The 131,431-nt window shown below is 58.7% G+C and overlaps 3 protein-coding genes across 19 annotated transcripts in view; 2 read left to right on the plus strand and 1 right to left on the minus strand.

The window, feature by feature from the left end:
- The window catches only part of AGXT (alanine--glyoxylate and serine--pyruvate aminotransferase), a 10,061-nt gene extending 6,516 nt beyond the window's left edge, over positions 1-3,545 (minus strand). The window contains exons 1-4 of the mRNA XM_035006557.1: positions 3,197-3,545; positions 2,909-3,101; positions 1,614-1,678; positions 886-986 (exon numbers count right to left, since the gene is read on the minus strand). Of these exons, the coding sequence (XP_034862448.1) occupies positions 886-986; positions 1,614-1,678; positions 2,909-3,101; positions 3,197-3,427 (590 nt within the window). The 5' untranslated portion in view covers positions 3,428-3,545. The remainder of the gene's footprint in view (positions 1-885; positions 987-1,613; positions 1,679-2,908; positions 3,102-3,196) is intronic.
- A 47,486-nt stretch (positions 3,546-51,031) lies between these two features.
- Positions 51,032-121,287, plus strand: KIF1A (kinesin family member 1A). Of its 17 annotated transcripts, none has more exons than XM_035006713.1 (48): positions 51,032-51,145; positions 59,221-59,297; positions 59,975-60,154; positions 60,862-60,927; positions 61,622-61,800; positions 62,766-62,877; positions 64,308-64,385; positions 65,092-65,157; positions 65,704-65,721; positions 71,321-71,396; positions 72,818-72,896; positions 73,655-73,797; positions 74,156-74,182; positions 75,451-75,662; positions 76,633-76,712; positions 77,035-77,110; positions 79,281-79,360; positions 79,669-79,775; positions 80,635-80,718; positions 81,569-81,749; positions 81,832-81,904; positions 82,106-82,199; positions 83,095-83,243; positions 83,584-83,762; positions 85,305-85,442; positions 86,026-86,286; positions 93,044-93,162; positions 95,320-95,405; positions 96,289-96,427; positions 96,621-96,792; positions 96,922-97,012; positions 98,394-98,512; positions 99,491-99,546; positions 99,679-99,787; positions 100,043-100,109; positions 100,199-100,283; positions 102,743-102,848; positions 112,133-112,247; positions 113,204-113,337; positions 114,104-114,165; positions 114,495-114,640; positions 114,925-115,125; positions 115,609-115,686; positions 116,486-116,610; positions 117,536-117,688; positions 118,255-118,447; positions 119,295-119,413; positions 119,742-121,287. In XM_035006713.1, the coding sequence occupies exons 1-48, from the start codon at positions 51,040-51,042 to the stop codon at positions 119,782-119,784; spliced, it is 5,439 nt and encodes a 1,812-aa protein (XP_034862604.1). In that variant the 5' UTR covers positions 51,032-51,039; the 3' UTR covers positions 119,785-121,287. The 17 variants fall into 17 exon arrangements, with proteins under 17 accessions (XP_034862604.1, XP_034862610.1, XP_034862613.1 ...); XM_035006719.1 differs by lacking the exon at positions 86,026-86,286 and adding an exon at positions 105,338-105,364; XM_035006722.1 differs by lacking the exon at positions 86,026-86,286 and adding an exon at positions 110,931-110,954.
- A 5,944-nt stretch (positions 121,288-127,231) lies between these two features.
- Positions 127,232-131,431, plus strand: part of LOC118012618 (aquaporin-12A-like) — a 12,474-nt gene continuing 8,274 nt past the window's right edge. Inside the window, 6 exon segments of the mRNA XM_035008320.1 lie at positions 127,232-127,307; positions 128,232-128,423; positions 130,020-130,328; positions 130,331-130,564; positions 130,567-130,651; positions 130,653-130,684. Coding sequence (XP_034864211.1) covers positions 127,232-127,307; positions 128,232-128,423; positions 130,020-130,328; positions 130,331-130,564; positions 130,567-130,651; positions 130,653-130,684 — 928 coding nt within the window.

Consider the following 131,431-nt stretch of genomic DNA (forward strand, 5'->3'; position numbering starts at 1 on the left):
TACATCCAGAGCCCAGGGAGGACAGAGTCCAGGAACAGCCCGAGCTGAAAGCTTTGACTCTCCTCCATCTCCATGTTTTCTTAGGGGAAAAAAAAAAAGCCACGGGGCCACCTGGCCAGCTCAGCTGGTAGAGCGTGCGACTCTTGATCTCAGGGTTGTGAGTTTAGCCCCATGGTGGGCATAGAGATTACTTAAATAAAATTTTTTAAAGGCATAAAGCATATCCCACGCTCGGCACAGAGGGGCAGGTGGATGCCCTGGGGGTCACAGCCCAGGCCTGGTTTACTAGACAAAACCCCAGGGCACAGGCTGTCCTGGCTGGGACGGTGGCAGGCAGCCCCCCTGTCCCCCAGGGTAGATGGCAGCCCTGCCGGGGTGATCCTGCCTGGTTGGAGAGCTTCTCTCCTTCCATCCCGCTGTCAACTCTCCAGAGCAGGACTGCTGGTCACGGGAGGGAGTCCCACCTGACTACACCCAAGGTCCTGCCCATTCCATGCAGGGTTGGGGAGGCTGGAGGAGGCTAGTGGAGGTAGGAGGCTGTTCTGGGGCTCTTGGATCTCAGGACAAGGTGGGGGCAGGCCCCAGCCGCTCCTGGGACCCGGGTAGCTGGGTCAGCCTCAAGTCCTTCCCAGCCGTGGGGACTGGAGGACAGTGGGCACTTGACTGGGTGCCTGAGCACCTGATCCTGCTCTCAGGTGGGCAGAGGACCCCCCAGGAGCCGCACACCGTGTGACAGAGGCGGGGGAGGGTGGAAAGCCAGGATGGGGGCTGGGTCTCGCCTGCTGCCTCCCAGACTGGAGGGACTTGCCTGCACCGCCAGCCCCCCGCCGGACCCTGAGGTGTGCCTGGCCCCGCCCCCCGCGCCCTGCCCCTGGGCAGGCTCACCTGTGGCAGAGTGCCCCGTAACCGTCGAGGGGCTGCAACACGCCGCTGGATGACTCCCCCTGGGTCAGGAACAGCAACACTGGCTTGTGCCGGGCCAGGCCCTGCGTGGGACAGCATGTCAGCCGTGGGCAGAGCCAGCAGGCTCGGACTCCCCCTGGGTCCAGAAAGACTTTTCCTGGGGAGGGCAGGGCAGGATCTTCCTCCCAAACCCTCCTCTTCCCCGTGGATGGCAGAGATCTGGGCAGCGGAAAAGAGCCTAATGCCCTGTCTGTGCGTGTGCTGTGCCAGCCTCTGGGCTCTGGGAGGTGGGCTTGTCCAGGAAGAGAAGGACTTTCTTCCAGAGACCGAGGAAGAATGGCGCCAGCCTCCCACCTTGTCCTGCTGGGGCTACGGTGAGGTCCGCTGAGTCCCCAGGTCTTGCCTGGTTGGGATGGACGTTTCCTGATGGGGCATCCTGAGTGTCAGGGCACGTCCTGCTCCCCACATCCTGCCTCTAGCCCCTCTTGCCCAGCCCACAGGACTGGGCTCCTGACTCAGTTTCCCTGCCAGGCAGAACCCTCCCTATCAGGCTTTCCACCGGCTCTCAGGTATTGGAATGCTCCTCCTGTGCCCAGTCACCTGGTGCTGGGAAGAGCTGAGGGTCAGCCGCCAGCCCAGGTCTCCTAGCCCTGAGCCCCCTTGGCTGGCTGGCCCCCTCTCCTCCCTAGGGCCAACGCACCCCACCCTACCTCTTCCACATCCTGCAGTGTGTAGTGGCCTCCAGGGTCCTTGATCATTGGGTGCACTTGGGCTCCTGAGGGCAGGGGCAGAGTGAGGGGTGAGCTCCCTCCTCCCCAGTGTTGGAGACGGGGGTCTGTGCTGAGCAGGCAGGCCCTGTGAGGGCAGGTACCCACCCATCCCAGCCCAAAGAAGCCAGAGGGAAGAGGAAGGTGGGGTGTGCTCAGTGAGGCTGTTCTTTGTGAGTTGAGGTTTCTGGGGTGCTTGGGATGAGAACGTTCAGGCTCAGCTACACTGCCCCTTCCTTGCGTGAACCTCCGCCAGCCAGGATCCTCAGCCGGGAGGTGAACAAGCATTTGCACAAGGCTGGCTGGACCTGTGCCTTCCCAGCAACAGACTGAGTGGAGGAGGAATAGGGTGAGTGGAGGCTCCAGGAAGGCAGGCCCCTGCTCTCTCTTGGACCCCTTTGCCCACCCCCGGCGGCCCCCTGCACAGCTGACCCCCAAAGCTGTATGTAGGCAGGAGGAGGCCGGAGGACCACCCAAGCTCTAGGGGGGAGCCCAAGGTCAGGATGCGGACTGGGGGCGGAGCCTCTGGAGCGGGGGTGCCTGGGGCCCAGTGGGGCCTGACTTCTGCCCCCACGCCACCTCCCTTTGAAAACCAGTGTGTGGACTCAGGGGGACCAGGTGAGAGGTGGGGACCTCCTTGGGCCACTGGGGGTTGTCCATTAACCAGGACTGAGTGCGGCCATGTGTGGAGCTGACCATGCAGGAGCTTTGAGATGTTTCCAAACGCTGAGATGAATCATTAAACCCACGGCACACTCCTGCTTTTGATTCTTGTCTCTCTTCAGAAAAGTTTACTCTGCCAGTGAAAACCCTGTCTGTGTCTCTGTATTTTGCATCTCCAGAAAGAGGGCTGTTTCTGAGATACTGGGAGGGGGCTTCAGCCTCTGAAACCCTGTCCTGTCACAGGGCAGAGGTGATGCCTGGGGCCCCAGGAGAGACATGGGGGCTCTCGGGTTGGTGCTGAAATCTGCAGGTTCCCCGCAGCCCTGTCTCCCCATGTGCTCCGGAAACCGCTGTCCTCAGCTCTGGGGTCCTGGGAGGTGGGTGTCTCTCGAGCACCCTGATGCCCCCTTGGAGAAGGCAGCAGCTGACCCGGCAGGGAGGTGGGGGCGTGAAGGGGGATGGGCACTCCTGGGGTGTGTGGGGTGGGTCTGCTGGCCTCACCTGGGGGGCAGGCAGGAGGCCGTGGGGAAGGGTGACGAGAGGGTCCACACCCCATCCTCTGCCCCATGTCTTACCGATGCGCTCCCCGATGTCCGCGGCCCGCTGCCCCCAGATGCCGTTGGCCCCGACCAGGAAGGAGTCCCCTGGCTCCAGGAGGTTGAAGAGGGCGGCCTCCAGGGCGCAGTGCCCTGAGCCGCTGATGGCCAGCGTGAGGGGGTTCTTGGTCTGGAACACGTACTGGATGCCTTGCTTGATCTCATCCATTATCTGGGGGCAGAGGGCACACAGGTCAGGCCCTGCTCCCCCTGCCCTCTCCCAGCTGAGGAGGAGGCTCACCCACTGCCGCCACCTGGATGGCCTACCTGGAACATCTCCTTGTGCATGTGCCCGATCATCTGCAGCCCTCCGGCCACCAGGATGCGTGGAGCCAGGTTAGAAGGGCCAGGCCCCAGCAGAAGCCGGTTAGGGATGGACAGGGGTTTCAGCAGGGCCTTCGGGGGGGCCACCAGCAGCTGGTGGGAGGCCATGTTCCGCACCCAGCCTGCTGCCTGGGGCCCCAGGGCCGCACTGGCCCTGGCCAGCGCTCGGAACATTTCCCAGGGGGCCTTGTGCTGGTGTCCGGAGGCAAGGCCGGTCGATGGGCTCCCGCTACACCCTCGGCCTTCCCTTGTTTGCCGTTGTTGTGACCTGACCCCTTATTGATGCTTCTCCGCATATCAAGGCCTGACAGCCAGGGTGTTGAACCCTTGCTGGGGGGAGGAGCCTCCAGAGTCCAGTCAATGAGAAATAGAGCTTGGCATGTTGCCCTCTGCCCTCCCAGCCCTCCAGCTCCTCTCAGCTGTCAGGTGCCTAGCCCTAGCTAAATGCCTCCTGCCAGGGGGCCCCGAGTTTTTCTTAAAGGACCAGAGAGCAACTATTTCTGGCTTGGCAGGCTTTATAGGCTGTGTCACAGCTCCTCAATCCTGCTGTCGTAGTGCAAAAGGGGCTACAGTGGAGTTGTTGCATGCCAATAAAACTTTATTTATAAAAACAAATGGTGGGCCAAATTTGGCCCGGCGGCCATCGTTTGCTGAGCTAAGGGAAAGGCTCAGTTTAGAAAATATTGCCCCGTGCGTATAGACACACACGAGCGCTCACGCATGCACACGCACACACGCTGAGGACATGTTCCTTCCTGACCCCTTTAGAAGTAGTATTCCCCTTGCTTCTCCATTCCCAAGGCCCTGAGGTTTGACGTTCTCTCATGTAACCGAGGGCACGTTTGCTCGCAGGGCCTTCTCTGCTTGCGACGTCACAGGTGGGTAGAATAAATGCAGGTTGCGAAGCAGGCAAAGGGGCCAGACCAGCTGAGCCAGAGACAATGTACAGCGGAGCTACCGGTGTCCCAGGAAGGTGGAAAAGCCCGTGTTACCAGCAACCAGGAGAAGGAAGCGCCCGACCTGCTGTTTCCTGAGCAGCACGGGCCCTGCTTACAGTTCTCACGGGGCCTGGCTGGAGCACGGGTTGGGGCACTTCCTGCTCTGTGTTTAGGGCTCCGACCTGTGGGCCCTGGTAACCAGGGGAGCATCAGGGCTTCCTGCAGGAGACTTCACAGTGACCAGGGGCCTGGCACGTGACCTCCCCCCATGACAACTTGATCCCCAGTTCAGCAAAATCCCTTCATTCAGCTCTTGTTGCTCCGTCTGGGTTTGTCTGGCATCCCACGGGTGCAGGGACCCAAAGAGCCTTAGCCAGGCTGGACAGTCATGGTCTGGGCCGCTGGGGATCTCCACAGCCTTGCAGAAGTGGTCCTCTGTCCATCTGAAGGCTGAAGAAACAGGCAGAGGGAACAGGCCTCCATGCTGGTCCGAGAGCAGCCCAGCGCGGCCCCATGCCCCCGACCCAGCCCCAGGGCAGATGAGGTCCTAGCTGGCCTTGGGCATGCTCGCTGGGACTGTTAGCCTGGCCGGCCCCAGCATAAGAAGGCTCAGTGGGAGCTCCCTCCTTGCCCCTCCTCTCCCCTTCCCCTTTTCCCTCCTTCCCCCTCCCCTCCCCTCCTGTCCTTCCTCCCGGCCTCCCTCCCTCCCCTCCCCTCCCTCCCTCCCTCCCCTCCCCTCCCTCCCTTCTTCCAGAGCTCTCACTCTGGACCAGGACCCAGGCAGGCTGCTCAAACTGAGGCAGTGTCAGCAAAGAGAAAAACAGAAGCCTAACGGGTGGGGGAGGAGGGCGGGCCCGAGGAGTCCCGGGTCTGCATGGCCTCCAGGGAGCTGAGAGCCTAGAGAGGGGGAGAACCCCAGGGTGCTGCCAGGGGAAGGTCAGTGGGGACTGGGAGGCAGTGGGGCTGGGCCTGGAGAATGGAGAGGTATGCCCATCCCAGGGCCCGGAGTGCAGTGAGGACCCAGGGGACACTGCAGGGGCCAGGGAACAAAGCGGCGGTCTCCACAGCCGGAGGCCTGCGTGGGGCGTCCTGTGCAGAACCCCCTAAGGGAGCTTGCAGTCTCAGGTCCTGCCCCACCGTGGCCTGTGGGACCTGGTGCCAGCCTGGGGATCTCGGTGTGGCACTGGGCCTCTGGAGTCCGTGTGGAGTCAGCCCAGCCCAGCCCTGGCGAACCCTTTCTCTACCGCAAGCTGATCACCATGCCTGCTAGGAACCAGGGACCCACCCTCCCCGAGGGCCAGCCCCCCTCGGCTCAGCAGCCGCCCTGGCTCCCTGTCTAGAGCCCCATGGGCCCTGGGCTCCTTCCTTCAGTGATGACACCCCTTCCTCTGGGCCCACCCTCCCTCCCGGCTGGGGGGCTGCACCCCCCCCCCCAGGCACACACTCCCTTCATCCAGGCTAACACATGCATCTGTGCCTTGGCCTGTGCTGTTCCCTTGGCCTGGAATGCTTGTCCCTGTCTTTGCTCAGCCCGGCCAAGCCTCCTGTGCAGGGAGTGATCTCAGCTGCGTGGAGCCCCTCGGATGCCCTTCCGTCATGCCACGTGCCCAGGTCACGCTGTTACGGCCTGCCCCACCCCGGGCAGGACCCACTCTGTGCAGCCCCGCGTGTCAGTGGGGCTTGTGGGAGGACCGGAGAAGCCTGGGCCCAGGGTTGGACGACCAGTCCTGGCAGGTGGATGGGCGTGTGCAGCCCAGGGAAACCGGGGAGGGGGGTGTGCCTTGTCCCCAAATAGGAAGATGCCTTGTGTTCGCGTAACAGGGAGGGGGCTGTTGCAATCCCGAGAGGCGTTTCCTCAGGCCAAGAGCCGATTGGGAGCTGAGGAAGCCTGCGAGGACAGCCAACAGCGGGGCAGGTAACCGACCTCTGTCTCTGGAGCTCTAGAGACAAAGGCCACCTGGGCAGGTGGGCCAGGCGGCCTCGGCCTGGATGCCAAGGCCAGCGGCGGCACCCATGCTGGGAGAACGTCTCGTGCTGGTGCAGATCAGCCAGGGCTCTGGGTGGGGCGTGAAGTCCTTCCCCTCGCTCCTGGGCAGGCCTCCGGGGCCAGCTCTCCGTGGACGCAAAGGGGTCTTACTTCCCCGTTCAGCTGGGGGCACCTTGGCCGTGGCCCGCCACAGCACGATACAGTCTATTTTTGTCATTTAACTCCTGGTTTTCCGTAACTGATGTGAAAAGGGCAAATGACTGCTTTTGCCTATGGGCCTGCCGCCTGCTGTGCCCCAGAGCGGTGTCAGGAAGGCAGGGCGTGGGCCATCTGTCCCCTTGGTGCTCTAGCAGACGATGACCTCGTCTGTGGGTAACAGCGGCCCGCTCGCCCCTCTCCCGGTGGCCCACTCCTGCAGCCTATCTGGCGGCACTCGGTTTTAAATCTACAGCTAGAGCCAGGCTGTCGTGCTGTCCCAGGCCAAGAAAGGCCATTGGAGGTCCCCCACGCTCCCCTCTCCACAGACAGCCCACCGGGTCCCAGGTGGGGAGGGATTGGCCCGGAACGTGCAATCTCAGTCTGAGAGGCAGGACCCGCTGCACCAGGGCCTGCCTGGTGTGGCATGCAGCTTCGGCTCGGGGGTGTCCAGGTCACGGGTGTGTGGCCGGAGCGGGTCTCTGCCGCGTGTGTCATGCAGAAGCTGGCCCACTGAGAGGTCCCTGAAAAGCACGGTGTCCCCGGGTAATTGCGGAGTTGCCACGGACAAATGTTCCTGACCCCATCTATTGACGACGCCCCTGCTGCCCGGCTGAGCTGCGCCCTGGGGGCATGGGGCGCCCCACGGTGCAGGACTCAAGGGCCCGCGTGTGAAATGCCTGCAGGGAAGGGCCGGGACCCCCGGGGGGGCAGCCGTCGGATTGCTCGGGCACTGGCCGGGGCGTTCCGTGGCGGCTGCTTCTCTCCCGTGCAGCCCCGTGTGCCAGGCCCTGAGCCGGCAGCGGGGAGGCTGGCCCTGGCCACGCCGTGTGACCGAGGGCTGCTCGGTCCTGGTGGCATGTGTGCTGGAGGAGGCTGAGCAGCCCCGCTGACAGTGACCGTGCGTCCCCGGGGCGCCTGCAGTGCCTGCTCCGTGCATCCCGGCCTCGCGGGGCTCTGCCCCTTCCCATCTGGGGCTCCCTGGGGTGCTGCTTTGCTCATAACGTGACAGGTGCGGCAAAGCAAGGAGGATGCGGCTGGCGTGGGCCCCCCCCCCGGACGTCCTGCCTGCCTGAGAAGTGGGGGCTGCGACCCAGGCCCCCTCTCCGGGCTCCCGCGGCCCATGCCCCTCCCTACGGGGCAGCTGCGCGACCAGCTTGGCTGGATTTACCAACAAGAGATACATTTGAGTAGTTTCATCATTTCATGCTTGAGAGATGTTTTTCACTGACATTTGGACTTAAATACTGCTTTGAACGGAGGAGAAGCCCACACCAGGATCACCCAGGTGCCCCACCCCCTCACACCCCAAAACCTGGGAAAGCGGCTTTTTGCATTCCCCGTAGAGAAATCGCGAGAGCTGGTACAGGCTGGCTTTCACACACATGGGGCAAGCAGGCCCAGGCGTCACTGTGAGCCCGGATTGGACGGGTCTGTCACAAACTTTAACTCCAAAATTCAACACGAGGATTGTCAAAACCCGAGACACAAGATTTTCTGGGAAAGTCTGATGGACCTCCAGCTGCCTAGATGCGCATGCCTGCCCTCCCCACCCCAGGTCCCACAGTGCCAACATAAGCCCCCTCTGACTGGTCTCCTGCAAACTGCTGGTGGTACCCTAAATGTATGCTGACATGAGGGGCGCCACCCTTGGGGGTCCCTGGGGCTTGAGACTCCTCCTGAGAGATGGGGGTCTGGCTCCTCGTCCCCTCCCCCAGAGGGTTCATCCAGCTGGTCCTCACGGAGGTGGTGAACTCAGGTCTCCGGGGAGGGGACGCTTGCCCGGGGCCCACAGCGGGACCGGCACCCACACATCACATCGGGGAACTCCTATGGCCTGGGGGCTCCTTGGGGGCCTCACACATAGCCCTCGAGTCCTCCTCTTCCTTCAGGACCCTCTGCTCCATTCTGGCCCTGCTGCCTGGCTCCTGGCCCTGAGGAGGGGCGTCTCTTGCGCGGCCCCCCGGCTCTCGCCATTCTCACACCCCTGAGTGTTTGACATGTCAGCTCAGCAAACACACAGAAGTGGAAGCGGTCCTTGGCTATGTCTCTCGGTGTCTTGGCCCGGCTGGCAGAACCTGAGGCACCCCCGCCCCAGGCTGCCTTGTGGAAACACAGCCCAGCGCTTACGGGAAGAGGCTCAGACGTGCCCCTCATGGCTGTGAGGATTGGCCCTTGGCCCCCGACTCCAGTCCTGTTCCTACGGCCCTTTCCCGTCTGACCCTCAGTGAGAGCTTCGTAAATGTCCATTCCCCTACACTTGGTCATTTTCTAGAGGGAGGCTGGGTGTGGACGCTGTTGGGAGGAGCTGAATGGACAGATTCTTCTCGGGTCCTGGCGCTGATCCAGGCTCGGACGCCCTCGGACGGGGCTCTGTCTGTGGCTGGGGTGTGGGCACCCGCCCTCCTCTGCATCTCTGCAAACCATTACCCTGAACCCCTTATCCTGCTACTCTCAAAAACCCAGTGGGCTCGGCTGTTCTGGAAAATTCCCCCAGGAAAATGAATCCCATGCCTTCCTGAGATGTACTTTTACAGTGGAGTTTAAGATGAAGGTATTCATGCACTCACTGTACATAATTTTGAAACAGAACAAAATAAATTTAAAACAAATTAAATGCCTAGAAACGCTCTATTTACACCAGGCCACTTTTGTAATGGGAGGGGGCTCACTTTCTCGTGCTCAGTTTGCCAGATGTTTGCCTGGGTCATGGCAATCACTTGGCGTAGATTGGTATTTGAGTGGAGTCAGCGCCGGAACATTCTTGGGTCCCTGACAGAAGGACAGAACAGACCAGAGCCACACGCCATCACGCACTCCTTCTCTGAGTGCTCCTGGACACTCAGAGTTTGTCTCCCATTCCAATTTTTTTAAAAGATTTTATTTTTTTAAAGTCATCTCTATATCCAAGGGGCTCGAACTCACAACCCCAAGATCAAGAGTCGCACGCTCCACCGACTGAGCCGCCCGGGTGCCCTTCCATTTTTTTTTTTTTTTTTTTTTTTTAATGAACATTGGAAGAAAGGATTTCTTAAGCCCTTTGACCTTGCAGATAGATGCAGCAAGCTGCTGGCCTCCTTCATCAGCACGGCCTGTGAGCAGGTGTGTTTGGTTTAGCTGCAGCTTAAATCAAACATTTTCTGTGGTGATTCTAGAGCAGAGTTCTTTTCATCGGCTCGGCCTGACGTCCAGGGAGCTGCTTGTCCCCTGCTGTGCAGAAGAGGGTCAACAAGCAGGCCCCACTGCCCTCCTGGGTGGCCCTCAGCGGGAGTTCCCGGGACAGTTCCCAGCACCCTCATGGATGAGAGGACCTCGCTGCCCCCACACCTCTGTGCAGCGTGTTTCATGCTGAGCACCCGCTTCCTCCTGGGGGCCCCGAATCGACAGCAGGCAGGGGTGCCCCGGGCCCAGCCCCCGATAAAAACCCTGGACGCTGCGTCTCTCCCGGGCTCCCCTGAAGACAGCACCTCACATGTCGTCACGCCTGGTGGTGGCCTGTGTAACTCCAGGGGGAGGGGCCCCGGAAGCTCAGCCCTGGTCCCCCGACTTCTCCCTTCCTGTGTGTTGCACCATTTCTCTGTTGTGAATCCCAGCTGGGGGCACAGCCTCTGCTGAGTCTGGGGGGGCCCTAGTGAGTCACCGAGCCGGGTGGTCCTGGGGACCCTGACAAGTATGCACAATTGCTTTCTTAAAACTGAGGAAATTTAATGTTTTCCCCGAGCACCGCAAATCTGTGATCAGACCCACATTCCTGTCCTCCATGAGACCAACTTCGGCCTCATTTGTTTCCCATTCTGGGAGAGTTTCTGATGTTTTGCTTCATTAATTCATGCTTTTGTTTGTCTTCTCCGTGTCAACTGTATGAGAGTAAACGGTTATGAACAAGACGGTGGGAGGATGCTCCAGCACGCGGCCGGAAAGGGACCCACGTAGCTGGAAGCTGTGGCCTCGGGAAGTACATTCAAGCGGGGGCACAGGCAGGCTGGGAAGCTTCCTGGCAGAAGCACGTGTGAGCCAAGATCTGACGGGGAGAAAGGTTAACCAGGGCCGAGAAGGTGGGCTGCAGTGTGGGCCAGGCCCACCGAGCAGGGCATAATCAGGAGCAGAGGAAGACCCATTTGGGGTTTATCCCAAGAGCCCCGCAGAATCACAGACTTTACCTCCAGCAACCACGGATCCCAGCAAGGACAATTCTTCGAGAACTGGCTGGGAAAGGGAGGGGGCTCTTCCTGGGTGACCTCTTGTGCTGGAGGGCAGAGGGTCCCAAACATGAGCATAAGAATGCGCAGATGTTCCGGCTCAGGAAGACTGGGGTGGGCCTGAGAATCTACATTTCTGGCAGGCGCGTATCGGCAGGGAGCCCGAGCAGGCCAGGCTTCTCAGTGGACCCACGGGAGGGGAAGGTTCCGAGTGGGTATGTCTGGGGTCGGAGGTCAGTGCTTGGACCCCACCTTGCCCAGGGAGTGGCCGGCCCGGGGACTGGACTGGACAGAGAAGGTGCCACCACCAGGCGCCAGCCCTGCGGGGAAACAGTGACACCCAGTGGCCAGACGGAGGGCCCGCGGGAGCTGCATGTTCTCCCTCAGAACAAAGCTTTCTTGTTCTTCCTGCTGGAGAAAGCCACATGGGCCGCTTCCTGCGGGTGGGGCAGAGGCGAGGGTGGCGGGTCTGCGGGCAAGGCCGCCGGCTCGGCAGGAGGTCCCAGGAGGCAGCTGGAGACTCCCTGTGCCGCACGACGAATTTTGAGCCTGGCAGTGCTCTGGCCATGAGCCGGGAGACATCGACCCGCTGTGGCCCAAGTCTGTGGGGCCCACTGGAGGGAGGGTGATGCAGGGAAGGACGGGTGATTATCTGCGCATCACCTTCAGCGGGAGTCTCGATGGAAATCTCCAGGCGCAGGGGCAGAGCACCGCCGGCCTCAACAGCCATCCCCACGCCCTCGTCGCTTTGACCCGGGCCCCGGCCTCCAACCCCCAACTCCCACTTGTCTAATTTTGCTGGAGAGTTGTTTTTTTTTTTTAAGAGTTTATTTATTATTTTTGAGAGAGAGAGAGAGCGCGCAAGCATGGGGGCAGAGCGGCTTAACGACTGAGCCACCCAGGCGCCCCTTGTGGAGAGTTTTAAAGCAAATCCTACACATTGTGTCACTTCACCCTGACCTTCCTGCGTGCATCTAAACAAGCAGACATTTTCCCCCGGAGCTCGATGCCATTTTTATCCTTAACAAAACTGAAACACATGCCTCAGTCACATCTGGTAGCCTGTCCAGAGACAGATTTGCCCAAGTTGTCTAAAAAATGTCTCTTTGAAGGGGGTTTGTTCGAGCTGGGATTTAGACAATGTCCCGATGCTGTCGTGAGAGCAATCCCCACCCTCTCCTATGTATGTACTTACTTATGTACACGTGTACGTGCATGTGTGTACATATGTGTCCATGTCTGTCTGTCTGTCTGCACGTACGGAGGTACCCCACCCCCTTGTTTATCCCACACCACTGATGTCTTAAAGAACCCAGGTCTCGGCCTGTAATGCTCTGCCTTCAGGGCTCAGTGTTGCCCTCTGTGGGTTTCCCCACTTGTGTCCCTCTGTCCCCGTGGGCCCTGAAGCTCCCGTGTACATCTACCAGCTTCATTCCATCCTGGTTCTGTTTTTGTCTTTTATAGATTTCGCCCCAGAATCTGGACCAGGCAGGGCTGGGTGCTTCCTCACACATGGCACCGGATGCGTGGGTCAGGAGGTGCCTCCTTCAGTGACACTGAGGTGAGGAGGTTGTGGGGACAACCTGTCAGTCCTTATTTCCCAACCGCAACAAACTCTTCCACGTCGTACAACAGATGGTTTTGAGGGCAGGAGGGCACACCTGGGACAGGTGAATGGAGGGGCTGCTGATTCCATTTGAGTCGGGGCATGAGATCCATAAAGGGTCCCGGGGTCTTCTGGCCCGAAGGAGGGAACTGAGCCCACTGGGGAGAGGCGACTACCCAGAGGCCTGGAGTGAGGGGTAGCTCTAGGACGGAGGCCAGTTTTCTGCTGCCCCTGGCCATCTGGCCAGTGTTTGCTCCCTGAGTCTCTCTCTCCTGCACAGACTTCCTGTCCCAGGAGCCTCTGGGCAGAGGGGAGGGGGGCCAAGGGTGCAGGGCAGGAAGGTCACTTCTCCCAGGGTATGAGGCTTGGGGCCCAAGGTCAGGTGTGGTTTCCTGGTGGGAAAGGTAAAAGTACTACAAGAAGGGTCAGCCCAGGGCAGGAGACATCCCCTTCCTCAGAACAGAGTCCTCCCCCTGGGCTCAGCCTTTCACTCTGTCACCCTGGAAAACCCGAGTGTCAGCTCCCGGCCCTCATTGTCCCCCTGCCTCTGCTCTGCTTTGGTGGGGGTCCTGGGAGCTTCTGCACACCCTTTCTGTCCTGCCCCTGCCCTTCAGACCTGGTATGTGTGGGTGGAGGGGTACTCTGCAATTAAGGGTATCTTGCTGACCTCTCCCTGTGCACCTGCTCCCAAGGAGCTGTCGCCAGTGGGGCTACTGAGCTCCTGAGACTCCAGACATGGCCCAGGAGGCTGCAGCCAAGGCCTGGGGAGACACCGGGGAGATGTCGGGACCCCTGGCAGGAAGCTTGCTCTCACCACCTGGCCGGGAGCACAGGTAACAGGGAGTGCTGGGGGTCCTGGGACACCCTCTTCTGCCAGATCCGACTGGGAGGGGCTGGATCCCAAAGCCCAGGTGGGAAGTGGGTTCCTGTGTATTCGAGAAGCCCAGTGGTAGTGAGTGGGCTTTCGGTGCGCCCTGTCCTTGTACTTTACAGCACTTAACTCAGCCAATCTTTGAATCCCCTGGAGGAAAGTCTGCTATTATTCTCCAATTACAGATGAGGGAATTGAGGCATGGGGCAGGTCATCTGCCTGGACCTATCTCTACTGGGCCACTGGGCCACAATGTGCTTGCATCAGGAGCTATCAGTGGTGACCAGTGGGGCTCCCTGCCCTCGGCCCCAGGTGGGCATGCAGAGGAAGAAAGCTTCAGGCCATTCTGAGGTGGGTGCTGGCCGTCAGGGCCCCGGCTGGGATCCCCCCAGGAGGTGGGCAGGTCTGCTCTGCTGGGCCAGGGCCCTGGGCCCTCCGGGAAGGAGCCTGGGCTAGGCAGAGGCCGCTCCTTGAGGCAGATGGGGGCCTTGTTCTGCTTGTGGTTGATGCACAGCACTTACCCGTCACTTCTAGGTATGTTCTGGGCTCTCCCTCTTTTTCTCCTTGTTCCCAGAAAGTGGCTTAGACCCCAAGGTCACTGGGATCTCATCCCTGGCTGACCTGGCCGAGGGAGCATGCTCTGTCAGGGCCTGCACAGGTCACACCCCAGTCCCTGAATCCCCCTTGTTCACCCCTTCCTCCCCTCCACCATTGCCTAGGGTGCCCCTTCACGCAGCCCCTCCATTTCACCCACTTTCCCCCAGCGCTTGCACCTGGGGGCGGGGGGTGGGGGGCGCGGCCTCATCCTGAGGAGGCCTGAAGCCCCGGGGAAAGCAATGCTCAGTGTGGTCAGCCCGCTCTAGCTCCAGATGAAGTTTAGCAAACAGCACTGTCACCATCCCTGGGACTTGCCCTGGCCTCCCGGGTCCTTCACACATCCTCTCGAATAACCAATGAGAGAGGAATTGATCCCCAAACTCCTTCCTCCAAGGTCAGTCTCTCTTCTGCCAAGATCTAAGAAAAGATTTAATTTCAGCCACTTTTGCTGCCAGTTTCAGTTTTGCGATGTCATCCTCTGCCCTCCGAGTCCGCATGCCATGTTTTCCTGGCTGAAGCAGAACTGAAGACTCTGATGGGGCCCCCCCTGCCATGGAGAGCTCAGCCTCCCCAGGGAGTCTGAAGAGTTTGCACCTGATGTGCACAAGGGGGTCCCAAATGATTGACTGAGTCCTTAGGAAAATGGCAAGCACATTATCCTGCGGAAAGAAACACAAGTTTGGGGGGGGGGGACACAGACGGGAAGATCCTGACACCAACATGTGGAGGAGAATGAATGACCCCTGAGAGCAATAATCATGCATCGGGGACGTAGCCTCAGGGTGTCACAGGAATGCCTACAGGGGAGGGGGCTCCTGGCGGCCTGAGTGGAGCCAGCCGTGGACACGTTCATGGCCAATAATAGAATGTCGGTTGGCTGCATTTGGGATGTGCATGCAGGGGCGGCCACTGGGCCTGATACGCTCACGTGATATCAGAGGAGAAGGAAGTTTGTTCACACTTTAGTGGAACAGAAGCCAAACACCCTTGCAAACGCAGCCGCCCGTGGCAGAAATCAATCGGGGAGGCCAGAGGCCTCCACCGCGATCAGGATTCAGGGCACTCCAGTGAGGCTCAGGCCCAGGGGTTTCTCGGAGCTCCCCACGGGGTTCTCGATGTAGCCACGAAGGAGACCCAGGATTTTACAGGGTTCTGATGTCTCGGATGTCACCAGGACCACCTCCAGTGGATGACCCTAATCGGGGCTCAGTGCAGAACTCAGTTCAGCTGGCTTGAGCAGAAAGGCGTCTATGGCAGGGCGCTGGTCGCTATTCTGGATCATTGGCAGGACGGAAGATGCAGACCTTCTTAGGCTTCTGGGAACGACGCAAAGCCCACGGACCTGGGCCACCTCAGCAGCTGCTGCCCTGCCACCCCAGGAAGGGCCACCAACCGGGGCAGCCCATTGCCTTCAAAACCCCTGTGAGTTCATGGGGTTGACAGCAACGGCGTCTGGGACACGGAGGCTCTCGCTCTGCAGCCTCCGCAGGTCGGGGAAGCACATGGGGTGGAACGAGTCGATGCGCAGATCCCCGCGCTCATCAACCTTAACGGCCAGGTACAAAACAGCATAGTGGGCTGAACGCAGACCCCAAGGGTATCAGGGTCTCAGGCCCGGGAACTGTGACCGTTACCTTAAAAAGTGAAGTGTTTGTAGGTGTGACTAGTCAAGGCCCCTGAGGGGGCACCTTACCCTGGATGGTCCAGGTGGTCCCTAATGCCATCACAGCGTCCTTCTAGGAGGGAGACGGAAGGCGAGCAGACACAAAGAGAAGGCCAGGGACTTCATGCGACAGATGCCCCGCACTGGGCTTTCATGATGGAGGCAGGGGCTGCGAGCAGATCATGTGGCTCCCGAGCTGAGAGGGAAGGTTCTCCTGGAGACTCTGGAGGGACCCTGCCGACACCCAGATCTCTGTGTTTGAAAACACCACATCTGTGGGGAGTTGTTACACCAGCCCCGGAGGCCAGAACCTGTGGTTCAGGAGCGGACGACAGAAATGACGGATGCAAACGCACTCAGACATGGGTCACAGCGTGGGGGGGGGGGCGCCCTGGAGCCCCCGCCTGACTCGGGATGCAGCCCCCCAGCAAAGGCCACCCTCGCCATTCTGAGTCCTCAGGGCACGTTTCACAGTCTCATCCTCCTGCATAGTTTTTCAACATTTAGTTCTTTATTTTCTAAAACATCTCAAGGTTAATATCTTCTTTTATAAACAGCCAAGCACACTGAAGCTTGGACTGAACACTGAGAGAGATTTCAATATTGCAGATGGGGGTCTGTGATCTTTCACGAACGTCATAGACATTTTCTCCTGGCTGGATTTTCTTTTGCCCTTTAACTCTGTCACCGGTCGATTCTGTCCTAGTCAAGTTCCAGATTTTGGCCTGGCCACATCTGCTGGGCTTGTTCTCGCGGCTTCAGGATCCTTCCTGCTCCAGAAAGATTTTCTACCTCATGATCTGCTCACTTGCCAAAAGCCCTGCTTCCTAACACCGTCCCACTGGGGACTGGGATTTCGGGAGGACATAAACATGCAGTCTATCAGCAGCCTGTGAGAAAATCTCGGATGACTAACATTTTCTTCGAAAGTTGTCCATTTTGTTAGATTTTCACATTTTATATAAATATTTAAAGTATTTGTTTCTGTAGCTCCAGCTCCTCATTTTCAAATAATGAATCCTTTTTTTCTCAGTCTGAATTGTGTTTATTTTCTGTTCCATAACTTCAGGGCTTACCTCTTCCCTTTGACTCTCCGTTGCACTCTGTTGTTGTTGTTGTTGTTACTTACTATCTGAACTCCGATGTTGAATATAGAGGTCAATCATTTTCAGTCTTTCTTGAATTCTTATCAAAGCAGGTAAGGCCTGCATCTGCCTCTTGGAACACAGCACCCGGACTCCCTGGTGGTGATGAGGACTGGCTCCCATCTCCTCCTTTGCTTCCTCCTCTAAACAAATACATTCTTAATTTCCAAGGTGCTTGGTGTTTTCTCCTTGGGCTATGCTTCTCTGTTTCATTTTCCTTTTTATTACCTTGGTCTCAGAAAAAGATGATCTGTATGATTTCTTCTTTGAATAATTTACTGATGTTTGGGGGAGGGGCTTGAGGCCTAATTAAAATTATGTCAATGTTCATGGGCTTTTGTGAGGGGTCGGCATGTATCACTGGGGGTCCCCTCAGGAAACTCATTGGCACACTGAAGTGGGGTATTGCAGAGTCCATGAAGGGCATTTACTCAAGGTGGCAGGGGCTGAGAGCCCACGGAGGGAGGGTGAACCCCAGTAGTCAGTTGCACTGAGGATCCTTGCCGGTCCTGGAGGGCACAGGGAGGGGACCATACTGGAACCGGGAGTAGGCGTGGAGGGACCAAAGCCCTCCACAAGCATGGCAATGGACTAGGGGTACTCTGAAAAGGGGGAGACTAGGGAAACCTGCCCCCACCTGCACCCCGCCCTCTCCTCCTGCCTTCTCATCTCCTGCTGGAGCCTCCCACTGGCTGAAACCAGCCCAGGACGGAGGGAGGCCAGCCTCCAGAGACAGGATAGACAGAGGCTGACTGGAGAGGAGGGGCCAGGTCACCAGGGGGTCCCTCCTGCAGACCCCCAGGCACTGCCACGGCAGGATGTCCCCCCTGCCTTCACTGCAAATCCTTGTGGAAGTGCCTGTCTTCACTAAGACAACGCAGGCCATCGCCCAGGCAGCAGCTGGCCGTGTGCTGGACTCCTCTGCACACGGAACCCCCAAGCAGCCTCTAGTCCCCAGCCCTTTCCCCCAGCTTTATGTGCAGGCTGACCACAGAGTCCATCCCAGAATCACTGGGGAGCGTTCCATCTGCTTTCTTCCCACCCTCACCCCAGCTCAGGGGGGCAGTGGGAGTGCCCTGACTTATTAGTACCACCTAACCGCATATTAAGGATACAGAGAGGGACAACCCTTCGCATTCCCTCACCCTACACGCCCCAGACCCAGCTCAGAACTTGTAGGGTCTTTGTGGATGTGCAGAGGAGGGAAAGCCACAGCGGGGTCAGGAGGGGTGAAAGGGAAGCTCCATGTGGGGGCTCTGATTGACCTTGAAGGAGCCAGCGACTTCCTTCTGGTCGGGTCATGGAAGGAGTCCCCGGAAGCAGCTGCTCTGTGGCCATGGTCCCCCACAATGGGCTCTGGCCTCAGCCCAGCTGCTGAGCTGCCAGCCAGACACTGAGTCAGCAACTGGCTGGTGAGCAGAGCCCCGCAGAGCTGTCCACATGCAGTGCAGGTCCCCTCTGGGCCTCCCAGGCCAGGAGCTCAGGGGCCCATTCACTTGGGGCCTTGCCAATCTCCACCCCACTCTGCTCTGTCCCACCCATGGCTCCAGGTTTCTAAGTCTCAGGCCCAGCAATACCTCTCTCCTGCAGGTCATTTCACTCCTTCATAAAATAATATAGAACTTCGGTCGTACCTCCTGGGTGATTCAGCAGTGACATGAGATTAGGTATTGCTAATCCATTCTTACAAATAGATTTCTGGGCCTCATTTCAGCCCTGTCGGCTCTCCAGGAGAGGGGCTGGGAGGGTGCTGCCAACCAGGCTTCCATTAATTAAAGTCTGGCCTGGGCACCCGGAACCTGCTTCCCCCACCCACCCAAAGGGGCTGCCTCACCCCCTGTGGCTCTGGCCCCTGAGAAGCCCCTGGAGTCCAGAAACGAGTTTTCAGCCAAGGGTCTCACTGGGACCGACTTCATGCACCCTGATCTTCCGGGGTCTTTTCGAGTCTCTTAGCCTCGGTTTCCTCATGTGCAAAATGGGGTTGAAAATTGTGCTTCCCTGTGCAAGAGACTATGAGTAAACCAAGCTCAGTTATTCAAAGGTAAGCACTTTGCAAGTTCTGAATTCTGATGCAGGGGCTGGGAGGGCCCAGGTTCCTGGTGAGAATTAGGAGCAGGTGTCTGGAGGCTGGGCCTGAGGCTCTCTGCCTGGCTGCCCCTCTGTGTTCCCACATGCCCAGTGTCAGGCTGCCCTCAGGTCACTCTGGTCGACAGTCCCAGGCCCTAGGACCTGAGTTTGTGGCCAGCTCCTGGACCCCAGCCCTACTGCATATGCTGGGCCAGTGCCTGGAGCTCTGCCGGGCCTCCTTCCACTGCACCCAGACCCGTGATGGCGGTTCGCACACCACGCCATCTCTGCAGCCCCATGCAGGGCAGGAAACCTGTCTACAGCCTTGCCGAGGCTCCTGAATGCTCTGTACACGGGCTGGCCTACCAGCCTGGGAGTCTGTGCCCAGGCAGCCTGGTTCTCAGCTTACACGCTGCCTCTTGGCTCCTTTGTTTTACTTTTCCCCAAACCCAAACAAAGACATTGTCCCCACTTTAAACGCAAGGACCTGAGACTCTTAGGGGATGGAACAGATAAGAACTCAGGGTGGGAATGTTCCATCCAGTGGTGAAGGCAGAAAAGCTGCATGCAGGAGGCATCCTAAAAAGGCTCTGGAGGGTAGGAATTCTCCGTTTTAAGGAAAGGCTGCAGAAGCTAAAGAAAGTGTAACCAACAGAGTGGGCGAGGCCTGCAATGGTGCAGCTGGGCAGGCCTCTAGGGGGAGTAAGGGAGGACCCGGTGGGCAAGGGAGCTTCTGCCAGACAGAGGAGCTCCGGGGCCACAGGATCCAAGGTCCAGATCAGCGAAACTGTCCCCCAGGGGTCACCCTTGGGGCCTGGACCTGCAAGAGCCAGCTGAGCAAGGCTGGGAAGAAAAGGGTCCGCGCTGGGCCAGGGGATCCTGCCCAGACACCAACGCATTGCCTTGCAGCAGGCCCTTCCCTGGGTTTCCCGTCGTGGCCTCAGCTTCCCTGTCTGTAAGATGCGGCTGAGGGCCTTCCAGCGTCGGGTCTGGAACCGGGCCGCGATGCAGCTCGCGCCCAGGGTCCCCGCGGCTCCGCACCCCCGCCGCAGGAGCGCCCGGCGAAGGCCGGCGCCCGGCAGGCGCGCAGCGGTCGCGGGGATGCGCGGCGCGGCTCCCGGCTCCGTTGCTGCGGCTGCGGCGTCCCCCCGCGGCGCGCGGAGCGGGGCGCCTGGCCGCGGGGGTTGCCAAGGCAACCAGGGGCGCCCCTCCGAGCGAGACCCGCACTGGGCGGCGCCTCCATGGGCGGGGCTCGTGTCCCCCAGGCGCTGGCGGCAGAATGCCGGTGGTCCCCGCACGGCCCAGGGCGCGGGCCGGCTGCGAGGCCTTGCAGCATCTTACAAGCGGCGCCTGTCTCCTTAGACATCCCCGCATCCCCGCTCCCGGGGCTCCCACCCAAGGGGAAGGGCAGCCAAGGTCTCCCTAATTGGGGCAGGCGACAGCTGTCCCAGCACCCCCCCAACTGTCCAATGTCACTTCTTTTCAGGTAACCTGTCTTGTCACTCTGCCTTCTATTGATGATGATGATGATGATGATGATGATATATTTCTGGTGTTCTGCAGGTTTGGTTTTATTTTTCCTATTTGGGATTATGTTGATTTCTCACTGAGCGTTTCTATCTGCAGTTCTGGAAAACTCTAAGCCCATATTTATTCAAATATTGTTTCAATGTCTCTCTATTCCTCCTTCTGGAATTTCAAGAATTTTTCCCAAGCTCAGGTCATAGGCTTCCACCCGGTTTCCGGCTTTCTCCCCCACCCCACGCCCCTCCTCTGCTTTTCTGCTGTGCGCTGGCCTCCCCTAGACTTCCGTACCCGCCAAGCAGGAGCCTTGTGGCTCGCTTTTCTTTCCAACTTTGCTCAAAGGTGACCCCAGTTGGACAGTCACTTTCCTGAGCTGGTCCTGCCATCCTGGTGCCCACAGAGCTCCCCAGCTGACCAGAACCTCCTTCCCCACTTTATTCTCCAGGTCCCCTCTGCACCTGCCAAGTTGCTGTCCAGACATTACAATCCCTGCTCATCCTGAGTGGCTCAACTTGGCTGCGGCGTCACCATAGTTTTGAATTTCCTCTTGGCTTGTGGCACTTAGGTGGTTTATCTTTTCTGTTTGCAAGCTTGGTTTGTTTATTTTGAATTTTGTGATAGATTTTTCCACAATTTATTTTTATTAAGTTAAATCATTTGAAATTACCATTTTTTGTAGGTCAAAATAGCTAAACATTAGCAATTTCATGATTTAACCTAATATTTGGAGTGGTTGGGGCTCTTTCTAGATTGTTTAGCTATGCAGAAGTCTACAGCTCTGATAGGATTTTAAAACCTTTTTATTTCTAATATAGTATTTATTAACATTGTAAATTCAAAATGGTACAAAGAGAAAGTAAAAATGAAAATGGGTCTTAATCTCTACTTTTAGAGCCATTGATATAAAAAAAAATACACCTAAATAAGATTAGAAAATTCAAACTGTGCATACCGAAAGACTCTATATATTTTTTAATAATGAAGGCATCCCCAACCCCCACCCCCAAAAGTAGCCCCAACCTTGGCAAACACTGTCTCCAGTTTTTTGTGCTTCCTTTCAGGAAAAAAAGAGAGGGGGTAGATATTATGCACACGCTTCTGTGCCCCTTTTAAGTAATTTAACATCATGGTGATCTTTGCACATCAACACATAACTTTGAGACTCACTGATTTTAGTAAGAGTCAGAAAAGTCTCTCCTGTATATACCCCAATTCATTCATCCAGTACCCATGGGGGAACACCTGGATTATCTCCAGGTTTTGGGGCAAATTTCTGTGTGTAGAAACCACAAGCAAATATCTAGCCATGGGCTTACTGAATCAAGGATAGGAGCACTTTTGGGGCACCTGGCTGGCTCAGTTGGTAGAGCATGCAACTCTTGATCTGGGGGTGGTGAATTTGAGCCCCACATTAAAAAGGACAGGAGCACTTTAAATGTGGAAACATTTTTGACAGACTGCCTTGCAGAAAAATAGTGCTTCTTTCCCTGGACACTGCCACATTGTGGACGGGTGCATTTCCCCACAGCCTGGTCTCACTGGATATCACCAGACATTTACATTTTGCACAATCTGATAGGTCAAAAAAAAAATCTCACTATTTCGATCTGCGTTCCTTTAACTGCAATGACCTTTGCTTATTGACCCATTGTCTTTCTGTAAAGTGTCCCTTCATAGGATCTGGCCATTTCTCTGATGGTTACTTATATTTTTTGCTAATAGTTTGTATAGGCTTTTTATAGTTTTAGAAAATTCCCTTCATCTTCCTATGTTCTGAAATATTTTTTCAGTATGGGGTTGGTCTTTCAATCTCGTTTATGATGTTTGGGCCATATAGATGTCTAGTTTTTCTACAGTCCATCACGCTTTTTTACTGTTTTCAGGTTATGTGTCCTGATTTCTCCACACCAAGATATTGAATATGTCCAGTCACACTTCATTCTACTTTCCTAAAGTTTCTTTTTTTTTTTTTTTTTTTTTTTTCTTTTTTTTTTTTTAACAAATAAGTGTTTACTTCCTCAGAAATTTTTCCTGATGTCTTGTCAGGTGGTGGCCTGCTCTGTATATCTCCCACGGTGGCCTACACCAGTACTAAGTCATCTATTTTCCCCAAATTATTTTACATGATACCATAAACTTTTGATCAATTTCTTTCAGAATTTAGAACTTCAGCATTTCATCACATGTTTTAAGGTCTAACAGGGCAGATCCTCCTCCCTTGTCTCCTTTTAAACAAATTTCCTGACTAGTCTTACATGTTTGTTTTTCCCTGTGAACTTTTGTTGCTATTTTAATTAAGAGCATCAAATGTGTACTTTTAATTCAGGGAAAACTGAATTTTTACAACATCGCCTCTTCCTTTACAAGAGTATGCTGCGTTTTCCCATTACTTTACCTCTTTTGGGGGGATTTTTAGTTTTTCTGTATAATTTCCTTACAAATGAGAAACTTGCCCATTTCTTATGGTTTCTGGGTATTTCATGTTTCTTAGTGCGATTGTGCTCAGACTCCTCCATTATAGGCTCCCACTGGTTACTGTCTGCTTTATGGAAACTGTTGTCCTCTCTGTGATGATGCTTCCTACCTGCCCCTAACTTACTGCTTCCCATGGCTTTTCACTCATCCCTAAAGTTTTCTAGGTAGACAATCACATTATCTGCAAATAATGATAATGTTGTTTCTTCCTTTCGAATATTTTCACCTTTTTTCTCTCATTTGTCATTGCAGGGCCTAACACTTCTGAGTGGAATGGAGGTGACCGTGCACATCGCTCATTGTCACAGAAGTCCTCTTGTGGTTCTTCCGCTGTGGCACGTGGTCCATACAGGGCTCATCATGGACCCAGGCCTGCTCTCAGCATTTCACATGTGAGGCCGGTCCTGCTCTTATCCCATCTGAGGAGCCATGATGGACATAGGGGGTGAATGAACTTACCTGGAGTCACACAGCTGATGGAGAGTGAAGCCCACAAGAAGGGCAAAAGAAAGGGAATCAGGGTGTGGGTGGAAAGAACATAGGGGAGTGCGCTAGTGCAGAGCTAAGACGTGAAGGATTTGGTTGTTAGCCCTGTCTTGTTGTTGGGGGGAGGGGCCCTGAATCCCATCATCATGGAGTGGAGATTTAGAGAGTACAAAAAGAGAAAGAGTTGCAGAGGGTAGAAGGGGTAGGCGTCCTAAAGTCAGAAAAATATTAAAACTGAGAGGAGAAAATATTTAAAAACAATGGAGGTTAATTTTCCAGAATGAAAGAAAAATAAGCAACCTCAGATTACAGGACAATCCACACCTTCAGAAAGTTCTAGAAGCATCCTGAGAGAAAGAACATGGAACAAGAAGCCCGTGGACATGGGAGTTCTCAACAGCATACCAGGAGACCACGAAGTAATTTTTAAAAAAAAATTTTTTAAGTACAAACTTTGTACCTAAAATTTTATATGCAGCCAAGTGGAAAGTATAATAAAAGTATTCTCAGGAATCTAAGGTCTCAGAATGTTTTTCACCCCAAAACCCACATTTAAAAACTTTATATTTCATAAACAACAGAAACGCAGGAGAATCTTCAAGAGGGATGGAAAATAAGGTTGACCAAGTTCCTTGGAATGAGTATTAATTATTTTAAACAAAAGCAAGGACCAAAGAAAAGAAAAAGTAAATCCACAATAACTCAGAACTATAGTCCTAGACAATATCAGTGCCTGCGAGTAAAGGATATGTGCCCAGGCTGCAGAACTTGAATGTTAGGGAGAGTACATAACTACAGAGGGTACAGAGGGTACACAGGTTACATAAAAACAGTGTTAAATTCAGGGCAGTTGCCATAAGAATAAAAATAAGAACAAGGATAAAACAGAAGAAAAAAATTCACTATACTCAATGAGAAATAGAAAAAAGTAAATACAGTAAATAAAATTTTGAATAGGACAGCAAAACTCAGTCTCAATATAACAGTAATTACTATAAATGTAAGTGGATTAAATTCTAATTAAAAGGAAGAAACCAAAAAAGAGGTACAAACTGATTAGATTTTAAAATTCTAACAATGGGTAGCTTAAAAGAGAAATACTTGGGGCACTTGGGTGGCTCCATCGGTTAAGTGTCTGCCTTCAGCTCAGGTCACGATCCCAGGGTCCTGGGATCCAGTCGCATCGGGCTCCTTGCTCTGTGGGGAGCCTGCTTCTTCCTCTCCCTCTGCCCCTCCCCCTGCTTGTGCTCTCTCTCTCTCTCTCTCTCTCTCTCTGTCTCTTTCTGTCAAATGAATAAATAAAATCTTAAAAAAAGAGAGAGAGAGAGAAACACTTAAAAAAGATACAGAAAGTTTAGAATAAAAAGTTGGCAAAAGACATACTAGGCAAATATGAACCAAAGCAAAGTAGATTGACATCTTAATATATGACATTCAAATTTAAGACAAAAAAAAAATAAAAACAAAAACAAAAACAAAGGACACCACATGCATACTGATGAAATGGGCCACAGAATGATCATGCACACCCATCAAAGTCATTTTAATACCTAAGAATATGTCTCAAGGCGTATCACACAACATCTGCCAGAACTGCAGGGAGAGAGAGATATTTCAACAATCGTAACTGCAGGTTTTAATTTTAAAAATAATAATTTAATAGCTCAAGCATACAATAACCTAGCAGAAATCTCCAAATCCTAATCAAGATAATTAATTATCTTGAACTATTAAATATATACAGAGCTGTATACCCATCAAACAGAATACAACCTTTTTGAGCACATGTAAAATATTCACAGAAAGAGACCAGGTGTTAGGTCCTAAAGGTGTTAGGACCTGAAGAAGCCTCAATAAGTTTCTGAGGCGAAATTCCCTGCAGACTGGGCTGCTACGTTCAGTTTGTGCTTCTAGGCCATCTTTACCCCATGCTCTAAGAGACCACCCTAAATGGACCTCGTCACTTTCACTTGGTGCCCCTGCATTCCAGCTGCCCTTTGGGCTCAGCCAAAGGGAGCGCTCCCAGATCTAGAGAGGAGGGAGCGTGAGGTCCAGGGGCTGGTTGCTCTGATCCCTCCTGATGAGTACTTAGGCTGGCTGCATCCCTCAACTGAGGCCTCTGCCCCTTCCAGGGGCTGCTCCCTCTCCCCCTCACCCCCCTCACTCAGGCCACAATGTTACCCCAGTGTTACTGAGTCTTGTGGTTTCCCTACTCCTACCTACTCATTTGTAAATAGTCTCTTTATCAAACACTCCTCAAATTACCCAATTGGTGTGTGCCGTCTGCTTCCTGCCAGGATCCTGACAGAACACAGACTCTGTTCTCAGACAATAATACAGTTAAATTAGAAATTGGTAACAAGTTATAATAAAAAAAAAAATACCGAAGCAAGCAAGCAAGAAATGCTATTGGAAAGTAAATAACATTATTAAATAAGGCATGGGTTTGTAACTCATGAGTTTAAAAGAGATCATCAGGGATGTTAAGAAATATTTAGATCTGAATGATAATGAAACACTGTATGTCCCAATTTGTGAGACCCAGGAAGGCAGTGCTGGGGAAGGAATTTTGCAGTTTTAAATATATCTATCAGAAAATTAAATAGGTCAAAAATAAATGAGCTAAGCACTTAGCTCAAGATGGAGCAGCATATCAGATCCAAAGAACCAGGAAGGAAGGAAATAATAGATACAAGCAGGAATAAGCGAAATAAAGGGAAAGATGAGAAGATGAACAAAACTAAAAGTTGGGCCTTTGGAAATATTTAAAAATATTAAAAAAGAAAAAAAAGCAAATAAACAAAGTATAGAATAAAAAGGAGAAATAATTACAGAAGCAACTGATATAAAAATGAATGTATGCTAGTAATTTTAAAAGCTCGATGAAATTGATTAGTTCCTAGAAACATGTAAAATTTGGCTCAAGAAATGGAGAACTCAACCAGATCAATAAATAGGATGAAAATGGAGATGATAAAGTCCCCCCCCCCCAATAGCTTTATTGTTTCTACCAAAAGTTTGGAAAAACAATAACTTCTCTTTTATGTAGGTGGGTCCAGGAAATAGAAAAAGAGAAATTGTCTGGGGGCCTTTGGGGGGCGGGGGTGAGAGGGTAGTCTCCTTTACAGAGTGGATATGTGTCTGTGCCCTTGTTACTTTGGGGGCATATGTCACACGGATGCTGCACATCGAGGTGAGGCCCCCCTCCCTCACTGGGTCCTGTGAGGATTAGATGCGAAACTAAATAAAACCCTTAGGGCAGCGCCTGGCACCTGCCGGGCTCTAGGGAAGGCTGAGCCACAGGGATGCAGAGAATGCTGAGGACAGGAGCGGGGTGGAAAGGGACCTGGGCGCCCCGCTTTCACGATGGCATGACGTCACTGCACCCACCGCAGTTCCGGTGGGTGAGCTGGCCCGAGACTTTGTCAAAGTTTGAACCCCTAGGGCGGCGAATGGAGGGTGCTGGCAACAGAGATGTCAGTCAGTCCCGGTGGCCCAGAAAGCGACTGGGGAGGTTGACGAAGGCCACGTTTGCCCGTGCGGACCGGGAGCAGTGTGTGACTTGGTCCTGGGAAGTTAAGCTGGGGAGAAAGGCTGTGTGTGTGGGGGGACAGTGGGGGCTGATGACCTGGAGAAGTGGGGCGGGCGGAGGGTGGGGGTCTACACCAAGGCATGATGGGAGGAGCGGGCCGGCGGGTTGCATCATCCCTGCCAGAAGAGCTGTCTGCGATGCTCTGGTCCCCTCTAGCGCTCTGACCAAGACTCCAGATGCCATTTAAAATGCACCTGTTACACCCAGACTCGGCGCCCCTCCCTGCCCCCCCACCCCTCCCTGGTGCAAGGAGCCCACCCGGGCTTTGTCCCTCTGCGACCAAGCGTTTGCGCAGCCAGCCTCGCGCGGGGAGGGGGGGCAGGTGGAGATTTCACTAGAAAGGGATCAGAGTGCGGGAAGGCCCGGCGCGGGATCCGTGGCGAGTTCGGGTGCGCGGGGGCCCCGGGGCCGGGCGCCGCCTGGCCACTCTCCCCCGAGCGAGGGCGCGCGGGGACTGCGCCCGTGGAGGGGCGCCGCGTCCGAGCCCCGTGTGGGTTCGCACCTCCCCACCGAGCAAACCGCGGTGTCGGCGGTGATGTCACAGCTCGGCTCCGGCCCCCTGCGGTCCCAGCCCCCTCCCCGAGGCGGCCGCGACGCCCGTCCCTCTCCCCGCGCGACAAACCAGCTGGCCGCCAGGGCTCCGGCGCCGCGCGCAGCCAACCAGCGCGGCGGGAGGGGCGCGGGGCGGGCCGGGCCGGGGGCGCGCAGCCCGTCACGCGGTGCCGCCGTCACAGCGCCCAGCAGCCCTGGGGCAGCGGCAGCAGCTCGGCGCTCGGGGACCCGCGCCCAGCCGTGCCCATGCCGGGCCGCCGCCAGTGACGCCGGAGAGGTAAGGCGGCCGCCCGCGCGGCCTCTCGCGCCCGCGCTCCGCTTCCCACGCTGCATCAGCCGCGCCCGGCGCCGCGTGCTTGGCGCTGTCGGAGGCGCCCTCCGCCGACCCTCCCCGTCCCCGAGGAGACAATGGGGCAAATTCAGGGGTGTCCCTCTTTCATTCGCGCCCCAGCAGGGCCCTCGGGAAAGGCCCGGCAGCTGCGGTCTCTGCTGTGGCGGGACTACGGCTGGGAGGGGCGGGGGTCGCCGCGGGGAGGGCGCGCGCCGTCGGTGGTCTCTCAAGACGCCCCCTCCCTCGCTGCCGCCCCCAGTCCTTTCCTGGAGAGAGGCCGCGGAGCGAGACCGGCGGGGTGGGGGGCGGGCAGGGGAGAAGGGGCGAGCACGCGGATGGGGGCGCGGGGGAGCGCGCGGGGCAGCTGCCCGAGTCCCCGGGGTGGGGGAGGGCGGATGCTGGAGCTCAGAGCGTAAGAGGCGGGCGGGGCCGGCGGGGGCTGCGGCGGGAGGCCAGCTTCGTGCGCACCTCCGGGACTGCCCTTCACCATCCCCCAGCCGCGTCCTCCTCCCGAGAGACCCTCGCTCCCTTCTAGAAAGGCTTGGGAGGGGCCGTCAGCGGAGGAGGCCTGCGTCTACGCAGCCAGCGCCCCAGTAACAGGTGCGGCGCGGCGGCGGGCGGGGAGGGGGCTGCGGGGCCACCCGACTCGGATGACAGGGACGAGCCTGCAGCGAAGACCCCTGGAGTCCCCTTTTAGGCTGCTGCTCACCCTCTCTCCTCCCACCCCAAACCAGCGGCGCCGCCAGGGCGCTGGCGGAGGGGTGGCAGAGGCATCCCGGCGCGGAGGGAGGGTCTGCAGTCGGCTGGGCGCTAGGTGGGCGGGGGGGACAGCGGGCCGCAGGGGCGAGGGGGAGGGGAGGGAGGGAATGCCAAGTCATGGGCCCTGCTGGGCGCGGGCGCGACGTCGCCCCGGCGCGGACCCGATGCGCGCCCTCGTTCCCAGGAATAGCGACTCCCTGAGGGACTGGTGCCCCCTCCCCAAAGGCGGCCCCCTCCAGGGGTGCCCGCATTGCTGGGATTAAAGGCCTGTTAGGGCATCGAGCTGGATCTTGTGGCTGCGGGGAGTAGGTGCGGAGAGGTCCCTGACGCGCAGGGCTGGCCGGGTCCTAACCCTGGGGAGGACTCTGCGAGACCCAGAGCGCAGGCTCCTGCAGAGCGGTCCCACCCGACCCACCCTCCGTGCCCTGCTCTCGATCTGGCTAAAGGGGCTCTGCCAGGGCAGCCGTGCGCATCTGCCTCGCCTCTCCGCCTGAGAAGGCAGCTGCAGGTTTGCAGGGAAGCTCTGGGGTCCGGAGTGGGGGGTTGGCGCTGTACCTGCGGCGGCCATTTTGCAGGTGTGGTTGGCCACCCTCCTTAGCTGGGGCTGTGGGGTGAGGGTGGTCAGGTGTGGAGCAGGTGTGGCACCTGCAGTGGGGTGCAGTGTCTGCAGTGTAGGGTGAGGGATGCTGCGAGGGCCAGGGCCCAGGTCTGCTTTCGGTTGGGGTGAAGATCCAAGGAGGGTTGATGGTGGCAGGGAGGCCACTGGCTGAGAAACGCGGAGGGGTGGAGGGGACAGTCAGCTTCTACCTCGGTGCGACGTCTGGGGAGGGTATTGGGCTCGAGATAGGGACAAGATGAGCAACTCTGTCCCACATTAAGCCAGGATCTAAAGACAGGCAGTGTCCTCTGTGGGGTGTGGTCCACAGGCAGAGCCTGGGATCAGGTTTGGAGTCAGGGCTCCCCAACCCCAAGACTCTCCGTGGGGAGGGGCTATGAGGAGGGCCTGCTGAATGTCTGCTGTGTGCCCCCTTCCCCCACACTGGAGTGCCCCCACAGACTGACCCCCGGGACCTTGCACGGGGCCAGCCACATGGAGACTGAGCAGAGCTAGAATTTATCAAGACCCCTAGGACAGAGGACCCTGCCACCCTGCCTGGTCTCCCTTCAGGCTCCTCGTGTCACCACTGCTGACCCAGGGCTGACGATGGTAGAGCAAGGAAGTCCTCCCAAGGGTTCCGTGGAGGAGAGATGGGATTGGGGGAAGCACGGGAGGTGGGGGGCAGAGATAAGTAGGAGGTGCAGATGGGGGGCAACATAACTTCAGGAGAAAGACCTGGGGGGGCTGGGGGGCTGCATAGGCTCACTCAGTTTGCATAGGCCAGCCAAGGCAGGTGAGTTGGGTGTGGCAGGGGGAGGGAATGTTCTGATGGGATCCTGGTACCACCAGATTGGGGGCCATGGAGGGGCTACCAGCTTTGGGAACCACGCCCTGGCCTTTAAGGATCAGGACACAGGCCTCCATGCCTGAGACCCCATACTTCTAAGAGTGGGGAGGGGCCTGAGCAGCCACCCCTGGGGTGGAGACTGGAGGGCCAGGGGTCACGCAGCAGCTAGTGACCCCCAGGATGAGCACATGGTTGCCCTCCTGCCCAGTCCCAAGTGCTCCCTAGAGCAGTGCCCCATTTAGCGTTCTTAGACCCAGAGGAGTGGACCCCCACCCCCCACCCACCTCCACTGTCTCCCTCTCCCCATCCATACCCAGGAGCAGCTCAGAGCTCGATTGGGGCTGGACCACACCCTGCTCCAAACCTCTCAACTTGGCTGGGGTGCCCAGGGGCAGAGCCAGGCAGGTGGGTCTGTTCAGTACTCTGTTCTGTCCCATTAGCTGATGGGCCTCACCCCACAGGCAGGGCTGGGGTAGCAGGCAGAGGGTAAGGGTTGGGGTTGTGGGTATGTGATCCACTGCTCCACCTGACCGAGCAGCTTTGCAGTTTAACTCCTGAACACCATGAGGATTCTGGCTTTGGGCACTACCCCCAGCTCGGGGACTCAGCAAAGGGGTCATTGCACTGGGTACGTTGGAAGGGTGGAGGGCACAGCTGAGGCTGAGCCCCCTGATCCCTCTGGGTTCCTCTCCAGCCCTTCCTGTGTCCCTCTGTGGTCATGTCCCCAGCCCCCAGCCAGCTTCCTCCCTGGTTTTGTAATCTGAGCCTCTCATGAGCCCCTTGCCAGCCCCGGAGGCCTCACTAGGTGCCATCCCTGGGATGGATCAGGATTTACCTGCCGCCTGGGTGGCTAGGCATCCGAAAGGAGGGGCTGTCGCTTCTGTAAAGCCTCCTGGGTTTAATCTCTTGATAATCCTGGCCTGGAGTCCAGCTGCCCAAGCCCTGCCCGCCCTCCCCCTCCCCCATTCAGAAGCGGCAGGGCAGGGAAGCGCCCCTGCACTGCTCCCCTGCTAGGTTTCAGGGCTCCCCGGGGTGCGGGGAGGGCTAGCTAGCCCCACATCAGTCACCCAGTGCATGCCCACACACACAGAGTCCCTTACATTCAGTCTCAAAACACTCCCCCATGCACACTCACAGACTCTTACCCTCCCCGTCTCACACACACTCGTACGCGTCTTCACACATGCACACTCACGTCCGCTCAGACGCACTTACCCAGCCTCACCCTCTCACACTTACACACTCTCTTACACAGACAGCCCCACACACCCACACGCACTCTTAGAGTCCCATGCTCGCACACTTACCCACACACATGCTCTCACACACACAACCCGCCACATACTCTTACGGTTTTACACACGCACACTCATCTATACATGCACTCCCTCTCACACACGCACACATGCACACAGCCCTCACTTGTCTTTCTTCCTGCCTCACGCTCTTCCTTCTCTGAAGCATTCCACCCAACCTCCACAGGAAGTCCCTGGACCCCCAGATTCCACCACCTTGAAGCCTCCTGCAAGCCCCCAAGGTGTCCCTCCACCCCCACTGTAGGCAGGGTGGGTCGGGGGAAGAAAGCGAACATTTATTGGGTGGAGACTTGGGAGACCTCAGGGGGTGTTCCCAAGACCCCAACCAGGCAGGTGGTGCCCGCCCACTTCTCAGAGCTGCAGACTAAGGCCCCCTAGACCCCATCCAGCTGAGAGGCCATCCAGCTGCCTAGACCCCAGACTTTCTGCCAGCCTCAGCACCCCCTACCCCATCCCCCGACCTGCCCTCCACCCTACTCTAGCCCCCTCACTCCTCCACCCCACCCCTCTACCCCATCCTCAACCTGCCCCTACCCCTCTCCTCTACCCCCACGCACCCCCACCCTACTCCTCTACCCCACCTCTCACCTCCACCCCACCCCTCTACCCCATCCTCAGCCTGCCTCCCACACAACCCCACCCTGCTCCTCTACCCTCACCTAATCCCACCCACCCCCACCACTCTCCTCCACCCCTCCACCCCATCCTCAACCTGCCCCCCACAAACCCCACCCTACTCCTCTACCCTCACCCACCCCCACCCACCCCACCTCTCTCCGCCACCCCTCTACCCCATCCTCAACCTGCCCCCCACACACCCCCACCCTACTCCTCTACCCTCACCCACCCCCACCCTACTCCTCTACCCCACCCCACTCCTCCACCGCATTCCTCTACCCCAACTCAGTCCTCCACCCTACTCCTCTACCCCATTCTCAACCTGCCCCCTACCCCACTCCTCTACCCTTACTCACTCCTCTACCCTACTCCTGTGCCCCCACTTCCAGTCTGTCCCCCACCCCTCTCCTCCACTTCATCTCACCCTCCAGCCCACCCTCTACCCCTACCCCTGACCTGCCCCCCACCATACCTCCCAGCCTGCTCCCTACCTTACTCCTCTACCCCACACATCCCCACCCCACACCCCCACCTACCCCCGCTCCTTCATCCCCACCCACCCTCACTCTTCCACCCCACAGCCCAATCCTGTACCCCCACCGCCCCACCCACTGCCTCTACCTGCCCCTTCAAGTCCCCATCCCACCCCTCCATCCCCACTGCCCCCACCCACCCCAGGCATTGCAGGGCCTCACACACAGTAGGTGCCCAGTAAATGCTATTTTCTTGTTGAGCCAGTTGCTTTAGCCCAAGTGGTCCATTTGCTGTGGGCCCAGAGAGAGGAGCTGCCTCCCTGGCCGCGTGTGGGTTGTCTGTGTGTCTTCACGTCTCCCATTTAGGGCCCAGCGGTTCCTGAGGCAGGTACCCCCTTGCTCTGGGTCTCCTGTGAGGATCCTGAAATGCAGTGCTAGGATTGGGGTGGGAATGGTTCCGACTGCTCCTGCAGATCCCTCTCCCTTGAGTCCAGCCTTTGGCCTCTTAGAGGGAGGCTGATGGTGCCCAGGAGGGCCTTAGAGGGGTGTCAGGAGCCCTGTCCCCGCTCTCAGGTCTCAGCCCTGCCCAGAAAGCTCAGATGGGCCTCAGTTTCCTTCCCCATCTGTCATCAGCTCAGTCAGGATGGTGAGGGGCGGGGCAGGGCTGTCAGTGCCCAAGGCCAGTGGGCCAGTGGGGACCAGGCCTCTGAGGGGCCTTCGTGGGGCTGGGGCAGCGGGGTGACTCAGCTGCTCTGTGTCATCTGGTCCTTGCTCTCCACCTGCTTCTGAGGCCAGGGCCACTGCATGGCCTCAGGTCCCCGGTACCTGGAAGGTGACAGGATGAGCAGGACGTGGTCACCAGACCGGGACCAGAGGAGAAAACTTGGGGCCTGCTGTCTTCTGCATGAGCTCCATCCTTAGGCAGGGCAGTCCTCAGTAGAATTTGATTTCTGCAGCTCTCTGTCATGCGCTCTCTTCTGCCCTTTCCTGGCGCCCACACCCAGGAGCCACAGCCATCCTGTCCCCCTCCGGCCCACCCACCGCTCCCCACATGCCCTGGCCTGGTGGCTCTGTTTCTTGACCCAGAGCTGCTCCTTTCTTGGCTTCCTGTCTTGTGTGAGGTCCTGAAAATGGGGCTGAGCCCTTGGCTGTGGGACTGGGTCTCTGCTCTGTCCTCACATTGGATCCGTGGTGTGTCTGGCAGCACTTCTCCTCCGTAAACACCCCCCTCGGAGCGCGGACGCATCAGCCTCCCCCCTGCGCGTCCACTTGCTCATGAGCAACGTTCCACCCCTTACGCGTTTCTGTTTTTTCCTTGACTTTATGCGCTGGTCGTCTTGTCTTCGTCCCGTTTTTTCTTTTTTCTCTCTCCTATATCGTGTCTCCTTGTTTGTGTCCTATTTTCTGGGCAACTTCTGGGCTTCCTTTTTGAGTTCTTTTTGGGGTTGTGTATCTCCGCACTTACCTGTCCACCTCTAAGAGCTCTCTCTTCCTCGTCCCTGTCTCCCTGTTTCACGGCGTCCTGTTCTTGTTTTGGAAGTGTATTATCTTCTTGAAACATTCTGAGTATTCATAGAGGGTTTTTTTGTTCGTTTGCTTCTTTCTTTCTTTTTTTTTTTTTAAATATTTTATTTATTCATTTGACAGAGAGAGACACAGTGAGAGAGGGAACACAAGCAGGGGGAGTGGGAGAGGGAGAAGCAGGCTTCCTGCCGAGCAGGGAGCCCGATACGGGGCCCGATCCCAGGACCCCAGGATCATGACCCAAGCCAAAGGCAGACACTCAACGACTGAGCCACCCAGGCGCCCCTCGTTTGCTTGTTTCTGCTTCTGTTCTGTGGTTTATTTCCTGCTCCCTGCTGGTTTACTACGGTCTTCACCTTCGAAGTTTTCCACTCTGCTGGTGTGTGTGGCAGGCCCTGTGGGCCCGTTCGTGCCGGGGAGGCCTGTTCGTGCCGGGGAGGCCTGTGGGGTGGTAGAGCATGCTGCCGCTGGTTTCCCTGGGTCTGAGTGGGATTCTGGCTGGAGCTCGGCGTGCGGGTGAGGAGGCGTGCACTGGCAGGCTTCGCCTTAAGTCTGAAGGGCTGGGAGCTGGATCCACGTAGTCCTGTCCCCCTCCTACAGGATGTGGGGTGCCAGCGTCCACACTGAAGCTCTCTCACCACACATCTTCTTCCGTGTCTGGGGAGCCGTGGGTCTGGAGGCGTGGGCGGTTGGGAGAGGGGTGAAGGGCCCGCCGATCCACATGGTTGTTCTGCAGACAGACTTACACCCAGGACGTCTTCTGCAGCCTCGCATCCTGCCCCTGCCCTCCACTGGCCGCGTTGAGCCCTCAAGCCCAGAAGCCCCAGAGATCCCTGCTGTTGTGGCAGCCTACTCTGCGCCCTCCAGAAAGGTTGTTAGGGGCCTGAGGTCATGGGTGACGCCTCTCCCCTGCCCCTCACCACAGGGGTGCCTCGCCAGCATCTCTGCCCTCTATTTCATGGGACCTCAAGAGTGAGCCTGGCCGCGCATGGCAGGCCTCTAGCCCGAGGTCCCCTCGCCCTTCTGAGGGGCCCAGGGGCGGGCCTGGCATGGGCTCTGATGTAGATCTGTTGTAACACTAAGAAGAACGTGCTCTGTTTTTCCCCACTCCTGCGGGAAAATCGGTGTTTCAGGAGGAGGTGCCATGCTGGTGCTCTGTTCTAGGCTGTGCTGCTGGTCTGGGAGGCAGACAGATGCCAGGGTGCAGGTTTGTGCAGGCAGCTGGTCTCAGGGCTCAGGCCGCCTTTGCCTATCTATTTGTCTGTAGAGGTTTGGCTTTTCCTTGGCTTGCTGCCCACACTCCATCATGTTTATGCAGAAATGTGAAATAGTCCGAGAGCCCTGAGAAACAGACCTGAGTTCCTTGGGGGGCTGGTCCCATCCTCTGTGTCTGCAGTGACCTGCCCGCGGTGGGTCCTCAGCGTGTCTTCACCAAGTGAAGAGGTTCAACTCCCCTCCTTCCCTGGGTCGTGGCTCCAGGTGTCCCTCTCCCATGGCCCTTACCATCAGTCACGTTCTCATCCATGTGCATGACGACTGTCGCCTGGCCCTCTCATCCTCTCTCTTCCTGCTGCACGTCTCACGGTTGCAGCCTGGACCTTGTCACACTCAGACACTGAAGGTGCCCCCTCGCAGGGCTGGCAGGGCAGGAGCCCTTTAGAACAGCTCCTTGGACTCTTCTTGGGCGCTGGCGTGCTCCCTGCCCCTCTCCTTCTACTGGCCTGGCTTTGAGCCTGCAGTCGGCTGGCCATCACCCCTGCACATGCCCGACCCAGCAGCGGCAGGCAGCCCCCTGCAGCTCCTGCAGCCACGTGATTCTCCACCCCCAAAGGGACCGTTTCACACTTGCTTGTGTCCTCTCAAACTTCACACCCAGCGCTGTTGAGGGGAGCTGGCCCTTCCTGCCACTCTCCAGCATGCGATGTGTCTGACACAGTTACCCCAGCAGCACACCCTTCAGACCCCTCACCTGCAGCCCTGCCCCCTGCCACAGGCAGCAAGGCCTTGCTCCATGCCCTGCCAGGTCAGCCTGATTGCTTGGTCCCCTTCATGGCAAGACTTACTGAGAGACGTTATTATGTGATAGGACACACGAAAAAGAATCCAGAATATTTCCACAAACGGCCATGTGTGCACCCTCAACTTCAGAGATAAAGCATTTCCAACATGCTCCCTGGTCCCTGGCACTTAGAGCGACTGCCCCCCTAACCCTCACAGAAGGAGGAGGAGGGGGCTCTGTCATGACCCCACCTTGCAGACTTGGTGGAGGTCCACATCAAGGCGTTGGCGGAACCTGGTGCCTCAGACTCCTGACCTGACCTGGAGGTTCTCACCACCCAGACTTTGGCACTCAGCAGGCTCAGAATTTCATCATTGACCCCTGGGCTCCAGGTAGCGTCCCTTGTGAGTGTGAAGCCCTGTGTGGGCTGCATCTTGCTGGGCAAGTGACATTTGCTGTTTGTAAGATTCCCAAGGACTATGGCTCTGCTTCATTCACGGTCACATCTGGACAGCCGCGGTGTGACTAGACTGCTGTTTGTCCAGTCTGCAGTCGGTGGACAGTCAGGCTCTCCCATCTCCTTCCCCTTCCCCGCTCTTTCTCCTTTCTGCTGCAGAAGCTTCTGTGTTTGGGGACATTTCTCCCATGATCGTGTACATGTATAGCGACCATCTGAGTCTGCAACGTTACTGCATATCTCCACGTTGTTTCCAAAGTGGTTGTGCTAATGCGCTTTTCCCAAGTGGACTGTGCTGTTCCCATTGCTCTATCCTTATAACATTTCATGTTGCCATGTGTTTTAATGTTGTGATCTGACGGATATGTTCTTTTGTTAAGATTTTATTTATGTATTTGAGAGCAAGTACACACATGCACAAGCAGGGGGAGGGGCAGAGGGAGAGGGACAAGCAGACTCCCTGCTGAGCACAGTGCCCAACATGGGGCTCAATCCCAGGACCCTGAGATCGTGACCTGAGCTGAAGGCAGACGCTTAACTGACTGAGCCACCCAGTCGCCCCTGACGGATGTGGTTTTGAGCCACACTTTCTTGATTACCATTGTGGTTGAGTGTCTTGTCCTGTAAATTGCCTGTTCATACCTTTTTGCCATTTTTTTTGGTGTTCTTTTTTGTTGTTGTTGTTTGATTTTTGTGTGTTCTGCACATAAACCCTTGTCAGTTAGATGTGTGCAGACATCTCCAGGCAGGTGAACTTCTCTTCACCCATTAATGGTATCTTGATGTCTGGACTTTTCCTTTTGGTGCCTTCTGTGGGTTGAATCCTTGAAGGAGAATATGGAGATACCACTTTTCTTCATTATCTTCCAAAACTGTTGTTCACATTTAGGTCTTGAGTCTGCATGGAATTTGATTTGGTATAGAAAAGGAATCTAATTTTGTATTTTTCCATATGGCTAGCCAGTTGTCTTTGTCTGTCTGGGCTGCTATAACAGAATACCACAGACTTAACTTGTAAACAACAGACATTGATTTCTCACAGTTCTGAGGCTGGAAGTCCAAGATCAGGGTGCCAGCAGGGCCAAGTTCTGGCAAGAGCCCGCCTCTAGGTTGCAGATGGCCAACTCCTCACTGGGGAGAGGAAGCAAGCTCTCTTGGGACCTTTATAAGGGCACTAATCCCATTCCTGAGGCCCACCCTCATGAGCTCATCTATGCCTAACCACTTTCCAATGCCCCCCACTTCCTAATCCCATCCCACTGGGGGTGGGGTTTGGGCTAGGAATGTGGGGACATGAACATTCAGGCCATAACCAGTTTTCTCAGTGACACAGCTTCAGTACCCCTTCTCCTTCTCACAGACCTGCAAAGCACTCTTTGTCTACTCTCAAAAGGGCTGTGTCTGTGTAAGTCTGTTTTTGGGTCTCTTCTGTTACACTGGTGGTGACTTACCTTGTCCTGGCCACCCCATTTTAGTTACTGTACCTTTATTTATTTATTTTTATTTATTTATTTGACACAGAGAGAGAGAGAGAGAGAAAGAGAAAGAGCACAAGCAGGGGGAGCAGCAGGCAGAGGGAGAATCAGGCTTCCTGCATGAGCAGGGAGTCCGATGCGGGGATCGATCCCAGGACTCTGGAATCATGACCTGAGCTGAAGGCAGCAGTTTAACCAACTGAGCCACCCAGGCGCCCCAGTTACTGTACCTTTATATTAAGTCTTGATTCCAGGAGGGCATGTTGTTTTCTACCCTCTTGTGTTTCTTCAAATGGGTCATTGGTATTCATAGCATCTCACTCTTCCAAAAACATTTTTAGCAGCAATTTGTCTAGTTTCATAAAAAATCTGGCTGAGATTTCATTTGAAATTACATTGAAAAAAATTACATTGAATTTTTTATTCATTTGAGTGAAAATAAACATTTTAAAGATACTGAAATTTTCCCATGTGTAGGTTATAGTTCAATTATTTAGGTTTTCTATATTTTTGTGAAGGCTAAAAATTTCCTCATAAAAGTTATATACATCTTTTGTGACATATATTATGATAAAGGTACTATATACTTTGGATTATTTTTTAAATGTACCTTAAAGATTTTTTTAACTATTTGTCCCTAGTGTATTCCAACATGGTTGGTTTCTAGCAACTTTGTGGCACCTTCTAACTAATTCAAATAATTTGTCTGTGGATCCTCTTGATTTCTGTGTAGATAAGCAAATAGTCTGCAAACGATGACATTTTGGGTTTCATTTCCAATCTATATTTTGTCATTGTTGTTTCTTTTTCCTGCTTTATCACTCTGGCTAGCACCACTGCTGCAATGTGAAATAGAAGTGATGACAGGTATCCTAAACTTGTTTCTGAATTTAAAGGAAATGTTCCTAATATTTTACCATTAAGTGTGATGCTTGGGTAGGCTTTTAGTAGGTGCCTATTATGAGATTAAAGATTTATTTTATTTCTCATATTGCCAAGAGTTTTATCATAAACAGATTTTGAAAATTATTGAATGCTTTTCCAGCACCTATTGAGGACCTCATTTGGCTTTTTTCCCCTTTAATTAGGTATGGGGTGAATTATATTAATAGATGTCCTTATATTAAACCATATATATATTATCATATTGATATTCTTGGAATAAGCCTACTGCATTATCCTTTTTATTTGCTGCTGGGCCCTCTTGCTAATGTTCTGGACTTTTATATCTATGTTCATTAGTGAGATCAGGCTCTGATCTTCATTTCTCAAATTTTTTTGTCTGATTTGATGCCAAGGTCATAATCTCTCTCCCTCTGTCTCCCTCTTTCCTGTTCTCTTAAAGAGTTTGTATAAGATTGGAATTATCTAGGTTTTTTGAATGTATGTTAGGGCTCACTTGTAAACTGAGTCTCCTGCTTTTTTTGGTAAGTAGATTCTTAAACTATTCAATCAACTTCTTTAATTGTTGTAAGAAAATTCAGGTTCCCACTGACTAATTTTTCTCCTGCTTATAGGTCATCTTTTCTTGCTTCTTGGCATGTGTGTAAATTTTTAAAAAAGATTATTTATTTATTTGAGAGAGTGCACACACATGAGGTGGGGAGGGGCAGAGGGAGAGGGAGAAGCAGACTCCCCTGCTGAGCAGGGAGTCCGACATGGGGCTCCATCCCAGGACCCTGCGATTATGACCTGAGCTGAAGGCAGATGCTAAACCAACCAGGTCACCAGGTGCCCCCATTTTTTTTTATTGGGTTCCAGACATTTCTACATTGTGGAGTGTATGAATTATGCTTTCTTCCCAGAAAGCATGTTGGGCTTTGTTTTGGCAGGTAGTAAATTACTTGAGATAATTTAATCCTTGAAGACCTGATTTTAAGCTTTCCTAGAGTTACTCTGGAGTAGATGTCACAGGGATAGTTAAGCCCACTACTCAAGTATGATTTCTTTGGGGTATCTACTGAATATCTGGAGTGGAGGGATCAAGAGGACTATCATGGCTGGTAGATGCACAGATAACTTTCTTATTTTATGTGAGCTTTGGGAATCCCTGTGTCTTCTTTGCCTGGACTACCTGAGGATGGACTAGTCCTCTACAAAGACTCAAGGCACCCCTATGCAAATATTTTGACCTTTGCTATCTAGCAGCTCTTTCCTTTCTAGAACTCTGACCCACAATTTCCAGCTGCCTCAAACTACCCAAACTCTAGCCTCCATCTGCTCAGCTCATCAAAGCTGCTGAGCTATCGGGGTTCTACCTTCCAGAACCTGAGGTCTGGAAATTGCCTCTGGGCAGATTTAGAGTGATTGTAGGGTTTCCCTTGTATGTTTCCCTTCTCTCAGTGATCACAGTTCTGCACTGCCTGCTGTCCAGTGCCTAAAAACAGGTATTTTCATACGTTTTGTCCGGTTTGCTAGTTGTTATTTACAGTGGGAGTTTAAGTGTGGCCCTTGTAACTCTCATCATGGCTGAATGTGGAACTGCCCTAAGGTTTGCTAGTAGTATTTTCATTATCATTCACTACTAAGTTGATTTATATCTCCATCATGATTTCTTCTTTTGTGTATTAATTATTTAGAGGTTTATTTTTATTTTTTCTAAACAGGTTTTTTTTAATGGTCTTTTATTGATTTTTAATTGTCTTCAAATTACAAGGTGCATTTGGTACAGAGTCTTTGACATTTATTAGTTGTTTTGTGACCTACTACACGGTAAAATGTTGTAAATGTTCCATATGTGTTAGAAAAGAATGTGTTTGTCTAATTTGCAAGAAAAAGAGAGCACATGTGTTCATTAGTTCATGATTATCATGTTCAGACTGTCTACATCCTTGTTAATGATGTCTGTTTGGTCTGTCAATTAGTGAGCAATGTTAAAATTAGTTAAAATTCCTGCCAGGATGAATTAGTGAATTCTTTCATGTTGCATGACTCTTAACCTTGGTTTTATGTTTTCATTGTGTTGTCTCTCTGGGACCATTCTGAGTAATTTTTTCTGATATGTTTTCCAGTTCATTAATTCTCTGCTCAGCTTCATTTAATTTGCTGATTAACACGTCTGCTAAGTTCTCAAGTTTGAATGGTTACATTTTTATTTCTAAAAGTTCTGCACGGTTCCCCTCTCCCCATATTTTACAGCATTATTTCCCATTCCAGTTTATTTCTCTAACCATTTTAGGCATACATATTTTATGATCTGTATCAGACAATTTCAGTATCTGAAATCCTTGACAGTCCAGGATTAGGATCTAATGCTGGTTCTTGTTTCTTTTTTCCCCCCCAACTCTTGCTCATGGTGACTTGCTTCTCCGGTGTTTGGGTAATATTTAATTGTGAGCACACATTTGACTGACCTTCATCTCTGGGGACCTGAGAAGAGAAAGCTATTTCTAAGGAGGATTTGTATTTGTGTTTGCGATGTGCTATAGCTACAAACAGCCGGGACCGACTCTGAGCTGACTTCTCAACTCGGGTTTCACTGATCATGCAGGTATTGTAAATTTGAAACACAAACCTGCATGAAGACAGATCTATGGCCTCAAATTCTCAGAAACACTGGCTTTTTCGCCACATGGAGCTGAGCGTCGTTCAGAGTAAGTCTCCTGTGTCCCTTTGATGACAGATGGCTTTTCCCCAGCCTTCCATGTCACTGGGGTTGTAGCTTTAGAGGATCCAACTCTTTGTGGTGATTTGGTTCCAGTTCCAACTTGGTGTGTGTTTGAGGCCATGCCTCCCATCCTCCATTCAGCAGGCGAAATCCAGTTCTCCACATTTCTGGTGTCAGCATATGCCTGCAGCTCTCTCCCTGGTGGGCTTGCCTCTTTGATTCAGCTCTTCCTGTTGCCTTTTCTCCCCTTCCTCAGACATTCTCTCATTTTATTCTGATGTTTGTTATTTATCCTAAATTCCTAGGTGATTTCTAATGGGAGGGAGTCTCGTCCACCATGTTGCCAGAAGTGGAGGTCTCTCCTTCACCTATTTTTCCTGTTGGTTTGAGAAATACTAATTTTAATGAGCAAACTGTTTCTGGCTTCACACATGCTGGTGTTTGTCAACCAAAATGAGGTCTTTTTATTTATTTACTTATTCACCTGAACCATTTGGTAATTTTTAAAAAAATCTTTAAGTATGAACACCGTTTAGAAAAGTCAGATCTATCTATGAAACTTATTTAGGAAACCAGCAGGTTTTCCTCTCCATCCCCAATCTCTTCCAGCTCTGTTAGCTGTTTTGTGCTTGTGGATCCTATTCAGCTCTATCTTGCCAAATAATGTGCTTATTCTACTATTTTTTTTGGTCTGTTTTAGAAGTTGCATAAGTAGGATTATAAAGAATGTACTCCTTTTGTCTTTGGGTCATCTTTTCTCAGCGTTCTGTTTGTGAGGCTCATCCATTTATCTTCTCTCCCTCCTGAGATGCCACTAAAATAATGGTAAAGGTAAATAAAAGAAAGACCTAAGCCCTTCTGGAAGGGTGGGAGGACAGAGAAGTCACAGCAACCCATTGGGAAAATGAAAAGCAGAACCCTCATGGTAACTGACAGCAGACTCAGGAAGCTGAATGCCAAGGAGGCTGGGGCGGAGGGGGGGGAATTGGGAAGCAACCTGTGGTGTCCCCACAAGGCTGAGGACCTGGGTCTCCCCCTGCCTCTGGCAGTGAGGGCGGGATTCTAGAGGGCCTGTCCAGAGTCTGCTGACACAGCAGTTAGAGTCCCAGACGTCTCCGCCACTCCTCCATCTCCTTCTCCCTCTTTCTACCCCTTCAGTCTGTTGATCGCCTCCATTTCCATGACTTAGTCAGTGTTCACAAGTGACCCATTCATTTTTCCTGCCTGACCGCTCTTCAAATGCACACATCCAACCACCTCCCTGTGTTTTCCATGTATCTCCAATCCCCTGGTGCTCCTGGCACCAGGGTTAAGGCGTCACAGGAGACAGCCCCACTCTGGTAGAGCCTCAGCTGCTGGCTCACACGCACTGGGCCAGTCTCCAGGCAAACCTGGGAGTCCTGAAGTTCAGCCCGGTGAACCTGCAGCTCCCCGAGGGACGCTGGGGTCTGACTCTACCTGAGAACGATGTGAAGGCCCCCTGGCCCCCCAGACTTTGAGTCCTGCTTTAGCTGCATCCCACAGTTTTGATATGTTAATTCTGCATTTAGTGTTCAGTTCAAAATATTTTCTAATATCCGATGAGATTTTTTTCTTTGTCCCATGGGTTATTTAGAATCATATCGCTTAATGTCCAAGCAATTAGGGGATTTTGTAGGTTTTTTTTTTGTTGTTGTTGTTTTGTTTTTTGGTATTGATGTCTAGCTAGATTCTACTGTGGTCAGAGAACATTCACTTTATGATTTTAATTTTAAATTGAAATTTGTTAGAGTTTGATTTATGATTAGCATATGACTAATTTTAGTACATGTTTTATGTGCAATTTATTTATTTATTTATTTATTGGGCTCCATGCCCAGTGTGGGGCCCAACATGGGGCTTGAAATCACGACCCGGAGATCAAGACCTGAGCTGAGATCAAGAGTCAGTCGCTTAACCGACTGAGCCACGCCGGTGCCCCTTTATGTGCACTTTAAAAGAATGTGTATGATATATATTTTTCCTTCTCAGTAGGTGATAGAAGAAGCAAACCAAAAATTTTTATCCTTTTATTTACAACCTTTCTGTCTTTTTATTTAAATGTGTCTCTTGGGGGCGCCCAGGTGGCTCAGTCAGTTAAGTGTCGGACTCTTGATTTCAGCTCAGGTCATGATGTCAGGATCGGGAGATGGAGCCCCACGTCGGGCTGCACGCTCAGTGGGGAGTCTGCTTGAGATTCTCTTTCCCTCTGCCACCCCCCACCCCTGGCACACATGTGTGCTCTCCCTCTCTCTCTCAGACAGATAAATACAATCTTTTTAAAAAAGGTGTCTCTTGGCAACAGAATAGAATTTTTAAAAAATCTGTTTTGACGGTTATAATGTTTTACTGGGAGTGTTTACTCCACACTAATTGGGCTTTTATCTGCAGTTTTAAGTCTTCATCTTCCATTTGACCTAGCTTTTTTGTTGTTGTTCTGTTTTTCCTCCTTTGTTGCCTTCTATTGGATTAATAAAAAGATTTACATTTTTTTCTGTTCTTGCTACTAAATGGTTAGTTACACATTCTTTTTCTGCTCTTTTGATGATTACCTTAGCGGTTGAAACATGTATCCTTGAAACTCTAATATAAATTGTTGCTCTTCCACTTACCTGACCTTGTCTTGTGGCTTCCATCGTTACTGTTGAGAGGTCAATTGTCAGTCTTATTTTTGTTCCTTTAAAGGTTATCTGTCTCTTTTTTTCTGGCTGCTTTTAGGACTCTTCATCTTTGGCACCCAGTCTTATTATGATGTGCCTTCATGTAGTGTTCTTTGTGTTTGCAGAGCTTCTTGACTCTATGGGTTGATATACTTCAACAATTTTAGACAATTAATGGTCATTATCTTCTTAAGTATTGCTTCTCTCCTATTCCATTTCTTCTTTTTTTAGATTCCAGTTACTTGCATGTTAGACCATGTCACTGTGTCCTGTATTACTCTTACTCTACTTCCTATATTTTCCATTCATTTTTTTCCCTGTTCTGTAATCTCTCCAGTTCATGAACATTGCTTTCAGCTGTGTCTAATCTCTTGAGTTCTTAAAATCAGTTATTGTGTTTTCAGTTCTAGAATTTCCATTAGAAATTCTTTTTTATAGTTTTAGATCTTCTTGCAAAAGTCTCCATTTTTCCATTTATTTTCTCTGTCCTTTTCTCTTTATTTTGAATATATAAGTTATGGTTATTATAAAGTCCTTATTTGGTAACTCCTAGATCTGGATCATGTGTAGATATGTTTCTTTTTTTCTTTTCGTGTTTTTTTTTTCTTCCCCCCAACTTTTTTTGAATCCTATAGTCCTGTCTTTTTTCATGCCCCGTGACTTTTGAATTAATGTCAGATCTTGCCTATTGAATGAAACACAGTAGAGGCTTTGGATGGCTCGCCTTTTTCTTTCCAAGCAGATAGAGAAGACGGTCATCCCTAATTCAGGCAAAGACTTGGCTCAGTCAGGGAAGCATTGCAGTTTTGATAAGGTTTATCCTCCCTGTGATTCTGCCCTGCTTTTAGACTCTGTGCCTCCCAGGGCTTCCAAATCAGGCACTGGTATGATTACTGGAGCCCTTCCTCCCAGTGGATCTTGAATGCTAATCCTTGTCTCTATAGCACCTGAGAATGCAGGAGCCTCCTCTTTGATTTGCAGAGGATTTCTGCTTGTGTTTTTTTTTTTTATTATTATTATGTTATGTTACTCACCATACATTACATCATTAGTTTTTGAGGTAGTGTGCCATGATTCATTGTTTGCGTATAACACCCAGTGCTCCATGCAGTACGTGCTCTCTGCTTGTGTTTTTAAACTCCTGCGCCTCATACCTTCCGAGTTGGGCACCTATCTTAAGGGGAGAACTGGCTGAGTGAAGCTCCCTACCTCTTTCTCCCGGGATTTTGGCCTCTCAAGTTTGCTTCTCTTGACCAAAAGCTCAGTGGGTTTCTCCATCCCTCAGCAACAGCTCTCTGCCTGGGAAGACTCCAGATTCCCAGCCTCTTGCCCCGTGCCCAGAATGCAAATGTGTTGAGGGAGAAAGTGTTGTGGCGTGTTGGAATGTTGTCTCCTGTCCCGGCAGCCCCCCATCTCTGGAATCTTGGCTGCTAGGCTGCGAGGCTCCAGCAGCTCTTTGATTCTCATTGTGAGATTTTGCCCAGCTTCTCGAGCTGGGCGTGGTGGGAGGGAGCATTGCCGGGCTGCCCGCCCTTCTGCCGGGAAGCAGAAGCCGACCTCTGCTCTCCGTGCTCCGCGCCAACGCCTGCTCTCGACCCCAGAGCCATCGCAGTCTCCATGTGCTCTCGCGATCCTTTCACGGGTGAACTTCCAGCTCTATTTTTAAATAGGGGAGAACTGGTTGTTCCAATACCAATCTCACCCAGTTACCTGAAATGCTGCCTTATCATCTATTAGATGTGTGTATGTCTGTCTATCTGTCCGTCAGTGGTCAGGCTTCGTCTTTTCCGTTGGTCTCTCTAGTCATGTGTCATTGCTGGACTTTGGAAGTTGTTACAGCTTTATAGTAAGTCTGATACCTGGTAGGGTACCTTCTTTGTTCTTATTTTTCACAGGTCTCTTCAGAATTCCTGCAAAATTCTACCGAAAATCCTGTTGGGATATTTTGCTTATTGGACTTGCATTGAATTAACATAGCTAAATTTGGGGAGAACTGAAAATTGTGCAATATTGAATTGAACATCTGCTTTCATAAATATTTTCTTTATTCCTAATTATTTCCTATTTCAGTACTGAGCATTGCTTACTCAACAGATATAGCCTCTCTTTTTTTTTTTTTTAAGGCACAAGGCATGTTGCTAAATGCTAGAAATCTCATTTCAATTTACATTCTCACCAGGAATTCATGACCTTGCTTTTGCTCTTCCCACCCCAGCTGGATTGGCCTAATACTTTTCTCCATTTGGAGAGTGCAGAGATTTTGCAGCATAAGGAAACTTAGATTCTCAGGGAGGCACCTCCTTCCAGTCCCCTTCCGGGTGGTCATTTTTGGATACGAGAGGGTGAGACTGTGGGAAAAACCCTTATGGTGCGTGGATGAGTGTGCATGCTGTGGTTGTAAGGGCTCTGGGGTGTGGCTGGGCGCGATTCCAGGCCCCAGTTCTGCTCCCCATCCACCCGGGCTTTTGTTCACGTCCTGCACTTGTCGGCCCTCAGTGGTCGGCTGCTCTCGTGCTTCTCTCCCTGCGGCCTTTGGAAGAGCTGTGCTTGCCCGAGGGGATGGTTCTGCTCCATGTCCAGCCTGTTTTGGGGAGTCCTGAGGGGTCAGACACCTGACTCTGGGCAGGGCCTGAGAGTTTATAGCCTGAAGTCTGCATTGATCCCAGCCCCTGTGAGGCTCCCCTCCATCCGCAAAGAGAGACAAGCCCCAGGATCCTCCTCAGGACCTTTATGCTCTGTCCCCAGAGGTTCTCCTAGATGGGAAGGGGTCTTTGGGGCAGATTCTCCTGAGGGTGGCAATTACAGATGGGGAGTGTGAAGCAGAAGACACCCTTTTCAGAGGGAGGATTTCCTGGAACCCCAGTGTGGGAAAGTCTCAAGACCTCTCCCCTAAGCCTTTACTCCACTTGGATGCCTCCAGTGATGGAGGGTTCACAGCTTAATGGGCATCTCGGTTCATTTTAGACAGCGGTTGGTCTTCATGTCAGGCTGAGTTCTGTTTTCTGGAGCTCTTGGCCATTCCTGTAACCAACAGCTCTCTGCCCTGAGCTTGTCCTCCTCCGTGTTCTCAGGAGCCCCGTCCCTCAAGCCCCTGAGCCCCCCTTGGGTGGCCAGCTGCAGTGTCAGGCTGGCAGCCCATCAGTGGCCTGTGGGAAGGACCTTTCAGAGTGGCCAGAGAAGCACTGAAATTCTGCAGGGAGTTTTTGCTAGCTTTCCTCAGGATCCCGGGCCCTGAGACGTGGAATCTCTTTGGGGTCATCCACTTCAATCCTGTTATTTCACAGATGGGTGAACCGAGGCCCAGGGGTTAAGTCACATAGCAGGATCGGGACTGAGTCTTCTGGTCCCCGGCTTGCACCTCCTCCACGTGACTTAGATGCAGTGTCAGGAATGCCCCGGGTGCCTGCAGCATGAGTTAGGAGCTGTGGGAAGTGGTACTGAAATGCAGAGTTCTGTCCCCTTGCTTAGGACTGCCTGCCCCATCGTATGGATTTGCTGAGTGAACCATTTCCTTCCCTGCTAATTTGGAGACCATACTATTGCTGGTTCTGGCTGCCAGGGAGAGCCCCAGGATGTAGGGTACGGGAGGACATTCTGGAACCGTGTTCTGTTTTATAACACCCTTGACATGTTGATGATTTAAAGGCCCAGGCTATGTCAGGGTCATGCTTACAGACAGAGAATCTCCATCCCATGACGGCTCTCCCCGCTGCTGGTGAGAGCCTACACTACTGCTCATTCCCATACGGGAATGGAGGACAGTGCCCCCACCAGGTCCCTGGCCAGGTGGGCTGGGCTGGGGCTTAGGAGTGTGAGTCAGAGGGTAGCTCTGTGACTTCCGCTGACCTCACCCTTGCATGGCCCCCAGCGCGGGGCTGCCCGGCCCTCTTCATCCTGGGCCTCTGCGTCGGGGCAGGGCCTTGCTCTGGCGCCCTGCCGGGGGCTAGGAGACCGCAGGGCCCCGGGGGCTCTGAAGAGGCCGTGCCTCAGAGACACATTTGGCAGCATTTTTCTGTGGAAACAGACGCTTGAAGGTGGTTCTGTTCCTGGGACCCCCTAGAAGCTTCCCTGGGAAGGCAAGGCCAGACTCTGGCCCTGCAGGGACCTGTGTGCCTCCGCAGACCCCAGCTGCCAGCCTCAGAGCAGCCACAGAGCATCGGCCCAGAGTCAGAAGGAGAAGGGCTGTGTCTGGGGCCATGTCTGGGGTGGTGTCGTGCCGACCTGTCAGCCCCCTGCAGGGCGGGCGGCTCGGCCTCCGCCTTGGGAGACTCACCCGTGTGTCATCAGGTCTTCAGCAGCTCTAGCTTTAGCGAAAACAAGATTTTTCTGTACCTTTGTGGTTCCTGGTGGGGCCGGAGGCTCTGCGTGCCCCAGCACCGTGAGACTGTCCCCCAGTGCCTGTTACTGCACTCCTGCCCACAGGGACGCTCAGCCTTGCCTGGGAGCCCGGGGTGGCCCTGTGCCGTGCCTCCCTCCTCCCAGGCCTCCCCAGGGTCCCCCAGGCTGCTTCCCTTCCACACACCCCACTCCGATCGTGGCACACGGGGAGTTGACTGCAGTCTGGTGTACTGGGTGAAGCCCTCTGGTCCCTCGCTGCAATCCAAGGCCTGCTTGGAGAGAGGGCTGCCCGCCCCCACCTGCCCCTGTTCCAGGGTCCCCTCCGGGTGCATTGGTCTGGGCACGTAGGGCAGGTGGGGGAATGCGCAGGGATGAGGTGTCATGTGCACCCCCCAACAAGCGCAACCCTGTTGTTCCCCCTGCGACCCCACGTCCTCAGCCCAGATGCTCCCACAGGGAAGCCAACCCACCTCCTTCCACCCTCCCGTCTCACCCGAATCTTGCTGCACATGCTGCTCTGTTCACACACTTCTGGCCTGTGAACTTCCAGGGCCCAGGGACAGCCCTGTTGAGTGGGCATGGGCCCCCCGGGGCCTACGTCCTTGGGGAGCTGTGTTCTTGGTGTGAGTGTGAAGCTGACCTTCCAAGGGATGTGAAGGTCAGCTTCATGCTCACCAAGGCTGTCCCAGAGCAGGCCTGGTGGCTTTGGCATCCCACTCATTTTTCACGGTGCCCGGTGGCCGGGCCGGGGGGTCACAGCTGCAGAACCTCTGCCCCGGGCAGCGCTGGGCTCCAGCAGCAGTTTCTCTCCTGCTTTTTGTCCTTTTAGTTCCTAAAATTTTCACCAGGTAGTGCATGTACATGTAGCGCCCAAGGCGATGGGCCAGGAGGCTCCTGGAGGGACGACTCCTGCTCAGCCCTCCCTGCATTTGCTTCTGGTGTTGGCCCCCTGCTCATGCCCGTCTGCTCACACGGAGATCTGTCCAGTGTCTGTTTGTATCTAATGTAAAGGTTCAGCTGTTCCGTAGCATCGCTCCAGCAGACACCCCCACCGTCCCCAATGCTCCAGCAGAGACCCCCGCCATCCCCCACACTCCAGCAGAGACCCCCCGCCATCCCCCACGCTCCAGCAGAGACCCCCGCCGTCCCCCACGCTCCAGCAGAGACCCCCCACCCCTGCCGTCCCTGACGCTCCCGCAGAGATCGCCGCCCCCCCACACCATCCCCACTGCTCAGCAGTTTGGATGTGTTTCTTTATCATTGTCTGATGTCCGTGTGAGACATGCCCATGCCATTCCCATTCTCTACCGTCTGTGGTCTGTCGTTCTCTCTGGAAGCTTACAGAATCTTCCCGTTAGCCCTCAAGTGCTGACATGTCACAGTTTGCTTGGTGTGTGACTTTCTCCGGCCGGCGGGGTGGGTGGTGGGTGCTTTGAGTTTGGAGACTCGCAACTGGCAGTCCTGGGAGGTTTTCTCGAGTTCTCTCTCAGTGGCTCCTTTTCACTGATCCTCAAGTCTTATCTCTCCCCTTTCCTGGAAAATTACTTAATTCCAGCCTTTAGGTTTACTTTTAAAGTTTGTGTTTTCATATTTTTAATTTCGAAGAACTCTCTTATTCATTAAATGATCCTTTTAAAAATAGCATTCTCCACCCATTCGTGGGCATAGCAACTTTTCTTTCTGAGAACATTAATTACAAGGAATTTAGAAAATACTTTCCTTCTCTTCCCCGCACTGTTTCGTGCTGCCATGTTCCTTTCCTGGTGGTTTTAGCGTCTGTTATTTCTTGCTGGAGGGTGTGGTCCTGGCAGGTCTCCCCAGGTTCTTGGCTGGGGAGGTCCACGCACAGGGGTCCCAGGGCTAGGCTTCTCGGGTGTACCTCAACCCCCTCCCTTCATCAGGTGCTCCATGCCCGCTCTCTTCCAGGCCGTGGGCCCCCAGGCTGGGCAGGGCTCACTCTCTCCTGCCTGGTGGTGGGGGAGGTCCGGGCCCTGGATGTCTGCAGGGGGAGGGTGGGGGCCTGGGGGTCTTCACGAGTCTGCAGTTCTGCAGACTGGTGGCCTAGAGAACAGAGACATATTATCTCCCGGTCTGGAAGCTAGAAGTCCGAGATGAGGTGTGAATAGGGCTGGTTCCTTCTGCGGCCATGTTCTGGGCTTTGTCTGCTGTCCACCTTAGCCGTTCTTTGGCTTGTAGACGCATCGCCCCGATCTCTGCCTTTGTCTTCGTGTGATGCTCTCCTTGTGTGTCTCTGTCTAACTGTTCTCTTTTGTAAGGACTCCATATTGAGTTCGGGGCTCACCTGACTCCCGTGTGACCTCATCTTCATCAGTCACATCTGCAAGGACCCCGTCTCCAAATAAGGTCACATTCTGAGGTCCTTGGGTTTAAGACTTCAACACAGAGATTTTGAGGGGACATAATTCAACCCATAGCAGGTTTAATGCTGGCTTTCCACCAACACCCGTTTTTGGTCCCCCCCCCACCCCCCCCGCCGGAAGCCAGCCTTCAGAGGCACGGAGAGTCTTTCTGGGTCCCACTGAGTGGATTGCCTTGTTTCTTGTTGGGCTCCAGATTTCCCGGACTTGCTAAGCCAGGCTGCACTCGTCCTGTCGGCTGTCTTGTCCAAGAGTTGTGGTGTTTCTCGTCTGTAGCCGCCCTCTCCAGTCCCTTGTCCCTGTGGATTAGCACTGCATGCAGGTGTCCCTTAGTGGGATTTTGGAAGGGAGAGGTTTCGGTCACCAACCAGAAGTAGCTGTTCTGCCTTTCTGGATATTGTTTCTAATTCATGTCTCCCTTTTTCTCAAGGTGTCTCCGAGCTCACTCGGGCTCCCAACACTGCTAAGGGTGACCCACAAAGCCCGGAGAGATGGCTGGGGCCTCCGTGAAGGTGGCGGTACGCGTCCGCCCCTTTAATTCCCGGGAGATGAGCCGAGACTCCAAGTGCATCATTCAGATGTCTGGAAGCACCACAAGTGAGTATTGGTGACGGGGTGTCCGTGGGTGGCTCGTCGCTCGGGGCCGCACGTCCTGGCCTGCCCAGCCAGACACGGCGGCCGGCCTGGCCCCCCCAGCTCCCTCCTCGTCCACATGGTGGGTTGGTTCCCTGGGCTGGCAGGGGCAAATGACCACAAATGGGGATGACTCCAACCACAGTTCTGAAATCAGGCCGATGTCTGAAATCAGGGTATTGACAGGGTCGTGCTGCCTCTGACCTTCGAGAGGAGGCTCCTCCCTGCCTCCTGTGGCTTCTGCTGGTCCGGCCATCTTGGCCCGTAGCCGGCCTCAGCACGCGGCTTCACATGGGAACACTGACCAGCCGGCAGGTGGGCGGGGGTGGGCTAGATGGGGGATGGGCCCTCAGGAGGGCACTTGTGAGCACTGGGCCTGTGTGTGAGAATCACTGAAACCAGTCCTCCACGGTGTGTGGACTAACTAGCATGTGAATACAGACTTGAAACACCAAAAGAGAAAAGAACGCTGATCCCTGGATTTAGGACCCGCCCTGCTCCAGTATGACCTCACTGTGACAGCTAATTTCACCTTCAAAGACCCCATTTCTAAAGAAGGTCACCCTCTGAGGCTCAGGATGGGCATGGATTGGGGGGGCACACTTTCCGACCCAGTACATGAGGTTACGGATTTCTCGTCTTGTTTCAGCTGCCCTGCATTTATACATTTATACGTTATCTTATTCAGCCTGTTCTTTTGCCTTGTTTGTGATTGTAGGTCATCTCCAACCGTCCTGAGGAGGGGGAGGCCTGCAGTCCCCAGGCTAATAGGCGGTAGGAAGAGAGGGAATGACATTGTGGTGCTCAGGGAGGCAGATGGGCCCTGACAGCCTTCGTTAGCTCACAGGCTGCTGGAGGGAGAGAGCACCCACTCTGAGCCTCGCCTTTGCTCTTTTGGCTTGAAATTTTGGATCAAATTGGCCCCGCATGCAGACGAGTGGCCAGATTCTCACAACCCGAGCAGCACCCTGGGAGACCCTCCTGACCCCCGTCCACCTTTGCTTCCAGCACGGAGGTTAGCGGGGCTTGTTTCGGGTCCCACCAAAACCGAGCCAGGGTCTGGGTTATGTCTCCAACTGATTAACAGCCTGCCCCCACGCTTGTGACTTAGAACAAGAATTCTGGGCTCAGCAGGTGGTTGGCTCCTGGGGTCCCTCGGGCAGTGACCACGGCTGTCACGGCAGGCTCGGGGGTACAAGCCGTACCATGTGCTCAGCGCCGGCTGCTCGCTCACACTTCATCCCGATGCTGTAGGATGGATGGCAGGTCTCACCTCCCACGTAACCTACCCCACCTGCTATCCAGGTTCAGAGGGAGGGGCTGGCCAAGGGGAGAGGCACTCAGCGCCAAGAGCAGCTGCCTCCCTAGACCTGTTGAGGGGGTGAGGATTCAGGTGTCTCTAGAATGTTCTGAGCACCTGTAGGCTCTGTGGGAAGGGGTGGGGGCTGGGAGGTGGTCTTTTCAGAAGCCCGTGGAGCTCTGTGGTCCTTCATCCTGGGTGGGCAGGTCGTGGATGCCCTGCTCAGAGCTTGTTTGGGGGCCGTGGGCACAGTGTGGCCATGCGTATCTGAGGTTTCGTCATGGCTCTTAGGAATGGTGTTGCCTCCACTGGGTCCCTGGAAGCAGACCCTGACGTGAAGATTCGGGTGCCAAGGGTTTATTGAGGAGGTGATCCCAGACTACGTGGGGAGAGAACGTGGACGTGGGGAGGAAGCTGTGGAGGGCGCTGATGCATGGGTAACCGCCACAGACAGCGGCGCTCGGGTCGCTGGGACTCTCTAACATGGAGAATGCATTTCTGCAGTGTCCTCCCCGAGGCTGGCTGCTTGTCCGACATCTCCCCCAGTGTGAGCCGAGGGTTGGTCCAGGCGCCTGGTTTCCTTGTGACCAGAGAGGTGCTCAGGTGGTGTGACTCATGCCTTGAGGTGGGAAGCCAGGTGCTGCCCAGAAACTGTGACCCTGGCTGGGAACCATGACATCTTGGGTGAGAACTGTGACTCCTGGATGCAAACCATGGCCTCTGGTGGGAACTGTCACCCCAGGTGGGCATTGTGACCGAGGGTTGGAAATGTGACCCCTGGTGAGAACCATGACCTCTGATGGGAACCATGACTCCTGGTGGGAACTGTAATCTCTGATGAGAACTGTGACCCCAGGGTGGGAACTGTGACACCTGGTGGGAACTGTGATCTCTGGTGGGATTTGTGATCTCTGGTGGGAAGTGTGACCCCTGGTGGGAACCCTGACCTCTGGTGGGAACCCTGACTTCTGGTGGCAACTGCGACCCCTGGTGGGAACTGTGACTTTTGGTGAGAAGTGACCCCAGGGTGGGAACTGTGACCTTTGCTGGGAGCTGTGACCCTGGGTGGGCAGAGGACATGTGCCCAACGAGCTGACAGGGTCTGCCATGTCACTGTTGGGTGACCCCGGACATCAACAATGAGTGTGGGGACCCCTATTCCCTCCTGAGGCCTGGCCCATCACCTTGGACAGTCGCTGAGGGTCTTGGCAGGAGGGGCTCACAGGTGACCACACCGTCTGGGAGCCTGCAGAATACAGAACAACAAATCAGAGTCAGACCTGTCTCCCCTGGAGCTTGGGAGTGGTCTCGGACGGGGTGGGATGGGCGTCACGGAAGCAGACAGCTGGAGGAGATGATGAGCTGTGGGGGTGAAAACCCTGACCCGCCTCTGGCCTGAGAGACAGAGACGCAGAGACACAGAGAGATGGAGAGAGGGAAGGAGTGTCAGAAGAATGGGTAATTGAGACAGTCACTCAGGGAGCTGTATTCATCTTGGAGAAAACAAAGCAGTGATGGTACTGGTAGAAAGTGCTAGAAGCCATGTCAGAAGTGTGGGTGAAGGCTGAGGGCGCCCAGAGGAGAGGAGGATGACCTCTAGCCCTTAGCGCGGGAAAGCTTGTCTGTGGAGTGGGGTCAGCGGGCAGGATGGGCTTTCCTCCGAGCGACCCTGGGGCAGAGTGGGGCGGGGGGTCCCCTGAGCCAGCCCGAGGTGCACAAGCATGGAGCTGTTTGGGTGACAGCTCACAGCCACCTTGTCAGTGTACGTGGGGCCCGTGAGAAGGGGCGGGGACGGTGCTCCACGCGAAGGCTGCGCAAGGCCTCAGGGGCCAGGCCGCGAGTTCAGCAGGGAGCACTTGCCCAGCGAAGCAGCAGTGGAGGCCCGGTGATTCGACCGCGTGGCGTCTGGCCGCATACTTGCTCGTCGGCACCTGGCGCCAGGCCATGAGAGTCAGGGCAGGAGGCCGTCCGGCCCTCCCCGCTCCACCCTGCCGGGATGTGACTTGCTTCTTGGATCTCAAAACTGGGTGCTCACGGGAGATGCCGGGTCCCGGAACATGCTGCTCGAAGCTCCATCCTGACACACAAATTAGAAACATTCACAGCTAAACGTAATTTGTCTTCCCGTGTTCATCACCTGTATGAATGATTCCCTTCACTTGAACATTTCAGATTTGGCAAGTTTGAGAGCCAGCCAAGCTGTGCACAGGGTAAGCTTCGTCCGTGCGTGGCAGGCTATAGCCTAAGTTACTCAGGACTGCAGACGTCCTGTGTGTATCCCCACATCCCCACTTCACAAGAGCACAGACTTGGGGACCTCTGGAAGGGTTTCCTGTCTTCTGAGTCCTTCCGGCCACGCAGGGCCTACCTCTCCAGCCTCTTGTGCCCACTGCAGGCCAGCCCTCACCCCCAGGCCCTCTGCACCGATGGGAAGTCTGTTTCCTGGGGACAGATGAGCTGTGACAGAAGTGATTTTCCCAGAGACCAGCAGTGTGAGATCAAGGTGTCAGTGGGGTTGGTTCCTTCTGAGGCTCTGAGAGAATCCACTCCTGGCCTGTCTCCTGCCTGTGGTGGCTGCCACAGGCCTGGGCTGGCCTCCGTCCTCACGTGGGCTTTTCCTTGCGCGTGTCTGTCTGTCTGTCTCTGGTGGACCCCACTTCTTATAAGGACCCCGGTCACTGGATTTACAGCCCGCCCTAATTGGCATGATCTCATCTTTACTAATCTCATCTGCCAAGACCGTGTTTCCAAAGAAGGTCACATGCTGAGGTTCCAAGTGGATGTGAATTTGGGGAGGATGCTACTCACCCAGGACAGTGCCTCTGGAGCGGAGGGGACTAGACCAAGGCCACAGGGCCAGTGCATCCAGGGCCTGCCCCCAGCCTACTCCAGGCCCCACAGGCTCACGCCCAGCCTTCCTGCCTCCAGCCCTCCTCCTGGATCCTGGCAAGCTGGTCCTAGTGTGATTTCAGGCAGTGACCACCATTCTGGATGGCCCCCTGGAACATTCCAGACCCTTCTTCTCTGCTCATAGTGGTCTTTCTCCCAAAGGCCCTTGTCAACCAGCAGCCCTGTGCACAGACCCAGGTGTTGCAAATGCCTAACTCATCTAAGCCTCCATCTGCTGTCACTGTTCTAGAATGTTCTAGGTTCCAAATAGAGTGAGTCTGGGAATGGAAGTCCACAGAAGGGAGCTCGGCTGTGGCTGTGGAGTTGGTGGCACCCTCAGGCCTGTTCACGGTGTCCGCAGAGGAGCCCTGGAGGCCGCTGGGCCGGGGCAGCAGCCTCATCCTAGGGGGCGGGTGCCTGTCTGTCCTGCCAGCCCCGTCCGGGACAGCCACAGGGCCGGGAGCTGCCTTCTCCCCTGGAGGCCCGCCACCCGTTAGAGTTGCGATGGGTGTTCTGGTGGTGGCCTCGTGTGCTGTCCCCATAGTCCCACAGGGATGAGGATGGTTTCCAAGGCCCAGACAGGGAGACCTGGGCTCTGGGAGGCATGTCATCATTTGTGGCTGCCTGGGAAGAGCAGGGCGGACACGGGGCCCCTTCAAGTGGTCAGCAAACATTTGCTGAGCACGAGCCTTATGAGGCTGCAGTCTGGCGCCCCAGGAGAGCAGGACAGAGGCTCTTACTGCCCTCGGGGCGACGCTCCAGTGGGGAGGTGGGCAACGCACACATCAGCGCCAGATGGACCTGGACTGGCAGGGCCAAGGGCTGTGCCTTGCAGCATCAAGAAGGGGCGCAGTGATGGGGCGCAAGGGCTGGCAGGGGGCTGGGGGCCACATCCGACAGCCAAGGAGCCTTCCTGGTCAGTTGGGAGAAGGTGAGGGGGTGAGCGCTCTTGTGGGTGAGGAATGCCAGTGCCCGGGTGTGGAACTAACTGTTCCCTGAGACCCCGCCGAGGTTCTGGTCTGCTGCGGTGGGCTGTCTCCAAATCCTGCAAGTGCGGAGCAGTGGCCTGCTGGTAAATCAGCTCACCTGTGCGTGTGCTCACACACGTGCATATGCATGCTCACACTCGTGTGCACACACGCACATGCTCACACTCGCGCGCACACATGCACACATGCATGCTTACACATGCACACACGCACGTGCACACATGTGCACACATGTACACACATGCACACATTCATGCTCACACACGCACACACATGCATGTGCACACACACCCTCATACACATGCACACACGCACACACATGCACATATTCATGCTCACACACACTCACGCCCTCATGTACATGCACACACACACGTGTGCACACATGCACACACGCACACACACATACACACATGCACACATGCGTGTGCACACACACTCACACCCTCATACACATGCACACACGCACGTGCGCACACATGCACACACGTACACACATACATGCTCACACACATGTGTGTGCACACACACCCTCATACACATGCACACACGCACGTGTGCACACATGCACACACGTGCACACATACATGCTCACACACATGCGTGTGCACACCCACTCACAGCCTCATATACATGCACACATGCATGTGCGCACACACACGTGTGCCTGACTTCCCTGATATAAATACTCTCCCTGTGGCCAGTTTAACAAGAGGCTCACATAATTCCTCAGCATTTAGACCCTGGCGGTGCTGGAAGGAGCCCGCACAGCTCGCACTGGCTTGTGGACAGAAAATGGCTTCCGTCAGTCCTTCCTCCCTGCCTCCCTTCCCTGTTCAAGCTGGGGCCCTCACCAGCCACGTCTTTGTCCCTGGCAGGTGCCCATGCCTTGTGCACTCTGTATTGTACGCCCTTTGGACGGGCCCCAGCTCCCCCCGGCCTGGCGGGAGCATGCCCCGGGAGGACCCCTCCTCCTTCCTCAATCCCACACAAGGAGAAACTCAAGAGTCTGGCAAAGGAAGCCCTCTCTCTGGCAAAGCGGCTCTGTCCCAGTGTGCGGCAGGCTGACTGCGGGCGGCGGTGTGCTGGTCAGTGCTGGGGAGGGTTTGGAGGTGCCAGTGAGGAGCCAGGCCCAGGTGGACCCTGGGTTCCTGTCTGACTGTGCCTGGAGCTCAGGTCCATCTGTAATGACAGGGTACGTCTCAAGACCCCATGGGGCCCCCAGGGGGGAATGGGGATAGGTGACAGGCAGGTCCTGAGCACCAGAGCCCCGCTGCCTCATGGCAGACTCTCCTGTGGCCCACTCCTGCCCTTTGTCCCTCACTGTTAGCTGTCCCCGGCCCCCTCGCGCTGCTGTGCTCTGTTCCTGGGAGGGCCCCCACCTCAGGGAGCCCGTAGTCCATGAGAGGTACATGGCAAAAACCCCAGCACCAGGACACAGTCAGAGCGAGGTCAGCACCCAGAACAGGGCAGGGGTCGTGCTGGACACGGGAGCAGGCTAGATGGGGCGGGGGTGAGGCCTGTGCAGGGCGTGGGGAGGGGACCTGGCCCCTTGCCACACGGGCATTGGGGGCCCAGCCCAGGCTTGGCTCAGGAGGTGCTGTGATTGTTGTTTCCACGGCGCTGGCATTATCTGCACTTGGGGTTCCAGTGGCTGCATCCCCAGTCTCAGCAGGAGTTGAAAGCGGGGCAGCTGGCTCTCCTCAGCCTTGCTCCCAGAGGCAGCATGGACGTGAGCTGCTCTAGGCCCCAGGGACAGCGCTGTGACGGTCAGTCCCCTGCTCCTGCCTGCTGGCTTCTCAAACGTGCTGGGTGATCTCCGAGAACACCTAAATCTGGGGTCCAGTTCCCCAAACCAAGTCAGCCCTGGGGACAGGCTGCAGGTGATGCCCATGTTGGAGCAGGGTGCTCAGCAGGAGCAAATGGCCGGGGGACCTGCCCGCAAAGACACTGGGCCTCAGGGTCCTCCATCAACTGGGACTTTGTAGGTTCAGATGGTGGCCCGATGGGAGTGGGGGCCTCGGTGGCTCCTGCCTGGCCACCAAGCACCTGTGGCCTGTGGCTCTAGGGCGTGGGGAATGCTAGGGGCAGGGGTACTTGCAGGCCTGGGGCAAAGCAGCCTCGGGCTGGAGGCCTGCTGGGGTGCTTGGCCGGCCCTGGCCGGTGAATGATGGCACCGCACACATTTGTGACTGCGTTCCTGGTTTGAAGAACTGACATTCTGGACGTGGAGCCTCTGGACAGCACCGCATGCCGCTTGCGGGGGGCGGGGGCGGGGGGCTGTGCAGAGGACAGTGCCAGGGAGCCCGCGAGAGCAGGCTGGGAGGCAGCAGAGGCACACGGGCAGGAGGAACGAGCTGTGTGCCCCGTGACGGAGTCCCGCAGCGGGGACAGCCCATGCTGCGCACACAGGAAGCACACGGGGATGGCGGGCCCGCAGGAAGCAGAGCTCGACCGAGCCCAGATGCCCCAGCCTTCCGGGTGCGTCTAGGACGCGTGTCTGCAGAGCAGATGTGGAAAAGCCCAGAGGGGTGGGGTGGGGAGCAGGGCTGGACCGAGGGGTGGGGGTGGGCTGCGGGGTTTCCGGCTGACCCAGCATCTGCAGGAAGGAGCCATTGTGGGTGCCCTCAGCGCATCTGTGGGCAGCAGGGTCCACCAGACAGAGGAAAGGGGCACACAGGCTTGTCTGCCTGGAATTGGAGCCCTGGCCCCATCCCATCGGGGGGCTGGCTTGTCTGGGGCCAGAGGCCTCTGAGGACCGCACCTCGCCGCCTTGTGGCGCCTGTCTGGGGGGCAGGTACACATGCTGATCGCCTCTCCCCCCAGCAGAGTGTTAACTGCCATGCCCATCCTCTCTGCAGCCATCGTTAACCCTAAACAGCCCAAGGAGACACCCAAAAGCTTCAGCTTCGACTACTCCTACTGGTCGCACACCTCGGTAAGCCCTGGGCTGGGGTTCAGGGGGCTGGGCCGCAGCAGTGCAGATGCTCCACCATCCCTGCATGTGTCTCTCTAAACAGGGCCGCTGCTTGGGCAGGGGAGGGAGGGACAGGTGTGAGGCCCAGGGAGGGGGCCAGCGGTGCCTGCTCGGGGGTGGGGGGGGAGGACTACTTTCCCAAGGCCCTTGTGTGTGAAAGGTCACGCTGAGCAGTGACATGCATTGTTAGGGTAACCCCCTGGGGCCTCCCTAAAGCAATCCTCTGTTAGGAGAGCATCTGGACACGACACGGTAGTCTGGTCGCTGGGCTCCCTGGGCCTCCAGGCCCTGCCCTTCCAGCCCCACCTGTCCTCACTCCCAAGGCCGCCTCGATTTTGAGCACTGTGTCTCATGCTCCTGCCTCTGAGCCCTGGTACAGGCGGTTCCCTCTGCTGAAATGCCCTTCTGCCCTGGCCGCCCCGCCCCGCCTGGCCAGCTCCTTCCAGTCCCTCCCTCGGGAAGCTGCACCCTGCTGAGCAGGGTTGGGTCCCCTCTGCAGGGAGTGGGAGAGGGGGTGGGGGGCAGGTGTCCTTCCGCACTGCACTGCCCGTGGCGCCTGTGAGGCCCCCAGCTGCTGAACACGGCGGGCCAAGCCCCCCACCCAGCCTCCTACAGCTGCACCGCCTCCTGTCTTCCAGCCTGAGGACATCAACTACGCCTCCCAGAAGCAGGTGTACCGGGACATCGGCGAGGAGATGCTGCAGCATGCCTTTGAGGGCTACAACGTGTGCATCTTCGCCTACGGGCAGACGGGGGCTGGCAAGTCCTACACCATGATGGGCAAGCAGGAGAAGGACCAGCAGGGCATCATCCCCCAGGCATGCGGGCTGGGGGCAGGGTGGTGCGGGGCCTCGTAAGGGCCAACCAGACAGGGCTGCACCAGCCGGGACGGAAGAGCCCAGCAGGGCGCCCCAGGAGAGGAGCCCCAGGGGGAAGGGAGCCAGGAAGGAAGGTAAACTGGGAGGGTGGGGGGGCAGGAAGAGGCTGGAGCCCAGGCCCTGTCATGGGGTGCTGGAGGGGCAGAGCCACTGGCATGGCTGACCTTGCTCTGGGGGGCTGTGAGGGCTGGTGGTCTGGGCAGGGAGAGATGCCCGGACAAGGGGCAGCCTTCAGTTAACTGAAGGCTGAGACACAGATGCCTCAGATACTGCTGGGACGCTGGCTGATACCCTGCCCAGCCCCCCTGGATCTGAGCTGGTCAGGGCTTGAGCTGGCCAGGGCAGGGGAGAACGCCAGGTAGTCTGTAGCATGAGAGACTCCCACCCACTCCGTGCAGACAGAGATGGCGCTCAGAGTGTAGGAAAGGATCAGATATCATCCATGAGCACTCCATGACTTAAGCAGAAGACAGCTGCTTTTTGGGTCCAGGCTTTCTCAATGCTTTGGAGATGGACTATTAGGGAGCAAGGGGGCCCGGAGAGCTGTGTCCAGCCTGGGCTCAGGCTGCCCACAGCACCCGGGGGACAGGCCTTCAAGAACAGCCCCGTTGTCCCCATCGTCTGACGCTATGTCCTTGGCCCTGCAGCTCTGTGAGGACCTGTTCTCCCGTATCAACGACACAACCAATGATAACATGTCCTACTCCGTGGAGGTAGGGCTCCCCGAGTGTCCGTGACTCCAGCATGGGGCGGGCGGGGGGGGGCTTCCAGGCATGGACAGCAGTGCTTTTCCGATTTAAAGCAAGTCCCCAGCACTGGTTGGTACCCTGAGCTTGTCACTCGCTCGTGCACGCAATGTCAGCGTACCCGCTCCAGACAGGGAGAAGTGCTGGGCACGGAGGAGCGAGGGATGATCCTCTGCTCCGCGAGTGTTTACTTAGTGCTCTGTGCCAGGTGCAAGGACAGGTGTCTCCGAGCTGCATAACCCGGTTCTGCTGTGGCCACGGTGGCCCCAGGGTGTCCCTGCTGGACAGGCCCACAGGACGGCTGTGGGTGGGGGGAGGCCAGCAGGAGGGGCTGGGCTGACACCCCAGCTCATGCACTCATACAGGGGATGGGAGTCCTCGGCACGCCTCCCCCTACCCAGCAGGCCGCCCCCATACCTCTATCCCAAGAGTCCTGATGACGGCCCTACACCCCCACCTTGGGGGGTCCCTGCTGGTGGCCCCCATGCCCCCTGTACTCCTCACCTGGGAGCTCCTGATAGCCCTTGCAACCCCCCTCCACCTTGGGGGTTTCTGATGAAGGCCCCCACTCCTCCTATCCTGGGGGTCCTTGATGGTGACCCCCGTTGCCCCCTGGCACCACACCTGGGGGGGTACCTGATGGAATGTCTCTGCCCTGCAGGTCAGCTACATGGAGATTTACTGTGAGCGTGTCCGTGACCTCCTGAATCCCAAGAACAAGGGCAACCTGCGTGTGAGAGAGCACCCGCTGATGGGGCCGTACGTGGAGGACCTCTCCAAGCTGGCTGTCACTTCCTACAATGACATTCAGGACCTCATGGACTCAGGGAACAAGGCCAGGTGCGTGCCGGGTGGCTCGCCCATCCTCCCCGTGCCCACTGCTGCAAACCTCTGAGGAAGGCCCGGTCCCTGGGGCGCCTGTTGGCCTGCCCACGGCGTCTGTCCAAGCCCCGCCGTGGAGGGGTGGGCCCCATGGATGAGGCCACAGAGGGCACATGCCGGCCTGAGAGGGACCTCCAGATCCCCCACCCCATCTCCTACACAGGGGCTGCTCCTCTTGGGGGGCTGGTTTGTGCCCTGGGGGGGACTGGTTGTCGTCTGTGGTGGCTCCCCGGGGGGCCCTCCCCATGGGCAGCTGCCCTGTCGGGCTCCGTGGTCAGGAGGACCAGCCTTGCCTTCTCCAAGGACAAACGGCCCTCTGGACAGGGCACAAGGTAGGGGCTCTCGGGGAAGGGCCGACCGCAAGGCATAGCCGAGCACAGGCAGTCCGTCTCCCTGGCTGCGCTGCCCGGGTGGTCACGGCAACAGTCCCCCTCTCTGCCACCCGGGGGCTCCGGGAGGGTGAGGGTCCTCCTCGCTGTTGCGGTGCCGTGAGGGTGCTGTTGTGATGAGGCCTCTCCCTGCTGGGGGCTGTCTGACAGTGAGGTCTCTGCATGTCAGCAGCGCTGGGACCAGCCCCAGGCCTCTCCGCAGGCTGCCTTGGGCTTTGCCCCCTCCCCAGACGGGGACAGAGGGTGGGCGCCCCCTCTCCCTCCTGGGTGGGGCTTTTCCACATCATGGTCCAGGAGGACCCCCGGCCAGGCAGTTGGGCGGGGGCTGTCTGGGCTGCGCGGAGCCCCTGTGACACCTGAGTCCCAGGCTGCAGCTGGTGGCCAGGCGGGGCTGAGCCCTGCTCGTGCTGTGACAGGGGGCACGGTCACCACGTGACATGCCCCATGACCTGGCCCGGCTGGCTAGCACCATCAGCCACTCTCACGCCCGACCACAGGATGACGGGTAACCCCATGCGGCTTCTGTCCCCCCAGGACCGTGGCGGCCACAAACATGAATGAAACCAGCAGCCGCTCCCATGCCGTCTTCAACATCATCTTCACCCAGAAGCGCCATGATGCGGAGACCAACATCACCACAGAGAAAGTGAGTTGTGGCCTTGGCAGAGGGGGGCCGTCTGGGAGGGGGGCAGGGGGCAGTCCCATCGGGCAGGACGAGGAGGCCAGGGTGACCATCGGCCTGCAAGGCGTGTGCCCACCCCCAGCCTGGCGTGGGCCTCCAAGAAGTTGGCCCGGCCCGCAAGGCCACCTCTTCTCAGCGTTTGGCACGGCTGGGGCGTGGAGGGGGCTGGGAGGGGAGGGTCCGCGGACCTGGCGTCTGCCTCCGTCTGCCTCCTGCCAGGAGTTGTGGTGGAGACTGGGGGCTGAGGAGGGCTGTCCCCAGAGCTGCGCCACTGTGGATGCTGGTGGCCCTCGGAGGCTGGGGGCCGCGGGTTGAGTGAGTGCCTGTCACAAAGGTGACTGTGGGCCCTGGCCGACTGGCAGGAGCCGGGGCCCCGGCATCCACAAACACAAAGCCGAGGCTGTGCTGCCCGGGGAACCAGCCCGCCCACAGCCCCAGCCCTGGATGCCTTTCCCACACGCCTTGGCATCGCCGGTGGCCCAGGAGGGCACCGTCTCCTGGGGCCTCTATCCAGACACGTAGTCTCTGTGCTCCCAGGAGGGCGGCAGGGCAGGCTCAGAGCCTCTTCCTGTCCATCGGTGGCTCTGTCCCTTGGTGTCAGGTTTTCTCCGTGTCATCTTCCCTGACCCATGGTCCAGGCCTCCTCCTGGGGCACCTCAGCCACCTCCCGACAGGCAGCACTCTCTCAGGCAGCACCCCAGGGTCTGCAGGGTGTCTGGGAGAAGTTGGCCCCACTTAGTCCCCAGTCATGCCAGGGTCACCTCAGCCTGGTGCCATTCTCCCCAAGAGTCACGATGGCCCAGTGGGTCTGGGTGGGCAGAGAGCGCGAGCTGGAACAGGGTGGACCTAGCTGTGGGCCACCCGCTGTGACCGTCCTCCCTGCTGTGGGCTCTGGGCACCAAGAGGGTCTCCTGACTGTTAATGTCTGGGCAAGTCCTATCTGCAGTGGCCACGGATCGGGAGGGCTTGGGTCTTTCTGGAACGCGTGTGAGGCAGCTGAGCGGCGGCTGGGGTGCTGGAACTGGGTTCAGATCCCACCACAGCTGATGAGCCCATCTGTGGAAATGGGACAGGACACACCTGGGGAGCTCTGGGGGGAATTCTGTGCCAACACATGAAGAGCGCCCCACGTGATGAGACCAGCACAGCGGCAGCATCGGGCGTTTTAGGGGTGAGGGGCACGCAGCCTCTTGGGGAGGTGGGCTTTGACCTTAGGCAGAGTCTCGGACGAGCTGTGAAGGGAGGGACACTGTGCAGGGTTAGAAACCGTCAGGCCTGGGGAAGGGCTTGGCCGTGGCTCCTCAAGTGTGTGCTTTAGGCCGTGCTGGGAGGAGGTGGGCACCCCCATAGGGGCCCTGCGGCGTCTCCTGCATATGACACACTTGCCATTTCAGGTGAGCAAAATCAGCCTGGTGGACCTGGCCGGGAGTGAGCGGGCCGACTCCACAGGAGCCAAGGGCACACGTCTCAAGGTAGGAGCCAGGCTGCCATGTCTGTGATCCTGGGCCTCGCTCATCTGGCGGATCGCATCTCTGAGCTGGGCTCGCTCCAGGGTGGGCTGGGCAGGAGGGCTCCTCTTGGGGCTGCAGGTGGGGCCACCCCCACCCAGGGTGAGCTCGGGCAGGGAGAGCAGGGGGCACGGGAGGAGGTGGGAGGAGGCCGGTAGCCAGAGGGCAGCGCCTGGCACACTGCTAGGGGTTAACAAGGACAGAGACCCTGGCAGGAAAGCTGGGCCTTTCACAGGCCCTCGCAGTAACTTGGCCCTGGTGTGTGGCTTTCGTGTCAGAACACGGGCTGCGAGGCAGACAGTTCTGGTCAAAGCAGTCTTCGGTGTCAGGAGAGAGAGTTTTCACGTTCCAGCCCCATTTTGGCCCCACATTACCTAGTGGGTGGGAAGGGGCTCTGGAAATTGTGCCAGTGGGCCCTGGGGCACGAGTGGGATGTTACGAGGGCTCCCAGGGAGCCTAGGAGAAGCTGGGCAGACTGTACCCCCCTGGCCGGGGTCGGCCTCCACCTGGCTTCTTGCCAGAGCCTCCCATGCTCCAAGGAACCCTGGGGTTAACGGTCAGGGCTCGGCGGCCTTCGCCCCGTGTCACATGGGCCGAGGTCCCAGGGGATCACTCTGGAGCAAGAGGCTCCTGAGGCTTCTGATGTCCTGACTGTCTTCTCTGCACACAGGAGGGAGCCAACATCAACAAGTCCTTGACCACGCTGGGGAAGGTCATCTCTGCTCTGGCCGAAATGGTGAGCTAGCTTTGGGTGTCTAGAACGAGACGGACGGGATGGATTGCGGAGGTGGCTCCCTGCCCTTCCTTCTGGGAGGACACTGGGGGCCTGTCGTAGCCGTGCCAGGCGCTATCTCTATCAAGGTGCCTGGGGTTCAAGGGGAAGCCCAGAGACGTGAAGGGTGTGTGTACCCAGGCTACAGATGGGGTAGCGATCCCTGCCACTCCCTGGAACCTCAGTTTCCCCACCGGTACTGGCCATTCACCAGGACACCCAGGCCTTTGCCCAGAGAAGGACGCATTTTAGGAGGCCCTGACCTTTTCTTAAATCGCTTGGGGTGAGGGAAGAGCTGCTGGGTGACAGCAGCCTGGGAGGTCACACTGTTGTTTGGCCCGTCAGGACCAAGCTGGCCAGCAATGACCAGGTGGTAAGCGATGGACACCTGGCATGTGCTCAGGCCTCTCCCGTTCCTTTGTTCTCTGGAGCCCGCTAGTCCTCCCCTCCGCACATACCTGGGTCCCCAGCCTCACTCCAGGTCCTCAGATTCTGTCTTTTCTCTTCCAGGACTCTGGGCCCAATAAGGTGAGCTGCTTTCTTCAGTTCTGCGGGGAGGAGTCTTCAGCCATTGCGTTGGAGGGCTAGAAGCAAGGACTGCCTTTAGCCCCAGGTGTTCTGTGAAGGGCTTGGCAGCAAAATTACCCTTTCATTTGTGCACCTAGCAGACAAACACATTGAGCCCAACTCTGAGTTGGGCCCTGTGTTAGAACAACACAGCCCTTCAGGGGCCACAGCACGATGGGGGACATAGTAGACACAGAAACAGAATTATGAATTGGTATAAATCCCATAAAGGAAAAAAATGGGCCGTGAGCGTGACTCATGCACAAGAGAGCCTTTAGTCAGTATGACCATGGAAACTTTACAGGACAGGTGGCTTTAGGGCTGAGACCTGAGGAGAGGGGAGGAGCCAGTCAGGCAGAGGGGTACGCACCTGTGCCATGTAGTTGGAAAGCCCAGCGTGAGGTGCTAAAGTGGAAAAATGTTGATTTATGTGAGGAATTGCGTGGGCAGAAATGTGAGGAACTATGTGGGGAAGCATGAGGAACTATGTAAGGAAATGAGAGGAAGTGTGTGATCAACTATGTGGGGAACTGTGTGAGGAAATGTGTTGGGAACTGTGAGGAAACATGGGACGAACTAAGCGAGGATCTGAGAGGAACTAACTGTAGCAACAGTGTGAGTATCTGTGAGGAACTATGTGAATGATTTTGTGAGGAACTATATGGGAAGTGTGTGTGGAATTGTGAACAGTGTGAGGAATTATGAAGTATTGTGTAAGAAACTGAAAACTGAGGAGCTGTGAGAGGAAGGATCTGAAATGGTGTAGGGCAAGTGTGGGAATTCTATGAGGAATTGTAGAGAACTGTGTGGGCAACCGAAATACTGTGCATAGGACTGTGTAAGGAACTATGTGAGGAAGTGTGAGAAATGGGTAAAATGCACAAGGAACTGTAACAGACTGTATTGTGAACTATAGAAAATTGAAATTGGGTATGGCACTCTGAAGAATTGTAACTGTGACAAAATGCGTGTGAAACTGAAGAATTATGAGTAAATGTGTGGACTGAATGAGGAACTGTGGAGAATGGTGTGGGGAGCTAAATGGATAACTGAGGAAACCTGGTCAAACTATGTGGGAACTGCGAGGAACCATGTGAAGACTATGTGAGGAACTCCGAGGAAATGTGAGAGGGAGTGTATGAAATCGTATGGGAATTGTGTGTGGGAACTCTGAGGCACCAGGAACCCTGGTGTGGGGAACCAGGCAGGAACTGTGTGAAGAACTGTGAGGAACGTGACAGTGTGGGGAATAGTTGGAATGGTGTGGGAAAATATGTGGGTATTGTGTGGAGGGAGAACCTTGAGGAACTGTGTGTGGACCTTGAACAACAGTGAGTCACTATGTGAGGAGCTGTGTGGGGAACTGTGTAGGGCAAGTGTGAGGTACTAGTATGGGGAACTGTGCAAGAAGTCTGGAATTCTGTCAAGTATTGCGAGGAACTGTGTGGAATGTGTGAGGAACCACACTGAAATGGGAGAGGAAGTATGTGAAACGGTGCGGGGACCTGTGTCTGTGAACTTGGAGGAGTTCCATGTGGGACTGTGTGAAAAACTGGTGACTTATGAGAGGAATTGTGGGAGGAATTGTGAGGGATTATGTGGGGAAATGTGTAGAGGGAACTGTGTGGAATTATATGAGGAATTCTGCAAGGAACCTGTGGGGACTGTGAGGAACTATGAGAGAAACTGTGTGAAAAACTGAGGGACTGGGAAGAACTGTGTTGAAGTAATGTGTCAAGAACTGTGAGAAAATGAGAGGAACTCTTTGAGGACCTGTAAAGGAACTGTGGGAACAGTATGAGGCAACTTTCCATGGAAGTGTGTGAGGAAGTGTGTAGGGAACCATGTAAGGGACTTTGTGGAACTGTGAGAGGAAGTGTGTGGAACTGTGTGAGGGAACTGTATGGGACTGTGAGGATCTGGGTGGGAACCTATACAGGAAGTGTGTGGGGAACTGTTTGAGGAACTGTGAGAAATAGTTTGAGGATATGCATGAGAAACTGCATGATTCTGAGGATTTCCATGAAGAATTGTGAGGAACTGTGGGAGGAACTATGTGAGGAGTTGTGAGAGGAACTGTGTGTAAGTAATGAATCGTGAGGCACTTCACAGAACTCTAAGAAGGGTGTGAAACTGTGTGGGCAGACTGGGAATTGTGTGAGTGACTTTTGAGGAAATTTTTGGAGAACTGTGAGGAACTCTGGAATGATGGGGGGAACTTTGTGGGGAAGTATGAGGAACTGGGTAGAACTGTGTGAGGGAACAGTGAGGAAGTGAGAGAAACTGACAAACTATGTGTAGAACTGTGTGGGGAGCTGTGTGGAGAATTGTGAGGAATGTATGTGAACTCTGTGAGAAACTGTGTGGAACTGTGAGAGGAAGTATGTGAAATGGTGTGGGGAAGTATGAGGGCTGTGAGGGAACTGTATGCAAAACTATGTGAGGGACAATGAGCAGTCCCTCACACAATTCTCCTCAGTTACTTACAGAGTTCCCCACACAGTCTCTCAGTGCAGTTCTTCACACTGTTCCTGGCACAATTACACACACACACACTTCCCACATAGTCAGTGGGAAAAGGAATGTGAGGAACTATGAGAAACTTTCTGGGGAAATGCATGCAGAACTGTGTAACGGGCTATGTCAGGGATTTGTGTGGAGAAGTGTAAGAAACTGAAGGAATCTGTATGAAAGTGTGTGGGAAATTGTGTAGGATCTGTGTGAAAAGTGTGTGTGTGGAACTGTATATGGCACTGTGTGGACTGTTGGGAACTGTGAGGAACGGTATGAACTATGAGAAACCGTGTGGACCTGGGTGAGAAACTGAAGAATTGTGAGGAACTGTATGTGGACTTTGTGGAACCGTGAAAGGAAGAAATTGTGTGGGGAGCTGTGTGAGGAACTATGAGAGGATCTGAGATGAAAACTATATAAGGCACCAGGTGAATTCTGTGGAGGATGTGAGGAATTATGAGGAACTGTAAGGAAATAGATGTAGACTGTATGAAGAATTTTGAGGAACTCTGTGTGCACTGTGTAAGGAAACGTGGAATGGTGTGGGGGAACTAAGTGAGTAACTATGTGAGGAAACTGAGGAACTGTGAAGAATTGTGTGAAGAACCGTTTGAGGAGCAGTGTGGGAAGTAGGCATAGAACTGTGTTAGGGGTGGTGTGAAGGATTATGTCAGGAACTGAGAGGAATTGTGTGAGGATCTGAGAGAAACTATATGAGGAACTGTGTAAGGAACTGTGAGAAGAGCTGTTTGGGAAACTGTATGTGGAATGGTGTATAGAATTGTGCGGTACCGTGTGTGGAATTGGAAGAATTGTGAGGAACTGTGTGAGGAATTGTGTAAAGTCTGTGTGAGGAAATGTGGGGGAAGTGTGAGAAACTAGATGAGAAAGTGAGAAACCATTGGGAACTGTGTGAATTGTGAGAAACTATGTGGAACTGTGAGAGGAAGAATGCAAAATGGTGTGGGGACTGTGAAAGTGCTGAGGACGTTTTCAGGAATTGCGAGGGACTGTGTGGAATTACGGGCGGAAGTGTGAGGAGCTGCATCGGGACTGTGTAGGGACCTCTTTAAAAAGCAGAATTGTGTGAGGGATGGTGGGGGGAACTATGTTAGGAGCTGTGAGAAGCTCTTTGGGGAAATGTGTGAAGAACTGTGAAGGACTGTGCCAGGGACTGTAAGGAATCGTGTGGAACTATATGAGGAACTCTGTTGAGATCTATGTGAGGAGCTAGGTGGAACTATGTAAAGAACTATATAAGGAACTGTGAGAGAGGAACTGTGTCATGAACCGTGGGATGCATTGTGTGACAAATTGCGCAGAGTTGTGTGATGGACCTGGAACTGTGCAGGGTGCTGTGGGGAACTGTGTGAGGGAGTGAGTGAGGGACAATGAGGGAATGTGTGAGGCACTATGGGAACTGTGTGAAGTGGGGGGTTTGCAATAGAAACTTTTTCAGGAATTGAGTGAGAAAGTTTTTGAGGATCGGGGTCTGGAGCATGTAGATGATGCAGATCAGGGAGCATGGAGGCATGTAGACGATGAGGCCAGAGAAGGGCAGGGGCCTGATCTGAGGTCTTTAGTCTGTTGTCAGGAACTAGCTGATTGTGGTTTAATGGGGAGCAGTGGATGGGTTTTCAGCAGGGCTCAGGTTGCTGCATGAAGAATAGACGGGGAACGGCATGGCCTGGTGTGGCAGTCAGGAGACTGGAAGTCAGTGGTGCAAAAACCCAGGTGTGAGATGATAGAGGCTGGGAAGGCAGAGGAGAAGGGAGAGCAGCAGGTCGTTCTGGGAGGTGCAGGAGCATGACTGAACAGTGGCTGCTGCTGCATGGAATGAACAATGGTGATGGAGCGACGGAACTGAAGGTGACCCCTGGTCCTTGCAGAAAGGACTGCGTGGTCGTAGGGCATTTACCGTGGAAATGAGGAATATGACAAATGTGGCAGAGGATTCAGCCTCAGGAATTAAGTAATCAAAAAGCAAAGTAGAAATACAGTTTTCACCCACCAAGTCTCAACAGATTAAAAAAGGCCTTCGGTACTGAGGCGCTGCTAGGAGATGGACACTCAAGCCCCGCCTACAGCGAAGCCGGCACAGCATTTTGGGAAGCCATTCTGACCTCGTGTCTCAGGAGCTTTCAAAGTTATGTTCTCTGAGAGCTAGCGGAGCTCCTCTCGGAAATCATCCTGAAGAACAATGACAGGGGAGCTTGAACCCAGAGAAACGGCACAGCCTGTGGTAATGCCTGCGTGCGTCTCCCTGGGTGGGGAGTCCGGGCGGCAGGCGCCACATCTGCTGGCCGCTGCAGGTGCTCAACAAATACTTTTAAGCAGCTCTACACATGAACTAGGAGACACAGGAAAGGAACTGAATATCCGTGATGAGCGGACTCCTTCGGTCAGTCCATAAGAAGCAATAATTCCCAGCAGCCATTACGTGGGCCTGAGTCCACATTCTGAATGACCTGCATTCACTTTAAGAGAGGAATAAAGAGCCGCAGGAGTAGCTAGGAATGTGGAGGATGCTTCATCCTGAGGGGAGGGTGGGGGAGCAGTTTCTAAAGAAGGGGCTTGTGCCTGGACTGCAGGGAGGGAAGGTGAGTTCCATGTGGAGAGAGAGGGGCGAGCGGATGGGCACTGGCAGAGGCCTGGAATGCTGCATAAAGTGGTGGGGCCTTTTCTTTTTAGTCAGCAGAGCTGACAGTACTGCTTGAGGAGGGGGCGATGGGCTCAGATTGGTCCTTCTGACAGAGTGGAGAGAGGACATCGGCTCTGTCCGGCTGTGTGGCCCAGATGTGCGACGGGATGGACTAGGGAGGAACCTGAGGGGATGTGACAGTCTGGTTCTGGCCCTGAGTGCGGGCGCCTGGGGGTGGCACCCTAAGGGTCAGGTGGGGAGAGGCCTTGAGAACTGGCCCAGCCCTGCCCTCCACAGCAGCCTTTGGCTTTGGGGACCCACCCCACAGACCCTGTGCTTTGCCCCCTCCATCTCCCTTCCCCTCCAATGGGCTCAGGGTTGACCTTGAATGTTCTTCCCTCACAGAACAAGAAAAAGAAGAAGACAGATTTCATTCCATACAGAGATTCCGTGCTGACCTGGCTCCTCCGAGAAAATCTGGGTGAGGACTCTCGGGCTCACTTACCCCTAGGGCTCTAATTTCCACCCTGAGCCATTGTCCTGCCTTACCTCCTGGGAGGGGGTGTCCAACCACCAGGAGGCCTCTCACCCTTTCTGGGCCGAGGCTGAGGCAAACCTGAGGGATCCTTCTGGAGGCCAGCAAAGGGCTAAGGAGAGCAAGTGCGGGGAAGCAGGATGGCCCATAGGGGCACAGAACACACACACCTATGTCGGGGCTCCTGCTTCAAGCCCGTGACATCCAGACCAAGTACCACCCCTTGCTGGGACTCCAGATTCCGGGGAGCCCTGCTTGCTTGCTGGGCTTTTGGTAGGTGCCATCTGTCACCCCTTCTCCTTGAGTTCTGAGCCCCTAAGACACAGATAGAGAGATAGAGACTGAAGTGTCCCGATACTGATCCCTTTCCTCCCAAAAATAACCTCAGGGGTCCTCCCTGGCTATGTTCACAGTCTGGGAGGCTGACGCCCAGGAAAGTAAACTGAGTCTTGGGCCGACCCAGGGAACACAGGCAGCTGGGACCTACAGACTTCCTCAGCTCCGTGGCTACGGTGTAGGAGCCCCTGCTGGCCGACCCGGCACCCCAGAACCAGCCTGGCTGATGCTCCGCTTGGGCTGGTGATGGGTACCACATCAGGCCTCCTGGGTGCTCCCGGGGGTGGGTGGGCCCCCCTGAGAGTGGACGGTAGTGTCCTAGGAATGTGTTCCTTCACCTGGGACGTGGACCGGAGGGAGGCCTCTGCCCAGGCCCAGCTCCAGGGTAGGGGCAGGGGGAGCCGCTGTGTAGCCCAACCTGGCACCTGGCGTGGCTCTGCACCCCAAGCCCTTCTTCACACTGTCACCTCCCAGTCCGTGTGGGGGTCATGTTCCTGAGGGCTGCCCGGGCCGCTGACCTGCCCGCACCCCCTGCCCAGTGCTCACTGTGCTGTGAGCCTTCGAGTGATCTGTTAGCCTCAGAGCTGAAGCCCAACCATCACTTTCCTCACGCGGTGCGCTACCTGACGCCAGGCTCCGCGCTGTCCTGGGCCAGGACTCTGGACGTGAAATATTAAGGAAAATATTCCAAAAGAGAAAGATAAAAGTGAAGGAATCATTGCATCTTGAATTGAAATGAATGTTGAGTTTCTAAAGAAATTATCCCGACCCTTGCAGTAAATGCTGTAAAATCCGCCACAGCTCCCCACAACTTGGTTATGGGGAGGGAGCCTGGCTATTGTAAAATGGCCCCAAATGTGAGAAAAGCATGCTATAGAAGAAAAATAACTGCAGTAGTGAAGGCCAGACCCCCCCGTTCACACAGTGGCCCGTGACTCGGTTTACCTGTCTGGGCCTCAGCCTCCCCAGCAGCAAAGATAGGAGGGGACGGGGGAGAGAGGAGCCCCCACGACCCAGCCGTCTTCCCACAGGTGGGAACTCGAGGACGGCGATGGTGGCGGCCCTGAGCCCTGCAGACATCAACTACGACGAGACTCTGAGCACGCTGAGGTGTGTTCTCGAGCACGGCGGGCTCCGCCCCCTGCCTGGCTCCGGGAGGGCGTGGATCCCTGACCGAGTCAGGAGCACCGCTTTGGGGGAGGCCATCTCATCTGGGGCTCCTTAAGGCTCCAAGTGGCTGTTGGGGGCACCTGGGTCTTCACGGGCCCCTTCCATTCCCACCACCCATGGGACTCCAGCGGCCCAGGACCCCTGTGGTACCAAACCAGGTCTTTAATGAGCAGAGGGGCACAGGTATGTTCCAAAGGTCCCTCTGGCTGCAGGGCGGGCAGCCTGGGTGGGGAGCCTGGGTGCTGGCCCTGAGGAGTTTGCTTGGCTGACCAGGTCACACATGGCGTGGGTCCTGATATAGGTCCGTGCTCACACACCTGTGACACTTGGGTGTGCAGGCTAAAGACACACGCGTGTGGGCATCCTCATATTCCCCCAGTGGGAGACTTGCTCCCTCCACCCTGGGGACCACAGGTCCAGGTGTGAAAGCCCCACCCCGCGGAGAGGTACCACCCCATCCCTGCTCCTCCTGGGGACTCCGTCCCCCCAGATAGGGGGGCAGAGCTAGGTGACCCCACCTGGAGCTCTCTGGCCAGTGGCCCCACTGACTCCAAGGGGGCTGACCCCCTGCTCTGTGTCCAGCCCCTGGGTCCCAGCTGCCGAGGCCCTCCCCAGCACGGCTCTGCCCCGGGCAGGGCTCTGGGCCCCTTTGGGCCAGCCGGCCACCGGCACAGCCCACAGCCCCCTTGGCTGTCCAGGTATGCTGACCGGGCCAAACAGATCCGCTGTAACGCCGTCATCAATGAGGACCCGAACAACAAGCTGATCCGTGAGCTGAAGGACGAGGTGACCCGGCTGCGGGACCTGCTGTACGCCCAGGGTCTCGGGGACATCACCGATAGTGAGTGTCTGTGCTGCCTGGGGCCGGCCAGGCTGCCCTCACGGCCCTGACCTGCATCCTAGCCCTGCTCTGAGTCCCCGGGCAAGCCGCCTCGGGGGGAGGCTGTGGTTTCTGGCCTCGGCCGGGGTGGATGGTATGGGTTTGGCGCCGGCCCAGGCAGGCCGCAGACGGTTTCCCTGGAAGCCACATCGGCGTGCTGTGGGTGCTGGGATTGCAGCGGTCCCCGCGTGTCCGCCGAAGACCCCACCTCCAGCCTGGTGCCCGGCCTGCGATGGGCGGGCCTCAGACCCTCTGGAGACAAACCTGTTCTTCTGTTTCTCTGTCTCTCCTCCCTCCCCCACACCTCCCCTCCCCTTAGCCAACACTGTGCCCGGAGGACCCAAATGTGTGTATCCCCCTTGCTGCTCTCTGCTTCCCCGCTTCTGTCCCTGCTCCGCGGGGTATGGGGCAGCACGGCAGGGAGGCGCCGGCCCAGCCGTCCTCTGCCTTCCCCCCTTGCAGGGGCTGGGGCAGCAGCTCTCTTGCTCACAGGCACCGGCCTGGTAGATGCAGGGCCCACCGCCTATGCTCCCGGCTCAGCCCATGTCTGTATGGGAAACTGAGGCCCCAGGGAGGCCTGGTGCAGCCACGGCCTTCTCAGGCTGGAAGCGGCTGAGCTCGGCCTGCCTGAACGCTCTGTACTCCCAGAGGCCTGGGAAGCTCGGAATGGTAGCCTAGCAGCAGAGGGCGGGGAGAGCTGGAGGGCCTGAGGAGCCGGGGCTGCCCCCGGCCCCACACGCCGAAGCCCCTCGCCCTGGAAATGCTGAGTGAGGATACCGGGCCAGAGCTTCCCAGCCTGTCTCCTGGCCTCGGGCCTGGGGCTTGGTGCCCCCCGACCCAGGGCTCCAGGGCGCCCTCGTTCTGCCCCGTGCTGTCCTATGTTGCTGCTGCTCTGCCGTGTGTCCGCTTCTGCCAGGAGGGGTCTGGGCACCTCCCCCACCAGGGGCGTCCTAGCCCCGAGTCCCAGGCCTCGGGGGGCATGGAGCCGGGGGCGACCCAGAGCAGGCTCTTCAGGGTGGAGGAGTAGGAGCTATCTCGGGGGTCCCACAGTTCACCTCTCCTCCAAGGTGTTCTCGGGGCCGAGTCCTGTGCTCGGTGGGGCTGGACAGTTAGAGCCGCATGGTCCCCGCAGCTCGGGACGCACGGCGGGCCAGGCGGGTGATGGGTTCGGGGGGGCCGGGGGGGGGGCGCCCAAGGCAGAGCGGGTGAGGCTGGGTGTCAGGGCTCTGGGTGCAGGAAGGCCACAGGGCAGTGACAGCAAAGGCCAGGAGACAGGGTGGGGGTGCGGAGACTACCAGGCGGCCTGGGAGTGGGTGTGGGCAAAGCAGGAAGGCCGCAGGCCCAGGCAGGGTGGGGGTGGGGAGGGTAGAGAGGAGCTCGAGGGGGTGCCCTGCTGCTGCCGGGGTGGTGGGAGGGCTCTGGGGGCTGGGTCCCCTGGCGGGCAGGTGGCAGGCCGCCTTGCATGTGCTTGTCCGGCGCTGGGCCCCAGGCTGCACCTGCTGGGGGTTTCCGTTTCCCGCCTCTCTTCACCCTCCTCTTGCTTTTTCCCAACTTGGTCTTTCTTTTCTCTCCCTCCCATCTGTCTGCCGCCCTCCCCTTCCCTTCCTCCCGTAGATGTTTCCGACCTTGAGAACAATAACCGTAACCGTGGCGGGGCAGAGTTGAGTCCAGCCCCTGACAATCTCTCCACAGTGACCAATGCCCTGGTGGGCATGAGCCCCTCGTCCTCGCTCTCGGCCCTGTCCAGCCGTGCCGCCTCCGTGTCCAGTCTGCACGAGCGCATCTTGTTTGCCCCGGGCAGTGAGGAGGCCATTGAGAGGCTGAAGGTGAGGGCGCCGCCGGCGGGGGACAGCGCCCCCTCTAGGGGCCTGTGCACCGGGCCGAGGCCTCTCCTCCTGGAAGGGGTGCGCTGACGGCAAGGGGTGGGCTTGCTTAGAGGCGGAGCGAGTAAGTCTGGGCCCCGCCCGCGGGCACCCCCTCCACTGCCCAGCACCAAGGGCTCCCGGGGGCTTCTGCGCTCCCGCCCAGGTGTTCTGTGCTCACACCTGTGACCCCACGGTGGGCCGGCTGGGTTTTAGGTTGTGAGCTTAGCGTTCCTCTAGGGAATGACTGTGGGGTGCTGGACTGTGCGGGGCTGGGGGTGACTTAGCAGACAAACGCACAGAGGCTGGACCGAGGCTGGGGTGGGGCACTGGGTGGGTGGGTGACTCTGGGGCGTGGGGCCCACTGGGGTGTGGGGCTGGGAAGGAAGCCAGGAGCTGGTGCTGATGTTGGAAGTGCTTGTCGTCTGGTCCCGGCAGTGGCCGAGGGACATCTGTGCCTCAGAACCAGTCTCAGTGTCCCATGTGTCTCTCAGTGTCCCCGATATCTCTTAGTACCTCTACGTGTCTCTAGTGTCCCTGCGTGGGTCATAGTGCTCCTGAGTATCTTGCATTGTCCTTGAGTGTCTCCCAGTGTCCCTGTGTGTCTCTCAGTGTCCCCACGTGTCTCTCAGTCCCCGCGTGTCTCTCAGTGTCCCACACATCTCTCGGTGTCTCACATGTCTCTCAGTGTCCTTGTGTGTATGTGTTTCTCTTCCTCCAGGTTTATTTTGCCTTTTCCTTTACTGTCTGGCTGTGTCCACAGGAGACACTTGTGTCCGCGGACACGTTAACCCCTTAGCCCTTCACCTTGACCTTTCGGGCATTGTGCTGCCTAGATAGACCTGGGAATTGGGGCCCTGTGCCCTGCAGACCTGGCCTCTGTCTGCTTCCGCCGCAGACCCCCAACCTCACTCTGCTCTGTCTTGCTGCCCAGGAGACGGAGAAGATCATCGCTGAGCTCAACGAGACATGGGAGGAGAAGCTGCGGCGGACGGAAGCCATCCGGATGGAGAGGTGGGCGGTGGGGAAACTGAGGACTCCAGCACCCCAGCCCTGGGCTCCTGGGGGTGACCGTGCCCTAGCGTGGGACGGCTCATCTCCTCTCACCAGGGACTCCCCCCTCACCCCGTCACCCATGGCCCCATTGACCTGATCTCTGATCAGGTGACAGGTCCTCTCTAGGCGGATCACTGACTGGATGGGGCACCACCTGGGCGCTGCCCTTGGGCTGTGTGGCCAGATCCCCTCCAGCTCCTGCTTGGCCGATGGGTCGGTTGGGGGTGAGGCAGGTCCTGTGGCCTCGAGGCTCAAGCTGACCCGGACACTGTCCTTCCAGGGAAGCCCTACTGGCCGAGATGGGCGTGGCCATGAGGGAGGATGGCGGCACACTGGGGGTGTTTTCTCCCAAGAAGGTAGGTGCTGGTTCTAGTTCTGGGGTACAGCCCTGACTCAGACTGGCCTGGGTGGCCCACAGCCCTTTGTGGGGTGTCAGCTCCTCTGGGAGGCCAGAGGGATCCTCCTGGGCTGAGAGGGGGCAGGTGTAGGCCCCAGGGGCCATGCTTGCCCACAGCCAGACCTTCCTATGTGGGAGACTCGGCCTGGCCTCCCCACAGTGGGATGTCCCCGTGGCCTTAGGACATCCAGATGGCTCACTCTGCCTGAGGAATGGACTGGGATCCTCGAGGTGGAGGCAAGACTGGGGGGCGTGGACCCACTGGAGCCTGTGCAGGCCATGGGCAGGGCCTGGCTGGACATGAAACTGGGAGACACTGCCCTCTTGGAGCTTAGCCAAAGTTGGGCCTGGCTGTCCCAGCTGGGACTCTTCTCCCACCCCAGCCTGGCTCGCTATCCAGACCTGGCCCTGTCAGCTGGGGGGGCCTCACGTGGAGCAGAGCACCACCCCCTTTGATAGCTCAGATGGGGTGTAGCATGAGCATTTGGGGAAAACTCTCTCTGATAATTCTAGGACCCAGGACCCCCTTCACCCCAAAGAGTGCCAGACCCTTAGAGCTCTTAGGAGCCAAGTTCCAAGCCAGGAAGCCTCCAAGGAGGTGTCTGCTCTGACCACAGCTCGGGGTCTCCAGGCCCTGTCCCTGACACTTGGTCAGCGAGGAAGCACCTTCCTGTCTTCCCTGGAGCAATTTCCTTGTGGCTGGCTTTTCACCTTGGCCTTGTTTGAGACAAAGGGTTTCTGTGTTGCCGGCACCTGAAGCCAGAGGCACGTGGAGCGCCCTCCGTGCTGCTGGGGACCCCTGGGAAGGGGAGTGCGCATGCTGGGCGATGCATCCAGCAGCTGGGCACAGGGCCAGGCTCTTCGGGCTGCTTCTGCCCCATGCACTCCAGGCCAGGAGAGCAGCGTGGGCTAAGGCCCAGAGGCAGGAGGGAGGGAGAGGTGCTTGGGAGGGCGTGTGGGCAGGCTCTGCACTTGGGGCAGGCTGGGGAGCAGGTGGTACGCTGCTTCGTATGCCTTCTGGATAGGCTTTAGTTTTCATTTGGAATGGATTGCTCCTGGGCTCTCAGTTCCTGACCCTTCCTGGGGAGTGGGGCGCACCCCAGGGCTAGTGTACAGAGCTGTGGGGGCAGGCGACCTCGGGACATTTGCACCCTGGAGGCCTGGAGGCACCTTGGTGGCAGAGAGAATACTCGATGGCCCCAGTCTTGGCACTGCCCTGGGGGCCTCTGAGGATACCTCCTCCTGAGAGGGTGGCATTCCTGGGACTCTGGCGAGCACAGCTCTCCTTGCTTGGGAGAAGGGGTGGCTGGGGATGGTTGTCCCCAGTGTCCGATGGCCAGGACTTCACAGTCCTGCACAGAGCGGTGGTGGGGCGCTGGGGGACTTGGAGCTGGGCGTGGAGGCTGCTTGTTCCGAGGTGCCCGGAGGGAAGCCAAGAAAGCTGTCCCAGCCTCCACCAGTTTGCAGGACCCCAGCCTGGGACACAGTGCGGGGTGGCGTTCCTGAGCTCGGGAAGCGTGTCTAGGGCCCCAGTGGGTGAAGCCTGTGGGGGTTGCCCTGGGAAGGACAGGTGACTGAGGGCAGTGCTCAGACAAGGTGGTCACCTTCGGTGCGCCTGCGGACGGGAGGGGCCCGAGCTGGGGGGCTTGGCAGGGACTTCTTTCACACCCTCTGCTCCACAGCCCCCAGGCCACAGCTCCCTCCCCAGTCAGCACCCTAATCCTTCTGCACTCACAGGTCCACTGGGGCCCTCAGCTCCTAGGTGCTTCAGTTGGAATGGGGTCCTGTAGCCCCTTTTAGGGTGGAGGAAAAGACCAGAGCCGGTGCCCTGGTCCCTGCGGGACCCAGCCTGCGCCCTGCATATCCAAGGGCCCACCACAGCCCCCAGCACCTCCCTGGGTTCCCAGCTCCTCTGGAAGCCCAGCTCCCCCTGAGTGCCTCCCCCCAGGTTCTGAGCTCCCCGGGCTTCTCCTCAGGGAAGCCAGGCTGGGAGGACACTGCGTCCTCATGAGGCCAAGCCTAGGGCTGGTGGTGGTGGTGGGCTGGCACCTGAGGAGAGAGAGATCAGGTGGGTGCCAGTGCTGGGCCCCTGCGCCTCCCCAGCAGAGGTGACCCTCCTCTCTCCCCAGACGCCACATCTTGTCAACCTGAACGAGGACCCACTGATGTCCGAGTGTCTCCTGTACTACATCAAGGACGGGATCACCAGGTGGGGGTCGCGGGGGGTGGTCGGCTCCCCTGCAGAGGGGCTGCCGAGCCTGGCATCTGCTGGAGCCCTGCTGTCTGCTCGTGCTTGTTGCTGGACACGAGGCTGAAGGCCACTCTGTGCTGCGGGCTCTCCCAGGCTGGTCTGGGCTTGGGGCATCCCCTGCGGCCCCACCAGTGCACCCTGGGAGTTTCCCTACGGAGCCCAGCTGGGCATCCCTGTGGGGGGCGGGGGGTGGGGGCGGGCCAGTGGGCGGCGGCCTGGATGCCCTGGTCCAGCCCCTGCTGACGGTCCCCGCCCCTCCTCCCCAGAGTGGGCCGGGAGGATGCGGAGAGGCGGCAGGACATCGTCCTGAGCGGGCACTTCATCAAGGAGGAGCACTGCGTCTTCCGGAGCGACTCCCGAGGGGGCAGTGAAGGTACCTCTGCCCTTCAGCCCCGCCCGGCCCCCCTGCTGCTGACTGCCCGGCTCGGCCCAGGCTCCCTCGTCAGTCCCGGGCAAGCGCCTCCTTTGGAACGAGGCTTTGAGTGCTGGGAGTGGACACGGGAGCTCCCTCCCCGTGCCAGGAGTGGGCAGGGGGATAGTAAGCTGTGAGGAGTGAGCCTCGATCCAGGGTGGAGAGCTATTTTGGAGGACACTTTCCTGTCAGCCTTGGAGTGGTCATCTGTCCATTACCCAGCCTGCCTGCCCGCCTCCGTCCCCGTTGCCCGTCTGGGACGTGGCCCTCTCGGGAGACACCTGCCGATCCCTGTGCCATCGCAGTGCCCACGGCCCCCCCAGCGCCAGGCATGCTCCCTGGCAAGCGTCTGGCCTGCAGCCCACTGTGACTGGGACACTTCAGGGTCATGGCCTTAAACAGCGTTGGGGATGTCGGCTCTCCCGGAATTCTGTCCCCGAAGCCTGCCCTCCTCTGGGTGGGTGGGCTCTAAGCTCTGGAGGGCTCTGGGACTCCTGGGGACATGCAGCCACTGTTTCCCATCCGTGCCCACCTGGGGACCCTGACGGCTCCCCTGGTTCTCTGACTCGGGCACATGTGCCTCTCCATCGGGGTCACCTTCCTCACCTGCTGTGTGAGGGCAACCGTCCTCTGGGGCCCAAACGAGGTATTGTGTGCTGGCAGTCAGGCTTTGCAGCTAGCAGGGAGGAGAGAGGCCTGATGGGGGCCGCACCTGGGCGGCCAGGTGAGCCGAGCCGTGCGTGTGGACAGAGGGCATGACCAGCCAGGATGACGGTCCCTCACAGTCCTCCTCTCTAACCTCCCCTCCTCTGTCCCATAGCCGTGGTGACCCTGGAGCCCTGCGAGGGCGCAGACACCTATGTCAATGGCAAGAAAGTCACGGAGCCCAGCATCCTGCGGTCAGGTATGACTAGGGCCTGGACACAGGTGTGCCTTCCCCCCGCTGCTGCTTCAGGATGGGGCCTGGGGTCCATGCACTCAGCTTGGTGTCTCCCTCCTGGCACCTGGGCCCAGCTATAGTCAGGGCCCGAGGGCAGGGAGGACAGAGCGGTGACCAGCCGAAGGTGGCCGGTGAAGGTGGCTGAGGGAGGAGCTGAGGGAGGCCTTAGGGAGGACCCACCAGTGGACAGGGGCTGGCGTGGGAGGAGGAGCTGAGCCGGCCCCTGTGGGCCCCAAGTTGGAAGGAAACTAGGCTGTCCAAAGACCTCTTACGGGCAGGACTGTCCAAAGACAGTGGGTGCTGCTGCCCTGGTGGATGCGTCTGCCCCGGGGGGCCCCGGGCACACACAGACCGGCCCCCGCCCTGCGCCAGCCTGTGGAGAGGCGGACGGGCGGGAAGGACCCTCGAGCCCATGCTGCAGGAGGGGCCCGAGCACAGCCCCCGGGTGTGGAGGGGCGTCCAGGGCCAGGGCACGGGGTCAGGAGGCCAGGATGGGGGGCGGCACGTGTGGGGTGAGGCAAAGGATCGTATGTTGGAAAAGCACCAGGACTGTTCTGCCAACATCGTTGGCTGCTGTATGGGGAGGGATGGAGGAGGTGGATTTGGGGAGAGAGTGAGGTCCTGGCCACAGGGCAGGTGGCTGGTCCAGAGCAGGGACCTGGGGAGGCTCCCGGCGGCCCTCCCTGGGGTGGGCAAGCCGGAGGAAGTGTCTGTGCCCCGCTTGCCCCTTCTCCTCCCCGCCCCCACCCCTGGAGGCCATCCCCAGGCCACAGCCGCCCCCCCCCCCATTGCCAGTCTGGCTTCTGTCCCCTAGGAAACCGCATCATCATGGGGAAGAGCCATGTGTTCCGGTTCAACCACCCCGAGCAGGCAAGGCAGGAACGCGAGCGCACGCCCTGCGCAGAGACACCCGCCGAGCCCGTGGACTGGGCCTTCGCCCAGCGGGAGCTGCTGGAGAAGCAGGGCATTGACATGAAGCAGGAGATGGAGCAGAGGTGAGGCCCGAGGCTGGGGCCCCTTGCGCACCCCGCCGCACTCGCCCCCGCTGTGCCCACTCACCCCCGCCCGCTCCTGCAGGCTCCAGGAGCTGGAGGACCAGTACCGCCGGGAGCGCGAGGAGGCCACCTACCTGCTGGAGCAACAGAGGCTGGTGAGGGCAGCCCCGCCGGCCAGGCCCCCTGCAGGGTGGGGGTGGGGGGCCGGGCTCCCCGCTGGGCCAGCCCTCACTGTGGTGGGGCTGCCTCCAGACGTCCTGGGCAGGCCCTGGGGCCCACAGATGGGAGGCCCAGGCGGGAGGCCGGGGAAGGGGCCGGGTGCGCACGTGGGTCCACGGTGCTCCTCCTGTGGCCAGGACTACGAGAGCAAGCTGGAGGCCCTGCAGAAGCAGATGGACTCCAGGTACTACCCGGAGGTGAACGAGGAGGAGGAGGAGCCGGAGGACGAAGGTGAGGGGCTCTCCGCTGGCAGGGCCTGGGCCTTGGGCTGGGGAGGGGTCTCGGACAAGAGGAGCCCCCAGGCCACTCCCTGGAGATCAGCTGGTCAGCACCTTTGCCCCGGGGTCCCTGGCCTGTTGCTGGGAGGCACCCATGGCGGCAGGACCGGGGGGAGGCTGGGCTGCAGCAGGAAGGCACCTGTCCACGTGCATGCCGTTTCCGTGGACCAGCCCGGGTGATGGGGAGCATGGTGCTGGCAGGGCGTAGCCTTGGCTCACCCGTCCTACCAGCAGGAGGCTGGTGCTCTTCCCCAGGACTGGGTCACACTGCTCCTCACCGCAGATCCACCTCTCTGAGCACCACCTTGGGCGGCCCACCAGCTGACCTCAAGCCGCGGTGGGCATGAGGGTGGCCACAGGCAGGGCAGACGGGGAGGAGGCAGGTCCGGGGTTCATGTCCAGCTTAGCCTCCGGTCAGCTGGTCAGTACCTTTGTGCTGACGTGACCTAGGCCTCCCCTTGTGTGGTATCATCTACCCGATGCGGCTCCCTCCCTCGAGGCAGGAGCACTGGGTGAGGGAGGCCGAGCCTGGGAGCCCGGACAGGCCCAGCCTGCTGTCCCTGCGTCCTTCCTGGTGCGGGCGCAGTGGGCAGAGGCGTGGGAGCCGGGACAGGGCGTGGGGCTCGGCCCCGGTTGCCCTCCTGCCTGTCCTCGGGCGCCGGCGCCCACCGCGGCCCGCACGCGGCTGCCAGCCCTCTCTGAGCTGACCGGCCTCTCGGCGAGCTCCAGTCTCTGGGCGGCCCCTCTGGCCACTCCGGGGGCAGAACTTTCCTCCGGCTTCCTTCTGCCCCGGCCACTGTGGGGAGTTGTGGCACTTCCGTGACGACCACACATGCCTCTCCCCGCAGTCCCATGGACGGAGAGGGAATGTGAGCTGGCGCTCTGGGCCTTCCGGAAGTGGAAGTGGTACCAGTTCACGTCGCTGCGGGACCAGCTGTGGGGCAATGCCATCTTCCTCAAGGAGGCCAACGCCATCAGTGTTGAGCTCAAGAAGAAGGTGGGCTCCCACCCGCTGCCGGCTGCCACCTCACACGTCCCGCTTCCAGGGGGACTCGGTGCCGGGCATCGCTGCCCCCGGGGAGGACACAGCCGCCGTCCCCGACCCGGGCCCCTGAGAGCAGTGGGCAGGGTGAGGACGGCCCGGGGCCGGCCCCGGGGGCGTGCGCCCTCCTGCTCAGGGAGCACGCGTGAGCAGGTGCAGCTTTCTGTGCCGCTGCTGGCCGGAAGGCTGCAGTGAACATGCGGGGCATGGGGTGGGGAGGTGGGGAGGAAGCCCTTTGGGGCCTGGCGCCCGTCCACCAAGGGGCTGACGGGCGGTCATCTTCCCCCTGCTGCAGGTCCAGTTCCAGTTTGTCCTCCTCACGGACACGCTCTACTCCCCGCTGCCGCCGGACCTGCTGCCCCCCGAGGCCGCCAAAGACCGGGAGACTCGCCCCTTCCCCCGCACCATTGTGGCCGTGGAGGTCCAGGACCAGAAGAATGGGGCCACCCACTACTGGACGCTGGAGAAGCTCAGGTGTGGGGGGGGCGCGAGGGGAGCGCTGGGGTGGGTGCGGGTTCACGGGGCTCCTGGGTCGACGTGGTTGTTTTTCCTGCTGTGATGGCTTCCAAATCAGAAGGAGAAAGCGTAATTATAGAGTCCGTGTTCTCCTGCTGCTGACACGGTGGTGCTGCAGGGGGGGCATGGGGGGCCGGCCGAGCATGCAGGACGGGCAAGCCGGCCCTGAGGGGTGCGCAGGGAGCCTCCAGAGCGGCGCTGGGCAAGGCTGCGTCCTCAGAAGAGCTCAGCAGGGTACGTCTCCACCTCGGGACCGGAGGGATCCCAGGGAGGATAGCGGAGGGGCTGGACGGGGGGCTCCGCTGTCCCTGAGAGGCGTCTTTCCTCCAGCTCCACGCTCCCCACGTGCTCGCTCGAATGTACGGCTCGATCTCGAGAGAGACTGAGCGAGACCGAGGTGGATGCCTCAAAGGAAAGCCTAATGCTGCTGGGGGTGCCCTGGGCGTGAGGGGCTCTGCACAGGGGCAGGGCCATGCCGGTGGGAGGGAGCCCTGGCCATCAGGAGGGAGACGAGAGCAGGGGCGGGTGGGGCCCTGGCCTCGGCGGGCACTGGCCACTTTGAGTTCTCCTGTGGGCTTTGGACCACAAGGCTGCCGGGTTGCCTAGTGCCTGACCCTAGGGAGATTTCGGGCAGGGGGTGCCGGCTCGGTGGCGAGCGAGGTAAGGGCGGGAGGGGTTGGTCTGTGTGTGACGGGTGGGACTCACCCACAAGTTGCTCACGGGCTGGCTGGCCACCCAGCGAGGCCCCAGGGAGGCCACAACGTCACGGTACAGAGAACGGAAGATGTTAATACACACTCGCGGTCTACCCAGACCCACCCGCACACACCCCTCAACACTCACAGACACTCGCACGCCTTCCTCTCTAGTGTGGCTCGTTCACACGCGGACACACGCTCCCACGCAGGTACCTGCGCTCCCCTGACTCGTGCGAACAAAGGCCACGCTCACGGCCCCTTCCCACCCTCCCCGGGGCTACGCTGCGACTTCGGTGAGGACAAACAACCTTGTTCCTGTCACTCCCGAGTTCTAGGGGGAAATGACTGCATTTCCTTTCTTCTACAGCATGTTGATTTTTCTAGGGATAATCATTTTTAAAATATTATCTGTGTCTATATCCTATCACCAATTTGCACTTCGTTCCGTTGAGTTCTGAAGGCCCCGCGACACGATCCCCCATCCCGAGCTGTCCCACCCTGGCTTTGGCGGGCCTTCTCTGTCCCCTTCCCTCCAGTTCCAGGCCCGTCCTGCCTGCTCACATCACCTTGCTGTCACTGGGTCAGCGTCGAGAGGATTTAGCGGTGCCTCGTGCGCTTACCTGGAAGTTTCTTGCTCGTGGTTGACTGATTCTGAGGAGCGTGGAGGGTCTGTCAGCAAACCATGCTGAGCCTTGGATGATGCTGAGCTATGCCTGGATCTGGGCCGAGCGCTGTCCCCAGCAGGAGGCATGGCCTGCCGGATGCTCCGCCTGGGCCCACGGTGATCTCTGTGCCCCCGCAGGCAGCGCCTGGACCTGATGCGGGAGATGTACGACCGGGCAGCTGAGGTGCCCTCCAGTGTCATCGAGGACTGTGACAATGTGGTGACTGGCGGAGACCCCTTCTACGACCGCTTTCCCTGGTTCCGGCTGGTGGGCAGGTGGGCGCCTCCTTCCCTCCCTAGGCTGAGAGAGAGAGAAAGAGAGAAGGTGGTGGGGGCAGGGAATGGGCCTCCTCCCAAGGCCGAGACCCCCAGCTGGGGGACCCCAGCAAGAGGCCCTTTTCCACCTCGACTCCCCTGTCCTCATCCTTCAACGTCTGAGGCACCCCCCAGCCACTCTGGTCCACAGACCAGTGGGCCTGGTAATCTGGGGATCCAGGGAGGGGAGGGGGTCTCAGCACTGCCACCTGCACCTGCTGTGGGCTGGTGGCCGCCAGGTTGCACATGTCCACGGGTGTGAATGTGTGTCACCCGGTCCTCACACGACCTCAGCCACATCTGGCCAGGATCACGCCAGCGGGTGCTTTCTAGAACTTTCCGTAGCCTCCCACTGACCACATGTGCGGTTTCTTTCCAAGCCTGGGGACGGGGTGCACTTTTGGTTCTCTTGTCTTTCAAAGCAGCATTCCTGATGGTCTGTGTGTTTGGTTTTGGTTTTAAACAGAAGCCCCCCACCCCGCCCCTGTCCGTCCCTGCGAGTAGCTGGTGTTAACTTCTCTCTGTCTTGTCGTACTAACCTCAGTTCAGTCATCTCTGGCTGCAACAGCTACCCTCTTCTCAACACATGCATGAGCGAGCGCATGGCTGCTCTCACCCCCTCCCCCACCTTCTCGAGCCCCGACTCCGACGCCACCGAGCCTGCCGAGGAGCAGAGCGTGGGGGAGGAGGAGGAGGAGGAGGAGGAGGAGGAGGACCTGGAGGACGACGTCTTTCCGGAGCACGCGCTGTGCGACGGCCGGGACCCGTTTTACGACCGGCCCCCCCTGTTCAGTTTAGTAGGAAGGTTGGTGAGGTCGAGGACGGCATGCTGGGAAGGAACCAGCTCTTTTGTGCAGGAGCACTGCTGCGGGCACAATTCGACCGCCGTCAGGGCGTGGCCCCCGTGCCCGGGGCAGCTCCCCGGACCCCCAGGCCGAGGCGGGCCGAGGGGCTGGCCTCCCTGAGGAGAGGGCGTGAGGGAGCGACAGGGCTCCTGGCCATCCTGGAGCGTGCCCAGCAGGGACAGCCGGGGTCCCAGTCAAAGGAGGGGTGGTGCACCCGGAGAACAGCCCTCCGGCTCCGTGCGGGCCGAGCTCCTCCTGCAGAGAGGCTCTAGATCCCTGGGGGGAGTCCCGGAGCAGGGCCCAGGGGGGCGTCTGGGAAAGTGGGGGTTTGCGTCTTGGCACCCACCACCCGCTAAGGCGGCTTCGCTCCCCTCTGCCTCCTTCTGCTGTTGCCCCAGAGGTGGAGACTCCCGGTTTGCCCTCCCTGCACACCCTCTGGGAGAAGGAGCAGAACCTGGAGGAGACCGTCCGGGAGGGCGGGAAGGAAGGGCTGGTGCTCAGGCAGGGGACGGTCTGCCTCCCAAGCCTGGGGCCCAGTGGACCCTGCCTCTCCCTGAGCCTTTCCCCGTCCAAGGTGAGGACAGTTCGTTCCTCCTGACCTCTGGGCTGTCCTGGTGAGACACGGCACACATGGCCCACACTTCCCGGAAGTGCCCTTTGCAGAGAGGGCCCGTTACAGTTTCTGGACGGAAGAGGGAGGCCAAGGTCAGGAGGTGCAGCAGAGGCCCCGGGGCCGCCCAGACCTTGCCGGCAGATTGGGCAGATACAGCTGCCATTCATGTTTTTATGACCGTGGAATGGAAGCAAAACAGGTGAAGGAAAGATCTAGAAACCTAGCTGCAGTGGTAGAGCATTTGGCTTGCGAAACAGCTCCATGTAGATGTTACGAATATATAAACAGCGTCAGACAGTTTCAACAGCAACCTTCTCTGAGTCTGAGACCGCTTCCTTGCGCCAGGCCACTGGGAGCTCTTGCAGGTCTTGACCTTGGAGCACCAGGCCTGGAGGCTGAAGGCTGAGGCTGGCCCCCAGATTAGGGGGCTCACACGGGGAGCCCTTGGGAGCCCTTGGGTGCAGACCCCGGAATGAAAGCCCCGCCAACTTCGCCTGCAAGCAAGCAGATTCCCGCGGGTGCATGTCATGGATTTATTCTGACTAGTTTTCCATGAGCGTGACGTGCTGGCCTCCTGGATACAAGCATGGGGCTCTCTCCCTCTGAGATGCCCCTCATCTGGGCCTCCCGCTCTGCTGAGTCCGACAGGGGTGTAGCCCTGGGGGCCAGCTCCACGCAGGCCTCTAGAAGCCCTGGGCTGTGGGCCCGGGAGTCGCTCCGGTGTCAGGTAGGCATGGGCTCAGGGCGCAGGGGAGCGAGGGCACCGGGAGAAACGGGGTGTGGGCTCTGCAGTCTCAGCCAGAAAGAGCTGGGTCCTTCCAACATTTTCCCCCCTCTGTGGATCTGAGATGTTACGAAACAACCAAACCAAACCAAAGTCATCAATGAGAGGCCAGCCCCCCTACGGCGGGCGGTCTGTGAAGGGTTTCATTTGAAAACGTCCCCATCTTTTCGGTTTGGCAAGAATTGGCTTCTCCCGCGCAGCAGCTGTGCAGGCCCAGGCCCTGAGAAGGACCCCATCTTTGGTTCCCTTTATCCTTCTGGTAGCTGCTGGCTCTCTCTCCAAAGCTTAAGCAGAATTGGGGCGCCCACTCTTGTCTCCCTTCGGAAAGGCTTTCCTGGCCCCAGCATGCGTCTCTGCACCTCACCAATCTCGTGGTTAGCCCTGCCTCCTCCCCTCCCGCCACACTCAGCCCTGGCTCTGCCGCTCTGCCGCCTCCTCTCTCTCCGGGCGGGTTTCAGCCTGCTTCAAGGTGCCCTCCCCGCTGTGGACGAGCCCCGCCCCCCAGCGTGGGCCTCCCACTTCTTGACCTTGGGCTCCTCACCCATGGCCAGGGCTAGCCCCCCAGTGGCCTCTCCCTCCGGTGGTCTGGGGTGCCAGGTGAAATGGGGAGGTGGGATGGGCTGACCCAGGCAGAGAAAGTGGGCCTGGGGGCTCTGGTCCCCCCCCCCCGATAATCCTCCTGGCCAGGAGCACCATTTGCAGAAGCTGGACGGGGTGGGAGCTGCAGGGAGGAAGGCGAGGGGCTGGCTGCCAGGGATGGAGGGTGCAGGGAAGGGGAAGGAGGGACCACCCGAGGGAAGCGTTCCAGACTCTGTGTGGAACGACGCCGACCTGCTCTGGGTCCACACTGTGCCCCTGGGCTGGCATGGCCAGCGCCTCAGCTCCCAGCTCGGTGCCCTCTGTGCTCAGGGCTGCTCAGCCCGAATCATCACCAGCGAGGCCACAAGCCTCTCTGTGTGCAGTGGGTGTGCCCTGGCCAGCAGGGCCGTCCAGGCAGCCCTGGGGCAGCTCTGGTCCCTCGGGGGCCGATGCTGAAGTCAGGCTGTTTGTGGCACTTACGGTGCAGCGAAGGGCAGGCCAGCATCCATGCCCTGGGCTCCGTTTCATCATGTCCTGGCTTCTGTGGGTCAGGCTGAGCTCTGCTTGGGGTGTGGGGTCTTCCAGGCTGCTGCCGCCATTGGGAATGGTGGCTCCTGGGCCCCAGAGGTCTCTCTGGCTGATGTGCCCATCGCTGTCTCACGATGAGGCCCCAGGGATTCAGAGTGGCAGGAAGGAGAGTGGACCCAGCATCTGGCACCGGATGCTCTCTTGCCTTCCGGTGGCGTCCCACCTGCGCACCCTAGGGGGGCATGTGCACACGCGTTCACGCACGGCTGGGTTGTGACCTTCAGAGAGGGGGAAAGGGGGTTGGCCATGGACCCCAGGGGTCTTTTTCATTGTGTAATCCCCCACCTCCCACCAGGGGGTCCCTCGAGACCCCAGCCCTGGAAGGCCCTGCCTCTGGGAGCACAAATGGGACACGTTGTCTGAGGATCTGAACTCGGGCTTTGCAGTTCTCGATGTCACGAGTGCTCAGATTTTCCTTCTCCTCTGACAGAAGGAAAGCCTAAAGATCAGGAAAGAATTGATCTCCTTAATTAATTAGCTGTGTGAATCGAGCAGGTGGGCATTGGCGCGTGGCGTCTGCATCCAGGGGAGCTGGAGAGGGGCCAGCCTGTGGGTTTAAACCCCGGCCCCCGGCACCTTGCCTTCTGTCTTGTGTTGCTCTGTGGAGGGGTCCTAACGCATTAGTGCACCAGCTCTAAGTGCCGTGCTAGATGCACACCTAGGGAGAAGGTGCCCGCAGGGGAACCAGGACGTGTCGGGGGTTAGGGCAGCCTCACATCCGCTGCCAGGATGAGAAGAGTGGGCGTCTGAGAAGTGACGAGCTGTAGGCGCGCTGTGTCCGAGCCGGCCCCCAGCTGGCTCGGGGTGCAGTGAGCAGCTAGGACTGCACCACGGCTCTTTCACCCACGGACCGCTGAGGGGATGATTTGGGCCTTGGGGTCACGAGAGGCCCAGCCCCCATCTGGTTTGTGGGAACCTCAGATCTGTACAATGATACAGGTTCTTGAGCCCACGGGTTGGCAACCTGTCAGAAAGCGTCCACTCTGGAAGAGCACAGCGTGTTTTGTGAAGCAAGGCCCCAAGGAGAGAACCGGGTCAGGGCCTGCCTGCCCCCACCTCACCTCCTGACCTGGACCGGGCCCTGCCCTCCGCCTCAGTCTCTCTCTGCCCTGGCCATGGTGAGGGATGGGGAGGAGCATCAGGAAGTGGGTGGGCATGCACCCTGTGAACTCAGAAAGGGGTGGGGGTCACCTCTGGGGTGCTGTGAGTGGCACTCTGGGTGACCACAGAGCCCTGCACGCCCAGAGTCGACCCCTGAGGAATCACCCCTGAGCCTTCTAGGAAGGCAGCCCCGGGCCAGGGGCTCTGCAGTGGCCTGACCCTGGCTTACCTCCTGGCTGGGTGACGCTGGACAGCCCAGGAAGCTATCCTGATTAAGGACTCTTGTGCCTGGCACAGTGCCCTCACCTGGCCCCCAGTGAGAGGTGTCCCCTGCTTCTGAGGGTCCTCCTGTTGGTTCCCTGCAGAATATAGATGGGGGTGGGCAGGCTGTGGGCCCTCCGTCTGTGCCTGGGGCCCCTGGGAGCCTCCTCAGTGCCTCTCTGCCTCCCAACACGGGGCTTCCCGCAGTGGGCCCTGCCCCAGGAACGAGGCCCTGCCCTGAAAGGTGGGGTGGGGTTGACTGGAGGACCCTGCAGCTCAGGGCTGTCCTGCTCGGTCCCATTAGCTCTCCAATGTGGTGGGATGGCCAGGTGGGGCCCAGCCAAGGGGGCAGAGCAGCGTCTGGGCCTGTTCTGCAGCCTGAGTCCTGGGCTCCCTCCACTTCCCCTTCTGGACCTCAAGGCCTTGCTCCTTTCATGGCTGCCCCCCTCACACGCCCCCAGGGTCAAGCAAAGGCCCTTGGCCAGGATGCCAGAGTCCCAGGGAGGGCAGGCCACCATCGTCCCCATCCCGAGGTGGGTGCTGGAGAGGCCCACCAGCCAGCCCTGGCCAGTCCCTGTCAGCGGGGTGCCTTATGCTGCCGCAGCAAGGGGCTTCTGCTCCCTGAGCCCCAGATTCCTTTTGTGACTAGGGCCAGGACCGGCTTCTGCCGGCCACTCCCGTACCTCGTCTTGGTGGGTGGTCAGGGGCAGCAGAGCCCCCACCCCTGCCTTAGTCATCCATCAACACGGCTGCCCTCCAGTGAGTTCCCTTGGAACAGGCCTCCTCCGGGGTATTCCCAGAGAGGCCGCTTTGCTGGGGAGGAGAGGGGCTCCAGGAAGCCACCAGGGGCTGATGCTCAGGGTGACACTCAGCCCCCTAGGCCAGCGCTACCTTTCCCTCTAGCTGGCGCCTGTCTGGGTCTGGGGGGTGCCCAGGAAGCAAGAGAAGGTTGGCAGACACAGACCCACTGTTGAGTCAGACAAACAGATGGCCATGAGGAGTTATGTGATGTGGGGGCTGGGAGCAGAGAGCGCCTGGGGTGTCCCGGGACAGCGGTGGCTGGACGGTGGTCTTGGCCAGCACCAAGGGTGTGTGGAAGTCTGGTTGGAGCCCCAAGCCTCCTCTGGCGGCTGTGGGGGCCATGGGGGAAGCAGAGGGGTGGCTGGCCCTCCACAGAGACATTTGGGGTAGAACCAGTGCATCTGAGACAAGAGCCAGATGGTGCTCAGGTTTCTGACCTTCTGTGGGTGGAGGGCCAGTGGGAGTGGAGGCGAGGGGGCACCAGGGCCTGGAATTCGGGTCCTTGAGGAATGGCCCTCCCCATGCTTACAGTCGTAGGGGGTCCTCTGGGAGCTCAGGTGTGGGGCGAGGCCAGTGGCTCAGCCTGGGTGGTATCAGACCTCTGAGCAAGCTGAGAGGGGCAGGGGGTGGGGTGACATCTCTCTCCCTTCTCCTCCCAGCTCCACCCTGGGTCATGCACCCCGGACCAGCACCCACCTGGCCCGGAGACTGCAACCTTCCCTCCCCCACCTCCACTTCACCACCAGCCCCCCACTGTTGCTCTTGCTTCTGGACCTCCTCCATTCTCCCTGGTGGAGGCTCTGGGCCTCCCTCCCCCCGCCTCTGCACCTGCTCCCGCACACCTCCTACCTTTCTGTGTCCAAATCCTGCCCATCCTTTCCCAAGCTGGATCCCTCCCCTGGCACCCCCAGCCTCCCCAAGATCCTCCTGGGAGCTCAGGGCTGTTGAAGGCTGCGCCCCTGGGCCACGGCAGCAGCTGTCCGTCGCTCTGTGCCTGGAGGGGAGGGCAGCGTGGGGGGCAGGTGGTGCGCTGAAGTATGATCAGAGCTGCAGGTTCTCACCAGGATCGGGCTCACGTGAGCCCGCCTGTCCTGTGCCAAGAGTCCCCCTGGGAAGGGCACCCCTGAGCAGGGAGGAAATGTGCTCCACATCAGCCTGCACACCGGCTGGGTGGCCCGGGTCTTCCAGGGTCCTCTTGGTCCTCCTGGCTGTCCCAGTGACCTCTGCACGTTGGCTAGCTCAGGGAGTTGGGCAGACTCCTGGGTGACATGGCCACTACCCAGCCTGTCCTGCCACTTGTCAGGTGTACAGCTGAGCTGCTCGGATGGGAAGGGCCCTGGGCACTGAGTGGGTGGCTGACCGAGGCTCACCAGGCAGTGCCGTGCAGTCTAGGGGTTCCTTAGGGCTCTGCTCAGCCAACTTCCCTGGCCCTGAGCCGGGGTGGTGCCCTGTCGGCCGACACCGTGAGCTCCCACCCGCTGTGTTCCTAGAAGGGTCTGAGGAGGAATTGAGCTGTATTCTGCCATAGGAGCCCTCCGTGGGGCCCTGAGGTCCGGGGTCACTGGCAAAGGGGCGGGAGGCCGAGGGACTGCCAGGCATCAGTGCCAGTGTGAGGTCATAGCTCGGCGTGGCCGGGTCCCCAGGTCCTCCTCCTCCTTGAAGCAGGCTGAAACCTCCCTCCTCAGCTCTCAGGCCGCGGGTGTGGCCCCGCGGGCTTTGCCCTGTGCCAGCCCCGCTCCGCACTTCCTCTCTGCCCGCCCTGCGCACGCCCTCCTCCTCCTCTGCCCCCGCCTCCTCCTGTCTCCTCTGCAGCCCAGGGACCGCCCCCCGCCCGGCCCCACCCAGCACAGCCCCCGCCCGCCCGCCTGCACCCGCCTGCGCCCGCCTGCTCGCTGCCCTCGCTCTGCTTCGCAGTGTCGTGCCGTGAGCCCGGGCCGTGCCGCTGCCAGCACGCTGCGGGGAGGCCCTGACCCTGCCTCTGCTCCCCCAGGGCCTTCGTGTACCTGAGCAACCTGCTGTACCCTGTGCCCCTGGTGCACCGCGTGGCTGTCGTCAGCGAGAAGGGAGAGGTGAAGGGCTTCCTCCGCGTGGCCGTGCAGGCCACCTCAGGTGCGTGTGGGGCGGCCCTGGGTGGGAGGTCCCCGTGGGCACCATGCCGTGGCCAGCATGCCGCTGGCCTCCTGCTTCTCCGGCCCCCCGGCTGGCACGCAGGCTGCCGGCGCCCAGGAGGGTGCTCCAGGAGAAGCCCCTGCTGCCCAGCTCCAGGCTCCGTCCTTCCAGACTCTCCTGGGCCGGTCTGCCGGGGGGCGGGCCCCCCGACACTGTGCAGGCTGAGCCCAGGGTTGTCTGAGCCCACTGTAGCTCAGGCCCCCCGCGCCCCCACCGGGCAGCCCCAGGTGGACCCAGACCCCAGCCGAGTGCAGAGTGGTGCTCTCTCCTAGCGCCCTGCCATCTTGGAGCCCAGCACAGGTGTGCAGACCCCGGACCCCCCACAACAGCTCTCAGAGCCTCCCTCCAGACTCCCCACTGTGCTCCTCCTTCAGACCCCTCGGCCCCTCTGGAGCTGGCCTTTCCCCCCAGAGGCTGTGGACCCTCCCTCCACTGTTGGCTGCAGAGGTGGACACCCTCTTGCTGCTGAGCCCCCTCTGCCCTGGCCAGGGTCCCGGGACAGGCAAGCCACAGAATGACTGCCTTTGAGCCTGGGTGTGCTTCCCTGTAAATGGCATCCCATGTGAAGCTTCCCACCCAACAGGCATGTTGAAAGGTCGTTCCAGAACACAGCTGTGAACACCCTTATCCGACCAGGAAGCGGCAGGCCCGAGGGCCTGGTGCTCGCGCTCTAACAGCCGTTACTGCCTTCTTGGCCCTCGGGCCCCTGCCCCTCCTCCGTGGCCTCACTCTGTCTGCTCCCCACGGCCTTGGCAGCCCAGACACCCTGGGGAGTCCAGTGCAGAGCGTCTCCCAGACAGGGTGGGGCCGGGCTGCTCAGAGTGCGAGCATCCCACCGGCAAGACCTCGTGCCACCCCACCCCACCTGGACGGCCCAGCCACTAAAGGGGGCTCTGCTTGCACTTTTGGGACCCTTTTGCCAAATTCTCACTGGCCCACAATTCCCTGTTGCTCTTTGTAGTACGTCCCAGTCATGTCACCGTGGTGCTAAGACCTCAGGATCCTGAATCGGGGGAGGACAGAGGACAGCGATGCTAGGGACATCTAGTGCCACCCTCATTCCTCATGGGTGACCCTGTCCCTGTAAACCTGGCGGGAGGGGGCTCTTGGCCCTTTGTGACCAGGTTGAGCCTCGGTGGAGCCGGTCCCACTGAGCGGCCTGCTTTATAGGCGGACACGGTCTGTATTTGGACACACTTGACACTCCCTGTCTAATGCTATGGTGGAGAAGCTGCAACTTCAAAAAGCTCCAGTGGTCACAGAAGTCCCACCCGCCCTGCGAGTGTCCACTTGTTGGACCCCTAAGCACCGAGCTCTGCAGTGCTCTGGTCCTGGGCCAGCCCCGGGCCCTTGAATGGCTGGGGTCAAGAGCACAGCAGGGCTTGTCCCCCCTGGGGGCGCCAGAAGAGGAGGTTGGAGCCCCTGGATGGTCCTAGAGGCCTCCCAGGGTGGGGTGTAGCCAGAATGGTTGGAATCAGGGCCCGGGAGGGGACAGAAGCTAGGTCTGGGGGCGGTCCCTGGGGTAGCAGGACAAGGGGTGGGAAACAATGGGAAACCACAGGACTCTAAAAGGAGGGGAGTGGGGGGTGTGGGGTGCAGGTATGGGAGCTCAGTGAGGGGTGCTTGGGGGCTGTTGAGGGTCCAGATGGAAGATGGTGTGGGCCTGCAAGGGTGGAGGCAGAGGGACAGCTGTGATTCTGGGGGTGAAGCCAGGAGGACCCTGTGATGTGGGCTCTGCCCAGTGAGGCTCTGCTGGAACACCTAAATCTGGGGGGTGGGCGGTGGCCAGGACTCAATGGAGGGGCAGGGGTCATAGTTTGGTTTTGAGATGTGGCATCTGTGGTCCCATCAGGGCCGGCCGTGCTGAGGAGGTGGCCCTTCTCGGGCCCCGAGCGGCACAGGCTGGTGGTCTGAGCGCCCGGGCCAGCGCCCTGGGTGTTCTGGAGCTGCGGTTGGCAGTGTTGGGGATCCCCTGTCCCAGGTCAGAGCCTGTCCCAGTTCCTGTGCCTTGCCCCTGCCTGGTGGCTCAGACTGGCTCTGCCAAAGCCTCCTGGGGGACAAGCATGGCCCTGACCGTCGGCTCTGTTCCCGTTTCAGCTGATGAAGAGGCCCCTGACTATGGCTCCGGCGTCCGGCAGTCAGGAACCGCCAGAATCTCCTTCGACGACCAGCATTTTGAAAAGGTACGCACAAGGGTTGGCCTGGCCACCCAACACCAACGACCGCCCTCCAGCCCGATCCCAGGGGCCAGCTGTGCCGAGGGCCCGGGCAAACCCGCCAGGCTCGGGACCTGCCCTGTGGGCCCTGGGCCCTCCCGGGGTTCGTTCCTCTCTTCCCAGGCCCCAGGCCTTGTGGCTTGCCCAGTGTCTCAATGTCTGACTTGTCCTGACCCACGGGGTCCGTCTGTCTCCTCATCACGGCCTCCCCTGGGTCTGTCCCTGCTTCCCCCACATGGCCCTTGGCTGCATGCGCCCCCAGACACCAGGATGCCTCCACCCACCCGCCCAGCAACCCTTCTCTTGGGCTCGCTCTCCTGGACACTGTGTTTCCATCTTTGCCCTCCCCTGACGCCCCAGGGAGAGCTAGAGGGGCCCCTCCTCACAGTCCCAATGCCGTTAGGTGCCGGGCTGGCCCTGCTTCAGTGCCAAAGGACAAGGTGCTGCCCCTGCCGGGTCCTCACTCAAAGGAAACGGTGCTTTCCGCCTACACTCCCCTTTCTGCTCTCAGGCAGAGAGAGGGGGAGGGGGAGGGTCCTGCTTGGTGCCCCCATACTGGGCTTAGCTCACAAGAGGCTCCTCCACTCTCCTTCTTAAGGCTCTTTCTTACCCCGTCCCCACCAGGCCCCCCGTCACCCCACCTGAGCCATTCCCCACCTTCCCCTCTGCAGCCGACTCCGGCCACGGCAGCATAAGAAACTGAGGCCGAGGGAGGTGGGTGCCTATCTAGGCAGGGGCAGGTCTGGAATGCAGGCCCGCAAAGGCCCTGGCCTGGCTCCGGGGTTCTCAGTGGGCTGTCGCGGCCTCGTCCTGAGCCACACCCTCTGACTCTGGCCCCCAACCCATTCAGTTCCAGTCTGAGTCCTGCCCAGTGGTGGGGATGTCCCGCTCTGGGACCTCCCAGGAAGAGCTTCGTATTGTGGAAGGTCAGGGCCAGGGTGCGGACGCTGGGCCCTCGGCCGACGAGGTCAACAACAACACTTGCTCAGGTGGGTGGCCACACCTGCCCCACCGCAGTCCAGAGGGCCTGCCCCCTCTTGGCTCAGCCCCCACTCCCAGGGTCCCCCAGGGAGGCTGTAAGACGTTTCCGGGGGAGGAGGCTGTGTGGACTTCTCGCCTGACCCCGGGCTCTAGGACCCCTTGGAGGTCCTGCCACGTTGCTCCACCCTTGGCTCCCAGCAGCCGTGCCTCCAGAAAGCCTCCTCCTGGACAGCCCCGAGAAAGCCCCCCTGGACGGGCCCCTGGACGCTGCCCTGGACCATCTGCGCCTGGGCAGCACCTTCACCTTCCGGGTGACCGTCCTGCAGGCATCCAGCATCTCTGCCGAATACGCCGACATCTTCTGCCAGTTCAAGTGAGCCCCAGTGCCCCGTGTGGCTGCAGGACAGTGGGCGGGTGCTTAGTAGCCTGGGCACCCCTGCCAGTCTGTGGGTCCCCACCCCATGGCCCCTGTGCCCAGCGAGCATCTCCTCTCCCTTTACAGCTTCATCCATCGCCATGACGAGGCCTTCTCCACGGAGCCCCTCAAGAACACGGGGAGGGGCCCCCCACTCGGCTTCTACCATGTCCAAAACGTACGTCCTGAGAGCTCCCCCTCTCCCCCGGGGCTCTGACTTTACGCAGCTGCCCCAAAGCTGAGCCCAGCTGCAGTCACTGTGCATCATATCTTCTCCCCATCCTGAGTCCCAGCCGTGAGCTGGGCAGGGCCCAGGTGCGAGGGCACGGGGCCTCGGGTGCCAGGTGGGGGCGTGTAGGCTGTTACTGGGCAGTGGGGGCCTCGGTGGGCTTACGCCTGGGGCTGGGGGCACCCTCGGGCAGATGTGAACACGAGATGTCTGGGGTGCCCGGCATGGCGCTGGCCAGTATTGGGGAAGAAGCAGAGAGGCAGGGCACACAGAGGGCCCTGGGTTACCTGGGTACAGTCCGGAGAGGTCAGGGAAGCCCCAGGCAGGGCATGTCCCCAGCCAGGCTCTCAGGAGAGCAGGGGTTTTGGAGTGGAGTCACTTCGTGAGGCGGGAGAACGGGGCTAGCCGGCCAGTGGCCATCACTTGGCCGTGATGATAGTCGCCAGGTGGCGGGACCTCGAGTGCCCGCCGAGGAGTGTAAAACGGACCCTGGGCAGTGTGGCTTGTGGGTGCGTGGCCCAAACAGTCCTGAGGCCCACACTTCAAAGGGGCCCCCAGACCGGCCCATCCTGAGCCTCAGGTTCTCAGCCGGGGAAGCAGGGTCAGGTGTGAAGGTGTGCATGCTCAGTGGATTCATTTCCTGGGCACCCCGAACAAAGCCCACGCACTGGGCGGCCTTAACAAAGCAACTGCCTCTCGGATCTGGAGGCTAGAAGCCTGAGATCAAAGCATGGGTAGGGTCGTTCCTTGGAGACCATGAGGGAGACCCCATGCCAGGCCTCCGCTGGGCGGGCAGATGTCCTCTTCCATCTGTCCTCACAGGGTCATCCCTCTGTGCCCATCTTTGCATCCTGATTTCCCCTTTTCATGAGGACCAGTCACATTGGATTAGGGCCACCCTGATGCCCTCATTCTAACTTGGGATTACCTCTATAAAGGTCCTCTCTCTGAATACGGGTCCTGGGCGTTAGAATTGCAACATAGGAATGGGGGTTGGGGGGGCACAATTCAACCTATACCTCTCGGTGAGTGGGCAAGGGCCCAGGAAGGGTCACAGCAGGCCACAGAGGTGCCCCCTGCCCTTTGTCCCCTCTCGAGCTCAGTGTTCTGAAAGGGCACTCTCAGGGGTCTGGCCCCCAGCTGTGGGATAGGAGGGGAGGCGTGGCTGGAAGGACCAGGGAGGAGCATCACCCCTTCGTGGGCAGAGGTCGGGCCCAGTCAGGGTCTCCAATCCGGTTCTCCGGGGAGGCCGAGCACTTACCTCTGCGACCCTCCTTCCCCTCTCCTGTGGCGTGGCCTCACCCTCCTGTCTGCGCTCCTCACCCACCAGATTGCGGTGGAGGTGACCAAGTCCTTCATCGAGTACATCAAGAGCCAGCCCATCGTGTTTGAGGTCTTCGGCCACTACCAGCAGCACCCGTTCCCACCTCTCTGCAAGGACGTGCTCAGGTCAGCAGCCCTGGGTCGGGCTTGGGGGAGGTCGGAGGGCCCTTCCCAGATCTTCTGATGCAGGCCCCTGCTGCCCTCCAGGGTGCGGGCCCTCTCCCCCTCCCTGCCAGCAAAGCCACCCTGCTCCAGACAGGCCTCCCGATGCCCACCTTCCCCATGGACGGGGCGGCCGGTCACCCAGGGTCAGCAGGACCCAGAGCAAGTCAGAGACGTCCCTCCAGGACTGAGCTGCGAGTTTCTTAAAGAGTATTGCTGTCTGGACCTTGACCTGGGCGTCTGTGGGCTGAGTCTTAGGGCCAGGGAAGCAGGGACTGGGCGGGGGGATGGCCAGGGCGGCACACTGCCCATGGAGAACGCCACCCTAGGGGCCCACCTATCCTGGTCTCCCGGAGTCCTTGGACCCCAGGCAGAGTGAGGGAACATCCTTCCATCTCCCTCATCCCCTGTGACTTCCCAGGGGCTCTGTGGGTGGGCTGGGTGTCCCCTCTGCGGTTCCCACCCCCAACCTAGCACAGGGAGAACCACAGAGAGGCTTCTCGGGCGGCGGGAGCCTCTTGCCACCTCCATCCCCCTCTCAGCTGTCCTGCGGGCCCCGGAGCTACGCAGGGCGTCCAGGGTGTTGAAGAAAGAGAAAGGCCATGAGGGCATCTGGCCCCATGAGACTCGTCTTGTCCTTGGGGTGCCGAGGGAGGCTCTGTCCTGGAAGCCCCTGGACGGAGAACCAGAGTCAGACCTCGCCCAGTTCTCGTGGGTTCGTGGGGCCGCCCCAGCAGGGTCTGGGCTCCCCAGGGGCCTCCTCCCCTGTCCAGGCTGGTGAGGGCCTGAGCCTGGGGCCTTTCCTGGGCCCTGGGAGGCAGGGAGGCAGACAGGGGCTTGGAGCAGACAGCGCCTTGAGCTCCCCCTGCAGACCCTGCCCTTGGCTCCAGCTCCAGCTCGGGCTCTCGGAGACCCCACCTGCAGCCACCTGTCTCTCCACAGCCCCCTGAGGCCCTCGCGCCGCCACTTCCCAAGGGTCATGCCGCTGTCCAAGCCAGGTACCTGGGGCTCTCCTGAGTCCACCCCTGGGGGGGCGAGGTTCCCGTGCTGCCCTGGTGCGTCCCGCCCCTGCCGGGACGTGGCAGGCATGGTTTCCCACCAATGGGTGCCTCTCTCCTGTCATCTCCCAGTGCCTGCTACCAAGCTCAGCACGCTAGCGCGGCCCTGCCCCGGGCCCTGTCACTGCAAATACGACCTGCTGGTCTACTTCGAGATCTGTGAGCTGGAGGCCAACGGCGAGTGAGTCCCCATGCCTGCTGGGGACAGGGATCCCCAGGGGCCCCGGGGCTGGTCGAGGTGGTGCACGCTGGGTCTCCTTGCCCGACTGACTCTGGCCTCCATGGACTGGAGCGCCTCCTCTCCGCCACAGGGAGGGGCTGTTTTCCCTGTTCTCACCATTCAGCTCCTCTGGGCACAGGGGTGTGGGGGCGCAGGAGTGGGGGAGCGCAGGGGTGTGGGGGGTGGGGGCTAGCCTCTCGCATCTCTCTCTTGCAGTTACATTCCTGCAGTGGTGGACCACCGCGGCGGGATGCCGTGCATGGGGACCTTCCTGCTCCACCAGGTGCGACGTGCTCCCTGCCCCTGCCCCTGCCCTGCCCGCTCTGGGGCCCTCAGGCCATCTGAGCACGTCCTCTCTCCTGGTGCTGGCAGGGCATCCAGAGACGGATTACCGTGACCCTGCTGCATGAGACAGGCAGCCACATCCGCTGGAAGGAAGTTCGAGAGCTGGTCGTGGGTGAGTGAGCTGGGTGAGGGCTGCCTTAGGGGCTGGGGCTGGGCTGGCGGGAAGACCATGGACCCCACCCACTCCACCAACGCCCTGTCCAGGCCAGATGCCTGAGTTTACCCACAGCTCTGCCCCTGTTGCTGTGTGACTTTGGCCAAGTCACGGAACCTCTCTGTGCCTCAGGCCCTCCCCTGGAGAGGGAAGCTTGGGCTAGGGTGACGATGCCCAGTTCCTGCTGGGCCGCTGTGCCGGTGGCCCACGCTGGCACGAGCAGCACAGATGGGTCCTGCCACGACCCGCAGGCCTGAGGCTGAGGGCGCATGCCCTCTGAAGCCTGTGGGGGCAGCCCTTCCTTGCTTCTTCCGGCCGCTGCTGGTTTGTGGGGACTCTCTGGTGCTCCTCGGGTGGGGACCCGTCCTGTGGCCACTTCCTAGGAGGACCTGGATTAGGGCCCACCTACTCCAGCGTGACCTCATCTCAGCTAATGACACCTGCCAAGACCCCAGTCCAAACACAGTCGCCTTCTGAGGTCCTGGAGACTGGCACCACAACACATCCTGTTTGGGGGAGGGGGCGGCACACGGTTCAGCTCACAGCAGTCACCACAGACCTGACATTTTCCTTCAACGACATCACACTCTGAGCTCTTTGGTCCACTAGAAATGTTTCTTTTGCCAAGCCGTAAAAGTTCATCTTCCCAGCTTCCATTCAAGCGCATGGACGACCGTCCATCCCTCCCCTGCCCTGGAGCTGATGGATCCTTCTGGAAGCCCCTTCCCGGGCCTTTCTGTGGCCGGGAGGGCAGCCACGGGAGGGTGCTGTCCCTGGGGCTCATAGGGGGGCCCTGAGGGTGCAGTCACAGGGACGCTACCAGGAGACTCATCGTGCTGGGCCCCAAAGTGCAGGACTGTGGACCCTGAGCTTCTGGGGGCCCAGGACAAGTGCTTTTATTTTAGACATTGTGTATCTATTTTCACACAAATCGTAGAAGGCTGGAGCAAGCTAACAAATCCTCATCTTAGATACTGTTTAGGGCAAGTTATGGAATCGACTTAAAGAAAAAGATGAAGCGCATACCCAGCCAACGCACGGACCAAATGCAGACAGGAGTGCTTGTCCCATGTGTGGGCAGAGGAGGGGTGTTGTTGAAAGGAGGCGGGGAGATGCTGCTGTGAACTCCAAGGCCCCACTGCAGGTTGAGGGGTTTGGGCTCTGCCTCTCTGGGCCTCCTAAACCAAACAGACCTGCGAGGGGACATCTCTGCCTGACGGGGGCTCCCGGGCATCGCGTTGGCCACACCGCAAGGGCAGAGAGCACTGCTGACGCACGTGCCCCAGGGGCCGAGGAGGGGTGAGGCTGGCACTGCAGCGAGCTTTCTTGCTACAGCTGAGCTGCAGGGCACTGCACCTCCAGCCATGGGGGACACACCCTGGGAGCACTTTTGGGGGAGCCCACACCTGCCTTCTCCCAGAACCCAAATGTTGCAAGAAGTTTCCAGGAGGTGGGGCAGGCAGCTCCAGTGTGCGTGGACACAATCCTGGCCGGGTGCTGGGCTCTGCCTCACCTCTGCCTATGGGGAACGGGAGGCCAGTGCTTCCTGTATGGCTTGATGGAGAAAATTTAGTGTGTGTGTCTTCCTTGAAGAAGCGGAGCGTTCCGGTCTCTAACACCACCAGCAAGAAACCATGCACAAAGCCCCCAGCAGGATTCCTGACTCACAGCAGTCATGGCGCTTTCCCCAGACAGGAGCCGCCACCCCAGGGAGGGGCGGCTTAGGGGGCTCAGCTGGAAGTGTGCCCTGCAGAGAGATTTATGGCACAGATGGTCCTTCCTTCCTTCCTTCTTCCTCCTTCCCTCCCTCCTTCTCTCCTTCCTCCTTCCTCCCTCCCTCTCTCCTTCCTTCCTTCCTCCTCCCTCCCTTCCTCCCTCCCTCCCTCCCTCTCTCCTTCCTCCTCCTTTCCTTCCTTCCTCCTTCCTCCCTCCCTCTCTCCTTCCTTCCTTCCTTCCTTCCTTCCTCCTCCCTCCCTTCCTCCCTCCCTCCCTCCCTCTCTCCTTCCTCCTTCTTCCTTCCTTCCTTCCTTCCCCCTTCCTTCTAGTATAAAGAGAAGAGGGAACATTTCTCCTTATCTTGGTAAGATTTCCTTTCCCAACAAGGGCCTGTGCGTTCTAGGCTGGGTGGTTAGAACCTATCACTTGGGTGCGCGAGAGATGGACATTGAGAGAGAGTTATTTATGGCTGAGAAACTAGAAACTGAGATTGCAGGAGGAACGATGCCAGGGTGGTCCGCTGAGTGCCGACGCCCGGGCTGGCAGAGACGCTGCCACGGCCTCCCTGTCTGGTGCTCTTGTGGGCACGGGGGAGTCGGTTCCCTGATGTGGCCTCACGTTCTGGAGCTCCAGCCCAGGCAGAGACCCAGCACCCCCACCTGTCCTCCTGGAAGGTGACTGCACTGTGGTCTTTCCTGTAGGTCGGATCCGAAACACACCAGAAACCGATGAGTCCCTGATCGACCCCAACATCTTGTCTCTTAACATCCTGTCCTCCGATTACATCCACCCGGCCCAGGACGACCGGTGAGTCCCCTCCGGGTGGCAGTGGGCTCTGTTCCCAGCTCCCTGAAGACAGGGTCCAGGCCAGGACCTGGGCTGTGTCCTCAGCCCGCCATGCCCGTAGCCCACCTGGCTTTGTAAGGTCTAGGATGTGTCCAGCCTCAAAACGTTCAGGCCTTCCTTTCTGACACCTCCAGGACAGGTGCCAGGAAGGGAGGCTCGTGGCCTCCAGGCCCCTTGGTGTGTTTGTCTGCACGTTGTCCCATCACTGGCTCACACATTCATCCAGCCTGTTCATTTGGTCACCTGGCGGAGGGGAGTGGGAGTTGGGGATGGATGAGCTGGGTTCTGTCCTCAGGAGTTTCAGGGGGGGGGGACAGCAGGGTTTGTGGGCAGACAAGCAGGCCCGAATGTCCCCAGCCACACTGCTGTGGGTGGTCTGGGCCTCGGGCTGGGGGTCCTGGAGGAGGTTCCGGGGCGCACGGGTCAGCGGCTCAGCCTGCAGGGTGGAGGCGTGCCCTCTAGGCACTCCTTGGCATGTGCTCCTTGTCACTGGGCTGCTCCTTTTCCAGCTTGCTGTTAATGGCCAAAACCTGGCAGCCGGGGCAGTTCAGCTCCACCGCACCAGGGCAGTGGGCAGGGTGTGCAAGCCCCCTGGGGATGCCCTGGCTGCCCCTGACAAACCAGCCTTGCTGGGGTTTGCCAGGGGTGGGGGCGGGGTGTGAGGGGTGGCATCTGGGGACCGACGGGGGGTGGGCAGCTCGTAACTGCCGAGAGCTGCCCTCTTGGTGGGGACGTGGACTTGGCTGTTCTGAGATGCTGCTCTCCAGGGGCTTGAGGAAATGACGAGAGTGTTCCAGGGTCCTGGACGGCTCTCCCAAGGGCAGATGTCTGGAGGCAGACGCTGAGAGCTGACCCTTGGAACTCACGCTCTGGCTGTCTTCACGGGTTCCTGTGGCGGTGTGCACAGGAAAAAACATCTTTGAGGGCTGGGTGTGCTTGAAGGGGACCGGGGGACCCCGCATTTGCAAGGAAAGCTAAGACCCATAAGGGTAAAGGGTCCTGGGGCATCAGGTCCTGTCCTTCTGACTCCTGGGCCCCGGCGGAGCCTGGCTTTGTCATGGACACCCTGCGGAGTAGGCTCTAAGGGAAGCATCTCCCCGTGTGGGCATCTGGGGGCCAGCAGTCAGAGACCCCGCGAGGGGCAGCTGTGACTCTGGTTCCAGCTCTGCCCAGAAACCTTCCAGAACGTCCCCTGCACTCCTGTGTCCCGGGGAGGGAGGAGTTGGGGTGCAGCATGCTGGGAGGTGTCTCACGTGGAGGTGTCACTATGATGAGCAGGCTGGGGTTCCACCTGGCAGAATGGGAAGCTGGGGGGCACCAGCTCAGGGGCTCCTCTGACCACAAGAATGCACCAGAGGAGGCCTGGCGCCCACCCACACGGGAGCTGCCTGCAGGGATGTGGGGCCTGGGACCCCAGAGTGGAGGGTGGCCCTGGAAGGGATCTGCCTGCTGAGTGAGCTCAGCATTCCCCCTGCCTCAGACCCTTCCTTTGCCCTGGCAACTGCTAGATTCTTGGGGCAGAAAGGGAGTGGGGGTGGGTATTTTCCTTCCGAACCTCCTGCCCCGTGTGGTCTCCCTACACGGAGGACCGTGTCTCTGAGTCTTCCCTTTGTCCCACCAGCCCAGCTGCTGGGGAGACCCGTGGGGGCCTCGGCTCTGGGCTGAGTCCCGGGTAGCTTAGGAGGCTCTGGCTCCTGGCTGGAACCCGGTTCAGCAAGGCTTTGGCTAAGCAGGTCCACCCCTGTTCTGAGAGGCCTGAGGCCCCATCACTGACGGGGCTTTGGTTCTTCATCCTGGGGACTGTGGGAAGTGAGGCTGGCCTCAGGGCAGCTCTGGGGTCAGTCAGCCCTGTGTCTGAAGTCAAGGCTGCCCTGGGCCAAGGGTAGAGGAAGGCCGGTCCGTGGGGCGGGACCATAGACCTTCCCCATAGCTGCTTTGGCCTCAGGCTTGGCTCCCGCCCATGGTGGTACAGCCCCAGCACAGCTCCGACACCCCCAGCCTTGCCCCAGGAAAATCTTGGGGACCCTCCCCACCTGGTGGCCCCTGGCAGGAGCCATTCTGAGGCTTGGCAGGCCAAGCCAGCAGGCTCCGCCTCCCCAGGACCTTCCTCTTCCCGGACCCTGGCTGATGTCCTGGGAGCCCTGTAATGGGCCGCTTGGGTGGGCCCTTCTCCCCCCGAGAGACGCTGAGGCTCAGAGACCCCAGGCCTGGCTTGGGCTGAGGGGTGCGAGCTGTCCACACGCTTTGCCACGCCTCACCTCCTCCTGCTCCAAGGCCCCGTGCTTTGCGGCCTCCCCAGCTCAGAGTGGGCCTGTCGCCACGGACAGCTTCTCTCCGCGCTGCCCCTCCCCTCGCTGCCGCCGCCCTGCCACCCCCGCTGCCCTGCCGCCCGTCGCCCCGCCCCCCTGCCCCGCCGCCCTCACTAACCTGTAATTGTTTGTGTTTTGCAGGCAGTTTCTTGATTCGGACATGCCTAGGTATCATTTGTGCCCCTTGGTTTTATTTCAGCCTCTCTCCTTCCCCAGTCCCACAGCCCTGACATTTAATTTCAGCTTTTTGGATTTCTTCTACACTCGCTCCCCCTTCCCTCCTGTTTCTCCATCTTCTTTAGTTTTATTTCCTTGGAATACTTTTTTAATTTTTTTTGTTGCTTCCTCTCCCATCCCCACCCTTCCCTCTTGGCTGAGCCCCTTCTGCCCGTACTCTTGATTTTGGCTGCTCTGATAGTTTCCTGCCCCTCCGGAGACACTGGCTGGCCTCCTGCTCCTGCCCCGAGCCTTGCCCGCCCCGCGCTGACCCCGTCCCCGCCCGAGTGGGAGCAGGTGCCCCTGTGTGCAGGCTGGCCAGCCAGGCTGCCTTTGGCTGCACCAGCCCCACTCCCTGTAAGGTGAAAGAGAAAAGAGGGAGGGAGGGGCTGTGGTGGGCCCAGGACGGGAGGGCAGACGAGAATCAGCCATGCCAGGGAACCTCCACGCTCTGCACCTTCCAACCCTGAGTGTCAGCCCCTCGCCTGGCCGGGATGGGGGCTCCAGCTGTGCTCTTGGCCTTGGCCACCACACACCCTTTATGGAAGTAGGTGGGCAGTAAAGTTGTGAAGGGCCCAGTAGGTCTCTGGACTCACTGGGGTAGTCCCAGGTCCAATGCCCCGGAGGCAGGGGCTCCTGGGCAGGGGACTGCTTCCCCGACTTGAGTGGGGACCCTGCCCGTGTCTGCTGGATGCAAGGGTCAGTGAGGCCCCGGGTGTGGACAGCCTCGAAGTGCCTAATGAAGACCGTCGGTGAGACTCTGTTCTGAGCAGAGGGTCAGGGTCATCTCCTTCTGGGTCAGGTGGATTGTGGTCAGAGCTCCGTGGCGTTGGTCCTCTAGGACAGCTGTTTGGAAAGATGAAGTGAGCGTTCAGAAGGTTTCCAGCAGATGTTTGAGCCTTTAAGCTGCCTGGAGTGGGGCAGGGGTGGGGCCCGCTCCTTCTGTGGAAGGAGCCCCAGGGTGGGGTGGGGGCACGACAGGATTGTCTGAGCCACTGTGAATGGGCCCTGGGCCCCACGGGGCGGCAGCAGGCTGTGGCTCCTGCTGGTGTGACCCCGAAGGCAAGCACGTGTATGCACCTATGTGCCAGGCTCGTGTTTCCAGAGGCTACTGCTCCCCGTCCCTGGGGTCCCTGTCAAGGAAACATGGGTGGAGGTGGCCGCTCCCAAACAGGGGGCACAGCCATACAGGCCCAGAGCAGGGACCTGCCACTCTGGACAGTGGGGCTGGCTTGCTGGAGGAGGCCTGGCAGGGAGCTGGGCTGGCCGGGTCCTGCTCTCAGAAGGCTCTGGGCTGGGAGCCCCTTGCTCGGATGCATCCGCTGGACAGGACCCACGACAAGGGTTGTTTCCTTGATGAGTGGAAGCCTCCAACCCCAGTGTCATTGCTCGGGGGTGTGTGGATGTTTTGCTCGAGTTTGCATTTCCACAGCCAGCTCAGTAGGATAGAGGGGTGCTCACTGGTCCTCAGGCCCCCGCCTCACCCGCAACACATGCCTCCAGGAAGCTCCTGGGTAAAGTAGGGACGATTCCGCGTGGCCAGGAAGAGGCACCAGGGAAGGAATGGGCACCAGTTTTCCTTTTCAGCACCCCAACTTCATGAGGCCCTCACCCCTGCACCTGAGCAGGGAGCCCAGACCCCCAGTTCCCGATGAGGGCTCATTGGCCCCAGCGGGCTTGGCCCGAAAGAGGAGGCCCAGGGCACTGAGAGGAAATGGGGGTCAGAGCCCCAAGCCCCCTTCACGGGGCCCAGCCCTGTGGGGCAGGGAGCCACAGTGGGGGCGGTCCCGAGAACTAGCGGACGGTGGGGTGTGGCGCAGGGAGTGTCTTGTCCCAGATGTGCGGAGTGGGGCAGGGACCTGGGGCAGCCTGGCCGTGCCCTGGCTGGCCGTGCCCTTGGCTAGCTGTGTGAGTGTGAACAGGTGGCAGAAGCTTCTGGAACCTCGTTTTCCTCCCCCCTCAGAAAGGAAATAATTTAGCTCCTGCTTGAAGATGCTGTGACAGAAATGAGATAATGAAAGGCTCTCAGCTGGGCGGCTGCACACAGCTGTATAAACGCGGGTCCTGGGCTCGTTCTCCCCTCACCCCTCACCTGTCAGTCCTTACCCTCACCACTAGCCACGTACCTCATCCCCTCACCTCCTCACTCCTAGCCACTCACCCTCACCCTTCACTCCCTCGCCTCCTGACCCCTCATCCTCCCATCCCCTCACCTCACCCCATATCCCTCCTCTTTATCCCTCATCCCTTCACCCCGTCCCTTTATCGCTTCACCCCTCACCCCTTTCTCTCTCATCCCTCACCCCTTTATCCCTTATTCCCTCACCCCCTCCTTCTCTCACCTCCTCACCTCCTCAGCCCCTTAATCCTCTTATCATTTCTCCGTTCCCTCTGGTCTGACGACTCTAGAGTGGCATGGTGGGTGATGCCGCCAAGCCACGCACGGGTCCGCAACAGGCACCGCGGAATCCCACTCTCCTGCTCTTAGCTGTGGAATCATGCTGAGCACAGGGTTGAATTTTCAGATTCTCAACACACCCGTTTGCCCCAGGATGCCCGCCTTGCCCACCCGCTAACCCGCCGTGGCTGTGACTCTCGTCACAAGCGCCGGGTACAAGTCACCTCACAGCTGTCTGAAGTGCACTGAAGGCCGTGTGCGGCCGGCGTGTCAGGTCCAGTGCGGAACGGCCGGGCGCCGCACATCGGGGGGGCGACCCTCTGCCCCTACCTGGCAGCCGGCTGAGACGAGGACCGACCCCACCTGAGCTCTGTGGGGACACGTGCAGGCGCACAGCCCGTTAGATCAGGCCGGGCAAACACGGGGGCTCCCGTGTCATAATCCGAGGGGACACGAAATGCCCGCCACTTTTGTGGCTGGGGTGGCCACTGAAGATTTCTGAGCAAGAATCGACATGGAAAAATCATTTTACAGCCTATGACATTTTCTTTGTCAACAAAACTTTTTAAAGCGTTTTCAGTTTTCCCCACGTGGGTCCTCACTTGTTTGAGGATCAAGTTCTATGTCCCAGAGCTGAGTTGGGGGTGGTCCTGTTTCTGGGCTCCTGCGGCCCACGCCCTGTGACTGGGGGGAGTCAGCACAGGCCTCCCCACCCGCCCCAGCTGGTCAGAGGCAAGATGTTGGCTGACAGCTCCTGGAGGTGGCTCGGGGGAGAGGTGCCTCCCTCCTGAGCCCCGCAGTCTTCTGCAGAGGGAATTGTGCAGGAGGGCATTTTTCTTCCAGAAGGGGGGGCCTGCAGGAATCCCTAGGGCTCTGCCACAGGGAAAGGCATGCCCTACCAGCTGCAGGGAGTCCCAGAGAAGGGCTAAGGACTGCGAGCTGTGATAGGGCCTCCCTGGAAGAGGGACACTCGGGTCCCGGCCTGACGGGGGTCTGGATCTGAAAAGTCTGCAGGATGGTGGGGTGGGCCAGGACTGTGGTGAAGCACCAGCATGAGCTCAGGTGCTCTGCTCACAAGGTGGTCCCACCCTAGTATTTCTGCCTCAGTGGGTCTGGGGTGGGGTCTGAGAATCCGCAGTGTTCCCAAGTGGTGCTGCCACTTCGGGTCCAGGGACCCCACGTCTGGCCTGCACGTTTCCCCTTAGAGTTGTATCTGAGGGACTGGCTGGGTGTCCAGTGGGGTTAGAGTGAGGGTGCTCCCTTCCTGGGGTGATCTGATCCCAGAGAGATCCCGAGAGTCCTGTGCTTGCTCACGAGTGGGGGTCCTGGTATGGTACCCCTGGCTCCCTCTCTAGCTCTCTGGGTGACCAGGGGGCAGCGATCAGTGGTCCCGGGCTATGTCCCGTGGGCTCAGCACCCTCCGTGGCCGTGTAGGTCTCATGCAGGCGAGCTGCCACTCCGCCACCCCTCCCCATCCCAGGCGTACCTGCTGGCATCCGGTGAACCCTCCCTCTGCAGAGGCTTCAGGGGCTCAGGAGTGTTGTTGAGGACCCTTCCAGCCTGGGGCTCCAGGATCTGGCGCCCTTGACCGTGTGGAGGCATGGCTGGCTGTAGGCCAAGGGCTGTTCTGCAAGAGGCTGCCTGGGGTTCAGGGCTGACCAGTGGTTCGGAAACAAGCTGTGGGCAGCATCATGGCTGTGCCAGGTCAGACCCTGGCCATCTTGGCACCTGGGGAACGGCACAGTGGAAGGCGCCATCCTAGGCTGTGGACATGGGCCCAAGGGGCCCCCACCCACCACCCTACCCCCCCTCACATGTGAGACCCACAGGTTCAAGTTTTCAGAGAGATTTGGGGTCACTGGAGTCTCAGAGCAAAACCGACTTTTTTTTTTTTAAAGATTTATTTATTTATTTGAGAGAGAGAGAATGAGAGACAGAGAGCATGAGAGGGGGGAGGGTCAGAGGGAGAAGCAGACTCCCCGCCGAGCAGGGAGCCCGAGCGGGACTCGATCCCGGGACTCCAGGATCATGACCTGAGCCGAAGGCAGTCGCTTAACCGACTGAGCCACCCAGGCGCCCCAAAACCCACATCTTAACTCGACTGAGGGCCTCTTGGCCAAGAGCATCTCCGAGGGGCCTCGGTGAGTGAGCCTCGCGTGGAGGTGGGCTCATTTCTCCTACGGCCCGGCCAGTTCTGGCAGAGTCCATCTGGCCCTGGGGCAAGGCCCCTGGGGTTTTGGCTGGCCTCACTGGGCTGGCTCCTTTGGTGTGTCCCAGGCACGGGTGAGGGCTCCAGGCGAGATGGGGACCCAGCCCTTGGTGTCTGAGTAGCAGCCTGCCCTGGGGGGGGCCAGTTCGTTCTGGAGGCCACACACAGAGCACACGTTGGTGCAGGAGGGCCCTGCTGGACCCCAGGGCGCTAGCGGTGGGCCGGAAGACAGTAGCCTCCTTCAGCCACACGTGAGGCAGGTGGACAGAGGGGACGGCAGCGAGCTGAGCCTCTGGGCCAGGCTGGAGGGTCTGGGGCTGGCTGGCCGACCAGGGTAGGAGACCCTCAGGCTAGATTTCCCCAGTGTGTGGTCAGGGCCTCTTCGAGGCGAGGACTAGTAACAAGAGTTAGTAAGACTGGTGCCACCTGCCCAGCCCTCAGCACTAGCTCCTGCAACCAGCAAGACATCTCCATGAGGCAGGGCAGTGACCGCCAGCGGCTCGTCCGGGAAGCAGGGTACAGAGGTGTCTGGTGACAGCCGAGGTCACGAGGCTGTGCAGCCGCACGCGTCCGGCCCGGGCTACGGCGGACCTCTGGCTCTGCCCACAGGCCTGGCCCACAGGGCCCGGGGCGCGTGGGGGCCCCTGGGACGGAGGGCGTCCCTCCAGGGGTCGGTAATGATCCCATGGGTACCCGCCTGGTCCTCTGGGCATGGACCCAGAGCTCTGGCTGCAGCCGTGGGGGCCGGGGGTCAGAGGGGGCCCCAGCCACCGCCCCACGAGCCGCCCGGGTGGCCGGCGGACACCCAGCTCACTGTCGGTTAGCTTGTACCCGGCCGCGTGACGGTGCTCGTTCTGACATGTCCATCTCTTCTGTGTGTACGTGTGTGTCCTGGCTGCCTCCACCTTTAGCGTTTCATTCGGAAATGACACTAGGTACAGCTCACTTTCTCTTCCGCACTCGCTTGGTCTGTCCTCTTCTGCTCAGTTTCCTTTCTCCTGCGCTCTCTGCCAGTCTGGTCACCCCGCTGTCCTCACAGCCCTTCCTCTGGACCCTTGTCCTTGGTGACGTGTTCGTAACAGCAGCCCTGCCCCGTCCCGCCGCTTCACCCCGTGTCCCCGGGGCGTGCCCTGGAGAGCCGGGAGGCCGCGCCCCGCGTGGCCTCGTCCCTCCTGGCGGCCCCACACTCTCGGGAGGGGCCTGGCCGCGCCGGGGTCGCGCAGCTGCCGGCAGCCGGTGCTGACCTGTGTCTCAGCCGTGTCTTCGAGGATGCTTGGACGGAAACGGGGCGCAGCTGGGTGCTGAGTGGTGCTGCCCGGGTGGCCCAGCGGCCACACTGTGGATCGAGGCAAATTCCCCACCTCACATAAGATCCTCTGAGGCGCACCCAGCCTAAGCAAGAGTCGGTGGTTGACAAGGAAAGCCTGTGCCACTGCGGAGGCCACTCGGACTAACATCCTGGCCTCCTAGGGACGGCTTAAACTGCCCTCAGAAGGGATTCTGGGCCACGGGCTTCTGCTCTGCTCACTTTCTTCCCGGGTTAGAGATGGAGACAGGGGACGTCTGCTTGGAGCGGAATGGAGAGGAGCCTGGCTGCGGGGGGTGGGGGGCGGGGGGCGACGCTGTCTGCCATGGGCCGCCCCGGCTTCCACTCCAAGCATCCTCCCCCAAGGGGAGGAGATGGGCCACAGAGGGTTTTGGCAAACCCGGGCAGGTTGGCCCCTCCTTACTCAGACAGGGCAGGAGGGGGCGGTCCCCGTTCTGCCCTCTCCCCTTCTCTCACCTCTCGGTCTGCCTCCACCTCCCCTCTCCTCCCTCTCTCTCTTCCCCTTTGTTGCCATGTCCCAGCCCGCTAGCCTCCCTCCCTCCCTTCTCTGCTCCCTCTCCCACTCCTGCCTCAGCGCCTGCGCTGTGGGCTGCCCCACCCGTCCATGCACAGGGGAGCCCGTCCCCCCCAGCCCGAGTAAGGAGGAGCCTGTTCTCCACACCGCCCAGGCAGCTCTCCCCGCGGTGGCCCACACGTCTCTGTCCGTGTCTGTCCGTCTGCATGTCCCCAGTCTACGAGCGCGGCCCACGTGCTGTCATGTTTTACCTTGTCTCCACTTCCTTCCAGGACCTTCTACCAGTTCGAGGCTGCGTGGGACAGCTCCATGCACAACTCTCTCCTGCTCAACCGGGTCACCCCGTACCGAGAGAAGATCTACATGACTCTCTCAGCTTACATCGAGGTGAGAAACCCCCAAAGCCACCATCCCCCAAGCCTGAGCTGCTTGCCATGGGGCAGTGAGGGTGCTCGGTGGCCCCGGATAGCCCCAGATGACCCTACTGTCTTCTCAGAGGACTTGTCAAGTCCTTGTTCAATCCCCGTACTTTCCAGGGCACTGCTCACAGCACCCACCTCCCATCCCACTAACTTCAGGGTGCGGTTTTGCCCTCGGGCTGCGGGATGGCTGCACCCAGGCTTCAGACAGGCTGAAAACAGAAGCCTGCTGACCCCACCCTGGGGTCTTGGGCTGTACGTTCCCTTCGAAGCTCTGGGGGAGGCTGGGAGCACGGGCATTGCTAGCTGGGTGCAATATCGAGGCATTAGGAGGTTCGGGGTCGGCAGCCGGGGGCACAGGGACGGCAAAGGCACCCACCTCCTCTCCGAGCCTAAAACTCCAGCTGTGATATGGGGACCCACTTGACTGCCTCTTGGGATGGTGGTTTGTTGGGGAGACTCTGCCAGGGCTCTGACCCAGTAAGGCCCCGGCACACACAGGTTTTGTCGGGATGCTGTTGAGCTTCGGGAAAACAAAAGAGCCAGCTGTGTAAGACACAGCCCGTCAGCGCCCTGGGAAGTCACGGAGAGGAGAATGCGGGTGCAGAGCCAGGAACTGCTTCCATTCTCACTGATGTTTCCGGGAGGGTGTCTCCTGATCCCATGGAGAGGCAGCTAGGGCCCGTGTCTGGGATCCTCGGGGTCCCAGGCACCAACCCCTGGCCCTCTGCAACCCGGGAGGTGGGGCCCTGACTCTCCCCCAGGAGTCAACAGGGGGAGCCGAGACCTCCCACCTGGGTCTGGGGCCATGCCAGGGGCCCAGGAAGGTCTGAGGCTGCCGATCGGTGGTTAAAAGGGGGTCTAGGGCCCGGGTCCTGTGGGGGTGCTCATGTGCCTGAGCCCCGCCCCTGCCCCCCATGGCAGATGGAGAACTGCACCCAGCCAGCCATCATCACCAAGGACTTCTGCATGGTCTTTTACTCTCGGGATGCCAAGCTACCTGCTTCACGCTCCATCCGCAACCTGTTTGGCAGTGGGAGCCTGCGGGCCTCGGAGAGGTGAGCCTGCGGGTGGGGGCGGCGGGGGGCTGCACAGGGAATGACTGGGAGAGGTGAGGCTGCCCACGGCGGGGGGTGGGGGGTGCTGCTGTCTGGACTCTGCATGGGGAGTGGCGGGGAGTGTCCAGCAGAGGCTCGAGTGACAGGCCTGCTGCAGGCCAGCCCGGATGAGAAGGCAGACTGGCCACTCTCCCAATCAGTCCCCTGCCCTGGCGCCCTCCTGTCAGTGGTCCTGGGGCCCTACTCCGTCCCCATGGCTGAGAGACCTCCTCCCCAGGGACCTCAGGGATCATGCCAGCAGGACCGGGGGCCTGGGATGGGAAAAGCACGCTCTGGACAGAGCCTCTTGCCTCTTGGACGCTGGTAGCACCCAAGGGAGTAGAATGTCAGGCCCGGGGCTAAGCCACCTACGCTCACCTTCAGTGAGGCTCCCCACACGGTCTCGTGGACCCCAGTGTGCAGGACACTCGGGGCACAGACAGGAAGACGGAGTGTGGGGTTCAGGACGTGGCGGCCTGGCTGGCTATGACCCAGGCATCCGGGGTCACGTGGTGAGCATGGGCGACTGCCTGCCGGCTGGGCCCACCTCCATGACAAGGTTGGCTGTGTGCGCTCAGCCGAAGGGGGCCCGGAGGGGTCAGGGCTGCAGCTCAGGGCCCCCCACGCCAGGCCACCGGCATGGGTGTGCAGTGGGACCGTGCCCAACGTGCCTTTGACAGGCCCTTGCTGTGCCTAGTGTCCCACGTCCCCCCTCTGCTTCCTGCAGCAACCGCGTGACGGGCATCTATGAGCTCAGTCTGTGCCACGTTGCCGATGCCGGCAGCCCAGGTAGGCCTCTGCCCTGCTCTCTCTGCTGGGGGCGGCACTTTGTCAGGGAGCCAGGTTTCCCTGGGGTCACTCAGGTCGGCTCAGCCAAGCTGCTGTTTTGGGGGGCCCTCCCTTTCGAGACCCACGTGCTCATGTGTGGATCTGCGGGGCCAGAGGACAGTGAGGGGAGAGGCAGCGCTGGGGGTGGCCTCATCCACCGTGCTGGATGACTTCCTGTGGGCGAGGCGCTCCCCGGGGGGACCAGCCTCCCTCCGTGGAAAAGTCCCCACCCTGAGCCCAGGGCCTGGTGCCAGGGCAGGGATGTGGCCAGCCCAGGGTCCCCTTTCTAGGGATGCAGCGGCGGCGAAGGCGAGTGCTCGATACATCTGTGGCCTACGTCCGCGGCGAGGAGAACCTGGCGGGCTGGAGGCCCCGGAGTGACAGCCTCATCCTGGACCACCAGTGGGAGCTGGAGAAGCTGAGTCTGCTGCAGGAGGTGAGCTTGCACGCAGCGGGCACGGACGGCCCAGGCGGCAGGTGCGCTGGGAAGCAGGGTGCTGGGAGGCAGCTGCGGCAGGAGCGGGAGTGTCCGTCCGCTCAGTGCACGGGCGCTGGGGCCGCAGACGCAGGACGGAGGGCACCCCGCTCCGCCTCGGCGGCGGCCGGGGGGCCTCCAGGCCCAGTCGCGTCCGCAGCGCGGCCAGGGGAGCGGTGGGTGGGCTCTCCCGGGTCCCGGCGCCCTGGGGCGCAGCGGCCGAGTGCGTCCTGTCCCTCGTGCAGGTGGAGAAGACCAGACACTACCTCCTTCTGCGAGAGAAGCTGGAGACCAGCCAGCGGCCCGGCCCCGAGGCGCCGTCCCCCGCCTCCAGCGAGGACTCCGCGTCCCACGGCTCGTCCAGCCCCTGCTCCCCGCTCTCAGCCGAGGGCCGGCCGTCCCCTCCGGAGGCCCCCAGCGAGAGACAGCGGGAGCTAGCCGTCAAGGTAGCTCAGGCAGCACTGCACTGACCCCGGCCCCTCCAGGGCTCTGGTGACCCAGCCTTGTCCTATCAGAGCAGGAGGGGGGAACGAGGGGTCCACAGAGGCCCCTTGCCTGCCCCTCACTCCACCCACAATCGGATTTGGCAGCCTTTCACAGCTTCCTCCCCCAAGCAGTGATCTGCTTCCTTGAATACCTGTGCTGATGGGGAGCTCACCCCCTCTATCCAGAGCTGGCTCTTTCTGTGGCTCAACGGGCCACTGGGAAGATCTCTTAGACTGGGCAATGCAGCCCCCCATCTTTGCCCTGGGCCCGGGGCCTGCTCCCAGAGGTTTCCCTGGCTCACCCATCACCTTGGAGGATGGAGCTGCTGCCTACCTTGAGCTGCTGAGCCCGGGCCCTCAGCCAGTCCTCCACACCCAGGGGCCGTGCCTGTGGCCAAGCCAGGTCCTAGGCACTTCCTGACCGGATGTTTGCTCTCGTTGCAGTGCTTACGCCTCCTCACGCACACGTTCAACAGAGAGTACACCCACAATCACGTCTGCATCAGTGCCAGTGAGAGCAAGGTGGGCAGCGAGGGGCCCCTGCGGGGCTCTTGTCACCAAGAAAACTCTGCACCCCTATTCAGGGAAGGAAATCAGGGTTTTCTTAGAAACATACCGTCACAGCCTAAAGGAACACCGCATAGCCAAGGCCAGGAGCCGGGTCTGTGTGTGGGGTCCGTGGAGTGCTGGGGCCTTCGGGGCCTTCGGGGCCAGTCGGGGCCAGTCGAGGCCAGGCCCACCCAGTCCCCTCCCTGCTCCCTCCACCTGGCCCTCACTCCGCTGCCTCTGTCCTGGGCTGCTCATGCTGCGTCCCCGGAGCTGTCCTTCCTCTACCGGGGGGCCGTTCCTGTGCCTCCCCCACCCACCCTGGCGCAGGGCTTGCCGTGCACAGCCTCCTTGCAGCCTCTGGCCCATCACCGGTCTTCATCTTTGGCCCACGGCCTGCCGCGTCCCGCCTTCCTCCTTTGCACTAGCCTCCCTCTCTGCCTGGAAGGGCCTCTCACCACAGCTCCCGGGCTGCCCAGGATATAGTCGGGGCTCAGAGCCTGCACCTTGGCAGAGCCTTCCTGACCCCACTGTGGTCCTTGCTCGCTCTTTGGAGCCTAGCGGTCACAAATCCCTCCTGAGGCAAGACAGCCCGCAGCGCAGGGAAGAGCAGGCCGGGGTGTGTGGGGCTGGGAGAGGTTCGGGGGAGGCTGGGAAGAGGGTCTGGCCTGCAGTTGGGATGGGGGGTGCCCTAATGGAGGTAAAATGTGAGCCGAGGTAGAGGAATTAGCCCCTGCTGGGGTATGACCTACAAAAGGCTCACTCTTCTTCACAGCTCTCTGAGATGTCTGTCACCCTGCTTCGGGACCCGTCCATGTCCCCTCTGGGGACGGCCACGCTCACCCCCTCCTCCACCTGCCCCTCTCTGGTCGAAGGGCGGTACGGAGCTGCTGAGCTGAGGTGAGCGAGCTCCAGGCCCCTGGAGAAGTTCCCAGTGCCAGGAACCGATGACTAATGGTGGCTGCAGCTCAAGTGCAGAGTGTGGGGGCAGGGCGGGCACAAGCGAGCAGGGACGGCCGCACACGTCTAGGGCAGGGCCAGGTGGAGGGGGTCTGCCCCGCACCCTGCCTTGGCTGGCATGGCCCCCATCCGGTCTCTAGTTGTCTTACTCTTCCAAGGACGTTTTCTGCTGAAACATTGATTCAAAGTGTTGTGGGGACTAAAGCCAGGAATGGGTCAAATGGCACAGAACAAAAACCCTTTTCAGGGGGAAGCGCTCATACAATACTCAGTAGGATAAAAGGTGACAAAGCAGAGCCAGAGACCCATGGCCCACGGCCTTGACAGGACGGCCTGCCATCTGCCCAGTCCCCCAGCTTTACTAGCCCGCTGAGCCCTTACATTTTAAATCCCTCAAGGTGTCCACGTTTTGCTTGTAAAACAAGAAAGGCATCAAGCCCTCTGGGCCTCCCCAGAGACAGGCCTCACTGGCCATCGGTCAGGCCCTTTGGGCCCAGCAGGCCCCTGTGTGGATGGCCCCTGAGGACGTGGCAATAGACTCAGCTCCGCTGGGGATCTGGAGAGAGGGGCCACTTTCATGAGGGCGGGGAGCAGAAGGTCCCGCAGGAGAGGGGCCGTGGATCTCACGCAGCTGGCCCTGCCTCTGTCGGGGGACCCTCCCTGGCACCCTGGCGCAGCCCTGGAATCAGGTGGCCCAGACCCCCCAACTCCAGCTGTGGGTGCGGCTGGGTGGACCCTGAGAGGTGCTCGTGGCGGCCCCGAGGGGGTGATGCTGGTGGTGGGAGGAAGCCCCGGCCAGGATGGCGCCCCAGCCCAGCGAGGCGTCTCCTTGCAGGAATGCAAAGGCTCGACTTTGCTTTCCCAGGACCCCTCAGCCCTGCTCCCGGCCGGCCAGTCCAGAGCCCGAACCAGTGCCAGAGACAGATCCGAAGAAGCTTCCCTCCCCGGCTCGGGCAACGGAGGCGGACAAGGAGCCCCAGCGCCTGCTGGTTCCCGACATCCAGGAGATCCGGGTCAGGTGTGTGGGGGGCCCTGCCCCAAACAGGGGCGCTTCTAAAGCACCACCCAGCCTGCTCTGTCCCCACAGCTCCATACAAGGGAGACAGGCTGGCCACCCCCGACCGAGGGCAGGGGCAGAGAAAGAGCGGACGGCACAGGGAGGAGGGTGGGCCAGGGCCAGGCCTGGGGCGGGGGACCCAGCAGGCGCCTCTGCAGAGCCACGGTTTCCGTGCGTCTGCACGTCACTAGTCTGCCCAGGCAGCCCTAAGAAGGCACCGTCTACGGGCTATGGTCACATGACACAGAGGGCCAGCTCAGGGGCAGCTTCAGCTTTGTTTCAGTTTCTCCATCATACAGCTGGGGAAACTGAGGCCCAGAAGTGGCGGTTCTGGTGTCCGACCTCCTGGGTTGGGGTTCCGCCAGGTGCCCCATAACACCTCGGCCCTGGCTGTTCCCCAGGGGCCCACTTTCTGACCTTCTCGGTGGCTGGTACTGCCAGGGTCCTGGTGGTGGGTGGGGGGCCCCGCGTGGAGACCCCCCCGACTGCCAGGAGCACACGAGCCAGCGACTGTCCCTGCCCTACAGCCCCATCGTCTCTAAGAAGGGGTACCTGCACTTCCTGGAGCCTCACACGGCGGGCTGGGCCAAGCGCTTTGTGGTGGTGCGGCGTCCCTATGCCTACATGTACAACAGTGACAAGGATGCCGTGGAGAGGTTTGTGCTCAACCTCTCCACCGCCCAGGTGGAGTACAGCGAGGACCAGCAGGCCATGCTCAAGGTGCGGCCTCGGAAACGGGATGGGGGGTCCCGGGCTGGCCGAGGCCTGCAAGCCACCAGCGGGCCTTGGGGAGGGGGAGCTGGGCCTAGTCCCCTGCGGGCCCTGTTTAGGCTCGCTGCCAGACCGAGGCCCTCGTGTTCTGTCTCGCGCAGCATCCCTTTGCCTCTCATGTCGGGGGTCCCTCTCTGCTCACCCGTGGGGCTCCTAGTCCTGGTGACAACCAGCCGTGATGGGCTGTGGTCCTGCGGGGGCCGGGGACAGGCGTTGACCCACTCCCATTCAGGAGAGGCCAATACCCAGTCCCCTTCTCCTGGGGCCAGCCAGCCCCACGGGGCTGGCCATGTGGGCCTGGGAGTCCCCAAGCTTTGCCCTGCTCCCCTCCAAGCCACAGTGGCCCTGGACGTGTGTGCCAGGAGCCCTGACTCCTTCTGGAGTCGCAGTGCCCGCTAGCTGGTTCTGATGCCCTGTAGTAGGGGTTTGGGGGCACGAACTCAGCCTGCCACCCACACCTGCCCCACCGAGTACTCGGACTTTAGCAGAAGAGGCCAGGCGCAGCTGCTGAGCCAGGGTCACGGGGAAGGAACCTCCACCCGTGGGGGGTAGACGCATCCTGGGGGCTGCAGAGCAGCGGCGAGGTAGCCCGGGGGTGTGAAAGAGTCAGGGTGTCCTGACTGCAGAGCCTTCTGCGAGTGGGCCATACCTGCCTGCGTCAGAATGGGCCGTGCAGGCTGCAAAGAGTGGGGGCCTTCTTTCCCGCATCCTGCCTCCTGAGCGGTCCTAGCCGGGCCCCGGGGGGTGGCCGGGGGAAGCCTCGAGGCTTCTCACGGCCACCCGCCTGCCCCCGCAGACGCCCAACACGTTTGCTGTGTGCACGGAGCACCGGGGCCTCCTGCTGCAGGCCGGCAGCGACAAGGACATGCACGACTGGCTGTACGCCTTCAACCCGCTCCTGGCCGGCACCATACGGTAAGGGCCGCCCGCCCCCCTGCTCCTTGGCCGGGGGCACGTTCTGAGGACATTAGTGTTCGTTGTGGTGTCGCTGCTGGTAAAGTGTATAAATCCCCGAGACGTCCAGTATGTACAGTCTGCCAGGGGCCGGCCTGACGTAGGTGGAAATGCGGCACGCAGTCAGGCCCCGGTGGGTGGGACACCTGGGACCCCTGGCTGGCGGGCGGGCTGCCCCCGTGAGCCACAGGGACGGGAGTCGCTCTCCAGGTGGTGAGGGAAGCAGAGGGGTGTCAGCTGCAGGGAGGCCGGCATCCCGACCGCAGCTTGTCTCCCGACCCTCCCGCAGGTCCAAGCTCTCCAGAAGGCGGTCTGCCCAGATGCGGGTGTGAGCCGGAGCCCTCCCGACAGCCAGCAGGCCGGCCCCACCCCCAGGCCTCATCACCACCCGTCATGTCACGCGCGCCCAGCCTGCCCCACCAGCCAGCCAGCAAGTCCCCTCTTGGGGACACCACCTCTGGCCCGGAGACCTGCGCCACACGACCTGTCCTGCTCCCAGCAGAGGCCGCGTTTGTTCTTTGTTCTTTCCGAGCGTGCCCTGGGTGGGAAGAGCTGGGAGGTGCTGGAGAGGCCAGAGGGCACAAGTCACAGGGGCATCACCGCCGTTCTGATATTTTTTTAAGCATAGACAGACTTATAATTAATATACATTAGTTAGTGACATTGAAACAGTCCACTCAGAAATTAACTATAAGACTGTGTTCTATTTATAAGTATTTATTTCTAATGCCTTCACATAGACCTGTAGGATTCCGATGGACCCTGTCCCCGCTTGCTCCCACTCACATCCCCCAAGGCTCGTAGGGAAGGCCGTGGTAAAGGGGTGTCTGCACAGGCCGGGCACCCCCTGTTGGCACCATGGGGGTACGCCAGGCCAGGCCCAAGCAGAGGCTTCTCCCCAGCCGCACACGGAGCAGGCCCTCATCCCGGGGCGTGTGTGTGTGAGTGTCAGGGGACCTGGTGCCTGGAGTCCGAGCCACGGAGGGTGGCGTGGTCTTCTAGCTGGAGGTGTCTCTCCCTGGGAGCATGGGGAGTGGGGGGAGACCAGGCAGACGGGCACCTGGGCTGTGGGGCTCTCCTGGCAGGGACTGCAGGTGGCATCGTGTGTCTAGGCCAGCAGGGTGCTGGTGGCTGGGGTTCAAGATGGTCCAGGCGGTGAGGGGTTTGGGGTGCAGCTTCTCCAGCTGCTGTGAGAAATGGGGTGAGCTCAAGGTCATTCCTGGGAAGAAAATGTGTGATGTCCCCCCTTTGCCCCAAGAGAAGAGTTTCTGAGAGTCCCGGGGTCAGGTGAGGGAGGCCAGCGCGGGGGCCACTGTCAGCCCCCTGTCCTGCTCCCAAGGGGGCTGTCCTTGTGCTGTTCGGAGAGCTCTTGTTACGAGATTCACTTCGTTCTCTCTGCAGACTCCATGCCCGAGGGCCAGCCCGGACAGGGCCAGGGTCTGCCCCAGGCATCACACCCAGGCCAGAAATGCATCAGAGACCACGGGGCCCAGGGGGTCTTCCGTGACCTGTTCCCACACCCAGAGGCACACATGGCCTTCTTCCAACTCTAGGAAAGAGAGCAACCAAACCACAAAACCCCGGTCCCCACCATGGCCCACTGAGAGCAGGTTTCATTCAGAGTCGGCGGGGAGGGTTCCAGGCCCAAGTTCGAGGCCAGCCGGTCCACACTGTTCCCTGCTGCCTTTGCCAGGCCCTGCGGGGCGCCACTCACGGACCCCTCACCTTTCCACTCAGTTTGGATTACCTTGTCGCACCCCAGTCAGCGGTTCCAAACCCCCCCTTCGGCCAGGGCCATCCCCACGTGACATGTGGACCCTGTCCCCATTCTGTGCACGGAGGTCGGAAGTGTGTGCAGCCGCGTTCCTCCAGGGATGCGTGGGCTCGGCTCCCACGCCAGGTGAGAAGTTTGAGGCTCTCCTTGGAGAAGTTATTCAGGCCCCTTCAGCGCCGCCGCGGACGTGGGGCTAGGTGGTGGGCTCCCGGCCTGAGCGGCCTCTGGCAGCGGTGTCTGGCCCGCCAGCCGCCCCAGCCGCCCCAGCCTGGCTGGCAGCAGAGACTGAGCGTGCCTGTTCCACACCCCGTCTCAGGCAGCGTGTCAGTGGCCCCTTTCACTCGCTACTACCCTCACCCCCCAGTGCTTGGAAGGCACCACGGGTGGAGAAGCTCCATCACTAAGACACGGCCCGGGAAACCACATCTGTGAGGCGCAGGGCTCAGTAGCCTTCCCTGGAGGCCCCCAGACGAGGGCTCACACCCCAGGCTGAAATCAAACGTCATCCAGGAACCAGACGTTCCTAGGCCTGGATGAAGAGAACTGGGCTGCAGCACGGTCCAGAGCAAGCACTTATTCTGGCTTTTACAATGGCCTGGAGGGCAGGGAGGAGGACCAGGAAGGGAGGGAGCTGTGCCAGGATGAGTCGGGTCCCAGGAGCCCCGCCTCCCCGCAGGGAGCCCGGAGGTGCAGGGCCCCGGCCACAGCCCGCTCAGGTCAGCCAGCCTGCAGCTGTGGCCTCGGAGGGTCGGAGGCCCTCGCACCCGGGACGCAGGTATCTGAGGCCAGCCAACCTACAGAGCACCTGCCTCGTGGGGTGGGCTGAAGGAAGCGGGCCCATGCAAGGGTTTCTGGGAGTCACCCTAAATTCGGGAGCCTCCACGGCCATGGAGGTGCTCGAAGGACTGTTTAATTCTGGCCTGGTGGCACTTGGCAGTTGCCTGGGAACCCCAGCCCCGTTGTCACAGCCAGACCCTCAGAGTTGCTGGGGAGGGAAATCTGAGTCGGAAAAGCTGGTCTCCTCATGTCTGCCCTTGCCAGAAGCTACCCACATGTCACTTTAGGGGGGACAAGCATTTAAAAAACTGGGCCGTGCCCTTCACATCTGTGACCCGGGAGGCTGATCTGGGGGCCCCTGAGGGTCTGCCCGTTGTGGGGTGCAGAGGGGAAGTCAGACCTGACTGTTTCCCACCAAGTGGGGAAGGAAGAAAGATCCAGAAAGCCATCTCTCTGGGAGGTTTTTGTTTTAACGCTCGAGGCCACTCATTTTGGTTTGAGGGACAGCCATCCGCACCCAGAGAAGCTCTCTGTCTCCTCCAGGGTAGGGTGAGCTCCTTTGGCCATGGTCCCAGGAAGGGCGGGGGACCGCTAGGCTCCAGTGCATCCAGGCTAGTCCCCAGGGCTGAGGGTTCCGAGGCCGCCTCGTTCTGAGTCGTCACTCCTACGGTGCCGGCGTCCCATTCACCATCACATGCTCACGCCCCCACGCCCCCGGTGGCTGCAGCGAGCTGCCCTCCGTCAGTCCTGGTCCCTCCTCCGCACCTGTGGGGCAGGCGTGGCAAAGCACTCGGGGAGAGTTCCCGAATGCTGCTGGTCCAGGGGCGAGCAGGGTTGCCGTGCTGGCCCTGTCAGCTCCCTCCCGCGCGGGGCCCCAGAAGGCGCCCTCCTTTTACCCCCGGGATCAGCAGAGGTGTGGCTTCCTGAGGGCCTGAGCCTCCTGCCTCCAGCCGTCCCCCGAGCTCCCCTGTAGCTTGTACATATGTGATTGTGCGGCACACCCTGGCCCCGCGCTGCAACCACCATCCTGACGTAACGACTCTAGCTCCCTGACGTCCTGAACCCGAGTGTTAGGCTCTAGGCTCCTGTACTGTGTGTGTGCACTTAAAATTCTGTCCAGTTAAGAAATAAATGTGGTTCCTTATGCAACACCAGACCTGCGGGCCTCCACTGTGGCTTTATTTGTGTGTGAAGTCTGTTGGATGCAGCCAAAAACGGCCACTGGGGCCAGATGTCCAGCACTGTCCAGAGGCAGTACGCACTCCCCACGGCGGAGAGCTGGTGGGGGCGGAGAGCCCAAGGGGTGTGAGGGACAAGATGGTGTTTATCACGGGAGCACCACCTGCTCCCCTCGGCACCTGGATTGTACCCGTGCGTGTCGCTCGTGCGCCCTTACAGCTTTTCTGTATGGTCAGCGTTACCCCATACCAAAACCAGACAAAGGTATTACAAGAAAATAAACTACAGACCAGTATCCTGCATCCACATAGAAAACAAATACTTTCAAAAACTTTTTACCAAATGGAATCCAATGACACGTAAAAAAGATAATACTGTCATCACCAAGTGGAGTTTATCCTGGGAATGCAAGGTTGGTTCAAAAACTAATCCGTGTGATTCATCATATTAAACTAACAGAAGAAAAATCGCCATCTCTGTAGACACAGGAGAAGCATTTGACAAAATGTAATATCCACTGCTAACTAAGCCTTCAGACAATGAGGTCATAAAAAAGACCAATAGGGCAATAAAAACATAGCCGATCAATCAAAAGAAGAAATGAAAAGGGCACAAAGAGCAATTGGACAGAAAGAAAGCAAATAATAAGATACTCGACTTCCGTGCAGATTGGCCCTTAACGACATCACCTGGAAATGGACCAAACGTCTTGCTTCAGTCAGGAGAGACAACAGTGGTATTTAGATAGAAAAATTCTATATGAAGAACGGCTAACTGGAAATCTAAGGTATCTGGACAACATCCGCCTCATTGTGGAACCACACCTTACAGGGTGGCTGAAAGAAAACTGGAGCTGAAATTGATCCCATTGCTGGAGAAGCAGAGAGGGACACCAGGGGGCTGCAGGCGTCAAGCTCCCGTGCGTGTGTTGGTTTGTGACTTAGGCGAGTTGTTTTGATCTCGGGGTGAATGTGTTGACGCCGAGGGAGCTGTGCCAAGATGCAGTTTTCCACATCCGTGGTCCATAAACCGTCGCAGCTGTGGATGGGCACACAGGGAAGAGGGGCCGCGACGAGTGGGCATTTAAGTTTCAAACATCGAGAGCTTGCGAGGACATCCCTAGAACGTCTGGTCTGGGCGAGGCCATCCTTTGCTGATCTACAGTGCTCCCCCAAGACCTGGGGCATCGGCTCCTGCGCGGCAAGGTGCCTGGCGGCCGTGGTGAGAACACCCAAGAGGGAACCTCTTCCAGCCAGCACGGCACCTCCATTCCCCTACAGTGTGCTCTGCAGCAGGGGACCTGGGCTTCGTGCCTGCAGCTGGACGTCCGCTCTCACTGGCTAAGCTGCCTCTTCTGAGGACCCACTTGCAGGAAGGTACCCCTCAACTCAGTAGGACTTCCGTTCTGTCCTCTCCCCTTTGCCTGGAACAATCGTGCGTCAATCGACTGTTGTCTGGAGAATGTTACTTATTGGCTTATTAAGAGACATCATCCTGTGTGCTCCTGGCTTGGCAACTATTACTACTATAAATTATAATTCCCACGTGGACCTGTGCTAAATAAACTATTAGCAAAGACAAGGATCAGTCTCTGAGCACAGTTGGCCTCAAAGAAACATCCAGAACATGGGAAAATTCATGTGAAAGTGACCTCAGTTCTTCAACAAATAAACTGTAAGATGAGAGAAGGAAGGAGATCCAATGAAGAGACAATCAAGAGGCCCCTTAATGGATTCTGATTTTCCTAAATGTCGAAAACATTAGGTCATCAACTCAGATTGTAAAGATCTTAGCAGCCACGATGCCTCATCCTAACAAGAAAAAAGCTGAATAAAACCAGAAGCAGTGAGGTCATATGATACATGAACCCTGGTGATGGGTGTTAAAGAGGGCACGTTCTGCAAAGAGCACTGAGTGTTATGCACAAACAATGAATCATGGAACACTACATCAAAAACTAATGATGTAATGTATGGTGATTAACATAACAATAGAAATTTTTAAAAAACAGAAACGAGTTTTCTCACATCTGTCAGAGAACTGAGGTCAAAGGGCAAATTGTCCCCCAGAATCCGGAGCAAGGAGCGCGGACGGTCCCAGCTGAGATCCGCTAGTGGGTGCAGAAGCTGTTGGGGCCAGAGCTGCGTAGGAACACTGGGGGACGGCAGTTTTGACTCTGCATTGCTGGATGCCCAGTGTGGACTAGCTGGAGGTGCGGAACTCCTCAGGCTTAGAGGGACCTGTGGCTTTTACCAGAAGGAGCCCACCAAGTTCTCACCGTGAAGAGTGGAGAAAAATCCCCTCACGTCTTTATCAGGAGGAACTGAAGAGTAGTCATTTTAGAATGTGTCCAGAGCTTTCTCCATAACAAGGTCGTGGGGACAGGAGGCAAACTAGGAATAGAGGGGAGCTTCCTCAACTCGATAAAGAACATCTGCAAAAATCGTACGGTGGACGTCATACTTACTGGTGACAAACTGGAGGTTTTACCCCTTTGACTTAGCAGGGTGAGGAGGTCCTTTCACCAATCCTATTCGACACTGTCCTAGAAATTCTAGGTGCAATAAGACAAGAAAGGGCATACAGATTGGGAAGGAAGAGATAAAACTGTCTTTGTTTGCAGATGACAAGATCGTCTGAAGAAAATCCCAAAGAATTGACCAAAAAACTCCTGGAACTAACCAGAGATTATAGCAAGGTCACAGGACTCAGAGATAATACACAAAAGTCAATCGCTTTCCTATAAACCAGCAATGAACAACTAGAATTTGAAATCAAAACAAAACAGCATTTACGGTAGTACCGACAGAGAGAGAGCGTGTGCATGAGCGCGTAGGCGGTAAAGCTCAAACAGAATGCGCAGGATCTGTACGTAGGAAACTACGAAATTCTGACACAAGGAATCAAAGAAGACCTAAATAAATGGAGAGCGTTCTGTGTTCCTGGACTGGAAGTCTCAGGATAGCTAAGATGTGGATTTTTCCCAGCTGGATCCATAGATTCAATGTGTTCCCAGCAAACTACGCAGATATTGACGAACTGATTCTAACATTTATAGGAAAAGGCAAAAGACCCAGAAAAGCCTGCCCTGTACCGAAGAAGAACAACGTTGCAGGACTCCCGTTACCCAACTTCAAGGCTTGCTGTAAGCTCTCAAAAATCAAGACAGCATGGTATTGTCGAAAGAATAGACAGATCAATAGAACCGAATAGATCCATGCAAATAGTCAACCGATGTTAACAAAGGAGCAACAGCAACTCAATGGGGAGAGGACAGTCTTTTCTTTTCTTTTTTTTTTTTTAAAGATTTTATTTATTTATTTGACAGAGAGAGAGCACAAGTAGGGGGAGTGGGAGAGGGAGAAGCAGGCTTCCCGCAGAGCAGGGAGCCCGATGTGGGGCTCGATCCCAGGACCCCGGGATCATGACCTGAGCCGAAGGCAGATGCTTACCGACTGAGCCACCCAGGCGCCCCGGACAGTCTTTTCAACAATGGGGCCAGAGCCACGGGACGCCTGAGTGCAAAAAACAAACAAAACCATCTTACGCTTTCACAAAAGTTAAGAAGTTAAGTCAGAATGGACTTTAGCCCTAAATGTGAAACACAAGGCTGTAAAACTTCTAGAAGTATTTATCAAAAGACATCATTAAGAAAATGGAATTGGGGGGCGCCTGGTGCCTCAGTCGGTGAAGCGTCTGCCTTCGGCTCAGGTCATGATCCCAGGGTCCTGGGATCGAGCCCCACGTCGGGCTCCCTGCTCGGCGGGGAGTCTGCTTCTCCCTCTGCCCCTCTCCCCCTCCCCCCACCTCCCACTCTTGCTCTCTCTCTCAAATAAATAAATAAAATCTTTTAAAAAAAAGAAAATGGAATTGGACGAAAATATGTGTGAAACAATTATAAGACAAGGGACTTTATCCAGAGTACATATGGAATACATGAAGAATCATTAGCACTCAATCAGAAAAAGATATACAGCCCAATAAAATATTGAGGAGCGGTAGGTGAGCGTGCATTGAGCTCGTGACCGTGTGCAGTTGTCGTCGGGGAAATGCAGCCGGCCACCACAAGGACAGATGAGCACTCAGCGGAAGAGGAAATGCGCTTTGGCCTTCAGGGCACCGACTGTTGGAGACACCGCTTGTCCCCCCCCCCCCCCCCCCCCCGCCGCTCCTGGCCACGCCCACCTTGGGGAGCCCTGTGACCTGTGCCGCCACCTCCTAAAGCTAAGCAATCCCCTGCCCCAGGGTCCCGAGCACTCCGGGCGTTTGTCTGTGGAGACTCGTGGGTGAGTGCTCGCGACAGCTTTCTTTGTGTTAGTCAAAAACTGAGAAAACCTGAAGTTCGTCATCGGGAAAATGGATGAACAAGCTACGATCCGTCCACCAAACGGAACTCCAGGCGGCAGTTGAAAGGAAGGCACGCCGCCCCCACCGCCCCGCGAGGCCGGCAGACTCAGCAGCGTGACCGTGGCGCGGTGACAACAGGCATCCGAGGAGCGGCGGGGTCAGCGGGAGGCTGGGTGCGGAAAGTCTCTCTCGGCAGTGGCGCCCTGCCCTGGCTTTGTCCGGGTGGCACGGCGTGGACGTGCGCTCCTGAGGCCGGTGTGCTTCGCTTTATTTGAGTTTTAGCTAAAAGTTACAAAGTATGTGAAAATACAAAATCAGCTCCCCTTGATCATTCAGCGGGAGGAACCACCAAGCCCTAGCCAGGAGGCTCCGTGGTCGCGGAGGTGTGGTCGTCGGGTCTGAAACCGCGCTCTGCGTGCTCTCCCTGGGCCGGGCCCCGCCTGTTGGAGGGTGGAAGGGGGTGTCTGTGTGATCCCCGAGGGAGCCCCGGTTCTCCGCTCCCAGACTCCAGGTCTCTAGAGCTTGCCCGTGACTCTGAGATGGCCGGGGCCGAAGAGGAGGACGGGACAGATCCCTGCCCCCTCACCCCACCCCCATCCCCCCTCCCTGGAACTGGAGTCTGGACGGTTGTCGGTCCTCCAGGGGGAGCAGCAGGGGGATTTCCTGTTGGGGTTAACCTCACCCCTGCCCCCCGGGGCCCAGACACCTTCCCCCACTCTGGGAAATTTCTGGACCTCAAGATCATCTACTGCAACAACCAGAAAGCAGCCGCTGTGCTGCATGCTTCGGACCCCCCTCCTGGACCTCAGTCTCCCCAGCTGCGCAAAGCGGGGCTGTCGGGGAGAGCCTTTGGGCTGGAACAGTACAAACAAAGGGACCATCAGGGAGGCAGAGGCACGCCAGAGATGAAAGATGGTTCTCCTGGAAAAGACGGAGCTATCCTTAGGCCTCCTTGTAAATGTGGATCCAGAGGTCCAGAGCTGGGGCCCCACTCGGATCACGGGGGCCTGCTGGCCACCCTGCAATGCTGCAGGTGGCAGGGCCATTGGGGCACAGCCGGGACTTTTGCCATGGTCCCCCAGGCGTCAGGCCCCCCTCAGGCGTCAGGCGCTCTCGGATCGCCTCCTCTTGGTGACGTCATACTCAGCACCTTCTCCGGCGGCTGTGCTAGCTGAACTCCTTGGAAGGAAATGCAGAGGATTTTGATGGGTGGTCCCACCTTCTCCTGAGGGGCAGGGGGACAGCAGGATGGGAAAGGGGTGTGGGCAGAAGTCAGGTGCTGCTGCAGGCCGTGGGGGTCCTCCAGGTGGGCACAGGTGAGGGGAGGGGGGCAGAGGGGTCGCCTATACCCCCTGGCGGTGTCTAGATCGTGGGGCCTTAGCCGCTGTGCTCTGAGCCCACGCCCACGGCCAACTGCAGGTCTCGGGCTTTGGGACGCAGGTAGGGGGCCGAGGCACCACTGGCTCTCACCTGCCCTGCTGACCTCCCCGCCCCGCTGCGCCCACCGCCTCGGGCCGGCCTGGTGTGGCCCATGGCCATGCTGCGTCCAGCAGGCCTCAACCCGGGCCTTCACCAGCCGCTCCCTCCCCTCCCCTCCCCGGCCTGGCAGCCCAGCCCCTTCCCCTGGCAAGTGCCCCCCAACCCCCACCCCCTCCCCAGAGTGGCCATTTCCCCGGGCCCAGAATGACCCCTCCACCGGGGGCTGGCCGCCCTCAGCGACCCAGTGCGGCTGCTTGATGTCCACTCTTCCCTGAGGGGCATGGCCCGCTGGGGTCACTGTGGTGTGCCGGAACCTCAAGCCCCTGAGACCACAACCTCCAGGCGTGTGTCCCTGAAGCCTGGCCGGTGTCCGGGACCGTCTCTGGCGGAGTCTCTGGACTGGAGAGCCGTGTCCCACAGGGGTGCCCAGGAGGGCCTCGCACAGGGAATCACTGTTTACCGAGGGCCGGGGCTTCTCTTCCAAGGTCCTCAGGTTTGTGCGCACCAGCCAGGCTTTCTTAGAGATGCATTTTTGTCTATGTTGCTGGTCAGAAAAGCTAACGTGTGTGGTGTGGTGGGGCCGTTTCTGCAGGTTCAGCTTCCTGAGGCGTCCCTGGCAGCCTGGCAGCCTGGCTGGAGCACCCAGGCTCCCTCCCTCCCTCCCTCAGGTGGGAAGACCCGGCCCAGCAGACAGCTGCCCTCACCTGGTGGCAGGGGGCCCGCAGCTCAGGCAGAGCCGGGGATCCTCACCTGGGAGGGACAGAGCACACAAGTGCAGGGAGCTGCCAGGCTGTGCCCAAGGAGCCGAGACCCCGGGGGCTGAGTCATGGAGCTCCAGTGGTGGCTTTGACAGGGAGGGGGGCCGGGGGCCTGGTGGGTCTCATGTCCCAGGGAGGACACCTGACCGTGGGGCATCCCGTTCGGCTCCCACGCCGGCAGCAGGTGCATCTGGAGGTGAGGGCACAGGTGTGGGGCTCGCAGGGCAGCCCGCCCAGGTGGACTCTCCCACAGCAGCACCGTCCTTGGGGCTGGGGCTGGGCCGGGCCCTGACATGTCAGCTCAGCAGCCCTGCTCGGCCCCGCTCCTCGTGGAGCCCTCAGGGCCTGAACGTGTCCCTCTCCTTCTTTGCCACCTTCGCCCTCTGCCAGGCGGCCAGGAGGGTGTCCAAGGCTCTGCTCCCGGCGGGCACCCAAACCAGCTTCGCGCGGGAGGCGGTGGGCGCGGCCCAGCTGGGGGCCTGCTGCCTGGAGCTGCGGGTGTTGGTGGAGCTGGGCCCCTGGGCGGGGGCCTTTGGCCCCAACCTGCTGCTGACGCTGCTCTTCTGGTGCACGGGGCGACCTGCGACGGGGCCGCAGCCAACCCCACCGTGTCTCTGCAGGAGCTCCTCCTGGCCCAGGCCTCCCTGCCCGGCACGCTGCTGACGTTAGCGGCCCAGGGGCCGGGCGTGCAGGCGGCCTGCACCCTGAGCCGGCTCCACTGGGCCTGGGAGCTCAGTGACCTGCACGTCCTCCAGAGCCTCATGGACGTACACTGCAGCTCGGCCCTGCGCACGTCCGCGCCCACGGCACGCGGTGGAAGGCGCCTGTCTGTGCCTTCTTCTTCCACCTGACCCTCCTCCGCTTCCGGAACAGTCTTCCTGTCTACGGCCCTGCTGGCCACCGTCACGGCCCACACAGGTGAGCCCTGGCTGCCTCTTCCCCGGGCACGTCGAAGCCTCTGCACCCACGTGGACACCCAGGAGAGAGGCTGCAGCAAGGGGGACCGCCGGCCCCCAGGCACTGCGACGGCCCTCTCCTGGGAACTTGGTGGTGGTGGGATGGCAGCCAGCGGGACCCGACACGGTGCACTGGGGTGGGGTGCTTGGCCCCGGTCAGTGCTGTCCTTCCCAGCTGGGTCTCTCCACCCTCCGACTGTTCCTGTTCATCTCAGAGCATCTGCAGCCGGGGCGGGTGGGCAGCCAGTGCCGTTTCTCCAAGGCCCAGCCCACACTCTGGTCTGGAAGCTCCTGAGTCCTCTGCCACTCCTTCCAAGAGTCCCAGTTCCCTCTGTTTCTTCTTCCCCCCACCCCTCCCTACATGGCTCCCTATGTCTCCAGAGAGGGCAGCACCTCCCACCCTCCTCCCATCCTCCCCCCATCCTCCCATCCTCCCTATATTCTCCAATCCTCCCATCATCGTCCCATCCTCCTCCCATTCTCCCATCCCCCATCCTCCCATCCTCCTCCCATCCTCCCATCCCCCCATCCTCCTCCCATCCTCCCATTCTCCCAACCCCCATCCTCCCATCCTCCCATCCTCCTCCCATCCTCCCATCCCCCATCCGCCTCCCATTCTCCCATCCCCCCATCCCCCTCCCATCCTCCCATCCTCCCATCCTCCCATCCTCCTCCCATTCTCCCATCCCCCCATACTCCTCCCATCCTC

This window comes from Mirounga leonina, unplaced genomic scaffold (genome assembly GCF_011800145.1).
Source record: "Mirounga leonina isolate KUSES-001 unplaced genomic scaffold, KU_Mleo_1.0 Mir_151, whole genome shotgun sequence".
In the NCBI taxonomy this organism is placed as follows: domain Eukaryota; kingdom Metazoa; phylum Chordata; class Mammalia; order Carnivora; family Phocidae; genus Mirounga; species Mirounga leonina.

Excerpts from the sequence above, each read along its gene's own strand:
- KIF1A (XM_035006713.1), top strand. The coding sequence starts at position 51,040 with ATGGCTGGGGCCTCCGTGAAGGTGGCGGTACGCGTCCGCCCCTTTAAT. Across the intron at positions 76,713-77,034 it reads GAAGCCATCCGGATGGAGAG|GGAAGCCCTACTGGCCGAGA; the intron begins GTGGGCGGTGGG and ends CTGTCCTTCCAG. Across the intron at positions 118,448-119,294 it reads ACCAGCAGGCCATGCTCAAG|ACGCCCAACACGTTTGCTGT; the intron begins GTGCGGCCTCGG and ends CTGCCCCCGCAG.